This window comes from Heterodontus francisci, unplaced genomic scaffold (assembly GCF_036365525.1).
Source record: "Heterodontus francisci isolate sHetFra1 unplaced genomic scaffold, sHetFra1.hap1 HAP1_SCAFFOLD_61, whole genome shotgun sequence".
NCBI classification, from domain to species: domain Eukaryota; kingdom Metazoa; phylum Chordata; class Chondrichthyes; order Heterodontiformes; family Heterodontidae; genus Heterodontus; species Heterodontus francisci.
Genome location: NW_027141441.1, coordinates 5,677,488 through 5,821,666, shown reverse-complemented (window position 1 = coordinate 5,821,666; position 144,179 = coordinate 5,677,488). Strand labels below are relative to the sequence as shown.

At 45.9% G+C, this 144,179-nt stretch overlaps 3 protein-coding genes and 8 non-coding genes across 11 annotated transcripts; 8 read left to right on the top strand and 3 right to left on the bottom strand.

Moving 5' to 3' along the window:
• The first annotated feature begins 41,120 nt into the window (after positions 1-41,120).
• On the top strand, positions 41,121-41,211 carry trnar-ucu (transfer RNA arginine (anticodon UCU)). The gene is given in 2 exon segments: positions 41,121-41,157; positions 41,176-41,211. It is a non-coding gene; the product is annotated as a tRNA-Arg (tRNA).
• A 17,560-nt stretch (positions 41,212-58,771) lies between these two features.
• trnal-uaa (transfer RNA leucine (anticodon UAA)) lies at positions 58,772-58,854 on the top strand. The gene has a single exon. It is a non-coding gene; the product is annotated as a tRNA-Leu (tRNA).
• A 3,314-nt stretch (positions 58,855-62,168) lies between these two features.
• On the bottom strand, positions 62,169-62,525 carry LOC137363468 (histone H2A-like; the record flags this gene model as incomplete). The annotated part of the gene is made up of 1 exon (XM_068027293.1): positions 62,169-62,525. A coding segment is annotated over exon 1 (357 nt), but the record flags the coding sequence as incomplete, so codon positions are not given.
• A 70-nt stretch (positions 62,526-62,595) lies between these two features.
• Positions 62,596-62,678, top strand: trnal-cag (transfer RNA leucine (anticodon CAG)). Its single transcript has one exon. It is a non-coding gene; the product is annotated as a tRNA-Leu (tRNA).
• Positions 62,679-69,682: 7,004 nt separating this feature from the next.
• On the top strand, positions 69,683-70,051 carry LOC137363455 (histone H2AX-like; the record flags this gene model as incomplete). The annotated part of the gene is made up of 1 exon (XM_068027280.1): positions 69,683-70,051. A coding segment is annotated over exon 1 (369 nt), but the record flags the coding sequence as incomplete, so codon positions are not given.
• Positions 70,052-74,292: 4,241 nt separating this feature from the next.
• On the bottom strand, positions 74,293-74,381 carry trnap-ugg (transfer RNA proline (anticodon UGG)). The gene is given in 2 exon segments: positions 74,293-74,328; positions 74,346-74,381. It is a non-coding gene; the product is annotated as a tRNA-Pro (tRNA).
• An 11,572-nt stretch (positions 74,382-85,953) lies between these two features.
• Positions 85,954-86,035, top strand: trnas-gcu (transfer RNA serine (anticodon GCU)). The gene has a single exon. It is a non-coding gene; the product is annotated as a tRNA-Ser (tRNA).
• A 7,797-nt stretch (positions 86,036-93,832) lies between these two features.
• On the bottom strand, positions 93,833-114,022 carry LOC137363443 (histone H2A-like). The gene is made up of 3 exons (XM_068027271.1): positions 113,654-114,022; positions 112,685-112,738; positions 93,833-93,898 (listed from the first exon to the last, which is right to left on the bottom strand). Exons 1-3 carry the CDS (start codon positions 114,020-114,022, stop codon positions 93,833-93,835), a joined length of 489 nt encoding a protein of 162 aa, XP_067883372.1.
• Positions 96,254-96,325, top strand: trnaw-cca (transfer RNA tryptophan (anticodon CCA)). The gene has a single exon. It is a non-coding gene; the product is annotated as a tRNA-Trp (tRNA).
• trnal-uaa (transfer RNA leucine (anticodon UAA)) lies at positions 110,298-110,380 on the top strand. Its single transcript has one exon. It is a non-coding gene; the product is annotated as a tRNA-Leu (tRNA).
• An 18,610-nt stretch (positions 114,023-132,632) lies between the features above and the next one.
• trnar-ucu (transfer RNA arginine (anticodon UCU)) lies at positions 132,633-132,723 on the top strand. Its single transcript is given in 2 exon segments — positions 132,633-132,669; positions 132,688-132,723. It is a non-coding gene; the product is annotated as a tRNA-Arg (tRNA).
• Positions 132,724-144,179: the final 11,456 nt, after the last annotated feature.

Sequence of the window (144,179 nt, the reverse complement as noted above, 5' to 3'; positions counted from 1 at the left end):
TGAACAAGATTTACGTGACATATTTGTGCTTATATTGGTGGGTGAAATAAGATACTAAACACACAAAATCCTACATTTGAGCTCGCGTAAAAGATTGCTCTGTCGATGGAGATAGCATCAAAGAATGCTCAGGAATTTTGTCATATGCCAGTGATCGTAACACACTTCAGGGTAACTTAAAAAAAATGGTAAAATGGGCTTTCACATAACAGATGAAATTTTACACAGAGAAGTGTGAAGTGATACAAATTGGAAGGAAGAATGCCTTATAAATGAAACGTTACAATTCTAAACTGGGTGCAGGAGCAGAGAGACAATGTACACCAATGTTAGAAGGATTGAAAAGGGAGCTAAGAGCAAACAGGACACTTGGCTTTATTAATAGAGGCATAGAGTAAAAACATATAAGTTATGCTAAACCTTTATAAAATACTGGGAACGAATGGCCTCCACCTGTACCTCTACAGAAAGCTTCCATTCCAGGTTTACACACACTCATCAGGATCACGCCCCACAGATTCTGCCCTCCAGGCTCAGACACCCACTTCAGGATCACTCTCCACAGATCCCGCCATTCCAGGTTCGGACACCCCTTTCAGGATCACTCTCCATTGATCCCAGCACTATGGGCTCGGAGACCCTCTTCAGAGATCCTAAATCTCCAGACACGGACATCCTTTGAGGACCACTCTCCACAGATTCTGCCCTCCAGGCTCAGACATCCTCTTCAGAATCACTCTCCATACATCCCACCACTCCACGCACGGATATCTCAATCAGGATCCGATCAAAGAATGTTGCTTGTCACTTATCAGCTCAAGCCTGAATGTTGTTCAGGTCTTGCTGCTTGCAGGCACAGACTGCTTCAGTATCTGAGGAGTTGTGAATCATCAGCGAACATTCCCACTTCTCACTTATGTTGAAGAGAAAGCCATCAATGAAACAGCTGAGGATGGTTGGGCCTTGGACACTGCCCTGAGAAACTAGGTATCCAGTCATGAAAGGTGGAGGACAATTAAATAACGAACCAGATGAGGAGGCTCCAAAAACATCCCTATCCTCAATGTTGGTGGAGCCGAGCACGTCAGTGCAAAAGATGAAGCTGAAGCATTTGAAACCATCTTCAGTCAGAAATTGCTCAGTGGATGATTCATCTCGGCCTCTTGAGGTCCCCAGCATCACAGCTTCCAGTTTTCAGCCAATTTGCTTCACTCCACATAATGGCAAGAAACAGCTGAAGGCACTCGATACAGCAAAGACTATGGGCCCTAACAACATTCCGGCTCTAGTGTAAATCTAAGTTCTTTTTGCCTTCAGTCTGGTTCAGTAAATATACTGAGTCGGATGTGCAGGTAAAATCAATTACTTTATTTGCGCATTTAGCCGGCTGACTTACTCTAATGCAACGACACTGACTCCACCCAGAGTCTGTCTGGTCCACTAGAGTAAGTGAAGTTTTTTGATACAGGTACTACTGTTTATACATTAAGATTCATGCTATACCCCCTTGCTTAACCAATCAGTGCGATACAATTCGACTTCACCCACGTGGTGACATGCAGTACATCTGTTACTGAGGTTGCAATGCACTCCATTTTCAATACATACTTGTTACCAATAAAATATTGTTTTGTACCAGCAAGAGAAAATAAAGCGGACAAGCAAGCTAATTGGCAAGAGCATAGGAATCATCAATAATCATTCTAGTCTCACTCCCTACATGGATCATGAGTCTGTCTCTACCTTGTGACAAGTAATTGCGGCGCATCCTGCTATCTCTATTAGGTGTACATTCCAGAGTGTTTCGTGCAGTCTGCAGCTACATCAAGTAGTGGCAGTTCACGAAGATGAGAGGGGCCTAGCACTCCTTATCACTCACACAGGGATGGACATCATTTGATTCACAGGAGTCCATTTGTTCCAAACCACAGGGAGGCACACAATCAGGCCATAAAGAACAGATGTCTTTGCAATTACCAGTGTCGGCTAGTCTTTACAGTCTCACACGCTCTGCCTTTACTTTTAACTATTTCATTGTGGTTTCTGCCACTTAAAATCAAAGCTCAGCAAAGCTACTATTCCTAACTTGGCTATATTTCCCATTAAGCATAGTGCCATGCCTTTCTGCTCACTTCCACACTAGTACTGAAGACTTGTGCTCCAGAACTAGCTGCGCCCTCAGCCAAGCTGTTCCAGTAGAGCTACAACACGGGCATCTACTTGACAATGTGGAAAGTTGCCCAAGTGTGCCCTCTCCATAAGGAAAATGCAGGACAAATCCAATCTGACCAATTGCCGCCCCATCAGTCTACTATCAATCATCAGCAAAGTGATGGAAGATGTCACCAACAGTGCTATCAAGCACCACACACTTCGCAATATTCTGATCATCGATGCTCAATTTAGGTTCTGCCAGGGTCTCTCAGCTCCAGGAAATAATTTGGCAGATAGAGGAGAATGTGGGAAAATGTGAGGTTATCCACTTTGGTAGGAAGAATAGAAAAGGAAAATATTATTTAAATTGTGAGAGATTACAGAATGCTGCGGTGTAGAAGGATCTGGGTGTCCTCGTACATGAATCACAAAAAGTTACCATGCAGGTACAGCAAATAATTAGGAAGGCAAATGGAATGTTACCCTTTATTGCAAGGGGGATGGAGTATAAAAGTAGAGAAGTCTTGCTACAAATGTACATGGTGCTGGTCAAACCACACCGAGAGTACTGTGTACAGTTTTGGTATCCTTATTTAAGGAGGGAGATGCTTGCATTGGAGGCAGTTCAGAGAAGGTTCATTGGATTAATTCCTGTGATGAAGGTGTTGTCTCATGAGGAAAGTTGAGCAGATTGGACCGATACACATTGGAGTTGAGAAAAATGAAAGGAGAACGTATTGAGACATATAAGATTCTGAGGGGACTTGACAGGGTAGATGCTGAGAGGATGTTTCCTCTCGTGGTGGAATCTAGAACTGGGGGACACAGTTTCAGATTTAGGGCTTTTTCATTTAAGAAGGTATTTTTTCTCTCAGAGGGTCATTAATCTTTCGAATTCTTTACCGCAGAGAGCAGTGGAGGCTGGGTCATTGAATGTCTTCAAGATTTTTATCTACAAGAGAGCCAAGGGTTATGTGGGCAGGCAAGAAAGTGGGGTTGAGGTCATGATCAGGTCAGTCATGATCCTATTGAATGGCGGAGCAAGCTCGAGGGGCCAAATGGCCTACTCCTGCTATGAGTTCTTCCGATCTTCTGTTCTTATGATCTCATTGCAGCTTGGTCCAAACAGAGACGAAAGACTGGAATTCCAGAGGAGAGGTGAGAGTGATTGCCCTTGAGTGAGTGTGGCATCAAGGATCCCTCGCAAAGTTGAAGTCAATGGGAATCAGGGGGAAAACCCTGCACTTGTTGAAGTCATACCTCGCACAAAACAAGATGTTGTGGTTAGTGGAGGCCAATCATCTCAGCCCAGGACATTGCCTCAGGAGTTTCTCAGGGTAGTGTCCAAGACCCAAACATCCCAGCTGTTTCATTGACGACCTTCTCTTCAACATAAGTCAGAAGTGGGAATGTTAGATGATGATTCACAACTCTTCAGATACTGAAGCAGTCTGTGCCTGCAAGCAGCAAGACCTGAGCAACATTCAGGCTTGAGCTGATAAGTGACAAGCAACCTTCTGGCCACACAAGTGCCAAGCAGTGAACATCTCCAATGAGAGAGAAAAAAAATCTACCTTTTGATATTCAGAAGCATTATCATCGTTAAATCCCCCACCATCAACATCTTGACCAGAAACGTAACTGGACCAGTCACATCTATGCTGTGGCTATAAGCGCAGGTCAGAGATTACGAATTCTGCAGCAAGTATCTCACCTCCTGACACCCCAAATCCTGTCCACCATCTCCAAGGCACAAGTCAGGAGTGTGATGGAATACATCCCACTCAACAACACTCAAGAAGCTCAACACCATCCAGGACAAAGCAGCGCACTTGATCGGCACCTCACCCGCCACCTTAAACATTCAATCCCTCCACAACCAGTAAACAGTGGCTGCAGTGCGTACCATCTCCATATGCACTGCAGCAACTCGCCAAGTATCCTTCAACAGCACCTTCCAAACTCGTGACCACTACCACCTCGAAGGACAAGGGCAGCAGATGCATGGGAACTCACTACCTGCAGGTTCCCCTCCAAGTCACTCACCATCCTGACTTGGAACAATATAGCCATTTCTTCACTGTTGTTGGGTCACAATCCTGGAACTCCCTCCCCAATAGCACTGTGGGTGTTCCTGCACCAAATGGACTGCATCAGTTCAAGAAGGCAGCTCTCCACCACCTTCTCAACGGCAATAGGAATGGGTAATAAATGCTAGCCTTATCAGCGATACTCACCCCCAAGAATGAATAAAAACCAAATCACTCTCCACAGATTCCCCACAATCTGGGCTTGGACATTTACTTCAGGAGCACAGAGCTTTATATCACTGCAACATGAGTTCCAATCTTCATATTCTGTTCACTTTTCACATTATTTTCTACCAGTCCACTAGCTTTTATTAATTCAGTATTCGGGTCTCTGCTCCTCCGCCGTTTCTAACATCTCACCTCTTACAAAAAAACACACTGATCTATCGTCGGTACTAGATGACCCCTCATTTTAAACTCCATCTGCCAAAGCATTGCTCACTCACTTAATCTATCAAGAAGATTTGAAAATAAATTTCTTGCCAAAGGATAATTTTCGGCATCTGCTCCCTCGCCATTTGCTTTTCCCATTTGTCTTTCACTTGGTGCAAATCGAGAGAAAGTAAAGATGGAAGGAAGGAGGGGGGGAAAGATCCTGCTCCGTTTCGTGATCCCTATTTGATCTTCATTCCAGTGCAGTTTGGGTGAAGAATTCCAATTGTCTGTCTCAATTTTAATAAAGTATAACAAATTCTGGAATCACTGTCTGGACATTGACAAGAACAGGTTTCGAGGCTGACTTTACACATAAACAATACACTGAACAGTTCATAAACTAGCAACAAGGATGGGATTCCAACCCACGTGTGCAGAGCACAACAGATTCGCAGTCCATCGCCTTAACCTCTCAGCCACCTTGTCAATTGCATAGACATAGCTGTCACCTTCAGCACAGCTTCTGGCTCTGCAGCCAGCTGTGTAATGATGGAAATATATCTTCTGTCAGTAAATGAAGTTGGGAATGGAGCGGTGTGAAACATTTCCAGACCATGTCCAACACGTTTCTACTCAGTGTGAAAACCCACCACGGAAAGACTGAAACATACAATCATTTCATCGCATCATGATTAACATTACTCAGACACCTGAACCATTAGGTCACTGACGAAGTCATGATGACCGAATTTCTCATGAAATGACAACTGAACTAACTGACTGGAAGAATTGCTTTAACTCCACATGATCAGTGAGGCACAGCCTCAGGCCGACTTGTCGGGTGATGTAAACAGATATCACTGCTTCTGATCTTCACCAGAACAGAGAGTGAGATGTAACATTGATCATCAAACAGTCTGTGAGAGAATACAACAGAATAAAACACATGGAGAGACACTGTGGAATAACAAATAGATTTGATTGGAATGTTGAAATTTTGATTGGAATGGATAAAACACCAGAAACAGCAGATTAAATTGGGATTCTCATCATTATATTGATCTGGGACAGAAAAGAGAAACTGATGGAAAGAAGAGAAGAAGGAAGAAAAGAAAGGATGGAACTGTTCAATTTTTTCAGTTTTTTCACTCGCCCATCAAAGCTGATAAAAAAAGTTGCAAATAACAGAGAATTTCACCAAAAAGGGAGATTAAATGTTGCTGAAACCTTGGATCGAAGGAGGCCCCAACAGATCACCTATTTAACTGTCTCCTCACTGGGGGATTTCAATCAGTGAGCAATATTATTCTCTACTTTTTTTGTTAATTGGTCCCAGAACTGCCACTTGGAATTAATATCTGTGTTCCGACTCCTGAATAATAAAATTGTGAGTTTCTCGATATTTTCTGGACACAGTTCCTGCTGAAAGAACTAAGAACTCTTTTCTAATTTACACAATACTCGAAACACACTCATCAAGCCTGCTAAGCTAGCATCCTTGGTGCTGCTCTCTCTTCTCCCAAACTTCATCTCATGTGACTGTTACATCATCACTCCGACAGTGGGAGAGGTTGCATTTTGATAGGTAAATTGGCCATTGTAAATTGTCCCTAGTGTAGGTACGTGGTAGGAGAATGGTGGGGATGTGGTAGAGAATATGGGATTAATGTAGGATTAGTATAAATGGGTGGTTGCTGGTTGGCACAGACACGGTGGGCCGAAGGGCCTGTTTCAGTGCTGTATCTCTAAATAAGAAAAGGAAAATAAAAGCTACCAGTCGTAAATCAACTCAAACCCATTAGAGAGATAGAGGGAGACTGTCAGAGAACTTCCTGCATCCAGTCCTGACCCTGTCACACTCAGCAGCTTCTCACCCAGACCCCACTCTCATCAACACTGAACATTGTTACCGAGACCCTTCAAATACAGTTTATAAAAGGTAAAAAATTCAAACTTCATCACAGCTAGATTGAATAGAACAAAGTTTAATATCTTCTCGTCGTCACTCGGTAACCACATGAGACAGTCCTTAAATCAGTAGCATAAATTATCAGCTGTAAGAATGTTTGTCATTGGGTTGAATCATTTCTGTGTGAGGAATGTTCCAGAATCATAAAACAGGGGAACGTGTTGACTGAGCTGTGTCTTCATCTCTTCTGTCAGTTGGACTGTTCACCCTTCATTCTGCTCTGATTCACTTTCCCAAAGCGGATCTACAGATTCTCAAATCTGGAGACTGGGTTTCTTATTTGGTTCCTGTTGATTTTTCTTCCTCCTGAATGATAATATATACCAAACTCGGATGAACCTTTCCCTGTGTCCTGGTCTCGGTTAAAAGCGACAAATAACGGCACCAACATTCTGAAACATACAACACGGTCACATTCTGCTTCAGTGAGATTAATGCTGAGGCAGTTTCCGTGTCGAATGCGATTGTGAACAAATTTCTCTCAAGGAAATTGTGAGTGATCAAGTATTTGCACTGAATTTCTGTGCAAGAAGGGACAGTTTCAAACAGCCATTCCCAAATCACTTCCTTCACAAAGACAAACACTGTGCTGTCTTAACGTGTGACTCAACGTCACGAACAAATTTGAACTCGAAGTTCAGGAGAAGGCAGAGATGTGAATGATTGACAGTGTAATCTTTAAATCATAATTTTCCGTTTCTTCGTTGAAGTGAGACTCAACCCTAAGCCACTAGAGATCGCGGAAAGCTACAAACTTGGATCCAGAAATCAGAAAAGTAGTGAAACAGTTGGTGAGTACATTGTGACACTGAAGAATTTATCACCACATTGCAACATTGGCACATTCTTAGACCGTACATTATGAGACAGATTTGTGCTTATATTGGTGGATGAGGAAAGATACTAAACACACAAAATCCCAATTTGAGCTAGTGTGTAAGATTGCTCTTTCCACGGAGATAGCATCAAAGAATGCTCGTGAATTTCGTCCTATGCCAGTGACAGTAACACACTTCAGAGGAACTTAAACACACAGGTAAAATGGGCTTTCACACAACAGATAAAATTTTACACAGAGAATTGTGAAGTGATACAGTTTTGGAGGAAGAATGAGACAATGTACACCAATCTTTTTTGATCAAGGTTTGAAAAGGTTGCTAAGAGCAAACAGGACACTTGGCTTTATTAATAGAGGCATAGAGTAAAAGCAAATAAGTTATGCTAAACCTTTATAAAACAGTGGGGCTGAATGGCCTACTCCTGTACCTCCACGGAAAGCTTCCACTCCAGGCTCGGACACCCTCTTCAGGATCACTCTCCATACATCCCGCCACTCCACGCACGGATATCTCCCTCAGGATCAGATCACAGCTCCACAGTCCTGCCACATCCAGTCGTGAATGGTGGTGGATAATTAAATAACTAACAAGATGAGGAGGCTCCAAAAACATTCACATCCTCAATGATGGTGGTGCTGAGCACGTGAGTGCAAAAGATGAAGCTGAAGCATTTGCAACCATCTTCAGTCAGAAATATTGAGTGGATTTGATCTGTGCTAATTTCAGCTCCTCATGCTCGCTGGTGCCTTGGTTCTCTGGTGCTAATTTCAGAGTAAATCATGCAGCTTGACAATTGGAGCCAAAGAAAAAGACACAGGAGAGGTTGAAAGTGCCAAAACCTGGGATTGAACCAAGAACTGTTTCACTGTTAGTACAGCACGAACTCAACAAAGCTATTTCAACAACACACTGAAGCCACCATTCTGTCACTGCTTTGGAAGACAATATATACATTAAAGTGTTTGCAAAAAGTTACAGAACACAACATGTGAGTAATATTCCCCATTGTTTTCTCAGTACTGATGGATTGTGAAGTGGGAGACAGCCAGAAGTCCCACTGTGACACACTGACCCTGAGCTGTGAGTGAAATGAGATAAAGTTCAATCTTTAGCAGCGAGATTCTGGAGAGAGGTAAGAGTCCTGAATCAAGGAAAGACTTTCTGACACAATAAAAGCAAAATACTGCAGATGCTGGAAATCTGAAATAAAAACAAAAAGTGCTGGAAATACTCAATAGCTCTGGCAGCATCTGTGGTGAGAGAAACAGAGTTAACGTTTCTGGTCTGTGACCTTTCATCAGAACTGACACAGGTTAGAAATGAATTCGGTTTTAAACAAGTGAAGGGGAGGGGCATGTGGGAGAGAACAAAGGGGAAGGTGTTTGATAGGGCAGAGGGCAGGAGAGATTAAATAACAAAGCTGTCCTGGGACAAAGGCAAAGAGTGTGTTAATGCTTGTGGTTGCCTGACACTAGTCATGCTCTGATGTTATTGAACACAATGTTCAATCCACAAGGCTGTAGAGTGCCGAATCAAAAGGCCAGGTGCTGCTCCTCGAGCTTGGGTTGATTTTCACTGGAACACTGGAACAGGCCAAAGACAGAAATGTTGACATGAGAGCAGGGGGGAGTGTTGAAATGGCAAGGAACCAGAAGCTCAGGATCATGCTTTCGGCCTGAGCGGAGGTGTTCCATCTAATCTGCGTTTGGTCTCCACAGTTTAGAGGAGACCGCATTGTGAGCAGTGAATACAGTATACATAATTGAAAGAAGTGCAAGTAAATCGCTGCTTCACCTAAAAGGAGTATTTGGGGCTTTAGATAATGAGCAGAGAGGAGGGAAAAGGGCAGGTATTATATCTCCTGCGATTGCATGGGAAGGTGCCTTGGGAAGGGGACGAGGTATTGGGGGTAATGGAGGAGTGGACCAGGGTGTCGCGGAGGGAACAATCCCTTCGGAATGCTGACAGGGGAGGGGAGGATGCGTTTGGTGGTGGCATCACGCTGGAGGTGTCGGAAATGGTGGAGGATGATCCTTTGGATGTGGAGGCAGGTGGGGTGGAAAATGAGGACAAGGGGAACCCTGTCGCAGTTCTGGGAGGGAGGGGAAGGGGGAAGGCAGAGGTTGAGAGTCCTGTCAATTACACTGGGAGGGGGCAGGGTGGGAGTAGTTGAAATCTGGTGATGTTGTTGAATTTAATTTCAAACAATCCTTGAACTCTCTGCTGATGAAGACTGAAAAAGGGAAGAACAACCACACAACAAGGGTCTCAAATCCAAGACCCTGAGGTTAAAAGTCTCATGCTGTACCAACTGAGTTAACAAGTCCTGATACAGTACTTCTACTCTGTCTGTTATTGGACGGATTCGGCTGTTGGCTCCACCCCAAGGGCGGGAATTTGTTCCACCAACTGTGAAGCAGCTTCCTATCAATTCCCCAGATTATCAGTAAATCCACTTCCAGAAGCCCCAAAGTGTGATATATTCCTCTCACTCATCAATAAGAAAACTGAAATCTTTTTACCTTCCAAATTCTGCCATCCATTTTGTCAGTATTTATTTCTCTCTCCTTTTTATTTAGTTCATGCATTTCTTCAGAATTTTTTTTTCAATTATATCTGAGGGAAGAAATGAACAGATCTGGCAGCTCAAAACTGGACATCCATGAGGCACTGTGGGTCATCAGCAGCAGCAGAATTGTATTTAAACACAATATGTTACCTCATGGCCTGGCATATCCCTCACTCTACCATTACCATCAAGCCAAGTGGTTCAATGAAGTGTGCAGGAGGGCATGTCAGGAACAGCACCAAGCAGACCTAAAAATGAGTGAAGCGACAACACAGGATTACTTGCATGTCATATAGCGGAAGCAGCATGCAATAGACTGAGCTGAGTGATCTCACAACCAACAGATCAGATCAAAGCTCTGCAGTCCTGCCACATCCAGTCCTGAATGGTGGTGGATAATTAAACAATTAACAGGAGGACGAGGCTCCACAAATATCCCCATCCTTAATGATAAGGGAGACCAGTATATCAGTGCAAAATACAAGGTTGAATCATTTCAACCATCTTCAGCCAGAAGTGCCAAGTAGATGATCAATCTCGGCCTCCTCCTGAGGTCCCCAGCATCACAGGTGCCAATCTTCAGCTAAATCCACTTCACTCCACATGATAGCAAGAAATGGCTGAAGGCTCTGGATTCTGACAACATCCTGGCTGCGGTGCTGAAGACTTGTGCTCCAGAACTAGCCACACCGCCCGCCAAGCTACAACACTGGCATCTACCCAGCAATGTGGAAAATTGCCCAGGTATGTTCTGTATACAAAAGGCAGGACAAATCCAACCCGGTCAATTCCTGCCCGATCAGCCTCCTCTTGATCATCAGTAATGTGATGGAAGGTGTCGTTGAAATTGCTATCAAGCAGCACTTACACAGCCATAACCTACTCACCAATGCTCATTTTGGGTTCCGCCAGGGCCACTTAGCTCCTGACCTCATTATGGCCTTGGCCCAAATATGGACAGAAGAGTTGAATTCAGGAGGTGAGGTGAGGTGACAGTGACTGCTCTTGCCAAGGGCATCAAGGAGCCCTTGCAAAATTGAAGTCAATGGCAATCAAGGAGAAAAATCTCCACTGGTTGGAGTCATACCTTGCGCAAAGGAATATGGTGCTGGTTGTTGGTGGCCAATCATCTCAGTACCAGACATCGCTCAGGAGTTCCTCAGGGTAGTGTCCTCGGCCCCAACCGTCTTCAGTTGCTTCATCAAAGAACAAACAAAGAACAAAGAAAATTACAGCACAGGAACAGGCCCTTCGGCCCTCCAAGCCTGCGCCGATCCAGATCCTCTGTCTAAACATGTCGCCTATTTTCTAAAGGTCTGTATCTCTTTTCTTCCTGCCCATTCATGTATCTGTCTAGAATCAATAAACTTCCTTCCATCATAAGGTCAGAAGTGGAAATGTTCACTGATGATTGCAAAATGTTCAGTTGCATTCGTAACTCCTCAGATACTGAAGCAGTCCGTGTCCACATGTAGAGAGACCTGGGCAAGATTGGGCTTGGACTGATAAGTGGCAAGTAACATGCACGCCACAAAAATGCCAGGCAATGACCATTTCCATCAAGAGTGAATCTAACCATCTCCCCTTGACAGTCAATGACATTACCATTGCTGAATCCTTCACAATCAACATCCGGGGGGTTACCAATGAGCAGAAACTGAATTGGATCAGTCATATAAATACCGTAGCTACAAGAGCAGGTCAGAGGCTGGGAATTCTGCTGCAAGTAACTCACCTCCTGTCCACCATCTACAAGGCACAAGTCAGGAGTGTGATGTAATACTCCCCACTTGCCTGCATGAGTGGAGCTCCAACAACACCAAAGAAACTCAACACCATCCAGGACAAAGCAGATCACTTGATCAGCACTCCATCCACTACTTTAAATATTCACTTCCTGCACCACCAGTGAACAGTGGCGGCAGTGTGTACCATCTACAAGATGCACTGCAGCAACTCACCATGCCTCCTTCGACAGCACCTTCCAAACCTCCAACCTCGACCACCTAGAAGGACATTGGATGAATGGGAACACCACCATCTGCATGCTCCCCTCCAAGTTACACACTGTCCTGACTGGGCACTATATCACCATTCCTTCACTGTCACTGGATCAAAATCTTGGAACTCCCTTCCTAACAGCACTGTGGGTTTACGTACAACACATGGACTGCAGCAGCTCCAAAAAGGCAGCTCACCACCACCTTCTCAAGGGCAATTAAGGATGGACAATAAAGGCTGCGTTTGCTGACAACGCAACCACTAGGTGGCACAACTCGCTTTCTCCCCCTGCTTTGCACCGGCCGCTTCCACCCTCCATAGTCGCTCGCTCCAGACCTCGCTGCTCCCCCCCTACTTCCCTGGCCGATTGTCTCCCGATCATGTCACCCCATTCTCCAGTCGTTCGCTCACTCCCCACCCCCTCCCCTCCAGCCACTAGCTCTAGGCTGCGCTGCTTCCCTTCTCTCGGCCACTTGCTCCCACGTTTGTCCAGTCTCCACGCGCCGCCCGAAGAAGCAAGGTGGGCTGCAAAGTGTGACGTAGGAGTGAGTAGTGAGTGGCCTAGAGGAGGGAAGTGGCATGGCCTAGAGCTGGCGGCTGGAGCGGGGGTTGGGGGGCAGAGAGCAAGCGGCCACTGAGCTGGATGACGCGAGTGGGGAACAATTGTCCAGGGGAGCATCGAGGTGTACAGCGAGCGGCTGAGGGGAGGAAGCGTCGAGGCCTGGAGCGAGTTGCCGACGGGGGAGAGCTCCAGCCTCAAAGTCTCCTATTCAGCCGCTTCCTCCAGCTGAGTGAGGGGCTGGATACCTGATGACGCTTTTGCGCACATGTGCGAAGATGGACCAAGCGCGGATATGCGATGATGTTGGCGCTGCGCAATGACAACATCCTCCACATGTGCCACTTAATCCTGGCAAGATGTAGCTGTGCCTATGCACAGCTTGGCACAGTCCGATGATGTCAGCGGGCCGCTCCGTTGATAGGAATCACATTGTGTCAGCAGTGCCCACATCCCATGAAAGAATAAAAAAGAGATTTACCACAATGGTAGCAGGGTGAGGGATTTCAGTTATGTGGAGAGATTGGAGAAGCTGGGGTTGTTCTCCTTGCAGCAGAGAACATTCAGAAAAGATTTGACACATTTGTTCAAAGTCATGAAGTTCTTCAATAGTTTAAATCAGGAGAAACTGTTTCCAGTGGTAAAAGGGTCAGTAAGCAGAGGACACAGATATCAGGTGATTGGCAGAAGAACCAGAGGTGACATGAAGAACCATTGTTTACACAGCAATGTGTTGTGATAAAGAAAGAAAAGACTTGCATTTATATAGCACCTTTCAAGACCACTGGACATATCAAAGCACTTTGTCGACAATGAAATACTTTTGAAGTGTTATCACTGTTGTAATGGCAGAAATGCAGCAGCTAATACCCACAAACAGCAATGTGATAATGACCAACTGATCTGATTGAGGGGCAAATATTGATCACAACACCAGGGAGAATTGCTCTTCACTTGTTTGAAATTGCAGCATGGGATTTTTTACATTCACCCAAACATGCAGACCAGGTCTTGGTTTAACATCACACCTGAAAGGCAACACCTTCAACACCCTCAGTGCTGCACTGGAGTGTCAGCTGTGAAATCTGAACCCAGAAGCTTGTGATTTTGAGGTGAGTGTGACCAACTGAGCCACAGCTTTTACCTGAGTCTCAATCCTTCTGCCAACAATATCTATCGGGTCTGTCACGACCCCTCATAATTGTGAACACCTCTATCAAATCTCCTCTCTGAAGAGAACAACCCCAGATTCTCCAATCTATCCACATAACTGAAATTCTAACCACATGTTTCAGTAATCGATTTTTCCTCAAGTTCCTTCTGGTTTTGTGAGTCACCTTAAATCTATAACCTTCGGTTATTGACCTTTCAGCAGTTAGAAACAGTTCCTCAGTATTTACTCCACCTCAAACCTTCAAGGAAGCTCTGCAAAGTAACTGAAAATAAAGTTGTCAGAAGTGGGATTTGAGCACATGCCTCCAGTGAAAGCTGCAACCTGAACAGAGAAGCTGAAACCGCTCAGTCACCTCAACTGTTCAGACCTTTTTGACCTCGTCCGCACTTCTGTATTTTGAAAGGTTCACTCAGTTCAGGAACTTGTTCAATGTTGCTGGAATGCTCAGTGACTGGGATATTAACTCCCCCGGGTTTTCCTGAGCTTGTTCTCGGTGTATGGGGATGTTTATCCTGGGCTGTGGAATCTTGCATCCCTGTAATGGACATTAACCCACTGATTGAATCTGTATTCACTGCTTTCCACTGGTGCTGGGTAATTGCAGAGTGTGGGGCCGGAATGTTGCTGCTTGTCCCGGCCTCACTCACTCTGGGAAAGAGTGAATAATTGATGCATCTGTTTCTGTATCTGAAATGTGGCTTAGATCTGCTGTTATTAACCGAGGCAGCGCTGCAGAAGGATACGTTAATAATCTCTCACTAATCAACTGCAAACAGTCAGAATGTGTAACTTTGAGCAGCGCTTTCTGCACCGTCAGGGCTGGAAAGTTGAGTGAGGGAGAGACACTGTCAGTATCTGAGTGTATACAGCACTGTACAGAGAAAGAGCCAATATACCGGGGCTGAGACACAGTGCATCTTTTCACATTTAATCACAATAATATCCACAGTCAGGAGCTCAAAATGATGAAAAACCGAATAGCAAGAGCAAAATTAAGAAATGTAAGTAATCATGGATTAGCTGATCAGCTTTCACTGTGTTACCTGGTAGTCTACTGTTTTATATTCAATGCTGTCTCCACTGTGGCCAGGGAATGATTTCTTCTCAAAGGCTGAACATTAACAAAACTGCTTGTAATTTAAAATCTTTTAAAAGTAATTCCATGGAGCGAATGGGGCAAAGTCAAATAACTGCACCAATTATAGGAGAGCTGGTTGGTGATGACGTGGATGTGTCTGCAGTGTGCAGGACCAGACTGTTTCTATAGATTCACAATGAATGTTCCATCTTTATTTATAACAGTAAAACTGATAGTGGACAATGGCTATTCTGGTTGCAGTAACCTGAAGCTTTAACTCATTAACACCCTACTTTAGGGTAATTTAGGAAGCACAACATGCAGCTCTGTCAGTTAGTATGTTTGTTTGTTAACCCACAATTTGATGGTTCAAGCACATAAATGGATGAGGCTTTATTAACTTAAACTCTTCTACATCTGCTATATTACTCTTGCTGTTGATTTTTCAAAGATAAGGTTCATCAAGTCTTTCTTTATGAAATCCGTGCTGACTGTTTTATTATTTTTCATTTCCATCTGTATTTTCTACTTTGGAGGATTACAGGATATTATCATTTTTTTAAATTCATTCATGGGAGGTGGGTGTCGCTGGCTAGGCCAGCATTTATTATCCATCCCTAATTGCCTTGAGAAGGTGGTGCTGAGCTGCCTTCTTGAACCACTGCAATCCATGTGCTGCTGTTATGAAGAGAGTTCCAGGATTTTGACCCAGCAACAGTGAAGGAACGGTGATATAGTTACAATTCAGGATGGTGTGTGGCTTGGAGGGGAACTTGCAGGTTGTGGTGTTCCCATGCATCTGCTGCCCTTGTCCTTCTAGGTGATAAAGGTCGCGGGTTTGGAAGGTGCTGTCTCAGGAGCCTTGGCACATTGCTGCAGTGCATCTTGTGGATGGTACACACTGCTGCCACTGTGTGCCAGTGATGGAGGGCATGAATGTTGTAAATGGGGTGCCAATCAAGCGGGCTGCTTTGTCCTGTTGAGTTTCTTGAGTATTGTTGGAGCTGCACCCAGCCAGACAAGTGGAGAGTATTCCATCATACCCCTGACTAATGTCCAGGCTTTGGGGAGTCAGGAGGTGAGTTACTTGCCGCAGGATTCCTAGTCTCTGACCTGCTCTTGTAGCCATAATATTTATATGGCTACTGCAGTTCAGTTTCTGCTCAATGGTAACCCCCAGGTTGTTGAGAGTGGGGGATTCAGCGATGGTAATGCCATTGAATGCCAAAGGGAGATGGTTAGATTCTCTCTTGTTTGGGATGGTCATTGTCTGGCAGTTGTGTGGTGAGAATCTTATACATCTTTATTGTAGGGTACTCTATTGTACTGTTGAGTGACTACACTTTAAAAGTCCTTCCTTCATTGGCTGTAAAAGGGTTTGCAATGTCCTGTGGTCGTGAAATGCAAGTCTTGCTTTTTCCATTGTTATCAGTGTCATTGTGATCAAAAGATAGGATTCATGAGCACAAAGTTTAAATCAATTTTGATTAAAATAATGTAAAAGCATCTATATTTTTGCACTGTACTTAATAATCTCCATTTTCCTATCCTTACCAAGTACAATGTCTTTGACCCTGAAATAGATTCCACAATCGCAGTCCCTCAGACAATTTCAGCTCAGTTCTGATGAAAGGTCACAGATCTGAAAAGTTAACTCTGTCTCTCTCTCCACAGATGCTGCCAGACCTGCTGAGTATTTCCAGCATTTTCTGTTTTTATTTCAGATTTCCAGTATCAGCAGTATTTTGCTTCTGTGTTACTTTGAAAGTTAAAACTGACCCACCTGTCTACAATTCACACTGGGGTCTCCCATGAAATGATTCTGTATAATGTTGATGTAATGAATACAGACTCCGAGCACAGAGCTTCCTGTGGGGAATTGGGGATATGAAAACCAGCAGACTCTGCAGGAATTTCCACTGGGAGCACAAATTCACAAAATCTACCTTTTATATATCGATTCATTTTGATTGTCCTTCTGGAAAATTATTTTGAATCAATTTAAACATCAACCCACAGCTCCATGACTGGGTCAATTATGAGGTCATCCTCTGACACGTCATGTGACAGCTGGAGCCACAAGACATCAGAACCAGATTTGTGACTGGATTAAAACCCGGAATCCTGTCCCAATGGCTTTTCAAATAAAGCTGTTGCTGTTTGAAAACACAGCAGTTAAACTTTCTGCCTGACCATGAGGGGAGCGAGGGAGAAATTTACAAAACTAAATCCTTTTACAAAATAGTTCAAAAACCATTCACTGAGAAATCATGAGAGGATTCATCTGCAGTAGAGAAACAAGCAGAATCCAGAAAGTACAGAGGAGAGCTGAAAAAGGAAATGAGATCAGCAAGAGAATGTATGAGAAAAGATTAGCAGGTCACATAACAGGGAACACTGAAGTCTTTTACCAACATATGGACAGTCAATGAAAGGGTGGGTCAATAAGGAGATCCTGTGGAGGCAGAGGGGGTGGCTGAGGTACTAATTAAGTACATTTCATCTGTCATCACAAAACAAACGGGTGCTGCAAATGTCACAGTAAAGGAGGAGGAAGTGGAGAATTTGGAGGGGATGAAAATAGTTAAAGAGGAGACAATTACAAGGTTTGCAGTGCTCACAGTAGAAAAGTCACCCGGTCTGGATGGGCTGCATCCTGGGTTGCTGAGGGAAGTCAGGGTGGAAATAGCAGAGACTCGAACCACAATCTTTCAATCCTCCTTGAATATGGGAATGATGCCAGAGGACTGGATGATGGCGGTAAGCTTGGGTAGTTCGATCTCAGTTTAACTTGACCATTTTTATCATGTATCCATTGTCATAACTAACAACGTTAAGAAAGCCATTTTATAATGAACACATGACCAAAGGAACCATTTTGTGTTCAGTACTAACGTTTATATCCTGTATAATTAATGAGTAGCTACCCATCCTGAAACAGATGATTGTAAAAGTAATGAACCTTGATTGAGTTACAATTAATGAATCAATAAACATTTTAGAGAGAATGGGTTTTCATTTAAAGTTAGTTCAATCTAATTACTGTGAGTTTCTGTGTCTGTGTGGGAAAGGACAGTTTCAGCTAAATGTATTCAAACAATGGACCTTTCTCGGACCCCTGATAAAACCCATGCTATGGTACATCGTGACCTTCAAGAGTCTAGATTTAATGAACAGGAAACTTGTTTCAGATCAGATTGGGAGACAGTGTGAAACCACTCCATTGTACTCATGTCTGAGATTCTGAGGACAGGTGACTGTTAGTGGAAGACATTATTAAGAACCAATTAAATGTACCTAGCAACAGCTAGGACCAATTATTATTTTACATGGTGGTGTGATGGCCATCCAGGGGTTAAAAGTAGGGATCTTGTAAGGTTTCAGTGTGCAGGAACACTAGAAGATCTCAGGGGTAAAGAATCAGATCATCAACCAAGTTCTCCATCTGACGAGGGATCTAGACTGGACAAAGAGGACCGTGACACTCTGAGACCAAGCTCGACCAGTCCCCAGAGCTGTAAAGTTATATTCCCCAAGTTTGTTAAGTATAATTTTACTTTCAATTATTAAGTACTATTTTACTCTCAATAAAAGTTCTGGACTTATTAATCAAGTATCCTGTTGCTTTAATTGGTTAAAGTCATGCCCAAAGTGATTGTCTACAATAGACTTTCCAGAATTAAAAGATAAGTCTGCAAGGGTTGTGAATATTATAGCCCTGTTTAAAAAGAGAGATAAACCCAGGAACTACAGACCAATTAGTCTAATGTCGGTGGTGGGGAAACTTTCAGAGACAATTATCCAGGAGGAAATTAACTGTCACTTGGTAGAACATGGGCTGATAAATGACAGCCAGTACAGATTGGTTAACAGAAGATTGTGTCTGAAATAATTAATGAATTAATTTCTTTGATGAAGTTGCAGAGAGAGTTGACGAGGGTGGTGAGGTTAATGGTACGTGTCTGGACGTCAAAATTGTGTTTGAAAAGGTACAATAAACTAGACTTGGGGCAGCACAATGGCACAGTGGTTGGCACTGCAACCTCACAGCTCTCGCAACCCAGGTTTAGTTCTGGGTACTGCCTGTGCAGAGTTTGCAAGTTCTCCCTGTGACTGTGTGTGTTTCTGCTGGGTGCTCCGGTTTCCTCCCACAAGCAAAGACTGCAGGTTGATAGGTAAATTGGCTGTTGTAAATTGCTCCTAGTGTAGGTAAGAGAATGGTGGGTATGTGGTAGGGAATATGGGATTATGGTGTAGGATTACTATAAATGGGTGGTGGTTGGTCAGCACAGACTCAGTGGGCCGTAGGGCCTGTTTCAGTTTTGCATCTCTCTATGACTTGCTAACAAAATTCAAGCAGATGGGATTAAAGGGGCAGTGGCAGTGTGGATCCAAAATTGGCTGCAGGGTAAAAAGTAGGGTGAATGCTTGTTTTTCAGAATGGAGGGAGTAATACAGTAATGTCCTTGTTGTTGCAATATGTTCAATGTCAGACCCCGAGCTGTCCGAGGGATGGGGCAATTTGTGATGTTCCTGTGGTTGCAATATTTGCAGTGTCTGACCTTGATCTGTCACAGGGACGTGGCATTTATGAGGTCCCTGTGGGGTGCTGTTTGTTTGGTGTATCACACTGACCTGTCCCAGAGAGCGGGAAGGTTGTGATGTCCTTGTGGGTTGCAATCTGTTCAGTGTCTGACTCTGATCTGTACCAGAGATGGGGCAGTGTGTGATATCCTTGTGCATGTTATACAGGCCCACTGGTGTGTGGTTCCATCCTGATGCCAAGAAACAGAGCCCCATCTCTGGGCAAAAAGTCTCACTTCTCAAGGGGTGTCTGGAGAAGACACAGTGGCGCAGTGGTTAGCACCGCAGCCTCACACCTCTAGTGACCCGCGTTCGATTCTGGGTACTGCCTGTGCAGAGTTTACAAGTTCTCCCTGTGACTGCGTGGGTTTCTGCCGGGTGCTCTGGTTTCCTCCCACAGCCAAAGACTTGCAGGTTGACAGGTAAATTGGCCATTGTAAATTGCCCCTCGTGTAGGTAGGGGAATTGAGGGGATGTGGCAGGAATATGGGATTAATGTAGGATTAGTATAAATGGGTGGTTGATGGTTGGTACAGACTCGGTGGGCTGGAAGGACCTGTTTCAGTACTGTATCTCTAAATAAATAAATAAGAAGGCTGAGGCAGTAAACCTGGACAGTAAATCCGGAGTGGAGTCCTGGGGGCGGTTACCTGTGACTTATCAGGCAGTTTTCCAGCAACTCCTACAACAGAACTGGTAACAAACAGTACTGGTTTTTCCTTTCCTTTGGACAATACGAGCAATGCTGAGAGGGGGTCCTGATGCTCAGGGTCTCCATACTGTTTGCCCAGGCCTGTGCCCTAGAGAGGACACTCCAGCTTCGTGGTTAAACATGAGCACAACCCGGGAATAAACAGTTACTGATTATAAGCTCTCATTCAATTGGTGTAGAGTATGAGCGCCAGGGGTTACTTCGGACAGTGGGAGAGCTCTTAGTGTCTCATTGGATAGCTACCATTCACTCCAAGCTGGGCAGCCCCCAGTCAGTTAGGTGCTGTGAAGCCACGACCTGCTTGCTTCAATGGGTGCTTGGAGCTTGGAGAGTCATCTCTCAACAGACGGATTGATAATCTATGCACCAAGAAAAACAAACTCAACAAAGAAGACACCAGTCCTTCGCATCACAAGCTGGAATGTGAGGACCATGTGTCCTGGCCTCACCGACAACCTTCTGCAGGTTGATGACACACACAAGACAGCTGTGATCGATAAGGAACTCACAATGCTCAATGTGGACATTGCTATGCTGCAAGAAACTAGACTCGTTCAAAGTGGATCCCTCAAAGAGAAACACTACACCTTCTTCTGGCAGGGGAAAGCCCAAGAGGCAACTCGTGAGCATGGAGTGGGTTTCACAGTAAAATACACGCCACTTCAAATGAGTGAACCACCCACAGTAGGCTCAGAGAGAATTCTTACTCTTCACTTGTCAACAAGTGTGGGCCCAGTTAATCTCATGTGCATCTATGTCCCGACACTCACCTCCACCCCAGATGTCAAGGATCAATTCTATGTGACACTTGACACTGCCATCAGTAGAATTCCCAGCACTGAGGGACTGTACCTTCTAGGAGACTTCAACACAAGCTTGGGTACTGACTACTCAGCTTTGCCAATGTGCATAGGGCACCAGGGGATTGGCAAGATGAATGAAAATGGGCAGAGGTTGCTGGAGCTATGCTGTCACCATGGATTCTGTGTGATGAACAGCTACTTCCAGGTCAAGCTGTGCTACAAGGTGTCCTGGAGACATCCGAGATCATGCCATTGGCACCAGCTAGACCTTATCTTCACCAGACATAACACCCTCAGCAGTGTCCTCATCACTCGCAGCTATCACAGCGCTGACTGTGACACAGATCACTCCCTGGTGTGTAACAAGGTCAGGCTTCAGCCAAGGAAGCTTCATCCATCCATGATAAAAGCTCGTCTTCTGATCAACACTTGCCGAACCACTGATCCAGAAAGGACCCAGGAGTTCCTCAACATCCTCGATCAGGCTCTTTCAGACAACAATGCTCAAGGCCTCAGTGCAGTGTCAATGTGGAATCATCTGCACACCACCATCTATAACTCTGCACTCACTGTGTATTTTAAAAGAGATGGGAGGAGTGCTGACTGGTTTGAGGCTTATTGGACTGAAATGGAGTCAGTTACTGCAACTAAGAGGAGAGCCCTCATGGACTACAAACAAGTCCCCAGCAAACAACATCTAAATGCTCTCAGAGCTGCCAGAATCAAGTCTCTGCAGACTGCTCGGCACTGCACCAATCAATACTGGTTAAAACTCTGCTGATGAATCCGGGGATGCTATGTTTGAAGGAATTAAGAAAGCAATGGGCCCAGTAGTAACTAAATCAGCACCTTTTGAAGACAAAGAGAGGGGTGATCATCACTGAACCTAACAAGCAGATGGAAAGGTGAGTGGAGCATTATCTTGAACTCGACATAACGGAGAACATTGTCATTGAAGTAGCTCTCAGTGCCATTCCAGACTTCCCTGTCATGGAGGAAGTGGACAGTGAGCCCACCATAGTCGAGCTCAACAAGGGCTCAAAACATGCGTGATGCAAACATTGTCACCTTGTACAAAATTAAGGGGGATCGCAGTGACTGCAGCAATTATCGGAGCCAGCTACTCAGTTCCACTCACCTGCTCGATCCCTTTCCACCTGCAAGTTCCTTTGCTTCAGGTATCCAGCCAATTTCTTTTTCAAATCATTGATTGTCTCTACTTCCACCACACTCGTGGGTCAGGACATTACCACTCACAGCATAAAAAAATTCCACCTCACCCAAGGATGGGAAATATTTATATCTTCTATATTTAGCTTATTCCCTGTCTCTACGAGAATAGAATGGCAGTCAACATGAAAGGGAACCCAAAAATCTTCGAGCAGTATATAAATAATAAGCAGGTAGTCAGCGGTGAAGTGGGCCCCATTAGGGACAAAGAGGGTAATATATACTTAGAGCTGCAGGGCAATGTTAATCTAATTAATAAGTACCTTGTATCAATGATCACTAAGGAAGTGGAATTTGACAAAATATCAGGAGAAGTGGAGAGTGTAGAGGCAATGGAGAGGGTACAAATTGAGAGAGGGAGGTACTGAAAAGGCTGGTTATGCTTCAGGAAGATAAATTACCTGGTCCGGATGGCTTTCATCCCAGATTGCGAAAGGAAATGTGGATGCAGACAACAGAAAGGCTTGCTATAATCTTCCAATCTTCCCTGGATACGGGGGAGGTGTCAGAGTATTAAACAGTTGCAAATGTGACACCCTTATTCAAGAAAGGGTGTAAGGACAGTCCGGCGAACTACAGGCCAGTTAGATTAACAGCAGTGGTGGGTAAGGTTTTAGAAAGAACAATCAGGGAAAAAATCAACAGTCACTTGGAGAGGTTTGAGTTAATTAAGGAGAGTGAGCATGGATTTATAAATGGGAGTTCATGCTTGACTAATCTAACTGCATTTTTTGATGAACTAACAGAGAAGGTTTATGAAGGGAATGCAGTGGATGTTGTTTATATGGATTTTAAGAAACGACACATAAAAGGATGATTAACAACATTGAGGTTCATGGAATAGGAGGGTCAGTGTCCAATTGGATAGAAAATTGGCTTAAGGACTGAAAACAGCAAGTCGTAATAAATGATTCATTCTCAGACTGGAAGGTTGTCGACAGTGCTGTTCCCCAAGGGTCACGTTTGGAACCACTGCTTTTTACTTGCGACAGATAAATGACTTGGATCTTGGAATATCGAGTAGAATCTCAAAATATGCCGATGACACCAAACTTGGAGAAGTGGCAAACAGTGAGGATGAAATGAACCACCTGCAACAAGACAGTGATAGGCTAGCAGAATGGGCAGACAGGTGCAGATGGATTTTAATAGTGACTAGTGTGAGGTGATGCATTTTAGCAGAAGTAATACGGAAAGTCCTCATCAGAGAACTCCTCTTTGCTGACGATGCTGCTTTAACATCTCACACTGAAGAATGCCTGCAGAGTCTCATCGACAGGTTTGCGTCTGCCTGCAATGAATTTGGCCTAACCATCAGCCTCAAGAAAACGAACATCATGGGGCAGGATGTCAGAAATGCTCCATCCATCAATATTGGCGACCACGCTCTGGAAGTGGTTCAAGAGTTCACCTACCTAGGCTCAACTATCACCAGTAACCTGTCTCTAGATGCAGAAATCAACAAGCGCATGGGTAAGGCTTCCACTGCTATGTCCAGACTGGCCAAGAGAGTGTGGGAAAATGGCGCACTGACACGGAACACAAAAGTCCGAGTGTATCAGGCCTGTGTCCTCAGTACCTTGCTCTACGGCAGCGAGGCCTGGACAACGTATGCCAGCCAAGAGCGACGTCTCAATTCATTCCATCTTCGCTGCCTTCGGAGAATACTTGGCATCAGGTGGCAGGACTATATCTCCAACACAGAAGTCCTTGAAGTGGCCAACATCCCCAGCTTATACACACTACTGAGTCAGCGGCGCTTGAGATGGCTTGGCCATGTGAGCCGCATGGAAGATGGCAGGATCCCCAAAGACACATTGTACAGTGAGCTCGCCACTGGTATCAGACCCACCGGCCGTCCATGTCTCCGTTATAAAGACGTCTGCAAACGCGACATGAAATCGTGTGACATTGATCACAAGTCGTGGGAGTCAGTTGTCAGCATTCGCCAGAGCTGGCGGGCAGCCATAAAGACAGGGCTAAATTGTGGCGAGTCGAAGAGACTTAGTAGTTGGCAGGAAAAAAGACAGAGGCGCAAGGGGAGAGCCAACTGTGCAACAGCCCCAACAAACAAATTTCTCTGCAGCACCTGTGGAAGAGCCTGTCACTCCAGAATTGGCCTTTTTAGCCACTCCAGGCGCTGCTTCACAAACCACTGACCACCTCCAGGCGCGTATCCATTGTCTCTCGAGATAAGGAGGCCCAAAAGACAAAAGAAAGAATAGGGAGAGGCAATATATACTTAATGGCACAGTTCTAAAGAGTGTGCAGGAATAGAGGGACCTGTTCACTGAACAATGAACAACGTGAACAATTACTTCTTGTTGTGTGCTCTCAGATTTGTCACCTTCACTGTACTGGAGTGAGGTGACATCTACTGGCAGGAAGCAAGAACTGCAATCAAGCAGCAGAAATTCCATCGTCTGTCAGGGTGAAAGACACATTGCAATGTGAGGAAATAGTGAATGGGTTTGAGTGGGTTGGTGGAGACATGATTCCACTTGTGGTGGAGTCCAAAGCAAAGGCCAGAAATATAAAATTGTCATTATTAAAAGATATGAGGAATTCATGATAAATGTATTTCGGTAGTGAGTGGGTGGAATCTAGATAAAATAGAAAGTGAGAATGGGTGGACAGAAGCAGTGTGAAAGGATGGCTCAAACAAAAGGTAAACGCCCTGAAAGGTGAACTCTGTTTCTCTCTCCACAGATGCTGCCAGAGTTTCTGAACATTTCCAACACTTTCTGCTTTTATTTCAGAATTTGCAAGATGTTGCTTTGCTCTGAAAAAAAAATGGATGGTCGGCTTTGGCTGCCAGTGAAATTCCACAGGAGCTAAAAGGAAGCTCTGATATCAGTGGCATGTTGATCTAGGGGTATAATCCTTGCTTAGGGTGAGTGATTAATTAATGTGTGAGAGATCCTGGGTTCAAATCCTGGACAAGTCCTTCTTCTTTGGCATTTTCAGTTTCAGGTCATTGATTGGTTTCAGCCTTGCAGAAGGCGGAATTGATTTCCATATGGAGCCTGCTTGAGGACCAGAGAGCTGGATTCAAAGAGCTTGATTAACTAAATGTACAGATAGCCAAGTGGGAATATAAAGTTGTTGCAGTAATTGTGACCTGACTCCAAAAACAACAGGACTGGGTTCTGGACTGGAATGGAATGGAATTCTTCAGTGTTTCTGTTGTTTGGCTTGCATTGACTCATCGATTTTCCTGTTTTTCACTTTGTCGATGCCTTTGAATAATTGTGGATCCTTCTTCAGATTGTCTCTTTCACCAGGTAGTTCTGACCTCTGATGATGATGATGATCGTAATGAGCTTCAACTCACTGATAGTTTTGGAACTGAACAGATTTCCTTTGCTTGAGTCCACAACATGGAACTCAGTCTGACATGTGGACCCATGGGTGGATTTGAATGCCACCCCTGCGTTGGAGAATACAGTTGCATCCATCCAATAAGAGACCGAGTAGAAGTGACAGTTCAGTCAGTCAAACATTAAACTTTTAATTTCAGGGTGGTGAGTTTGAGTGCCATTTTGTTTTTCCCTTTTTTAAGGCTTCATTAGCAGAGAGTACAAGGAGTGTTTGAAATGAAATTCTGCAAAAGTATGAGAAAGTCTCACTTTGATTCGGGACTCATCTCTCTGCAGCATCTCGCTGTGAAAGAGTGAACTTCATCTCATTTCATTCCCAGCTCGGGGTCAGTGCGGCTCAGTGGGACTTCTGGCTGTCTCCTGCTTCACAATCCATCAGTGCTGAGAAAGCAATGGGGAATATTATTCACGGCTCTGTAACCTGAGGACACCGATTTAAGGTGAATGGCAAAAGAACCAAAGGCAACATGAGGAAAAACTTCTTTTGCACAGCGAGTGGTTAAGATCTGATATGCACTGCTTGAGCGTGTGATGGAGGCTGATTCAACCATGGCTTTCAAAATGGTATAAGATAATTATCTGAAGTGGAAAAATTGCATGTTTTCATGGAATACATGAGTCTGTGGCATGAGCTGTGTTGCTCGTGCATAGAAGCAGCACAAGTACAATGAGCTGAATGGCTTCCTTTTGTTCTGTAACTATTCTATGATCTATGATTCTTTTCAGAGTGAAATCAACACTCACATACAAGAAACTGACAGGTACACTGTAAACTTCGCATTACCAGACAAGAAATTGACAGATACAGTGTGAAACCCACAGTCACGTAGCAGCAGTTGGCAGGTAACGTGTAAAAATCTTTCTTTCATATCCCAACTGCAAGGTACAAAGGAAATTATGTACAAACCCAGGCTCACACTTCAAAGACTGAGAGATACAAAGCAAAACACATACTCACCTACAAGTACAGAGACGAAGACACACTCAGAGGAGGTGCAGATTAAAGACACATGCATGTAACAGAAACTGATAGGGATAGAATCAAACCCTTTCTCACTTCTCAGAAACTGATAGATATAGACAAAAGCTGATGCTCACATACAAGTTGTTGAAAGATATGTGGTGAAACTCACAGAGCAATAGCAGAAACAAACAAGTACTGAATAATACCCACAGTCACAGACCAAAAACTGAAATATACTGAGTTAAACACCACTTTCTCACACCAGAAACTCATGTCTGCAAAGTGAAGCTGACTCCATCCTCCCAGGCACTGACAGGTGCAAAAGAAAACACTCACGACGATTCCAGGTCATGAAATGTACGTAATAAAACATTTCAGCTGAAAGAATAGCATTAATGACAGGTGTGATACCCAGAATGCTCAGCGGCCTAGAATCCGCCCTTTCTGTGACAGGAGCGGGGCGCGCAGGCGCGGTAGGGAGCTTTGTCAGCAGCTCGAGCTGCGGGTTCGGAGTTGGAGCGGGATATTCACAAAGTGCGAGAAGACTTTGCGGGCTCACACAGCTGGAGCAGGGCCTCAGGGCCACAATAAGATGGAACAATCCCATCTGTATCCCTGCGGATGGCGGTGGTGAAGCTTTTCCCGGTGAGGCTTCCAGAAACGGCGTCCATAAATGGATAAGAATTTGGGACTGGGCAGGGAGCGTCTCTAAATGAATAAGATTTGGGTACTGGTCAGGGAGCGTCTGTAATTGGATAAGAATTGGGGACTGGGCAGGGAGTGTCGATAATTGAATAAGAGTTGGAGACTGGGCAGGGAGCGTTTCTAAATGAATAATATTTGGGGACTGGGCAGGGAGCGTCGATAAATGCTTAAGAATTGGGGACTGGTTCGGGAGCGTTTTTTTATTCGTTCGTGGGATGTGGGCGTCGCTGGCTCGATCTCAGCTCGAGTAATGTGCCCAGTTCTGGGCACCAGGCTTTAGAAAGGACATCAAAGCTTCTGAGACAGTTCAGAGGAGATTTACTAGAATGATACCAGAGATGAGGGGTGTCAGTTCTCTGGACAGGCTGGTGAAGCTGGGATTGTTCTCCTCAGAGTAGAGAAGGTTAAGGGAAGATTTAATAGAGGTGTTCAGAATCATGAAGGATTTTCATAGGGTAGAGAGGGAGAAACTGTTTCCACTGTCCTGGGGGTCAGTAACCAGAGGACACAGATTTAAAATAATTGGCCAAAAATGTCAAGGGGAGGTGAGGAGAGATCTTTTTACCCAGTAACTGATTCGGATTTGGAATGAATTGTCTGACAGGGTGGTGGAAACAGATTCAATTATAACTTTCATAAAGGAATTGGACAAATATTTCAAAGTGAAATTCTCCAGGATTATGGGGAAATAGGCAGGGGGTTGGACTCATTGCATCTTTTTGTCAGAGAGTCATCAGAGGCACAATGGGGCCGAATGGCCTCCTTCTGTGCTGCATGATTCTATGAACATAAGAACGAGGAGCCGGAGTCGGCAAGTCAGCCACTCGAGCCTGCTCTGCCGTTCAATACAATCATGGCTGATCTCATCACGGCAGTTCTTGTTTCTTGCCAGTAGATGTCACTTCACTCCAATACAGTGAAGTTTACAAATCTGAGAGAGACACAACAGGAAAGAATTGTTCACATTATAGTGAATGTGTGGGATTTAGAAATACTAGGAGTGGAGACGAGTTATTACTTGTCTGCTCGATCCCCATAGCCCTGTAAAATTATTTCCTTCAAGTGCCCATTCAAATTCCTTTTGTAATCCTCGATTGTCTCCATTTCCACCGCCCTCTTGGGCAGCGCGTTACAGATTATCACCAATCAGTGTAAAAAAGCTCTTGCGCACATTCCCCCGTACCTCCTGTCCAAAACCTTTAATCTGTGTCCCCTAGTCCTTGTACCAATAGTTAACGGGAACAATGTTCCCTTGCCAATTTATTTAAAACTGTCATAGCCGAAAACACATCTATCAATTCCCCCCTCACTCTCCTTTGATGCAGGTAGAACAACCCTAGCTTTTCCAACCTAACCTTGTAACTAAAATCCTCCATCCCTGGATCCATTCTGGTGAATTTCCTCTGCATCCTCTCAAGGACGCTCACATTCTTTCTTAAGTGTGGTAAGCAAAACTGGAAGCAACACTCCAACTGGGGCCTAACTAGAGCTTTATAATGGTTCAGCATAACTTCCCTGCTTTGTACTCAATGCCTCTTTTTTTCAAGCCCAAGATCCCATATGCTTTGCTAACCACTCTCGCAATATGTCTTGCCACCTTCAAAGATTGATGCACATGAACCCCAAGTCCCTCTATTCCAACACATACTTTAGAACTGTGCCATTAAGTAAATATCGCCTCTCCCTATCCCTTATGCCAAAATACATCACCTCACACTTGTCACTATTAAATTCCATCTGCCACCTGTCTGCCCATTCTGCTAGCCTATCATTGTCCTGTTGCAGGCAGTTCATATCATCCTCACTGTTTGCCACTCCTCCAAGTTTGTTGTCATCGGGATATTTTGAGATTCTACTCAATATTCCAAGATCCAAGTCATTTATCTTTAGCAAAAAAAGCAGTGGTTCTAGCACTGACCCTTGCGGAACACCTCTGTCGACTATCCTCCAGTCTGACAAAGAATCATTTCATAAGACTCCCTGTTTTCTGTCCTTAAACCAATTTTCTATCCAATTGGACACTGACCCTCCTATACCACGAACCTCAATTTTGTTAACCGCCCTTTTATGTGGTACCTTGTCAAACGCTTCCTTAAAATCAATATAAACAACATCCACTGCATTCCCTTCATCAACCTGCTCTGTTAGTTCATCAAAAAATGCAGTTAGATTAGTCAAGCATGAACTCCTTTTATAAATCCATGCTCACTCTCCTTAATTAACTCAAACCTCTCCAAGTGACTGTTGATTTTTTACCCTGATTATTCTTTCCAAAACCTTACCCACCGCTGCTGTTAATCTAACTAGCCTGTAGTTACCCGGACTGTCCTTATACCCTTTCTTGAGTAAGGGTGTCGCATTTGCCACTGTTTAATCCTCTGGCACCTCCCCCGTATCCAGGGAAGATTGGAAGATTATAGCAAGCCCTTCCGTTATCTGCATCCGCATTTCCTTTCGCAACCTGGGATGTGAGCCATCCGGACCAGGTGATTTATGTTCCCTAAGCACAGCCAGCCTTTTTAGAACCTCCCTCTCCTAATTTGTACTCTCTCCATTGCCTCTACTCTCTTCACTTCGACTGATATTTTGTCAAATTCCACTTCCTTAGTGATCACTGATACAAAGTACTCATTAAGTAGATTAACATTGCCCTGCACCTCTAAGCTTATATTATCCTTTTTGTCCCTCATAGGCCCGACTCAACCTCTTACTACCCACTTATCATTTACATGCTGCTCGAAGATTTTTGGGTTTCCTTTCATGTTGTCTGTCAGTCTATTCTCATAGAAAGAGAGAATAAGCAAATATAGATGATATAAGTATTTCCCATCCTTGATGAGGTGGAATTTTTTATGCTGTGGGTGGTAATGTCTTGGCCCACGAGTGTGGTGGAAGCAGAGACAATCAATGATTTGAAAAGGAAATTAGATGGATACTTGAAGGAAAGAAACTTGCAGGAGGAAAGGGACCGAGCTGGTGAGTGGAACTGACTAGAGTGCTCCGGGGAGAGCCAGCATGGACGTGATAGGCCAAACGACCACCTTCTGTGCTGTAAATGACTCTGTGTTGTTTCTCAAATTCAATCCACTGGTGCTTGGTAAATAATTTCAAAGTAAATTGTGCAACCGGAAAATCAGAACCAAGGCAAGGGACGCATAAGGAAGCAAAATTGCTGAAACCCGGGATTGAACCAGGGACCTCAAGATCTTCAATGTAACCCTCTCCCAACTGAGCTATTTCAGCTCTACATTAGCAGTGGCTTGGTGTCCTTGTTTTGGAAGAAAATACATACATTCAAGTTTTCCAAAAAATTAAAGAACACAACATGTGAGTAATATTCCCCATTGCTTTCTCAGTACTGATGGATTGTGAAGCGGGAGACAGCCAGAAGTGCCACTGAGCCGCACAGACCCCGAGCTGAGAATGAAATGAGATCAAATTCAATCTTTCATAGTGAGATGCTGCTGAGAGGTAAGAGTCCTGAATCAAAGCGAGACTTGCTCATTTCAAACACTCCCTGTACTCTCTGCTCATGAAGCCTTAAAAAAGGGAAAAACAGAATGGCACTCAAACTCACAACCCTGCCATTAAAAGTCTCATATTCGACTGACAGAACTGTCACTTCTACTCGGTCTCTTATTGGATGGATGCAACTCCAACGCAGGGATGGCATTCAAATCCTCCCATGGGTCCACATGTCAGACTGAGTTCCATGTTGTAGATTCAAGCAAAGGAAATCTGCTCACTTCCAAAACTATCAGCGAATTGAAGCTGATAACAATCAACATCATCGGAGGTCAGAACGACCTGGTGAAAGAAGACACCCTGAAGAAGGATCCACAATTATTCAAAGGCATCGACAAAGTGAAAAACAAGAAAATCGATGAGTCAATGCAAGCCAAACAACAGAAACACTGAAGAATTCCATTCCATTCCAGTCCAGAACCCAGTCCTGTTGTTTTTGGAGTCAGGTCACAATTACAGCAACAACTTTATATTCCCACTTGGCTTTCTGTACATTTAGTTAATTGCAATTTTGTCGACAAGGTCTTTGAATCCAGTTGTCTGGTCCTCAAGCCAGCTCCGTATGGAAGTCAATTCCACCTTCTGCAAGGCTGAAACCAATAGATAACCTTAATCTAAAAATGCTAGTAGACCAGGGTTCGTCCGGGACTTGAACCCAGGATCTCTCGCATGCTAATTAACTATTCTCCCTAAGCGAGAATCATACCCCTAGACCAACGAGCCACTGACAAGTCAGGCTTTATCAGCTGCTGTGGAATTTAACTGGAACCCCCCAGCCAATCATCCATTTTTTTTCAGATCAAAGCAACATCCTGCAAATGCTGAAATAAAAACAGAAAGTGCTGGAAATGTTCAGCAGCTCTGGCAGCATCTGTGCTGTGAGAAACACAGTTAACGTTTCAGGGCACTCACCTTTTGTTTCAGCCATCCTTTCAGACTGATTCTGTCCATCCAATCTCACTTTCTATTCTGTCCACATTCTAACCATTCACTACGTTACTACATTTTTCATGAATTCCTCATTTCTTTTATTAATGACAATTTTGTATTTCTGGCCTTTGCTTCAGACACCACCACAAGTGGAATCATGTCTCCATCTACCCAATCAAACCACTTCGCTGTATCCTCACATTGCAATGTTTCTTTAACCCTGACAGACTGTGGAGTTTCTGCTGCTTGATTGCAGTTCTTGCTTCCCGCCAGTAGATGTCAGCTCACTCCAATACAGTGAAGTTTACAAGTCTGAGAGAGACACAACAGGAAATAATTGTTCACATTTTAGTGAATGTGTGGGATTTAGAAATACGAGGAGTGGAGACGAGTTATTATTGCACTCTGCTATTACATCTTTTATAATGGACTCCAGCATTTTCCCCACGACTGATGTCAGGCTAACCGGTATGTAATTCGCTGTTTTCTTTCTGCCTCTTTTTTTAAATAGTGGAGTTACATTAACTACCGTCCAATCCATTGGAACTGTTCGTGAGTCGAGCGAAGTTTGAAAAAAGACCAGAAATGCATCTGCTATTTCAAGGACCACTTCCTTAAGTACTCTGGGATGTAGATTATCAGGCCCTGGGGATTTATCGGCCTTCAATCCCATCAATTTCCCAAACATTCCCTACTAATACTGATTTCATCCAGTTCCTAGAACAAGAACAAAGAACAAAGATAATTACAGCACAGGAACAGGCCCTTCGGCCCTCCAAGCCTGCGCCGATCCAGATACTCTCTCTAAACATGTCGCCTATTTTCTAAGGTTCTGTATCTCTTTTCTTCCTGCCCATTCATGTATCTGTCTAGATACATCTTAAAATACTCCATCGTGCCCGCATCTACCACCTCCGCTGGCAATGCGTTCCAGGTGCCCACCACCGTCTGCGTAAATAACTTTCCACTCAAATCCCCCCTAAACTTTTCCCCTTTCACTTTGAACTCGTGTCCTCTAGTAATTGAAACCCCCACTCTGGGAAAAAGCCACTTGCTATCCACCCTGTCGATACCTCTCATGATTTTGTACACCTCAATCAGGTCCCCCCTCAACCTCCGTCTTTCTAATGAAAATAATCCTAATCTGCTCAACCTCTCTTCATAGCTAGCGCCCTCCATACCAGGCAACATCCTGGTGAACCTCCTCTGCACCCTCTCCAAAGCATCCACATTCTTTTGATAATGTGGCGACCAGAACTGTACGCAGTATTCCAAATGTGGCCGAACCAAAGTCCTATACAACTGTAACATGACCTGCCAACTCTTGTACTCAATGCCCCGTCCGATGAAGGAAAGCATGCCGTATGCCTTCTTGACCACTCTATTTACCTGCGTTGCCACCTTCAGGGAACAGTGGACCTGAACACCCAAATCTCTCTGGACATCAATTCTCCCCAGGACTTTTCCATTTACTGTATAGTTCACTCTTGAATTGGATCTTCCAAAATGCATCACCTCGCATTTGCCCTGATTGAACTCCATCTGCCATTTCTCTGCCCAACTTTCCAATCTATCTATATTCTGCTGTATTCTCTGACAGTCCCCTTCACTATCTGCTACTCCACCAATCTTAGTGTCGTCTGCAAACTTGCTAATCAGTCCACTTATACTTTCCTCCAAATCATTAATGTATATCACAAACAACAGTGGTCCCAGCACGGATCCCTGTGGAACACCACTGGTCACACGTCTCCATTTTGAGAAACTCCCTTCTACTGCTACTCTCTGTCTCCTGTTGCCCAGCCAGTTCTTTATCCATCTAGCTAGTACACCTTGGACCCCAAGCGCCTTCACTTTCTCCATCAGCCTGCCATGGGGAACCTTATCAAACGCCTTACTGAAGTCCATGTATATGACATCGACAGCCCTTCCCTCATCAATCAACTTTGTCACTTCCTCAAAGAATTCTATTAAGTTGGTAAGACATGACCTTCCCTGCACAAAACCATGTTGCCTATCACTGATAAGCCCATTTTCTTCCAAATGGGAATAGATCCTATCCCTCAGTATCTTCTCCAGCAGCTTCCCTACCACTGACGTCAGGCTCACCGGTCTATAATTACCTGGATTATCCCTGCTACCCTTCTTAAACAAGGGAACAACATTAGCAATTCTCCAGTCATCCGGGACCTCACCCGTGTTTAAGGATGCTGCAAAGATATCTGTTAAGGCCCCAGCTATTTCCTCTCTCGCTTCCCTCAGTAACCTGGGATAGATCCCATCCGGACCTGGGGACTTGTCCACCTTAATGCCCTTTAGAATACCCAACACTTCCTCCCTCCTTATGCCGACTTGACCTAGAGTAATCAAACATCTGTTCCTAACCTCAACATCCGTCATGTCCCTCTCCTCGGTGAATACCGATGCAAAGTACTCGTTTAGAATCTCACCCATTTTCTCTGAGTCCAAGCATAACATTCCTCCTTTGTCCTTTAGTGGGCCAATCCTTTCTCTAGTTACCCTCTTTCTCCTCATATATGAATAAAAGGCTTTGGGATTTTCCTTAACCCTGTTTGCTAAAGATATTTCATGACCCCTTTTAGCCCTCTTAATTCCTCGTTTCAGATTGGTCCTACATTCCCGATATTCTTTCAAAGCTTCGTCTTTCATCAGCCGCCTAGACCTTATGTATGCTTCCTTTTTCCTCTTAGCTAGTCTCACAATTTCACCTGTCATCCATGGTTCCCTAATCTTGCCATTTCTATCCCTCATTTTCACAGGAACATGTCTCTCCTGCGCGCTAATCAACCTCTCTTTAAAAGCCTCCCACATATCACATGTGGATTTACCTTCAAACAGCTGCTCCCAATCTACATTTCCCAGCTCCTGCCGAATTTTGGTATAGTTGGCCTTCCCCCAATTTAGCACTCTTCCTTTAGGACCACTCTCGTCTTTGTCCATGAGTATTTTAAAGCTTACAGAATTGTGATCACTATTCCCAAAGTAGTCCTCTACTGAAACTTCAACAACCTGGCCGGGCTCATTCCCCAACACCAGGTCCAGTATGGCCCCTTCCCGAGTTGGACTATTTACATACTGCTCTAGAAAACCCTCCTGGATGCTCCTTACAAATTCTGCTCCATCTGGACCTCTAACACTAAGCGAATCCCAGTCAATGTTGGGAAAATTAAAATCTCCTATCACCACCACCCTGTTGCTCCTACATCTTTCCATAATCTGTTTACATATTTGTACCTCTATCTCACGCTCGCTGTTGGGAGGCCTGTAGTACAGCCCCAACATTGTTACCGCACCCTTCCTATTTCTGTGTTCTGTCCATATTGCCTCACTGCTGGAGTCCTCCATAGTGCCCTCCTTCTGCACAGCTGTGATATCCTCTTTGACCAGTAATGCAACTCCTCCACCCCTTATACCTCCCTCTCTATCCCGCCTGAAGCATCGATATCCTGGGATATTTAGTTGCCAATCATGCCCTTCCCTCAACCAAGTCTCAGTAATAGCAATAACATCATACTCCCAGGTACTAATCCAAGCCCTAAGTTCATCTGCCTTACCTACTACACTTCTTGCATTAAAACAAATGCACCTCAGACCACCAGTCCCTTTATATTCATCATCTGCTCCTTGCCTGCTCTTCCCCTTAGTCACACTGACTTCATTATCTAGTTCCTTACAGGCTTTTGTTACTACCTCCTTACTGTCAACTGACCTCAATTGGTTCCCATCCCCCTGCCACATTAGTTTAAACCCTCCCCAACAGCGTTAGCAAAAGCACCTCCAAGGACATTGGTTCCAGTCCGGCCCAGGTGTAGACCGTCCAATTTGTAATAGTCCCACCTCCCACAGAACCGGTCCCAATGTCCCAAAAATCTGAACCCCTCCTTCCTGCACCATCTCTCAAGCCACGCATTCATCCTGACTATTCTTTCATTTTTACTCTGACTATCACGTGGCACTGGTAGTAACCCTGAGATTACTACCTCTGAGGTCCTACTTTTTAACTTGGCTCCTAACTCCCTAAACTCTGCTTGTAGGACCTCATCCCGTTTTTTACCTGTATCATTAGTGCCTATGTGCACAATGACAACTAGCTGTTCACCCTCCCCCTTTAGAATGTTCTGCAGCCGATCTGAGACGTCCCTGACCCGTGCACCTGGGAGGCAACATACCATTCGGGAGCCTCGTTTTCGACCACAGAACCGCCTATCTACTCCCCTTACAATCGAATCCCCTACGACTATCGCCCTTCCACTCTTTATCCCGCCCTTCTGAACAGCAGAGCCAGCCACGGTGCCATGGACCTGGCTACTGCTGCCTTCCCCTGGTGAGCCATCTCCCTCAACAGTATCCAAAAATGGATACTTGTTTTGGAGGGAGATGACCGCAGGGGACTCCTGCGCTGCCTTCCTGCTCTTTCTCTGCCTTTTGGTCACCCATTCCCTTTCTCCCTCAGCAATCCTAAATTCGGTGTGACCAATTCACTCAACGTGCTATCCACGACCTCCTCAGCATCGCGCATGCTCCAAAGTGAGTCCATCCGCAGCTCGAGAGCCGTCATGCGGTCTAACAAGAGCTGCAGCTGGACACACTTCCTGCACGTGAAGGAGTCAGGGTCATCAGCCATGTCCCTGAGCTCCCACATTGAGCAAGAGGAGCATGATACGGGTCTGAGATATCCTGCCATTTTTAATCTTAAATTTAAACTTAGTTAAATGAAAAACGAACGTAAAGTTTTTACCAATCACAATAAAACCAGAGAAATCGAAAAAGCCTTACCTTATAAACACCCCACCGAGTCCTTTTTTTTTGGTTAGGGCAGGAGGGCGGGTGGGAGACACTACAAGTGTGGTGTCTCGGGTTCAGAAACCGCCCAAATATATAGTGTTTTACTTCCCCAGCAGCCCCCTGGCCTCTGCCGAAAAACAAAAGGAAATTAAATTTACTTTCAAACTGACTTTCCCAGCTGCTCACTCGCTCACACTCTGCTCCCGAAAAAGCTGCTGCACTGAAAGGCTCCATCTCCTAGACCCTTCTCCACCTTCTCACTAGACCCTATGTTCCCCAACATTTCTGGGAGATAATTTGTATCCTCCTTTGTGAAGACAGATCCAAAGTATGTATTTAATTGGTCTGCCATTTCTTTGTTCCCCATTATAAATTCTCCCGTTTCTGACTGTAAGGGGCCCACATTTGTCTTCACTAATCTTTTTCTCTACACATATCTATAGAAGCTTTAACAGTCAGTTTTTATGTTCTCTGCTAGCTTACTCTCATACTCTATTTCCCCCTTCTTAATCAATCCTTTTGTCCTCCTCTGCTAAATTCCAAACTGCTCACAATCTTCAGGTTTGCTGCTTGTTCTGGCCATTTTATATTTCTCCTCCTTGGATCTAATACTTTCCTTAATTTCTTTTGTGAGCCACAGTTGAGCCACCCTTCCTGTTTTACTTTTACACAGACAGGAATGAACAATTGTTGTAATTCATCCATGCGCTCTTTAAATGCTAGCCATTGCCTATCCACTGTCAACCCTTTAAGTAACGTTCCCCAATCTATCATAGCCAACTCCCGCCTCATACCTTCATAGTTTCCTTTGTTTAGATTCAGGTCCCGAGTCTCGGAATCAACTCTCTCACTCTCCATCTTAATGAAGAATTTTATCATATTATGGGCGCACTTCCCCAAGGGACCCCACACAACAAGATTGTTAACTAATCCTTTCTCATTACACAATACCCAGTCCAGGATGGCCTGTTCTCTAGAGGTGTTATACACCTCTATCAATTCTCCACTCAATCTCCTTTGATATAGGCAGAATAATCCTAGCTTTTCCAACCTAACCTTGTAACTAAAATCCCCCATCCCTGGATCCATTCTGGTAAATCGCCTCTGCTTCCTCTCAAGGACCCTCACATTCTTTCTAAAGTCTGCTGAGCAGAACTGGAAGCAACACTCCAATTGGGGCCTAACCAGAGTTTTATAATGGTTCAGCATAACTTCCCTGCTTTTGTACTCAATGCCTCTATTTATAAAGCCCAAGATCCCATATGCTTTGCTAACCACTCTCGCAATATGGCTTGCCACCTTCAAAGATCGGTGCACATGAACCCCAAGTCCCTCTATTCCAGAACACTCTTTATAACTGTGCCATTAAGTATATATTGCCTCTCCCTATTCCTTATGCCAAAATACATCACCTCTCACTTGTCACTATTAAATTCCAGCTGCCACCTGTCTGCCCATTCTGCTAGCCTATCACTGTCCTGTTGCAGGCAGTTCATATCATCCTCACTGTTTGCCACTCCTCCAAGTTTGGTGTCATCGGCTTATTTTGAGATTCTACTCTGTATTCCAAGATCCAAGTCACTTACCTTGAGCAAAAAAAGCAGTGGTTCTGGCACTGACCCTTGGGGAACACCACTGTCGACTATCCTCCGGTCTGACCAAGAACCATTTAATATGACTCGCTGTTTTCAGTCTTTAAAACAATTTACTATCCAAATGGACACTGACCCTCCTAATCCATGAACCCCAATTTTGTTAACCACCCTTTTATGTGGTACTTTATAAAATGCTTTCGTAATATCCATATAAACAACATCCACTGCATTCCCTTCATCAGTATTCTCAGATAGTTTATCAACAAATGCAGTTAGATTCGTCAAGCATGAACTCCCATTGATAAATCCATGCCCACTCTCCTGAATTAACTCAAACCTCTCCAAAGGACTTGATTTTTGTCCCTGACCTGTTGATCTCATGCTGATGGCAAGCTCACCATAGAGCATGTTTTTGGCAATGTGACCGTCATCCATTTGGCCCAGTCAACAGAGTCACCGCTGACTCAAGAGGGCAAACATGCTGCGGATCCCTGCACGCTGGTGTACTTCCGCATTCGGCACTCTGTCCTGCCAGGAGATGCCCAGTATCCATCTGAGGCAGTGTAGGTGGAAGCTGTTCAGCCGCTTTTTTTGGCTTGTATAAGTTGTTGATGCTTCTCTACTATAAAGGAGGGTGCTGAGAACACAAGCCTGGTACACGTGGAGCTTTGTATTTTCGGTCAGTTTGCTGTCGGTTCACACTTGTCTTCTCAACTTTGACATGACAGCTGCAGCATTGACAATCCTGGTGCTAATTTCAGCATCAAGGGACAGATTGCTGGTGATTGTTGATTGAAGGTATGTGAAGCTGTTGACAACCTCCAAAGTGAGGTTGTCGATGTTGATGGAAAGTGGAGTCTCTACGTCCTGGCCCGTAACTTTCATCTTCCTGATGCTGATTGTCAGTCCAAACTCTTTGCAGGCCAAGGAGAACCGATCTACAAGCTGCTGTGACTGAACTTCATTATGGGATGTCAGCACAGCATCATCAGCAAATAGCAACTCACAGACTAGGAATTTACCCACTTTGGTCTTGGCGCACTGTCTTGCCAAGTTGAACAGCTTGTCGTCAGCTCTGATGTGCAGGTGAACACCTATATCTGAGTAATTGAAAGTGTACAATAGCAGCATGGAGAAGAATATGCCAATTATAAAGGATGTGATAACTAGACAGTTCGAAAATGATGACATGATTGGGCAGAGTCAACATAGATTTATGAAAAGGAAAACAGGTTTGAAAAACCTGTTGAGATTTTTGAGGATGTTACCTATAGAACAGATAAAGGAGAACCAGTGGATGTGTGGTATTTGTATTTTCCTTTGGTAAGGTCCCACACAGGAGGTGAATAAACAAAATTAGAGCACATAGGCTTGGGGATAATATACTGATATGGATTGAGAATTGGTTAACAGACCGAAAACAGAGAGCAGGAATAACGGGTCCTTCTCAGGATGGCAGGCTGTTACTATTGGGGTACTGCAAGGATCAGTGTTGGAGCCACAGCTGTTAACAACCTATATAAATGATTTGGATGTGGGGATTAAATGTAATATTTCCAAGTTTGCAGATGACACAAAGCTCGGTGAAGTGTGAGTTGTGAGGAGGATGCAGAGAGGCTTCCAGGGGACCTGGAGAGGCTAAGTGAATGGGCAAGAACATGGAATATAATGTGAATAAGTGTGAAGTTATTCACTTTGGTAGAATGAACAGAGAGACAGAGTATTTCTTAAATGGTGAGAGGTTGGGAAGTGTCGATGTCCAAAGGGATCTGGGTGTCCTTGTTCCTGAGACACTAAAAGCTCTTGTGCAGGTGCAGCAATCAATTAGGAAGGCAAATGGTATGTTGTACCCACACGAGGTGTCATGAGTACAGGAGTAAAGATGTCTTGCTGCAATTGTCTAGAGCCTTGGTGAATCCGCACTGGAGTATTGTGTACAGTTTAGTCTCCTCATCTTATGAAGGATACACTTGCCATAGAGGGGGTGAAACAGAGGGTCAACAGACTAATCTTTTTTTTGCATTTATTTCATTTCATCTCAGTTTGTTCAGTTTGCTTACCTACTGGTATTTTTTTCAGGTTTGTACTTCCTGCTGTTCAATATTCAGTCCATTAACACCTAATCTGTACTAATGCTTTGTCTTTCAACACACCATTAACATATTGTTTGCCTTTGCTGCATGACCTTTTGGTCAGCTATGTGGCCTTGTCCAATCTACACCTTCTCCTTTGTTATCTCTTGCCCCTCCCCCACCCCACTTGCTTATAACCTGTGACTTTTCTAATATATGTCAGTTCCGAAGATGGGTCACTGACCTGAAACGTTAACTCTGCTTCTCTTTTCACAGATGCTGCCAGACCTGCTGAGTGGTTCCAGCATTTCTTGTTTTTATGTCACCAGACTAATCCCTGGGATGGTGGGATTGTCTGATGAGGAAACTGGGCCTGTATTCCTTAAAGTTTCGAAGAATGAGAGGTGATCTGATTGAAACTGACAAAATCCTTACAGGGCGTGACAGTGTGGATGTAGACAGGATGTTTGCCCTGGTTGGTGAGTCTAAAACCAAAGGACATCGTCTCAGAATAAGGAGTAGGCCATTTAAAACTGAGATGGGTGGAATTTCTTCACTCAGACGGTGGTGAATCATTGGAATACTGTGCCCCAGAGGGCTGTGGCAGCTCAATCATTGAGCATGTTCAAGACAGAAATTGATAGAAATCTTGATACTCATGACATCAAGGGATATGGGGATAGCATGGGAAAGGGGCTTTGAGGTAGGTGATCAGCCATGATCGAATTGAATGACAGAGCAGGCTCGACGGGCTGAATAGCTTACTCCGATGTTCCTCTGTTCCTAAGAGAGTTGGCGCCAGCGCGCAGCCCTGCTTTACCCCACTGCTGATCTTGAAAGCGTCTGATGTTGCTCCATTGTAACTTATGGAACTGTGCATGTTCTCGTGGAAAGAAGAGATGATGCCCAAGAGGTCAGGAGGGCAGCCGATGTTCCATTGCAGTTTGAAGAGGCCGTCTCTGCTGACAAGATCAAAGGCCTTAGTGATGTTAATAAAAATGTGTGAGGCTCTGTGGCGCAATGGATAGCGTGTTGGACTTCTAAATAATGATTAAGACGATATTCAAAGGTTGTGGGTTCAAGTCCCACCAGAGTCAGATTTTGGACCAGAAACAGAGGAGCACAATGGAACAACAAATGAAGAAATGCGCCAAAAGCACAGACTCGGAGACAGAGCGAGAGAGAGAGGAGCAGAGCAGGGGGAAAAAAAAATCGAGGAGTGACGTCACAATGGAGAGTGAGAGCAGGGAAACAGAGAGCCGCTGGGGTGAGTATGCCGGATTTGGTTCTTTCTTCGGTGCAGTGGAAGGAGCTGTTTGGTGAGGATCTGGTAAGCTGTGACATCACAGGCAAGCAGGTGGTTGATTGGTTTGGAAGAACCGACCTGCTTGATGCGCATCTGGTAAGTGATTAAGATCCATTTTAGTCCTTACGTTTAAAATAGTAAACAAACTAGTGGTAAGTTTAATAAAATATGCAATAAAATGAATAATTGAATAAAATATTTAAGTAGTTAATTGAAACACGTTAAGGATGACAGGACAGGTGATGTGTCACAGCTGCAGCGTGTGGGAGTTCCTGGATGCCTGTGTGATCCAGGGCAAACACGTCTGCAGTAAGTGTTTGCGGCTCAAAGAGGGAGAAAAAAGGAATGTAGTGGTAGTAGGGGATAGTATTGTAAGGTGGATTGACTCTGTTCTCTGCAGCAAAAGCAAGAGTCCAGACGGCTGTGTTGCCTGCCGGTGCCAGAATTCAGGACATCTGCTCAGGGCTGGAGCGAAACATACAATGGGAGGGGGAGGATCCAGTCGTCGTGGTCCATGTCGGTACCAGCGACATAGGCAGGACAAGGATAGAGGTTCTGAAAAGTCAGTATGAGGAACTAGGCACCAAATTAAGAAGCAGAACCTCAAAGTTAATCATCTCTGGATTATTACCTGAGCCATGTGCAAATTGGCATAGGACAAATAAGATTAGAGAAAGTAATGTGCAGCTGAAAGACTGATGTGGTAGTAGTGGGTTCTGGTTCATGGGGCATTGGCACCAGTACTGTGGAAAGAGGTGGCTGTACCGTTGGGACGGTCTACACCTGAACCGTGCTGGTGCCGGTGTTCTAGCGAGCCACATAACGAGGGAAGTAGAGACGGTTTTAAACCGAATAGTGGGGGCAAGGGATCAAATTTGGGAAGATATGGTGAATCAAGGAGGAGAGACAAGGCAAGAGAGAAAGGTATAAATATGGGAAATGATAAACAGACTGTGACAGGAAGGGACAGAATGTGCAAATCTAAGAGTAAATCGACAGATAAGGCTAGAGGTGACAAAAATAATAAAAGGACAAAACTAAATGCTCTGTATCTGAATGCATGGAGCATTTGAAACAAAACAGATGAACTGGGAGCACAAATAGAATAAATAAGTACGATCTGATAGTCATTACAGAGACATGGCTGCAGGGCGACATAGATTGGGATGTGAATATTGGAGGTGACATGGCATTTTGGAAGGACAGGAAGCTAGGAAAAGGTGGCGGGGTAGCTCTGTTAATTAATGATGGTATTAGCGTAATAGAGAGGGATGACCTGAGTTCTGGAGATCAGGATGCAGAAGCAGTTTGGGTACAAATGAGAAATCATAAAGGCAAGAAGTCACTTGTGGGAGTGGTGTGCAGGCCACCTAACATTAACCACACTGTCGGATGGGATATAAAGGAAGAAATAATGGCAGCTTGTCAGAAAGGTACTGTGATAATTATGGGGGATTTTAATCTACATATAGATTGGAAAATTCAGATGGGCAGAGGTAGCCTAGATGAGGAGTACATAGAATGCTTTGGGGATAATTTCTTGGAACAATACATTCTGGAGCCAACCAGAGAGCAGGCTATACTAGACCTGGCATTGTGCAACGAGATAGGATTAATTAATGACCTCATAGTTAAAGTGCCCCTAGGTAGTAGCGATTATAATATGATTGAATTTTACATTCAGTTTGAAGGAGAGGAGAGTGGGTCCCAGACTAGTATTTTAAATTTAAATAAGGGCAATTATAAGGTCATGAAAGCAGAGCTAGCTGAAGTGAACTGGCAAATTAGGTTAAGGGATAAGTCAATAGAGATGCAGTGGCAGACATTTAAGGGGATATTTCAGAATACACAGAATAGATACATTTCAACGAGAAAGAAAAGTTCCAAAGGTGGGACTCACCATCCATGGTTCACGAAAACAGTTAAAGATACTATCAAACTTAAAGAAAAAGCCTATAATTGTGCAAAGGTGGGAGGCAGGTCAGAAGATTGGACAGAATATAAAAAAACAGCAAAGAATGACTAAAAGATTGATAAGGAAGGTAAAATTAGAGTATGAGAGAAAGCTCGCAAGGAATTTCAAGACAACTAGTAAGAGTTTCGATAGATATTTTAAAAAGAAAAGAGTTAACAAAGCGACTGTTGGTCCAATAGAAAGTGTGTCTGGGGAATTAATAATGGATAATTAAGAGATGGCAGATGAATTGAACAGATACTTTGCATCGGTCTTCACTATTGAGTATACAAATAACATCCCAGTATTAGCCAGCGATCAGGAAGTTGAAGGGATGGAGGAACTCAAGAAAATTACAATCACCAGGGAAGTGGTACTAAACAAATTGTTGGAGCTGCGGGTTGACAAGTCGCCAGGTCCTGAATTGGCTAGTGAGATAGTTGATGCGCTGGTTTTAATATTCCAAAATTCCCTAGATTCGAGAAGGTTCCGTTAGATTGGAAAAGAGTGAATGTAACTCATTTATTCAAAAAGGGAGGGAGACAGAAAGCAGGAAACGACAGGCCAGTTAGCTTAACATTTGTCTTAGGGAAAATGTTTGGAGCTATTACAGAGGATGTTATAGCAGGGCATTTAGAAAAAATTAAGGTAATCAGGCAGAGTCAACATGGTTTTTTGAAAGGAAAATCATGTTTAACCAATTCATTGGAGTTCTTTGAGGGAGTTACATGTGCTGTGGATAAAGGGGAACCAGTGGATGTATTGGTGCCATATCAAAGGTTATTGCAGAAAATAAAAGCTCATGGTGTCGGGGGTAACATATTGGCATGGATAGAAGATTGGCTAGCTGACAGGAAACAGAGAGTCAGCATAAATGGGTCATTTTCTGGTTGGCAAGAAGTAACGAGTGGTGTGCCACAGGGATCTGTGCTGGGGCCTCAACTTTTTACAATTTATATAAATGACTTAGATGAAGGGACCGAAGGTATTGTTGCTAAATTTGCTGATCACAAAGATAGGTAGGAAAGTAGGTTATGAAGAGGACATAAGGGGGCTACAAAGGGATATAGATAGGTTAAGTGATTGGGCAAAGACCTGGCAAATGGAGTATAATGTGGGAAAGTCGGAAATTGTCCACTATGGCAGGAAGAATAAAAAAGCTTATTATCTAAATGGTGAGAGATTGCAGAGCTCTGAGATGCAGAGGGATCTGGGTGACCGAGGGCATGAATTGCAAAAGGTTAGTATGCAGGTCCAGCACGTAATTAGGAAAGCTAATAGAATGTTATCATTTATCACCATGTGAATTGAAGACAATAGTAGGGAGGTTATGCTTCAGCATTACAGGACATTGGTGAGACCTCTTCTGCAGTACTGAGTACTGTACTGGTCTCCTTATTTGCGGAAGGATGTAAATGCATTGGAGGTAGTACAGAGAAAGTTTACGAGACTAATACATGGAATGGGTGGGCTGTCTTACGAGGAAAGATTGGACAAGCTAGGCTTGTCTCTGCCAGAGTTTAGAAGAGAAAGAGGCGACATGATTTGTTACTTAATTTATTAATTAACAAATTAGCTATCCTCCAGTCTTCCGGTACCTCACCCGTGGCTAACGATGATACAAAAATCTCTGCCAGCACCCCAGCAATCTCCTCCCTTGCTTCCCATAGCATCCTAGGATACATCTGATCAGGCCCTGGGGATTTATCCACCTTAATGCGCTTCAAAACCTCCAACATCTCCTCCTTTGTAATGTTGATATGCTGCAGGATATCGCTGTTCCCTCCCTTGAACTCACTAGCTTCCATGACCTTCTCCACGGTAAATACAGACGAGAAATATTCATTTAAGACCTCGTCCATTTCGCGTGGCTTCACACATAGATTGCCACACTGATCCTTAAGGGGACCTACTCTCTCCCTAGCTACCCTTTTACTCTTAATACACTTATAGAATCTTTTAGGATTCTCCTTTATCTTATCTGCCAGGGAAATCTCATGGCCCCTTTTCGCCCTCCTAATTTCCTTCTTAAGTATACTCCTATATCCCCTATACTTCTCGAGGGACTCGCTCGATCCCAGCTGCCTATACCTGACGTATGCCTCCTTCTTTGTCCTGACCAAACGCTCAATATCCCTCGTCAACCAAGGTTCCCTAAACTTGCCAGCCTTGCCCTTCCATCTATCAGGAACATGCTGGCCCTGAACTCTTCCTATCTCACTTTTAAAAGCCTCACACTTGCCAGACGTCCCTTTACCTGTAAACAGCCTCTCCCATTCAACTTTTGAGAGTTCCTGTCTGATGCCATGGAAATTAGCCTTCCCCCAATTTAGGACTTCAACCTGAGGACCAGTCCTATTCTTTTTCATAACTATCTTGAAGCTAATAGAGTTATGGTCACTGGTCCCAAAGTGCTCCCCCACTGCCATATCAACCATCCTCATTTCCTAAGAGGAGATCGAGTGTAGCCCCTTCTCTAGACGGGCCATCCACGTACTGCTTCAGAAAACTATCCTGGACTCACTTAACAAATTCTTCCCCATCTGATCCCTCAGCACTAAGGCAGTCCCAGTCAATATTAGAGAAGTTAAAATCACCTACTATTACAACCCTATAATTCCTATACCTATCTGTGATTTCCCTACATATATGCTCCTCCACTTCCCTCTGACTATTGGGGGGCCTATAGTATAATCCCATCAAAGGGATCACCCTTTTATTATTTCTAAGTTCTACCAGTATGGCCTCACTGGACATTCACCCCGGGATATCCTCTCTAAGTACTGCCGTGATGTCCTCCCTAATCAATAGTGCAACTCCCCCTCCTCTCTTACCTCCACCTCTGTCACGCCAGAAGGATCGGTACCGCGGAACATTGAGCTGCCAGTCCTGCCCATCCCTCAACCACGTTTCCGTAATAGCTACAATACCACAATCCCATGTACCGATCCATGCTCTGAGTTCATCTGCCTTACCTGTGAGGATACTTGCATTAAAGTAAATGCAGTTTAGCCCACCAGACCTTCCACGCTCCCTGTCCTGCCCCTTCCTGGCCTGCCTACTGGACTTGCTTGCTTTAACCTCTCCATTTGCCTCAACTATCTCATCGGAGAGACTACTACTTTGGGTCCCACCCCCGCTGCAAGACTAGTTTAAACCCTCCAGTGTATTACTATAAAATCTCCCTACAAGGATATTGGTCCCCTTCCAGTTCAGATGCAACCCGTCCCTCTTGTACAGGTCACCTCTGCACCAGAAGAGATCCCAATGATCCAAGTACCTGAAGCCCTCCCGCCTTCGCCAGTCTTCAGCAAAGCATTCATTTGCCTAATCCTCCTATTCCTACCCGCACTAGCACGTGTCACAGGGAGTAATCCTGATATTACAACCTAGAGGTCCTGCTCTTTAACCTTCTGCCTAACTCCCTATATTCACTTTGCAGAACCTCATCTCTCTTCCTGCCTATGTCGTTCGTACCAATATGGACCACGATCTCTGGCTGCACACCCTCCCCTTTCAAAATTTCCGGCAGCTGCTCCGAAACATCCTTGACCCTAGTATTAGGGAGGCAACATACCATCCTGGAGTCTCGTTTGCGGCCACAGAAACGCCTATCTGCACCCCTTATGATAGAATCCCCTATCACAATAGCTCTTCCACCCCTTTTCCTCCCCTGCTGTGCAGCAGAGCCCTCCGTGGTGGCACGGACCGCGCTGTTGCTCTTTTCCCCTGGGAGGTCATCCCCCCAACAGTAACCAAAGCAGTATCTCTGTTTGAGAGGGGGATGGCCACAGGGGACTGCTGCACTACCTGCCTGCTCCTACTATTCCATCTGGTGGTCACCCATCCCTTTTCTGCCTGTGCATCCATTACCTGCGGTGCGACCACCTCACTAAACATGCTATCCATGATGCCCTCAGCTTCGTGGACGCTCCACAGTGAAACCACCCGCAGGTCCAGCTCCATGATGCGAGTAGCCAGTAGCTGCAGCTGGATACACTTCCTGCACACATGGTCGTCATGGAGACTGGGAGGGTTCCTGAATCCCCACATAGCGCAGGAGGAGCATATCACGGGGCTGAGCTCTCCTGCCATGACTTACCCTTAGATTAATTAGTTACTCCCTTAATTAAAAAATACTAATGACACTAGGGGCCTTGTTCTACCCACTACAATCTCAAGTCCTTCATAAGCTACACTGAATAAAAAAAACACTTTAGTAGTACTCATCTTATCAGCAGAGGTTTTTTTTTCAAGTAAAAAAACTTTGCCCTTTTCTTTAAGATATTTAAATACACTAACAGCAGTGACTCACCAACCAATCACCTTGCAGCTCTCCTCTGACATCACAGTTGGCTTCTTTTTTTTCAAAACTCCAGCACACTGGAAGAGCTCCACTCCACTCCTGGAAGGGAAGAGACTGGGCCTCGATCCTCGGATTGGATTTATAGGCTCCGCTCTCAACGCTCTCCTCATATCGGTCCATATAGGTCTGCTCCGCTCCGCTCCTCTCCGCTCCCGGAAGGTAATTCACCAGCTTTTGCAGAAAAGTAGGTCTTAAGCTGTTGCAGTACCTGTTAGAAAGATAGTCTAAGCTATTCTGAAGTCATCTTCCAATGTCATTTACATGGAAGCAGGATTTTAAAGGATAAGATGTAGTTTTTAAAAGTCACTTCAATCTTGCTCAAGAGTCTTTTCAAAGAAGCCAAGTAAATCTTGATAAAAAGTCATATACATTTAGAGATCTTTTCAAAGCACTTCAATCTTGTTAATAAAAAGTCAGATGTAAATTTAAGAACTCTGATCAGGCTATGCTAAAAAGTTACATACAATTAAGAAATAAAATACAACATTTAAAATGTCTGAATTCCCTCTGAAAGTTGACCACTGCTGCTGCCGGTGTCTTCCTGGAATAGTGGAGCTGTTGTGTCAACAGAAAAGTCCTTCCCGAGCAGCCCTGAGCCTGTTGGTACCGGCTTTAATCCAACCCAGGTAAAAATCAGGGTACGTTGTGGGCAATGAGCCCAAATTGCTGAACTACAGGTCCCTGTCACTTTAAAGAGTGGGCTGGTGCGATTATGATCAGAGGCTCCTTCTAAGCACATTTCTCACCACCACAACTTCCAGATGCTGGTGTTAGTGTGTGCATGTACTGGCAGTTGCAGTGCTGTTCAGACCCTCAATAGCAGTGAAAGTCTCAGAGTTCACCGCTATTGGGGCTGTAAAATCCAGGCCGATATCTCACAGTCCTGTTAGATTTGCTCTCCCTCTGTACAAAATCAAACTCCACACAGTGTCTTTCACTCACTCCTGTTTCCAGCCCTGATGGTGCAGAAATCCCCTCTCAAAGGTACACAATCCAGTTGATTTCTGATCAAATGCCTCCTTCCTCATTCAATAGAGGAAACAGAGACATGAACAGGAGTCAGGTGCAAGAAAGTTTCACCAACAGAGCAAAGAAAACACCAACAAAAGTCACACCTACTTTCCAAATCATTTCATTGGAATATTCTTTCACTTGTTTTCTCGGATGACTGCAATAAATCTGAAAATGAGCACCATGAGGTTTGTGTTCACTGGTCACTTGTTCTCCTGTGTTTGTCTGTCAGGTTTGTAATTCAATTTGTATTGGATATTGAAGAGAATCTCTTTTCAAGATGATTGCACATCGTACTGTGTTTAAAGCAACCAACTTGTAAAATGGCAGAAAATGAATGTTTCAATACCTGTGTGACCAGATTCTTCCAATGCTTTTCAACAGCTAGATTGATGATGCTTGCAATCTGTATCCTGTGGAGAATGGGAGAGGAGAACAAAAACATGGTGCATGAACAGGACAGACTGTGTAAAATGGGAGCACAGAAATACTGCCACCTCATTGAACGTTAATGAGATTTATTCGAAGTCAGACACCTGTCCACAATGAACAAGTGAATACATTAATTGTCCACTTTCAATCTAAATGGGACTGAGGTTCCAACAGAAAAGTTTTCTGGAAAATACCTGCTGCAGTTTTAAAATTGATGAACTGGAACATCTTATACTAACTTTCAAATAACTGTAGTGATTGTATAGTTCTCATAGTGGAGAGAAGGAGTTGTTTATAAATATAAGCAGAAAGACACATTTGTGGATTGGTGAATGAGCTTTATCTTTCTGAAATGTATTTGCCCTTTGGTTGCAGGTCACTGGAAATTCCTTTTTCCATTTCAATTGTAGCAGCAGCAGTTAGCAGCAAAATGTCTGATTAATCAGAGTAGTGGGTCTGGGAAACACTTAAACAGCCGAGACCCTGTAAAACAGAACTCCAAGTAATAGTTTAAATAAGGCACTGAACTGACAGAGCGGTAAAGGCCTGCTCAGGTCAGGAAAAAAAACCCGACCCGAGGGGGAGGGCGGGGGGGGTGTATAAAATAGGGATGGAAGACGTTGGACCGGATTTTTCTGTCGGAGGCTGACATGGAGGGCAGACTTCGCACATCCACACGGCAAGAAGGCATTTAAAGTATTTATGAGGCCAATTGTCAGCTATTTTATTCACTGGATCCAATTGAACTAATAGCACACGGGAACCACGGGGCTTCAGAGCCTCGCCTGGTTAAAGGAGGTGACTGGGAGGTGGGACCTGAGTGTTGTCTTCACTGGGAAGCTATCGGGTGAGGCAGCAAAACTTGGCAGCAAGGGTGGAGGGTGAAAGGGCATCGGGAAACACTGTCAGGAGTGGGGGCCAATGTGCCAGCTCTGCAGGGTGAGCCACACCAGGGTGTCATTGGGGTAGTGCCACCTCATTGAGGATGACAAGTGAGGTAAATGTGGCTGGGTGCTGTTTACTGTGAAGGCCTTGCACTCAGGGAGGGGCAACCTGTCATGGGCCTCATTCGAGGCTCTCATTGGATTCGAGGCTCCCATTGAGGAGGAGGAGGAGGAGTAGAGAGGAAGGGAGGGAGGCGCAGGCACCAGCAGGGGCACCACAGCAGCTTGGGGGCCCACAGGAAGGCCAGCCTCGAACATGAGGCTGGAGAAGGAGGCAGAGGAACACGTCAGCCGAGGTTCAACTACCTGCAGATGTCCGAGTGACAGTGTCTCCGCAGACTGCACCTCTCCACGGAGGTCGTCACTGATCTCTCTGCCATGATGCAGCTGTGCCCTATGCGACTTGGTGGGCACCTGATGCCAGTGTGACTGAAGGTCACCGTGCCACTGAACTTCTTCACCACCAGATCATTGCGGGGATCCACTGGAGATATGTGTGGAATCTCACAGTCTGTAGTGAATCAGTGCATCAAGGAGGTCACCAATGTCCTGTTCAGGAGGACCGGTGACTATGTGCACATTGATCCAAACAGTCAAGCTGAGAGAGCTATAGGATTCGGGGCCATCGCTGGATTCCACCAGGTGTAGGGTGTCATTGACTGCACCCATGTGACCATCAAGGCTCCTGCAGACCAGACAGCAGCCTTCAACAGGAAGGGCTTCCACTTGCTCAGTGTGCAATTGGTCTGCGACCACTGCAAATGGATCCCATAGGTGTTTGCACAAATCCCGGGAAGCAGCCACAACGCCTGCATACCAAGGCACTCCCAGGTGCCAGAACCTTTCCGCGGCCCCATCCGCTTTCAGAGATGGATCCTTGGAGACAAGGGCTACCCACTGAGGACATGACTACTGACGTCTGTGAGGAACCCACGCACGGATGCAGAGGAGAGGTACAACACCTGCTGCGGGTCAACCCGAGCGACCATCAAGGAGGCCATTGGTCTCCTGAAGATGAGATTCAGGTGCCTAGATCGATCCAGTGGAGCCCTTCAGTATTACCCGGCGAGGGTCTCGCATATCGTGGTGGTTTGCTGTGCACAGCACAATCTGGCATTACAGAGGGGTGAGGTGTTGACTAGTGAGGATATCGTGGAGTGTGGTGTCTCCTCTGATGGTGAGGATGTGGAGGAGGATGCTGCCCAAGCAGTGCCAGATGAAGAACCTCAGGCACAGCAGGAAAGGGGCCATGAGATACACACAAGGGAGACATGAGACACCCTTATACATTCAAGTTTCCTTTGACCCTTACCACCTTCTGGAACCACAGCAATAAAGTCTTAGCTTTAAGCAGCCCTGTTGTCACCTCCTTCCTTCTGTTCTGCAGCGTCCAGGTACACATCGCACAGTGACAAGGCCGAAGCTTTGTAAACTCAGGGCTTGGTCCCTCACTTCCAGCCCCTTGGGAGGAAGGGTTTAAATGAAGTCCCAAAGGGTATCAACAATAAGAAGGAGACATAGTGAGAGAACATCATTTCTATATTCCGTGTGACACCAAACACAACCCTATCCATCTGGAATGTACATTCACCCGTGAACCCCTCAGTGAATCTAGTTGCTCTTCTTAAATCTTTTCCGGGTGCTCCCCCTGCTCTGTCAACTGAGATGGAGACAGGCTGCTGACCTTGCTGCCCCATGGCTTGGGATGACATTGGTGGCCGTCCTCTTGCTGCCTGAGGCCTGGAGGGCCCCGGCACACTGAGGGCCTCCTGCACAGGTACAGGGACCCCACTCTGTCATCGAGGATGATGGAGGCAGGCACTGGCATCACTTGTGTCACTCGCAGAGGGGCTTTGGAGCTACTGTCCACACCAGGAACACCCTGAGAGGAGACCCCAGATGTAGCAGCCAGCTGCTCCTCCCCCTTATAAGACACACTTGTACCTCGCTGCTGACCTGAGAGGGACGTGGACCTGGTGAAGAGTTCAGGTGCCACGTCCCCCCTCTCACCTTGTCACCGCTGGATGGAGCTCATGGACAAAGCGATGGAGTGCAAGTCAGCGCACATCTCCGGCAGCCACTGATTGGTCGGCTGGATCTGGCTCTGCATCAGAGTCACCAATCTCTCAAGGAAGGAAGCCAGACACACCCCCATCAGAGACAGTACAGCATGCAAGGCCTGGATGGACTCCTCCATCATCCGAACTTGGGTACACATAACCTCTGGCAACTCTGCCAGATGTTGCCTGACCTCTTGCTGCAGCTGCAGTATTTCCCGTGTTGCTGGTGACACCAGAGGCACGTCATCAGCCTGGGACTCAGCATGGGCCTGGCCTCCCACAGACTTCCAACTGCCAGTGGCCTCGGCTATCACAGCCTCCGTCAGCTGCCCGGGCCTGTCAGTGACGTGCTCACCAGCTTGTGTGCCCAAATCTAACAGCAAGTGGATACCCACCGAGTGAGGGTCTCTGTGCTGGTGGAGGGTGCAGGGGAATGAGGTGATGGTGTACCACCTGAGGCTCCCTCCTCCTCCTCAGAGGTGTCTGGCTGTCCCCCAGTCTCTCCAGCTCTTCGCTCTTGTCGTTCATCCTCGCCTGAATGTGAAAACAGGGACATTGAAGGGTTAGGGTCTGCCCATCGTGACATTCCAACCACCCCTACTGTGCAGCTCCATTGATGCAGTGGTGAACAGATGAGCAGTATGGCTCCTTTGCAGCGGATGCTTCCTTGTGCCCCAGGAGATGTTCACTCACTCTCTTAGGTAGGTGTCCCTGTCTCTCCATCAGCTATGGAGCAGCTGCTTTGCTGCCCTGCCTGTTCCATGGCCTCCTCCTCCATCGGAATGAGGACATGGAGATAAGGCATCCACTGCCAGTCTTGACTTGCTCTTTCCGATTGTGGGCTGTCTTCTCCTGCAGCCACTATGATCAACAAAGTTAGTCTCCTAGCGGGGACAAACCCAATATCTCTGATGGTGATAGTCCAGCAGTCCATGATGTGGACACACATATTCCTCCTGCATGTGGCCCCTCGCGAGGGACTGTGTGAGTTTATTCAATGACTGATGTGCACCTCCCACCGAGATGCAGCCAAGCCTCAGGCAGCATGTCCTGCTGCCCTTCCCCAATACACATGACTGGGTGGTCACTCCCTTTCCACCAAACACTCCCTCTCACTCTGCCATGCGCAATGTCCAAAGGGTCCAAAGTGTTTTGAGTTTGCGCCTGAGCAGCCCGGATCCGGTCATTGACCCACTTCGTGCACTGGATCCATGTCTTGGGGGTGACCTCACGGCTGCTGACTTCACCTACTATCTCAAAGCTGCTTTGCTTGGTCAGGTGGACAGGTCTCCACCTCCCATCCCTGGGGAAGAGGATCTTCCACCTATCTGTTGTCACCTGGAGGCGAAACTGCAGGAAGGCATCGCCAAACCATTGGACCATGGTCACTGCAGGCTCGCATTCAGCTCCTTACCTATCAGGCAGCAGAGACAGCAGAACGGGCCCTGGGGCATCAGTGACAGCAGAACGGGTCCTGGGCAGCAGAGGCAGCAGAACAGGTCCTGGGGCAGCAGATGCAGCAGAACAGGTCCTGGGGCAGCAGAGGCAGCAGAACAGGTCCTGGGGCAGCGGAGGCAGCAGAACAGGTCCTGGGGCAGCAGATGCAGCAGAACAGGTCCTGGGGCAGCAGATGCAGCAGAACTGGTCCTGGGGCAGCAGAGGCAGCAGAACAGGTCCTGGGGCAGCGGAGGCAGCAGAACTGGTCCTGGGGCAGCAGATGCAGCAGAACTGGTCCTGGGGCAGCAGATGCAGCAGAACAGGTTCTGGGGCAGCAGATGCAGCAGAACTGGTCCTGGGGCAGCAGAGGCAGTAGAACTGGTCCTGGGGCAGCGGAGGCAGCAGAACAGGTCCTGGGGCAGCAGATGCAGCAGAACTGGTCCTGGGGCAGCGGAGGCAGCAGAACAGGTCCTGGGGCAGCAGAGGCAGCAGAACAGGTCCTGGGGCAGCAGATGCAGCAGAACTGGTCCTGGGGCAGCGGAGGCAGCAGAACAGGTCCTGGGACAGCAGATGCAGCAGAACGGGTCCTGGAGCAGCAGAGGCAGCAGAACGGGTCCTGGGGCAGCAGAGGCAGCAGAATGGGTCCTGGGGCAGCAGAACGGATCCTGGAGCAGCAGAGGCAGCAGAACGGGTCCTGGGGCAGCAGAACGGGTCCTGGGGCAGCAGAGGCAGCAGAACGGGTCCTGGGGCAGCAGAACGGGTCCTGGAGCAGCAGAGGCAGCGGAACGGGTCCTGGGGCAGCAGAACGGGTCCTGGGGCATCACAGGCAGCAGAACGGGTCCTGGGGCAGCAGAACGGGCCCTGGAGCAGCAGAGGCAGCAGAACGGGTCCTGGGGCAGCAGAACGGGTCCTGGGGCATCAGAGGCAGCAGAACGGGTTCTGGGACAGCAGAGGCAGCAGAATGGGTCCTGGGACAGCAGAGGCAGCAGAACGGGTTCTGGGGCAGCAGAGGGCTCTCAGGAAGACACTCCTTTAAACCAGGCAGCAGTGAATGCAGATCTGGCAGCCCTTTCAATATGGTGCCAGCACCTGCCGTTGTGTCAGATGTCGGTGCCATCGGTGCCTCGTTCCCTACCTCTGGTCCTTGTTTACATGGGCCCCACGCCTCCCCTTCATTAATTGGTCGGCTGCTCCGTGATCGGGGTCGGTCGGCCACATTTCACTCGTGTGGTGACGACACCCACTTCCGTTGCCTCTGCCGAGAGCCGCACCGTTAGTTTAAAATTCAGCCCATGGGGTCAAGAGTGGAAAATCTCCCCTCTGATTCTCTCTACTTAAAATGAAGGAGACACCAAATTAAAACTGATGAAACCAGGGATTGTATCCTGGTTCTTCAATCTAGTGTTCTCCCAACTGAGCTATTCCAGCCTCACTGTGAACTCATCTTCATTGGAGACAAATATAACTCCAGGCGGAATTTCCCCACCCGTTCATTCCTCACTTCAGGGGAATGGGACCCGACCAGATCGCGGAACTCAGATTATGTTACTGTTCTGCTCTTGATATCTTAATATTATCTTGCGTTTGAGCCACTTTTAATCAGGTTCACGGACAAATTCTTCCATCATCCCTTCTCCCACATTCTCTCTCTCTCATTCATTCTTTATTCCTCACAATCCAGAAAGGGTTAGGAATCAGAGCTCACCCCCAAACCCTCTGCACACAGACCTCTGTCTGTTACCCTGTTTGATCCAAGAGACCAGTCAATAAATTACACTCTTTATAAACACAGAAAGCTGCCTCAGAGTGTTGGACAGAGATAAATACACTGAAGTCTTTTGAAAAAAGTTCATCTTTCGGGTTGTTACTGAGCCCACAGAGCAGGGCGGGCCCAGGCTCCAGCCCCAGCCCCAGCCTGTGCTGTGTTAGCTGATGCCACCTGGTGTGATACTGAGCCACACGGAGCATTAAAGGGCCTGGTTGTATTCATGGCCTGTGTTGTGTTAACCGATCCCACTCAGTGTGGTAGGAGCCGCACAGAACAGAATGGGCCCAGGCTCCTTCCTCAGCCTGAGGGATGATAGTTCTTCTCACACGTTGTTGTCCAGAGCCCCACACAGAACAGGGAAATGTCAGGCTCCATCCCCGGCCTGTGGTATTTTACTTCATCGCATCTGGTATGGTACGGAGTCCCCAGAGCAGGAAAGATCCAGCTTCCATCTCCGGCCTGTGCTGAATTAGCTGATCTGACCTGGTTGGCACTGAACCGCAATCAGGGAAGGATGGGCCGAGGCTCCATGGCCTGTGGTGTGTTAGTTATTCTCATTTGGTGAGGTACTGAGCACCATATAGAGCAGGATGGGCCTGTGCTCAGTGAGCTGATCTCACCTTGTGTGGTCCTGAGACCCACACACAAAGCAGGACAGGCCGAGGCCTCATCCCCGGCCTGTGTTCAATTAGCAGATCTCAGTCAAAAGATTTTGATAAGGTTCCACACAAGAGGCTTCTCTATAAGATTAAAGTCCCTTGTATCAGTGGTAATATATTGATCTGGATTGGGAACTGACTGGCAGACGTAGGCAGAAAGTAGTTACAGATGGATCTGGATCTGTTTGGAGACCAGTTACCAATGGTATTTCACAGGGATCGGTGTTGGGACTGTTGCTCTTTACTATTTTTATTAATGATCTGGATGTAGGTGTAGGGGGCACCATCTGTAAATTTACAGATGATTTGAAGATCTGTGCGAGTGTTCAGACTGTAGACGATACTCGACTATTTCAGGCTGATCTTAATGTGTTGGGAGATTGGGTTCATGACTGGTAAATTATGTTTAATTTGTGTAAGTTCAGTGTTATTCATGTGGACAGGGCGAATGCTCAACATTCATACACCCTTCAGGGAAAAACATTAAAGTAGGTGGAAAAAAGAAAATAATTTTGAGCAGCGATCTGGATCTTCTAGTGCACAGATCTCTAAAGGTACAGCAGCAATGCTGTGAAGTGATAGTTGGAGCAAATAGAGGGTTGGGCTGCATTCAGAGGACAATTGAGTATAAAATGAGGCATATTCTTTCATGGGATGTGAGCGGCACTGGCAAGGCCAGAATTTGTTACCCATCCCTAATTGTCCTTGACAAGGTGGTGGTGAGCTCCCTTCTTGAGTTGCTGCACTCCATGTGGTGTAGGTACACCCACAGTTCTGTTAGGAATGGAGATCCAGGATTTTGACCCAGCATCAGTGCATGAACAGCGATATATTTGCAGATCAGATGGTGTGTGACTTGGAGGGGAGCTTGCACATGGTGGTGTTTCCATGCATCTGCAGCCCTTGTCCTTCAAGGTGGTGGAGGTCTTCGGTTTGGAAGGTGCTGTCTGCGGAGCCTTGGTGAGTTGCAGCAGTGCATCTGGTAGATGGTACACACTACTGCCACTGTGCGTCAGTGATGAAGGGAGTGAATGTTTCAGGTGGTGAATGGGGTGACAATCAAGGCGGCTGCTTTGTCCTGGACAGTGTCGAGTTTCTAGAGTATTGTTGGTGCTGCACTCATCCTGGTTTGTGCCTTGTAGATGGTTGACAAGTTTTGGAGAGTCAAAAATCACAAAACTATTGCAGTGCAGAAGGAGGCCATTCGGCCCATTGTGTCTGCATAGAATCATAGAACATAGAAAGTTTACAGCACAGGCAGGCCAAAAAACGAGCCACCCAGCTGAATCCCATTGCCCAGCATTTGGACCGTAGCCCTGCAGGTTCAGGTACTTGAGGTGCACATCCAGACACCTTTTAAATGAGTTGAGGGTTTCTGCCTCAGCTACCCTTACAGGCAGTGAATTCCAGACTCCCACAGCCCTCTGGGTGAAAAAACCTTTCCTCATCTCCCCTCTAATTGTTCAACACATCACTTTAAATCTATGCCCCCTAGTCACTGACCTCCCTACTAAGGTAAATAGACCTTTCCCATCCATTCTATCCAGACCCCTCACAATTTTGTACATTTCAATCAAATCTCCCCTCAGCCTCCTCTATTCAACCCCAGCTGATCCAATCTTTCCTCATTGCTGCATTTTTCCAGAGCTTGCAACATCCTCGTAAATCTCCTCTGTAACCTCTCGAGTGCAATTACATCCTTTCTGGAATGAGGTGACCAGAACTGCACACAGAACTCAAGTTGTGGCCTAACTAATGATTGACACTGTTCCAGCATAACCTCCCTGCTCTTATATTCTATACATTGGCTAATAAAGGAAAGGATTCCATAAGCCTTCTCAACCAACTTATCAACCTGTCCTGCTACTTTCAGGGATTTGTGGACATTCACTTCAAGGTCCCTCACTTCCTCTACACCTCTCAGCATTCACCCATTAATTGTGTATTCCTTTGCTGTGTTTGACCTCACCAAAGGCATCACCTCACACTTCTCCAAGTTGAGTTCCATTTGCCACTTTTCTGCCCACCTGACCAGTCCATTTCTCCAGCTCTCCTAATGAGCATTTCACCACGTGCCTTGAGCTGAGTTACTCATCACAGAATTCCCACTATCTGATTTACTCTTGTAGCCAGAGTATGTATATGAATGGTCCAGTTAAGCTTTTGTCAATGGTAACCCCCAGGATGTTGATGGTGGGGGGATTCAGCGATGGCAATGCTGTTGATCGACAAAGGGAGATGGTGACATTCTCTCTTGTTGGAGATGGTCATTGCCTGGTACTTATGTGGTGTGAATGTTACTTGCCACTTAGCAGCCCAAGTCTGAATGTTGTCCAGGTCTTGCTGCTTCTGGACACGGACTCCTTCAGTATCTGAGATGTCCCGAATTTGTCCTTTTATGAAACCTTGGTCAGGACTCACTTGGAATATTGTATCCAGTCTTGGTCTCCTCACATGATGGGTGATATTGAGGCTTTGGAAAGGGTACAGAGGAGAGACATTCGACGAATTCCCAGTATAAGACATTTGGTTATCAAGTTAGACTAAAAGAGTTGGGACCCTACACCTTAGAGAAACCTAGACTGAGGGGTGATCCGATTGAGGTTCATAAATAATGAAGGGTCCAATTTAGCATGGGAGAGGAGTCATAACTTTATTTTGTGTAAGGCCAGATGGCACCCGGATCACATTAAATTTCATTTTCAGTGGTGGGCTAACGCACCAGGATGGCCGAGTGGTTAAGGCGTTGGACTTAAGATACAATAGACATGTGTCTGCGTGGGTTCAAACTCCACTCCTGGTGTATGTGCTTACAAAATGTTACTTATTCTTTCCCTGACTTTTTCCTTGCACCATCATCTCTTCTGTCATGTCATCACTCTTGCCTTCCAACTGATCACAGCTTCCTATTATTTGATCTGCCCCAGCACCGTTCCTTGGCTCTGCGCTTGCTTATAAACTGGTAAATCTTTAACTTAATCTCCTCTGTACCCTGAAAATGACCTTCTCATCCTTCCTGGATTGTGGTTCCTCACAGGATCCGCTGCCTCTCCGATTCCCCTCCAGGTAACTGAAGGCCCTGAGCCTTGGTCTCGCTTTAGACGCTAGCTGGTAGTTGATTCCTTGCAGGTCTGCCACCGCTCAGGAGAAGCTCAAGACCCAGATCAAGCAATGTATCAAGAGGAATGTGAACAAAGGCTGCCTGGTGCAGAGCAAGGGACAGGGCGCCTCCGGCTCCTTCAAAATCAGCAAGAAGGAAAACCCAGGGAAAAGTGGGAAAGAAGGTGAAGAAACCAGCAGCCAAGAAATCTTTAGTGAAGAAACCAGCAGACAAGAAATCTTCAGTGAAGAAACCAGCAGACAAGAAATCTTTAGTGAAGAAACCAGCAGACAAGAAAGTGACAACAAAGAAAGTAACAGCCAAGAAAACGAGCAGCAAGGCGGCGGCAACGCCAAATAAGGCGGTGAAGAAAGCAGCGCTTCAGAAAAAGTCTCCTGCGAAGAAGGTCAAAAAAGGCAAGAGTGCGGCGGGCGGAAAGGCGCAGAAGAAAGTGCAGACATGGAAGAGCAAGGTCAAGTCGAAAGCAGCGAAGTCTCAGAAAGCAGGGTCTGGAAAGAAGTGAAAGCGCGGGAAACTTGTAAACATCTGAACACAAATGCTGTTCTCAGAGCCACCCACATCTCTCAGGAAAGAGCTGATCCCCTGATCAAATGATCCCTGTCCAGGCCCCGCCTGCAGATTCCACAGGGAAATGATTTGGAGTAAATCCAGGATCCCTGGTGACTCCCCTCCACCCAGCCCTTTCCCCACTCTCTGTCATAAAACAGAGGGATGTCCGGCCCTCACTCCAACTGGGGATGCGTTCGGTGCAGTCTCAGTTCACAAATTCAGGGGGAGAGTTTGTAAGACAGTAACACTGGCGGAGAAACCCCACCTCACAACTCAAACCCCAACACATGAGTTTCTCCAATTCAGCTGGAGTCGGGTGAAAACAGGAGCTGGGATAGGCTGTGATCGGGAATGTTAGGAATGGATTTGTTCAGGGAGGAATGTACCTGGAATCTCCGAAAATAATAGTTCCTTATTTCCCCAGATGACACATTCTGCAGTGAGAATGAAAAGTTTCTTCACTGCTTCACATTTACTAATTGTTTGGTTCGAGATGAATAATGAGTCAGAGAGTAATGACAGGATCTGAAGCTTCTCTCACACCAGCCCTTGACTCAGTGTGAAGTGTCCAATGTGTGAAGCTACTGCCAGGGTTTGTCAATCTGAACAGTTTCAGCTCAGTTACTGGGGGCCTGGAATCCCCGCAGTTTGACTCTGTCTCTGATTGGTCACCCGCTTCTCAATCCAATTCTTAACCAATAGGAGAATCATATATAAGTAAATAGAAGTTCTCATTGGCTTAGATTTTCCAATTGGAAAAAGCCTGGCAATTCCAGAGCAGGAAGGAATTGAAGTGATGGAAAATTTCAATTTTCAGGCAACAATTTTAAAACCTCTCATTTTATGTTCAGTTTTACTGTATTTACCGTCACAAAATCCTGACGCGATTTTAGGAATCGTTTTCATTTGTCAATCTGTTAACTGTAAGCGGCGGGAGGAAGGTCCGGTTCAGCAATTTAACACGGGACAAATATCAGCTTCTTCTCTGCAAAAGGAACAAATTAGCGACTTACCGCCTCTCACAGGCTTCTCGGGGACTGACAGAAACGAACGGTTTCTGATCTTTTCTCCTGAAAGAGGCGGATAATGCTGCAGGGAGCAATGAACTGCCCTTCACTTTCTGGCTGCGAATACACCCCTGACTTTAAACAGTTCAAACAGCGACTGATGCTTCTGCCGGAAAATGAGCAGATTCACCAGAATTATCCCGGTCCATCTTGGCCAAAGACATCCAGCTGGCCCGCCGCATCCGCGGGGAACGCACCTAAAACCCAGCTTCAGTAACAAGTGTAACAAGGGCTCTTTTCAGAGCCACCAAATCAGCAAAGGAAAGAGCTGCCATCTCTGTTCATCATCAAACCCATTAGATTGGAGGGGCGGCCACATGGTTTCTGTTTTGTCACATCACTTTCCCGAAAGGCCTGTCGGACTGAGAGCTGATCTGGAATTTAGAAAGCAGCATTACCGGAGACTCATTGCTGCTCAGCACAATCTCAACCCCGCTCCTGGGATCCGTTAGCTGGCATTTGGGGAAAAGAAATGGATCCCAGTTTTATTTGGAAGGCATTAATGGAGCCGGGTCCGTTCACATGAGGGTTATTTACTAACATTACCCAATGAGTTCACTAATATTTGAATCCATTGGAGATTAGTACACAGGATATGTAAGGCAGCTCGGTCACTCTGACTGAAACCGCCAGTTCCCCGGGGTTGCAGACCCTGACACTGCGGGGAGAGAATCCCCGACTCTATCCCGCCGCCGGGGGAAACAGACAGCTCTGTGTCCGGAGAATAGGGAGGGCCGGGGGGAAGGCACATATTAAAGCGCTGCAATGGACTCAGCTCCTGTGTGTGCACAACTCTCACTGATTCCGTCCTCTGGGAACAGTGCGGTCTAAACAGATCAGGTTAGGAGAGAAACACACAGCCCGATAATGGCCTCTTCCTTCCTGCATTTACTCTGTTCCGGGAGCAGATTCTCATTGAGAAGCGGCGCTCAGATCACCAGAGAGAAAAAAAAACACAATTCAAACTGTCCAAATGAAAAACAGAGAATTAACCCGGACACTTCCATTATTAAATTAATTCATCAGCTCCGAACCAGTTCCCGTTAATGTACCGGGATAATCTCGGGATTTATCAAATCGAAGGCAGCGGGATTTATTAAATTGTTGATTCTGACATTCTGTCGTTCAGTTCTTCACTTAACTAGAGGGGGAGATGTGTGAGCAGAGAAACAGAGCGAAATCCAGAGAGGGAACTGAAAACACACCTGGACAGATGTGAAACAGGTCAATCCACTGTTCCAATAACTCCATCTCTGACTCCCTCCTGACAGTAACCAGCCCTTTCACAGAGACTGTGAGTGGTTCTGAAAAGAGCCTTTGGTTTATTAGATGACATTTTGGCCGCTTCACTTTTTCTGGGAGCTCTTGAGTGCTGGTTTTCTTAGGCAGCAGCACGGCCTGGTTATTAGGCAGCACCCCGCCCTGAGCGATGGTCTCCCCTCCCAGCAGCTTGTTGAGCTCCTCGTCGTTGCGGACAGCCAGCTGCAGTTGTCTGGGGATGATGCGGGTCTTCTTGTTGTCCCGGGCCGCGTTACCGGCCAGCTCGAGGATTTCAGCGGTCAGATACTCGAGCACAGCAGCCAGATCGACCGGGGCTCCGGCACCCACACGCTCAGCATAGTTGCCCTTTCTCAGGAGCCTGTGAACACGGCCCACCGGGAACTGCAGTCCAGCCCGGGAGGAGTGAGACTTGGCCTTGGCCCGAGCTTTCCCGCCGGTCTTTCCTCTTCCAGACATTTCCACAATCTCACAAATACTTTCACAAAGATTGAATAATTTCCTTCGCATTGATAATACGTCGCTGGCAGTCAGGATGGCTGAGCGGTCTAAAGCGCTGCGGTCAGGTCGCAGTCTCCACTGGAGGCGTGGGTTCGAATTCCACTTCTGACAAGTTGTGTTTTGACTGAACTGGAGGCGTTTGGGAGCAGCGGCAAAAAGCAAAGAAAAAGCATGAAAGAACATGGACAAACAAAATAACAATGGACCCAAAGATGTTGCATGAAAACATTAGAGGAAGAGGCAACTAAACCAACAGCAGGGCACATGAAAGATCAAATATGTAACCATTGTATCGGGGTGGAAGATGTTGCCAATATCCTTAATGAATACTTTACTGTTTTCCCGAATGAGAGGGTGATGCAGATATTGTTATTAAGGAGGAGGAGTGTGAAGTATTGCACGTGATAACTTAAGGAGAGAGGAAGTCTTAATGGGATGAGCATCCTTGAATGTGGATAAATCATCAGGACCAGATGAAATGTACCCCAGGCTGTTGAAAGAAGCCAGGGAAGAAATAGTGGAACAAAAACAAGAAATGCCGGATTCACTCAGCAGGTCTGGCAGCATCTGTGGAAAGAGAAGCAGAGTGAACGTTTCGGGTCAGTGACCCTTCTTCGGAACTCCGAAGTTCCGAAGAAGGGTCACTGACCCGAAACGTTAACTCTGCTTCTCTTTCCACAGATGCTGCCAGACCTGCTGAGTGAATCCGGCATTTCTTGTTTTTGTTTCAGATTTCCAGCATCCGCAGTATTTTGCTTTTAAGAAATAGTGGAAGGTCTGACCATCATTTTCCCATCCCTCACTGGATACAGGTGTGGTGCCAGAGGATTGGAGGTCTTGTAACGTTGCAATAAAAGCAAAATACGAGGCAGATCAAGCATGGCTGATCCTTTCGAGTAGAGAAACAGGGCTGAATTCCCTGAACCAGTGCTACAGCTTTCAGAATAGAAGGAGCCTATACAAACCTGATGGGTTCCACTTAAACAAAAGAGCTGGAGGTGTTGACAGTCAGAACAGATAAAATGTGGAGGAGTGTTTGAAGCAGATTCTGTGTGGTTACTTTAGTTGTACTATGGAGTTATTTCAAGGAGGTGATTCTGAATGTAATGGATCAACGTGGACCCATCCAAGGCAAAGGTTCTAAGCTTCCCTGTGGTCCAGCCTGGTTGAATGGAACTGAAGCAAACAAATCATCCAGAAGAGGAAAAGATATGTAAGGCCATGAAAGCACAGAATTCAGATGGATGCAATACCAGATGGTATGGCAAGAGTGTAAAACAGCAACAGACTGGTGAATAAAACTTTCCCATTGAATGAGACAAGAGAAAAGAAGGGTGATAATAGTGTCAGGTGAGTTGTGACACTATTCACATTCCACCTTGATCTGAATAGGACTGTTGAAGGGAGTGATTGAGAAGAATAGAGGAGAAATGAAAAGAAAGGAGAAATAAACAAAAGGTCTTTTGATTTTAGAATGCTTGTTTTTGGAAATGACAGACTGTAAAGTGTGTGTGTCAGAAGATATAGAGCGAAGTTGGGTATGACAAGATCACAGGAAAGTTGTGCCCTGAGACAAGGTGTGCGTTGACAGGAAAGCTGCTTTCCTTTGCACAATATGTATTTTATTCGTATAATTTGTGCAATTACATTGCAAAGCAGTTCAAATTTAATATTACATAAGGTACAATACAGATCAGTTTCCTTCAATAATGTACATGATGTATCTCACTATCCCTGCCTGCACAGGTTATATTTACAGTATTTACATTACACATCAAACATTCTCTGGTGCAAACAGCCCGAGGGGTTTTACACGGGTTCCAGCCCCTCACTGTACTATGGCCTACTAGGGCCTTAGACTGCAGCCTTTCCCCATTGAGTCTCCATGGTGGCTTCCACAAGCTTTAATGCCGTCCCACAGCACATAGTCTTGGACGTTGCAATGTGCCACTCTGCAACACTCGGTCATGGACAGCTCTTTGCACTGGAATACCTGTCCCACGGCCGGGCTCGTTCTCAATAGAGATCATTTCAAATGAACATTTCCTAAATCCGTGATTTCTCTCTCGCAATAAAGAGAACAGGATGTCTAGCAGATTCAGTGTGAGACAATAACACTGCCGGGTAAAGGCCGCTTTCCAACTCCAATCTTAACACAGGAGATTCCCCAAACAGCTGCAGTAAGGTGCTGTGAACTGCTGGAAGCGGATGTGTGAGGAAATGGTGATGTTACTGAGGAGGTTTCTTAATATAGAATGGACTGTGTTTTGGTGGGAATATTACTGAGTGTTAATTGCATCGGGACCATATTTAAAAGCTCCGGCTTTCTGGAAAGCCTTGACTATGAAGGCCGAGTCTGGAAGGGTTTGTGTGGAGAGCTGGGTTTCGGTTCTACTGTTAATAAAGGGTTTGAAATTGGCAGCCCGGAGGAAACTGGAGGTGGAGCTGAAAGATGAGGGGCCGTTCTCTCTCTGTCTGTCACTCTGGGTGTCTCCTCCATCTCGCTCTCTGTTTAATCTTCACTCTTGTCTCCTCCCCTCCCTGCTCTCACTCTGCCTTTCTCAGCCAGGTCCGGGTGGCCTGTATAAAAAGGAGCCTGACGGAATCAGTCTCTTTTATTGTGCACTGATTTGAGGCAAGAATCAACTTGTCTGGCAGTAAACAAGAGTATGCTCCAGGCTGGCAGTATGTTAGAATCCATGAGGAAAGGCATCATCACCCTCATCGACAAGCGGAAGGGGGAGAGGACAGAAATAAGAAATTGGTGGCCCATTTCACTGCTTAATGCTGACAACAAGATTCTGTCAAAAGTCATAGCCAGTCGATTCAAATCTGCTCTGGAGTTGGTGATTCACCCTGATCAGACCGATACTATACCAGGCAGGACAATCTCTGATAGCATGCGCTACTCAGGGATATGATCACCGATGTACGGGACAGGAGGGTGGACACCTGCCTCATCAGCCTGGACCAGGAGAAGGCTTTTGACAGGATATCGCACACTTACATGATGGATGTGCATTCCAAAATGGGGTTTGGGGAGGGAATCTGCAATTGGGTCAAACTACTCTACACAAACATCAGTAGTGCAGTCTCAATCAATGGGTGGGAATCAGAAAGTTTCCCGATCCAATCTGGAGTCAGACAGGGCTGTCCTCTCTCCCCTGTCTTGTTTGTTTGCAGTATTGAACCCTTTGCTGAGTCTATTAGGAAGAATGCGAGCATCAGAGGGGTGACAATCCCAGGCAGCGGAGGCACTCAGGTGAAAACCTCCCTGTACATGGATGACATCGCCATTTTATGCTCGGATCCACTGTCTGTGCGCAGACTGATGAGCATCTGCGACCAGCTCGAACTGGCTTTGGGAGCCAATGTTAAACACGGCAAGAGCGAGGCCATGTTCTTTGGGAACTGGGCTGACCGATCCTTTGTCCCCTTCACCGTTAGGTCAGACTACCTGAAGGTGCTGGGGATATGGTTTGGAAGGGCTGGGACGTGCACCAAAACCTGGAAGGAGCGAGTAGCCAGGGTACAACATAAGCTGAGCATGTGGGAGCAGCGATCTCTCTCCATTATGGGTAAGAACCTGGTCATCAAGGGCGAGGTGCTCACATTGCTGTACGTGGTGCTGGTCTGGCCCATACCGCATTCCTGCGCTGTGGCGATCACCTGAGCCATTTTCCGTTTCATCTGGGGATCCAAAATGGTCCGAGTCCGGAGGGACACGATGTTCAATCCTCTGGATAAGGGCGGGAAAAATGTACCCAACGTCGCCCTCATCCTTATGGCTACCTTTGTGTGCGGCTGCATCAAGCTGTGTGTAGATCCCCAGTTTGCAAACTTCAAGTGTCACTACGTGCTGAGGTTCTATCTGTCCCCGGTGTTGCAAAGGATGGGCCTGGTCATATTGCCGCGGAATGCTCCATCCAGTTGGACTGTGCCGTACTGCCTATCCTTCATGGAAAAGTTTCTGTGGAAAAACACCTTTGACCACCAATCCATCAGGCAGTGGTCTGCACGGAATATCCTCAAGGCCCTACGGGAAAAGGAGATGGTGGATCCTGTCGGATGGTCCCCTGAGCAGAAGTCCAAAGTCATTTGGCAGAATGCCTCATCACCAGAACTTTCAAACAAGCACCAAAATGTAGCCTGGCTGATGATGAGAAGAGCCCTCCCTGTCAGATCCTTCCTGCACACCCGAAGTCTCACCCCATCCACACGCGGCCCTCGAGGTGGCTGTGGTGGAAAAGAGACGTTGCCCACCTCTTTCTGGAATGTGTCTTTGCAAAGCAGGTGTGGAAGAGATGCAGTGGTTTTTGTCGAGGTACATCCCAAGCAGCTCTGTAGCACAGGAGTCTGTGCTCTGTGGGCTGTTCCCAGGGACGCACACCAAGATAAAAATCAAATGTTGCTGGAGGACTATCAATTCGGTGAAAGATGCCCTTTGGTCTGCCCGAAACTTGCTGGTCTTCCAGCGCAAAGAGTTGTCCACGACCGAATGTTGCAGACTGACACATTCCAAGGTCCAGGACTATGTGCTGAGGGACGCACTAAAACTTGGGGCAGCCGCAGCAAAGGCTCAATGTGGAAAGACCACTGTTTAAGGTCCCCTCACCAAGCTGAACTGAGGGACCGGATCCATGGGAAACCACTCGAACTGTAGCCAGAAAATATTTGTTTGCCTTAAAATGTACATGGCATGACAATGAAATGGAAGGGTTGTGAGGCAACTCACTCCTGTATTGAAGGAAACTGATCTCCTTTGCACTCTTTGTATTATTTGACTTGGTGCTTTTGGGAACTGTTTTGTAATGTATTTTTTTTTACAGATTTTAATGAATAAAGTATATTTTGGAAATTAATAAAAGAAAGTCTGGCAGAGGTAAAGGAGGCAAAGGACTGGCAAAGGCGGAGCAAAGCGGCACCGCAAAGTGCTTCGTGATAATATCCAGGGCATCACCAAACCAGCAATCCACCGCCTGGCTCGCCGTGGCGGTGTCAAGCGGATCTCGGGTTTGATCTATGAGGAGACTCGCGGGGTGTTGAAGGTTTTCCTGGAGAATGTGATCAGGGATGCGGTCACCTACACTGAACACGCCAAGCGCAAGACGATCACTGCCATGGATGTGGTGTACGCTCTGAAACGGCAGGGCCGCACTCTCTCCGAATTCAGCGGCTGAACAACTCGACCCTTTCCAGCAAACACAACAAAGTCTCTTCTAAGAGCCACCCACCGCCTCACAGAGAGAGCAGTGACCTGGAAACGGGAGCTGGGATAGGCTGTTTAGAACTGTCTGGAATAAATCTGTGCTGTGTTCGGGATACAAAACTAGAATCCCCAAATTTGACATTTCATTTGTAGCAAGGATATGCAGTGGATTTGATTTTCTGAATGGGCTGTGTAAACAGCGCCTGAGGCTCTTCAGTTAGTTATTTCTCCAGTCGACACATGCCATCAGTGAAAAGCCACATCACTCCTCCAGAATCACTCATTGTTTTCATAGAATTTCAAAATGATTTCGCTGCAATGAGGGAATCCGGGAGTTTTGCAGCAGCCGTTGAATCGGTCGCTGGAACCAGACCCACTTGTGATGTTATTTCCCCCGAGACGGTGTTTCCTGCACTGAAACTGACAGGGTTTTTGAAACTGATCAGTTTCAGCTCAGTCAATCAGGGACCTGGAATTCCCGCAGTTTGAGCCCGCGCTATCCAGAGCCCACTTCTGATTGGTCACCCTCTTCCCATTCGCATGTCTTAACCAATTGCCGAGCCTCGAATTAGAAAATACAGCAAATCATTGGCTTAAATTGTCGTCCTGGCAGAAAGGTTGAATTCAAAAAAGCCGCCAATTTCAGTGTTGGCAAGAATCGAATTACTCAATGAATCTCAATAACGAAATTGGCGGCACATTTTATACTTTCCCCGATTTTCCTTTCCATCGATTGGGGTGCTAATTCACTCGGGTGCGTTTGCTAATACTAACTGTAATCCTCAGATCCATTTAACATTTCAGTAATCCTATTAAATACAAAAGGAATTTTATGATTGAATTTCCATTGGAAGATAGTGAATTAGCACCCCGATCGATGGAAAGGAAAATCGGGCAGAGGATAAAATGTGCTGCCAATTCGTTATTGTGATTTGTTTATATAACTGCCCAGGATTGACTTCACCCGAACGCAGCTACTAGCTCCCACCTCACTGACCGCTCTCCCCCCTCTGCAACTCGCTTTCTCCCCCTCCTCCCTACTGGCGAAATTCCGCTCTCTGGCTGTTCGCTCTCCGCACCCCCACCCCCCACCCTGTCCCAGCCCAGCCCACAGCTGCTAGCTCTGGCCGTGACACTCGCTCCCACATTTCTTCACCAGGCGCCACCTGTAGAAGCAGGAGGGCCGCAAGGAGTGACAGGGCGACGGAGGAGTGAGTAGCTGAGAGGAGGGAAGCGGCGCGGCCTGGAGCGAGTGGTCAGAGAGTGGGGTAGTGCGAAGCGAGGAACAACTGGCCAGGGGAGTGGGGGGGGTGGGGGATCAGCGAGGTCTGGAGCGAGCGGCTGAGGGGGGGAATCGTCGAGGCCTGGAGTGAGTTGCCGAGGGGGGAGAGCTACAGCTTCAAAATCTCCCATTCAGCCACTTCCTCCAGCCAAGTGGTGGGGGGATGGGGTGGCTAGATACCCAATGACGCTTTATCACGCATGCACGAAGATGGATTTGTTGCGGAAATGTGATGATGTTGGCGATGCAAAATGACATCATCCCGTGCACGCGCCACTCAATCCTGGCAAGATGTCAAAAATCACTGTGATTTTTTGGTCTTTTCAGTGCACTCCTCTTTCTTCAGTTGCCTCTTACCTGAATGTATTGAAGAAACATCTTTGGGTCCATTTTCATTTTCCTTGTCAATATTCTTCCATGCTTTCCCTTCACCGCTGCTCCCAAATCCCTCCAGTTCAGTCAAAACACAACTTGGCAGATTTGGGATTTGAACACACGCCTACAGAAAACACTACAACCTGAACACAGCCCCTTAGACCACTCGACCATCCTGACTGTTTCAAGCTTATGACAAAAGCTGAGAAATTATCCATTCATTGTGAAAGTATTTGTGAGATTGTGGAAATGTCTGGAAGAGGAAAGACCGGCAGGAAAGCTCGGTCCAAGGCCAAGTCTCGCTCCTCCCGGGCTGGACTGCAGTTCCCGGTGGGCCGTGTTCACAGGCTCCTGAGAAAGGGTAACTATGCTGAGCGTGTGGGTGCTGGAGCCCCGGTCTATCTTGCTACTGTTCTCGAGTACCTGACCGCTGAAATCCTCGAGCTGGCCGGTAACACGGCCCGGGACAACAAGAAGACCCGCATCATCCCCAGACACCTGCAGCTGGCTGTCCGCAACAACGAGGAGCTCAACAAGCTGCTGGGAGGGGTGACCATCGCTCAGGGCGGGGTGCTGCCTAATATCCAGGCCGTGCTGCTGCGCAAGAAAACCAGCGCTCAGAGCTCCCAGAAAAAGGAAAGCGGCCAAAATGACATCTAATAAACCAAAGGCTCTTTTCAGAGCCACCCACAGTCTCTGTGAAAGGGCTGGTTACTGTCAGGAGGGAGTCAGAGATGGAGTTATTGTAACAGTGGATTGACCTGTTGCACATCTGTCCAGCTGTGTTTTCATTTCGCTCTGTTTTTCTGCTCACACATCTCCCCCTCGAGTTAATTGCAGAACTGAACTACAGGGTGTAGAATCAACAATTCCCAGGATCGGGGGTGAGATTGTGCTGAGCAGCAATGAGCCTCCAGTCATGCTGCTTTCTAAATTCCAGATCAGGTCTCAGTCCAACAGGCCTTTCGTATTTTAAATATCACAACAGAGCTGAGCGGGGGTGAGCGCAGCCTCAGCTGCACCGAGTCTCAGGGGCTCTCAGGACCCCAATCAGAGCCACCAGGCCTGGCGGACGTGCAGCGAGGACCCCGGGGGAGGGAGGGTGCACCATTAAAGTGATGGTGCAACACCTCCCCCATCCTCGCCGCCACTTCCCGGTTTCTTCTCCCGTTTATCTCAACATTAAGAAGACGCTTTTGCTCTGGACTACACTGGTTATAAAGTAAGACCCAACTTTGTCTCTGAAAGTGATGAATAGCAGCAACAACAGCAGAATCCAACCCCTGCAGTTACATGTGAACTTGCTGATATTGCAGCAGATTGAATGACTGAGTGAATCCCTTCCCACACACATGGCAGGGGAACGGCCTCTCCCCAGAGTGAATGTGTTGGTGTTTCAGCAGATCATTACTGCTTTTCAAGCTCTTCTCACAGTCAGGACATTGAAAAGGTCTCTGATCAGTGTGAACAAGTTGATGTTCAGTGAGGTTGGATGACTGAGTGAACCCCTTCCCACACACGTAGCAGGTAAATGATCTCTCCCCAGTGTGAACTCACTGGTGTTTCAGCAGGTTGACTCTGGCTGGGTTCAGTTCTACACTCACTGGTTCCTCTCTCTCTCCTCCCCTGAAGTTGCTGATTCTGACTGTATGTACATGCTCTCTCCCCCTCCGACCCTCCCTGTCCAATGTAGTATCTCCAGTTTTGGTGATGTGCTCTCCCTGACCTGTCTCCATTTCTCCTTCTTATACAGACTTGCCCTGAGTGTCACTATTTCATAGAATCAAACAGCACAGAAGGAGGCCAATCGGTCTTTTGTGCCTGTGCTGAATCTGTGAAAAAAATGATGCAATTAGTCCAACCCCCTGCCTATTTCCCCATAGTCCTGGAGAAATTCACTTTGAAATATTTGTCCAATTCCTTTATGAAAGTTATAATTGAATCTGTTTCCACCACCCTGTCAGACAATTCATTCCAAATCCGAATCAGTTACTTCTTAAATGTTTTGAGGGTTCCGGCCTCTACCACCTCTTCAGGGTGTGCGTTCCAGATTCCAACCACCCTCTGGGTAATTTTTTTTCCTCAAATCCCATCTCAACCTCCTGTCCCTTACCTTAAATCTATGCCACCTGGTTATTGACCCCTCCGCTAATGTACAATGTTTCTTCCTATCTAACCCATCAATGCCCCTCATAATTTTGTAAACCTCAATCTTATCTCCCCTCAGCCTTCTCTGCTCTAAGGAAAACAATGCTAGCCTTATCAGTCTCTCTTCATAGCTGAAATGCTCCAGCCCAGGCAACTTCCTGGTGACTCTCTTCTGTACCCTCTCCAGTGCAATCACATCCTTCCTATAGTGTGGTGCCCAGAACAGTACACAGTACTCCAGCTGTGGCCTAACTAGCATTTTATACAGCTCCGTCATAACCTCCCTGCTCTTATATTCTCTGCCTCGGACGATCTATATTGGCCTGTAATCTAAGGCTTTCCTCCTCACTATTTACGACACCACCAATTTTCGTGGCATGTGTGAGAAAGGGTTTGATTCTATCCCTATCAGTATCCGTTACATGCATGTGTTTTTAATCTGCACCCCCTCTATTTTATTCTCTGTACTTGTCAGCCTCTTGTAGGTGAGTCTGTGTTTTGCTCTTTATCTCTCAGTCTTCGAAGTATGAGCCTGGGTTTGTACCTAATTTTCTTTGTACCTTGCAGGATGGATATTGAAGAGAGGTTTTTACACATTAACTGACAAATCCTGATAAGTGATTTTTGGGTTTCACACAGTATTTGTCAGTTTCTTGTCTTGGACTGTTGGTTTTACTCTGTCCCTGGCATTTGCTGGTTTGTTAGTGTGGGGTTTACACTGTACCTGTCAGTTTGTCATCTGTGAGTGTTGGTTTCACTTTGTATAGAATCATAGATCACAGAATACTTACAGCACAAAAGGAGGGATTCAGCTCATCGTGCTTGTGCTGCCTCTCTGCACAAGCAACTCAGCTCATGCCACATCCTCATGTATTCCATGAAAAGCTGATTTTTTTCCCCTTCAGATAATTATCATATATCCTTTTGAAAGCTATGGTTGAATCTTCCTCCGTCACACTCTCAGGCAGTACATATCAGATCTTAACCATTTGCTGCATAAAAAAGGTTTTTCCTCATGTTGCTTTTGGTTCTTTTCCCATTCACCTTAATTCGGTGTCATCTGCTTACTCAGCCATGAGTAATATTTCCCATTGCTTTCTCAGCACTGATGAATTGTGAGGTGGGAGACAGCCAGAAGTCCCACTGAGCCGCACTGACTCCCAGCTGAAAAAGAAATGAGGTGAAGTTCAATCTTTCACAGCGAGATGCTGCAGAGAGTTAAGAGTCCCGAATGAAAGAGAGCGTTTCTCATACTGTTGTTGAATTTCATTTCAAACACTCCTTGTCCTCTCTGCTAATGAAGCCTAAAAAGTGGAAAAACTAAATGGCGCTCAAACTCACAACCCTGAGATTAAAAGTCCCATGATCGACAGACTGAACTGAATATGTCACTTCTACTGTCCCTCTGTTTGGATGAATGCAACTGTATGCTCCAATGCAAGGGCAGCTTTCAAATCCTCCCATGGGTCCACACGTCAGACTAAGTTCCATGTTGTAAACTCAAGCAAAGGAAATCTGCTCACTTCCAAAACTATCAACAAATTGAAGCTGATTACGATCAACATCATCAGAGGTCAGAACTACCTGGTGAAAGAAGACACCCTGAAGAAGGATCCACAATTATTCAAAGGCATCGACAAAGTGAAAAACAAGAAAATCGATGAGTCAATCCAAGCTAAACAGAAACACTGAAGAATGCCATTCCAGACCAGAACACAATTAGAGGCATTTTTTGTATTCAAAGCTGGGCATTAGTATTTAATAGTTGATATATAATTTTGAATATATTTGAATTTCTTTATTCATTTGGCACTGCTGAACATGAAGCAGTCTTAAATCATTTAATTTTTTTTTGTAAAATCTGACTTACCAGATTAAAATATTAGATCAAGGGAGAAATTTCAAAGATTACTGGACCAGTAATCCAGAGGCCTGGACTCAAGATCCAGTGACAGCCAGGACGTCAAGGCGGGAAACACTCCGCACTAGTCTGCAGTGAGCGATTCCATCGAAGGTAGAGCACAATCTCTTTAATATAAGAATGTATATTTTATAATAATTAATCACTCAAGACCTTCCTGGTCTCTGCATCTCAGCTGCTCTCTGGATAAACTTGCAGAAAGTATTTCAACCTGTAAAGCAGGAGTCTAGGGAATGTATAATGATATTTTCTCGCCTTCGGGCAATATTTTAATCAATACAGTGTGGGACAACCTGTCTGGGCACAACTCCACGAGTTTCTCTTGAACTAGTGACCTCACAATCACTAACTTCTATGGTAACAATCTTCAGCTCATCACCTCCAGTACGTAGCTCTAATCTTAATGTACATTTAAACAACCTTTCAAGTCCAGTTACAGTTTTTGTTGCCTTACCTGCACAAGCTTAAAAAGTGAAAAACGGAAGCAAGTTTAACTGAACATTCTGGTGGTTCGGGCACGGGAAAAAAATGAAAGGACTCGGACCAGGTCGGATGCGGTGCTGTCAGGCTTGGGTCGGGTTTCATTTGCTGACCCGAGCAGGCCTTTAGTTACTGTTGCAACCTTATATTCCCACTTGACAATCTGTATATTTTGTTCATTTCAATTTTGTCGACCAGCTCTTTGAATCCAGTTCCGCGGTCCTCAAGCAGGCTCAGTTTGGAAATCGATTCCGCTTTCGGGAAAGCTGAAAGCAATCGATGACCTTAAACTAAAAATGGCAACAGAGAAGGACTCGTCTGGGATTTGAACCCAGGACCTCTCACATATTAATCACTTATATACCCAAAGCGAGAATCATACCCCTAGACCAACGAGCCACCGTTGGCATAGTTTTTATTCGCTCCTGTGGAATTTCACTGGCACCCACAGCCGCTCATGCATTTTTTTCAGATCAAAACAATATCCTACAAAGCTGAAATAAAAACAGAAAGTGCTGGAAATACTCAGCACCTCTGACAGCATCTGTGGAGAGAGAAACGGAGTTAACATTTCAGGGTTTTCACCTTTTGTTTGAGCCATCTTTTCAGACTGCTTCTGTCCATCCAATCTCACTTTTTACTCTATCCACATTCTAAGGGTGGTGCAGTGGTGAGCACTGTAGCTTCACAACTTCAGTGACCCTGATTCAGTTCTGTATACTGCCTGTGTGGAGTTTGCAAGTTGTTTATGTGGGCTTCCACAAGGTACTCTGGTTTCCTCCCACAACGAAAGACTTGTGGGTTGATAGATAAATTGACTGTTGTAAATTGGCCCTAGGGTAGGTGATAGGAGAAATGTGGGGATGTGGTAGGGAATTCTGGGTTAACATAGGATGAGTATAAATGGGTGGTTGATGGTCAGTGCAGACTCAGTGGGCCAAAGGGCCTATATCAGTGCTGTATATCTCTATAACCATTCTCTAAGCAAATGCATTTTTCATGAATTCCTCATTTCTTTTATTAACGACAATTTTATATTTCCGGCCCTTGCTTCATACGATACCACATGTGGAATCATGTTTCCATCAACCCGATCAAACCCCTTCACTATTTCCTCATATTGCAATGTTTCTTTCACCCTGACAGACTGTGGAGTTTCTGCTGCTTGATTGCAGTTCTTGCTTCCCGCCAGTAGATGTCACCTCACTCCAATATAGTGAAGTTTACAAATGTGAGAGAGACACAACAGGAAATAATTGTTCACATTATAGTGAATGTGTGGGATTTAGAAATACTAGGAGTGGAGACGAGTTATTATTGAATTTGTCAAACCAAACATATGTTATAATGTTGTGTTAAATCTGTCACTCTGTTGTCTTGATTCTGAGAGTGACATAGACTCATCGAGTCATTGGGTCATTTGTGGTACAGAAGGAGGTCATTCGCCCCATCGAGTACAGGCCATCTCTCCATGGAGCGATCCAGTCAGTCCCACTCGTCTGCTCGATCCCCCTAGCCCTGTAAATTTATTTCCTTCAAATGCCCATCGAAATTCCTTTTGTAACCAACGATTGTCTCCACTTCCTCCGCCCTCGGGGGCAGCGAGTTGCAGATCATTACCAATCACTGTGTAAAAAAGTTCTTCCGCACATTCCCCCTGCATCTCTTGTCCAAAACCTTCAATCTGAATCCCCTAGTCCTTGTACCAATAGTTAATGGGAACAATGTTTCCTTGCCAACTTATCTAAAACTGTCATAGCCTTCGACACCTCTATCAATTCTCCCCTCAATCTCCTTTGATACAGGCAGAAAAAACCCTGTTTTTCTAACCTAACCTTGAAACTAAAACCCTCCATCCCTGGAACTATTCTGGTAAATCTCCTCTGCATCCTCTCAAGAATCCGCACATCCTTTCTAAAGATTGGTGAGCAGATCTGGATGCAACACTCCAATTGGGGCCTAACCAGAGTTCAGCATAACAACACTGCTTTTGTACTCAATGTCTCTATTTATAAAGCCCAAGATCCCACATGCTTTGCTAACCACTCTCGCAATATGTCTGAACAGTTGAGGTGACTGAGCGGTTTCAGCTTCTCTGTTCAGATTGCAGCTTTCACTGGAGGCATGTGTTTAAATCCCACTTCTGACAACTTGATTTTCAGTTACTTTGCAGAGCTTCCTTGAAGGTTTGAGGTAGAGTAAATTCTGAGGAACTGTTTCTAACTGCTGAACCGTCAATAACCGAAGGTTACAGATTTAATGTGACTCACAAAACTGGAAAGAACTTGAGGAAAAATTCCTTTCTGCAACGTATGGTTAGGATTTCAGTTATGTGGATAGATTGGAGAAGCTGGGGTTGTTCTCCTCAGAGAGGAGATTTGATAGAGGTGTTCATAATCATGAGGGGTCGTGACAGACCCGATAGAGAGAAACTGTTGGTAGAAGGATTGAGACTCAGGTAAAAGCTGTGGCTCAGTTGGTCACACTCACCTCGAAATCACAAGCTTCTGGGTTCAGAGTTCACAGCTGACACTCCAGTACAGCACTGAGGGTGTTGAAGGTGCTGCCTTTCAGGTGTGATGTTAAACCAAGACCTGGTCTGCATGTTTGGGTGAATGTAAAAGATCCCATGCTGCAATTTCAAACAAGTGAAGAGCAATTCTCCCTGGTGTTGTGATCAATATTTGCCCCTCAATCAGATCAGTTGGTCATTATCACATTGCTGTTTGTGGGTATTAGCTGCTGCATTTCTGACATTACATCAGTGATTACACTTCAAAAGTATTTCATTGTCTACAAAGTGCTTTGATATGTCCAGTGGTCTTGAAAAGTGCTATATAAATGCAAGTCTTTTCTTTCTTTATCACAACACATTACTGTGTAAAAAATGGTTCTTCATGTCACCTCTGGTTCTTCTGCCAATCACCTGATATCTGTGTCCTCTGCTTCCTGGCCCTTTTACCACTGGAAACAGTTTCTCCTTATTTAAACTATTGAAAACCTCCATGATTTTGAACAAATGTGTCAAATCTTTTCGGAACTTTCTCTGCTGCAAGGAGAACAACCCCAGCTTCTCCAATCTCTCCACATCACTGAAGTCCCTCACCCTGCTACCATTGTGGCAAATCTCTTTTTTATTCTTTCACGGAATGTGGGCATCGCTGGCAACGGCAGCATTTATTGCCCATTCCTAACTTCCCTTGAGAAGGTGGTGGTGAGCCCCCTTTTTGAGCTGTTGCAGTCCATGTGGTGTAGGTAAATCCACAGTGCTGTTCGGAAGGGAGTTCCAGGATTTTGATCCTGTGACAGTGAAGGAACGGTGATATAGTTCCCAGTCAGAATGGTGTGTAGCTTGGACGGGAACTCGCAGATGGTGGTGTTCCTATGCATCCAATGTCCTTCTAGGTGGTCGAGGTCATGGGTTTGTTAGGTGCTGTCGAAGGAGGCTTGGTGAGTTATTGCAGTGCATCTTGTAGATGGTACGCACTGCTACCACTGTTCACTGGTGGTGGAGGGAGTGAATATTTAAGGTGGTGGATGGGGTGCTGATCAAGCGAGCTGCTTTGTCCTGGATGATGTTGAGCTTCTTGAGTGTTGTTGGAGCTGCACTCATCCAGGCAAATGGGGAGTATTCCATCACGCTCCTGACTTGTGCTTGTAGATGGTGGACAGGAGGTGAGTGATTCACAGCAGAATTCCCAGCCTCTGACCTGCTCTTGTAGCTACGGTATTTATGTGGCTGATCCAATTCAGTTCCTGCTCAACGGTAACCCCCAGAATGTTGATAGTGAGGGATTCAGCAATGGTAATGCCATTGAATGTCAAGGTGAGATGGTTAGATTCTCTCTTGTTGGAGATGTTCATTGCCTGGCACTTTTGTGGGTTGAATGTTCCTTGTCACTTATCAGCCCAAGCCCAATGTTGTCCAGGTCTCTCTACATGTGGACACGGACTGCTTCAGTAGCTGAGGAGTTGCTAATGCTACTGAACATTTTGCAGTCATCAGCGAACATCCCCACTTCTGACCTTATGATAGAGGGAAGGTCATTGATGAAGCAACGGAAGATGGTTGGGGCCTAGGACACTACCCTGAGGAACTCCTGAGTGCTGTTCTGGGACTGAGATGATTGGCCACCCACAACTATCACCATATTCCTTTGCGCTAGGTATGACTCCAACTAAAGAACAAAGAACAAGGAAAATTACAGCACAGGAACAGGCCCTTCGGCCCTCCAAGCCTGCGCCGATCCAGATCCTCTACCTAAACATGTCGCCTATTTTCTAAGGGTCTGTATCTCTTTGCTTCCTGCCCATTCCTGTCTCTGTCTAGATACATCTTAAAAGATGCTATCGTGCCCGCGTCTACCACCTCCGCTGGCAACGCGTTCCAGGCACCCACCACCCTCTGCGTAAAGAACTTTCCACGCATATCCCCCCTAAACTTTTCCCCTCTCACTTTGAACTCGTGACCCCTAGTATTTGAATCCCCCACTCTGGGAAAAAGCTTCTTGCTATCCACCCTGTCTATACCTCTCATGATTTTGTACACCTCAATCAGGTCCCCCCTCAACCGTCGGCTTTCTAATGAAAATAATCCTAATCTACTCAACCTCTCTTCATAGCTAGCACCCTCCATACCAGGCAACATCCTGGTGAACCTCCTCTGCACCCTCTCCAAAGCATCCACATCCTTTTGGTAATGTGGCGACCAGAACTGTATGCAGTATTCCAAATGTGGCCGAACCAAAGTCCCATACAACTGTAACATGACCTGCCAACTCTTGTACTCAATACCCCGTCCGATGAAGGAAAGCATGCCGTATGCCTTCTTGACCACTCTATTTACCTGCGTTGCCACCTTCAGGGAACAATGGACCTGAACACCCAAATCTCTCTGTACATCAATTTTCCCCAGGACTTTTCCATTTACTGTATAGTTCACTCTTGAATTGGATCTTCCAAAATGCATCACCTCGCAGTTACCCTGATTGAACTCCATCTGCCATTTCTCTGCCCAACTCTCCAATCTATTTATATTCTGCTGTATTCTCTGACAGTCCCCTTCACTATCTGCTACTCCACCAATCTTAGTGTCGTCTGCAAACTTGCTAATCAGACCACCTATACTTTCCTCCAAATCATTTATGTATATCACAAACAACAGTGGTCCCAGCACGGATCCCTGTGGAACACGTCTCCATTTTGAGAAACTCCCTTCCACTGCTACTCTCTGTCTCCTGTTGCCCAGCCAGTTCTTTATCCATCTAGCTAGTACACCCTGGACCCAATGCGACTTCACTTTCTCCATCAGCCTACCATGGGGAACCTTATCAAACACCTTACTGAAGTCCATGTATATGACATCTACAGCCCTTCCCTCATCAATCAACTTTGTCACTTCCTCAAAGAATTCGAGAGGAGAGTTTTCTCCCTGGTGGCCATTGACTTCAATTTTGCAAGGGCTCCTTGATGCCCTTGGCAAGAGCAGTCACTGTCCCCTCACCTCACCTCTTGAGTTCAGCTCTTTTGTCCAAATTTGGGTCAAGGCTGCAACGAGGTCAGGAACCAAGTGGCTCTGGCAGAACCCAAAATGAGCATTGATGAGCAGGTTATTGCTGTGTAAGTGCTGCTTGATAGCACTGTCAATGACACCTTCCATCACTTTACTGATGATCAAGAGGAGGATGATGGGGCAGTAATTGGCAGGGTTGGATTTGTCCTGCTTTTTGTTTGCAGGACATACCTGGGCAATTTTCCATGTTGCTGGGTAGATGCCAGTGTTGGAGCTGTACTGGAACAGCGTGGCTAGTGGCGCGGCTAGTTCTGGAGCATCAATCATCAGCACTACAGCCGGGATGTTGTCAGTATCCAGTGCCTTCAGCCATTTCTTGATATCATGTGGAGTGAAGTGGATTTGCTGAAGATTGGCATCTGCGATGCTGGGGACATCAGGAGGAGGTCGAGATGCATCATTTAGTTGATACTTGTGGCTGAAGATGGTTGCAAATTATTCAACCTTGTATTTTGCACTGATCTGCTGGTCTCCCCTATCATTAAGGATGGGGATATTTGTGGAACCTCCTGTTGATTGTTTAATTATCCACCACCATTCAGGACTGGATGTGGCAGGACTGCAGAGCTTTGATCTGATCTGTTGGTTGTGAGATCGCTCAGCTCTGTCTATTGCATGCTGCTTCCACTGTTTGACATGCAAGTAATCCTGTGTTGTAGCTTCACTCATTTTTAGGTCTGCTTGGTGCTGCTCCTGACATGCCCTCCTGCACACTTCATTGAACCACTATTGCTCCCTTGGCTTGATGGTAATGGTAGAGTGAGGGATATGCCAGGCCAGGAGGTAACATATTGTGTTTAAATACAATTCTGCTGCTGCAGATGGCCCACAGTGCCTCATGGATGCCCAGTTTTGAGTTGCCAGATCTGTTCATTTCTTCCCTCAGATATAATTGGAAAAAAATTCCAAAGGAATGCATGTACTAAACAAAAAGGAGAGAGAAATAAATACTGACAAAATAGATGGCAGCATTTGCAAGGTAAAAAGATTTATAAGTTTTATTATCGATGAGTGAGAGGAATATATCACACTTTGGGGCTTCTGTAAGTGGATTTACTGATAATTTTGGGAATTGATAGGAAGCTGCTTCATGGTTGGTGGAACAAACTCCCGCCCTTGGGGTGGAGCCAACAGCTGCATCCGTCCAATAACAGACAGAGTAGAAGTACTGTATCAGGCCTTGTTAGCTCAGTTGGTAGAGCATGAGACTTTTAATCTCAGGGTCTTGGATTTGAGACCCATGTTGTGTGGTTGTTCTTCCCTTTTTCAGACTTCATCGGCAGAGAGTTCAAGGGGTGTTTGAAATTAAATTCAACAACATCACCAGATTTCAACTCCCCCACTCCCAGTGTAGTTGAATGGACCTTCAACCTCTGCCCTTCCCGTTCCCCTCCCTCCCAGAACTGCAACAGGGATCCCCTTGTCCTCACTTTCCACCCCACCTGCCTCCACAGCAGCACAGTGGCGCAGTGGTTAGCATTGCAGCCTCACAGTTCCAGCAACCCGGGTTCAATTCTGGGTACTGTCTGTGTGAAGTTTGCAAGTTCTCCCTGTGTCTGTGTGGGTTTCCTCCGGGTGCTCCAGTTTCCTCTCACAAGCCAAAAGACTTGCAGGTTGGTAGGTAAATTGGCCATTATACATTGCCCCTAGTATAGGTAGGTCGTAGGGAAATATAGGGACAGGTGGGGATGTGGTAGGAGTATAGAATTAGTATAAATGGGTGGTTGATCGTCGGCACAGACCATGTGGGCCGAAGGGCCTGTTTTAGTGCTGTATATCTAAACATAAACACATCCAAAGGATCATCCTCCACCATTTCCGCCACCTCCAGCGTGATGCCACCACCAAACGCAACTTCCCCTCCCTTGTCAGCATTCCGAAGGGATTGTTCCTTCCACAACACCCTGGACCTCTCCTCCATTACCCCAACACCTCTTCCCCTTCCCAAGGCACCTTCCCATGCAATCGCAGGAGATATAATACCTGCCCTTTTCCCTCCTCTCTGCTCATTATCTAAAGCCCCAAACACTCCTTTTAGGTGAAGCAGCGATTTACTTGTACTTCTTTCAATTATGTATACTGTATTCACTACTCACAATGCGGGCTCCTCTAAACTGGGGAGACCAAAAGCAGATTAGATGGAACACCTCTGCTCAGGCCGAAAGCATGATCCTGAGCTTCTGGTTGCTTGCCATTTCAACACTCCCCCCTGCTCTCATGTCAACATTTCTGTCTTTGGCCTGCTCCAGTGTTCCAGTGAAAATCGACCCAAGCTCGAGGTGCAGCACCCGACCTTTTGATTCGGCACTCTACAGCCTTGTGGATTGAACATTGTGTTCAATAACATCAGAGCATGACTGGTGTCAGGCAACCACAAGCATTAACACACTTTGTCCCAGGACAGCTTTGTTATTTAATCTCTCCTGCCCTCTGCCCTATCAAACACCTTCCCCTTTGTTCTCTCCCACATGCCCCTCCCCTTCACTTGTTTAAAACCTAATTCTTTTCTAACCTGTGTCAGTTCTGATGAAAGGTCACAGACCAGAAATGTTAACTCTGTTTCTCTCACCACAGATGCTGCCAGAGCTATTGAGTATTTCCAGCACTTTTTGTTTTTATTTCAGATTTCCAGCATCTGCAGTATTTTGCTTTTATTGTGTCAGAAAGTCTTTCCTTGATTCAGGACTCTTACCTCTCTCCAGAATCTCTCTGCTAAAGATTGAACTTTATCTCATTTCACTCACAGCTCAGGGTCAGTGTGGCACAGTGGGACTTCTGGCTGTCTCCCACTTCACAGTCCATCAGTACTGAGAAAACAATGGGGAATATTACTCACATGTTGTGTTCTGTAACTTTTTACAAACACTTTAATGTATATATTGTCTTCCAAAGCAGTGACAGAATGGTGGCTTTCGTGTGTTGTTGAAATAGCTTTGTTGAGTTCGTGCTGTACTAACAGTTAAACACTTTTTGGTTCAATACCAAGTTTTGGCACTTTCAAACTCTCCTGTGTCTTTTTCTTTGGCTCCAATTGTCAAGCTGTTTGATTTACTCTGTAATTAGCACCAGAGAACCAAGGCACCAGCGAGCATGAGGAGCTGAAATTAGCACAGATCAAATCCACTTAATACTTCTGACTGAAGATGGTTGCAAATGCTTCAGTTTTGCCTTTTGCACTGACTTGCTCAGCACCACCATCATTGAGGATGTGAATGTTTTTGGAGCCTCCTCATCTTGTTAGTTATTTAATTATCCACCACCATTCACGACTGGATGTGGCAGGACTGTGGAGCTGTGATCTGATCCTGAGGGAGATATCCGTGCGTGGAGTGGCAGGATGTATGGAGAGTGATCCTGAAGAGGGTGTCTGAGCCTGGAGTGGAAGCTTTCTGTGGAGGTACAGGAGTAGGCCATTCAGCCCCAGTGTTTTATAAAGGTTTAGCATAACTTGTTTGCTTTTACTCTATGCCTCTATTAATAAAGCCAAGTGTCCTGTTTGCTCTTAGCAACCTTTTCAAACCTTGATCAAAAACGATTGGTGTACATTGTCTCATTCTTCCTCCCAAACTGTATCACTTCACAATTCTCTGTGTAAAATTTTATCTGTTGTGTGAAAGCCCATTTTACCAGTGTGTTTAAGTTCCTCTGAAGTGTGTTACTGTCACTGGCATAGGACGAAATTCACGAGCATTCTTTGATGCTATCTCCTTGGAAAGAGCAATATTACACACTCGCTCAAATTGGGATTTTGTGTGTTTAGTATCTTTCCTCATCCACCAATATAAGCACAAATCTGTCTCATAATGTACGGTCTAAGAATGTGCCAATGTTGCAAGGTGGTGATAAATTCTTCAGTGTCACAATGTACTCACCAACTGTTTCACTACTTTTCTGATTTCTGGATCCAAGTTTGTAGCTTTCCGCGATCTCTAGTGGCTTAGGGTTGAGCCTCACTTCAACGAAGAAACGGAAAATTATGATTTAAAGATTACACTGTCAATCATTCACATCTCTGTCTTCTCCTGAACTTCGAGTTCAAATTTGTTTGTGAAGTTGAGTCACACGTTAAGACAGCACAGTCTTTGTCTTTGTGAAGGAAGTGATTTGGGAATGACTGTTTGAAACTGTCCCTTCTTGCACAGAAATTCAGAGCAAATACTTGATCACTCACAATTTCCTTGAGAGAAATTTGTTCACAATCGCATTCGACACGGAAACTGCCTCAGCATTAATCTCACTGAAGCAGAATGTGACCGTGTTGTTTGTTTCAGAATGTTGTTGCCGTTATTTGTCGCTTTTAACCGAGACTGGGAGACAGGGCAAGTTTGATCCGAGGTTGGAATATATTATCATTCAGGAGCAAGAAAAATCAAAAGGAACAAAATAAGAAAACCCAGTCTCCAGATTTGAGAATCTGTAGATCCGCTTTGGGAAAGTGAATCAGAGCAGAATGAAGGGTGAACTGTCCAGAAGAGATGAAGACACAGCTCAGTCAACACGTTCCCCTGGTTGATGATGCTGGAACATTCATCACACAGAAATGATTCAACCCAATGACAAACATTCTTACAGCTGATAATTTATGCTACTGATTTAAGGACTGTTTCATGTGGTTACCGAGTGACGACGAGAAGATATTAAACTTTGTTCTATTCAATCTAGCTGTGATGAAGTTTGAATGTTTCTACCTTTTATAAACAGTATTTGAAGGGTCTCGGTAACAATGTTCAGTTTTGATGAGAGTGGGGTCTGGGTGAGAAGCTGCTGAGTGTGACAGGGTCAGGACTGGATGCAGGAAGTTCTCTGACAGTCTCCCTCTATCTCTCTAATGGGTTTGAGTTGATTTACGACTGGTAGCTTTTATTTTACTTTTCTTATTTAGAGATACAGCACTGAAACAGGCCCTTCGGCCAACCGAGTCTGTGCCAACCAGCAACCACCCATTTATACTAATCCTACATTAATCCCATATTCTCTACCACATCCCCACCATTCTCCAACCACGTACCAACATTTTGGACAATTTACAATGGCCAATTTACCTTTCAACCTGCAAGTCTTTTGGAGGTGGGAGGAAACCAGAGCACCCGGCGGAAACCCACACAGACTCAGGGAAAACTTGCAAACCCCACACAGGCAGTACCCAGAACTGAATCCTGGTCACTGGAGCTGTGAGGCTGTGGTGCTAACCATTGCGCCACTGTGCTGCTGTTGGTGCTTTGATAAATGAAGGAAGTTCCCTCCACCCATTTTTTTTGGACAGACAGTGTGGTATAAGGATGGAAAGGGTTAATGTTGAAGATGGTGGGATCAACCCCTCCCACTGTCAGAGTGATAATGTAACAGTCACATGAGATGAAGTTTGGGAGAAGAGAGAGCAGCACCAAGGATGCTAGCTTAGCAGGCTTGATGAGTGTGTATTTTGTATTGTGTAAATTAGAAAAGAGTTCTTAGTTCTTTCAGCAGGAAATGTGTCCAGAAAATATCGAGAAACTCACAATTTTATTATTCAGGAGTCAGAACACTGATATTAATTCCAAGTGACAGTTCTGGGACCAATTAACAAAAAATGTAGAGAATAATATTGCTCACTGATTGAAATCCCCCAGTGAGGAGACAGTAAAACAGGTGATCTATTGGGGCATCCTTCGATCCAAGGTTTCAGCAACATTTAATCTCCCTTTTTGGTGAAATTCTCTGTTATTTGCAACTTATTTGATCAGCTTTGATGGGTGAGTGAAAAAACTGAAAAAATGGAACAGTTCCATCCTTTCTTTTCTTCCTTCTTCTCTTCTTTCCATCAGTTTCTCTTTTCTGTCCCAGATCAATATAATGATGAGAATCCCAATTTAATCTGCTGTTTCTGCTGTTTTATCCATTCCAATCAAAATTTCAACATTCCAATCAAATCTATTTGTTATTCCACAGTGTCTCTCCATGTGTTTTATTCTGTTGTATTCTCTCACAGTCTGTTTGATGATAAATGTTACATCTCACTCTCTGTTCTGGTGAAGATCAGAAGCAGTGATATCTGTTTACACCACCCGACAAGTTGGTCTGAGGCTGTGTCTCTCTGATCATGTGGAGTTAAAGCAATTCTTCCAGTCAGTTAGTTCAGTTGTCATTTCATGAGAAATTCGGTCATCATGACTTCGTCAGTGACCTCATGGTTCCGGTGTCTGAGTGATGTTAATCATGATGTGATGAAATGATTGTATGTTCCAGTCTTTCCGTGGTGGGTTTTCACACTGAGTAGAAACGTGTTGGACATGGTCTGAAAATGTTTCACACCGCTCCATTCCCAACTTCATTTACTTGCAGAAGATATATTTCCATCATGACACAGCTCGCTGCACAGCTAGAAGCTGTGCTGAAGGTGACAGCCATGCTTATGCAACTGACAAGGTGGCCGAGAGGTTAAGGCGATGGACTGCTAATCCATTGTGCTGTGCACATGTGGGTTCGAATCCCATCCTTGTCGCTTGTTTATTAACTATTTATGTTGGGTGAGTTTATGTGCAAAGTCAGCCTCAAAACCCGTTTTTGTCTGTGTCCTGATAGTGATTCCAGAATTGGTTATACTTTATTAAAATTGAGACAGACATTTGAAATTCTTCACTCAAACTGCACTGGAATGAAGATCAAATAGGGATCACGAAACGGAGCAGGATTTTTCTTCCCCTCCTTCCTTCCATCTTTACTTTCTCTGGCTTCGCACCAAGTGAAAGACAAATGGGAAAAGCAAATGGCGAGGGAGCAGATGCAGAAAATTATCCTTTGGCAAGAAATTTATTTTCAAATCTTCTTGATAGATTAATTGAGTGAGCAATGCTTTGGCAGATGGAGTTTAAAATGAGGGGTCATCTACTACCTACGATAGATCAGAGCGTTTTTTTGGAAGAGGTGAGATGTTAGAAACGGCGGAGGAGCAGAGACCCGAATACTGAATTAATAAAAGCTCGTGGACTGGTCGAAAATAATGTGAAAAGTGAACAGAATCTGAAGATTGGAACTCATGTTGCAGTGATATAAAGCTCTGTGCTCCTGAAGTAAATGTCCAAGCCCAGATTGTGGGGAATCTGTGGAGAGTGATTTGGTTTTTATTCATTCTTGGGTGTGAGTATCGCTGATAAGGCGAGCATTTATTCCCCATTCCTATTGCCGTTGAGAAGGTGGTGGAGAGCTGCCTTCTTGAACTGATGCAGTCCATATGGTGCAGGAACACCCACAGTGCTATTGGGGAGGGAGTTCCAGGATTGTGACCCAACAACAGTGAAGAAATGGCGATATCGTTCCAAGTCAGGATGGTGAGTGACTTGGAGGGGAACCTGCAGGTAGTGAGTTCCCATGCATCTGCAGCCCTTGTCCTTCGAGGTGATAGTGGTCACGCGTTTGGAAGGTGCTGTTGAAGGATACTTGGCGAGTTGCTGCAGTGCATATGGAGATGGTACACACTGCAGCCGCTGTTTACTGGTTGTGGAGGGATTGAATGTTTAAGGTGGCGGGTTAGGTGCCGATCAAGTGTGCTGCTTTGTCCTGGATGGTGTTGAGCTTCTTGAGTGTTGTTGAGTGGGATGTATTCCATCACACTCCTGACTTGTGCCTTGTAGATGGTGGACAGGATTTGGGGTGTCAGGAGGTGAGATACTTGCTGCAGAATTCGTAATCTCTGACCTGCGCTTATAGCCACAGCATTGATGTGACTGGTCCAGTTACGTTTCTGGTCAAGATGTTGATGGTGGGGGATTCAACGATGATAATGCTTCTGAATATCAAAAGGTAGATTTTTTCTCTCTCTCGTTGGAGATGTTCACTGCTTGGCACTTGTGTGGCCAGAAGGTTGCTTGTCACTTATCAGCTCAAGCCTGAATGTTGTTCAGGTCTTGCTGCCTGCAGGCACAGACTGCTTCAGTATCTGAAGAGTTGTGAGTCATCATCTAACTTTCCCACTTCTGACTGATGTTGAAGAGAAAGTCGTCAATGAAACAGCTGGGATGTTTGGGTCTGCGACACTACCCTGAGAAACTCCTGAGGCAATGTCCTGGGCTGAGATGATTGGCCTCCACTAACCACAACATCTTGTTTTGTGCGAGGTATGACTTCAACAAGTGGAGAGTTTTCCCCCTGATTCCCATTGACTTCAGTTTTGCTGGGGATCCTTGATGCCACACTCACTCAAGGGCAATCACTCTCACCTCTCCTCTGGAATTCCAGTCTTTCATCTCTGTTTGGACCAAGCTGCAATGAGGTCATACGAACATAAGATCAGAAGAACTAGTAGCAGGATTAGGCCATTTGGCCCCTCGAGCTTGCTCCGCCATTCAATAGGATCATGGCTGACCTGATCATGACCTCAACCCCACTTTCTTGCCTGCCCACATAACCCTTGGCTCTCTTGTAGATAAAAATCTTGAAGCCATTCAATGACCCAGCCTCCACTGCTCTCTGCGGTAAAGAATTCCAAAGATTAATGACCCTCTGAGAGAAGAAATTCCTTCTTAAATGAAAAACCCCTAAATGTGAAACTGTGTCCCCGAGTTCTAGATTCCACCACGAGAGAAAACATCCTCTCAGCATCTACCCTGTCAAGCTCCCTCAGAATCTTATTTGTCTCAATACGTTCTCCTTTCATTTTTCTCAACTCCAATGAGTATCGGTCCAACCAGCTCAACTTTCCTCATGAGAAAACACCTTCATCACAGGAATTAATCCAATGAACCTTCTCTGAACTGCCTCCAATGCAAGTATATCCCTCCTTAAATAAGGAGACCAAAACTGTACACAGTACTCTCGGTGTGGTTTCACCAGCACCATGTACATTTGTCGCAAGACTTCTCTACTTTTATACTCCATCCCCCTTGCAATAAAGGGTAACATTCCATTTGCCTTCCTAATTATTTGCTGTACCTGCATGGTAACTTTTTGTGATTCATGTACGAGGACACCCAGATCCTTCTGCACCGCAGCATTCTGTAATCTCTCACAATTTAAATAATATTTTCCTTTTCTATTCTTCCTACCAAAGTGGATAACCTCACATTTTCCCACATTCTACTCTATCTGCCAAATTATTTCCTGGAGCTGAGAGACCCTGGCAGAACCTAAATTGAGCATCGATGAGCAGATTATTGCTTAGTGTGTGGTGCTTGATAGCACTGTTGGTGACATCTTCCATCACTTTGCTGATGATTGATAGTAGACTGATGGGGCAGCAATTGGTCAGATTCGATTTGTCCTGCATTTTTTTTATGGAGAGGGCACACATGGGTAATTTTCCACATTGTCAAGTAGATGCCTGTGTTGCAGATCTACTGGAACAGCTTGGCTGAGAGCGCAGCTAGTTCTGGAGCACAAGTCTTCAGTACGAGTGTGGAAGTGAGCAGAAAGGCATGGAACTATGCTTAATGGGAAATATAGCCAAGTTAGGAATAGTAGCTTTGCTGAGCTTTGATTTTAAGTGGCAGAAACCACAATGAAATAGTTAAAAGTAAAGGCAGAGCGTGTGAGACTGTAAAGACTAGCCGACACTGGTAATTGCAAAGACATCTGTTCTTTATGGCCTGATTGTGTGACTCCCTGTGGTTTGGAACAAATGGACTCCTGTGAATCAAATGATGTCCATCCCTGTGTGGGTGATAAGGAGTGCTAGGCCCCTCTTATCTTCGTGAACTGCCGCTACTTGATGTAGCTGCAGACTGCACGAAACACTCAGGAATGTACACCTAATAGAGATAGCAGGATGCGCCGCAATTACTTGTCACAAGGTAGAGACAGACTCATGATCCATGTAGGGAGTGAGACTCGAATGATTATTGATGATTCCTATGCTCTTGCTAATTAGCTTGCTTGTCTGCTTTGTTTTATCTTGCTGGTACAAAACAATATTTTATTAGTAACAAGTATGTATTGAGAATGGAGAGTATTGTAACCTCAGTAACAGATGTACTGCATGTCACCACGTGGGTGAAGTCGAATTGTATCGCACTGATTGGTTAAACAAGGGGGTGTAGCATGAATCTTAATGTATAAACAGTAGTACCCGTATCAAAAAACTTCACTTACTCTAGTGGACCAGACAGACTCTGGGGGGAGTCAGTGTCGTTGCATTAGAGTAAGTCAGCCGGCGAAATGCGCAAATAAAGTAATTGATTTTACCTACACATCCGACTCAGTATATTCACTGAACCAGACTGAAGGCAAAAATAACTCAGAATTACACTAGAGCCGGAATGTTGTTAGGGCCCATAGTCTTTGCTGTATCGAGTGCCTTCAGCTGTTTCTTGCCATTATGGGTAGTGAAGCGAATTGGCTGAAAACTGGAAGCTGTGATGATGGGGACCTCAAGAGGCCGAGATGAATCATCCACTGAGCAATTTCTGACTGAAGATGGTTTCAAATGCTCCAGCTTCATCTTTTGCACTGACGTGCTCGGCTCCAACAAAATTGAGGATAGGGATGTTTTTTGACCCTCCTCATCTGGTTCGTTATTTAATTTTCCACCACCATTCATGACTGGATACCTAGTTTCTCAGGGCAGTGCCGTCGGCCCAACCATCCTCAGCTGTTTCATTGATGGCTTTCTCTTCAACATAAGTCAGAAGTGGGAATGTTCGCTGATGATTCACAACTCCTCAGATACTGAAGCAGTCTGTGCCTGCAAGCAGCAAGACCTGAACAGCATTCAGGCTTGAGCTGATAAGTGACAAACAACATTCTTTGATCTGATCCTGAGGGAGATATCCGTGCGTGGAGTGGCGGGATGTATGGAGAGTGATTCTGAAGAGGGTGTCTGATCCTGGAGGGAAGAATCTGTGGTGAGTGGTCCTCAAAGGATGTCCGTGTCTGGAGATTTAGGATCTCTGAAGAGGGTCTCCGAGCCCATAGTGCTGGGATGTATGGAAAGTGATCCTGAAGTAGGTGTCCGAACCTGGAATGGCGGGATCTGTGGAGAGTGATCCTGAAGTGGGTGTCCAAGCCTGGAGGGCAGAATCTGTGGAGAGTGATCCTGACGAGTGTGTGTAAACCTGGAATGGAAGCTTTCTGTGGAGGTACAGGTGGAGGCCATTCATTCGCAGTATTTTAACGAGGTTTAGCATAACTTATATGTTTTTACTCTATGCCTCTATTAGTAAAGCCAAGTGTCCTGTTTGCTCTTAGCTACCTTTTCAATCCTTCTCACATTGGTGTACATTGTCTCTCTGCTCCTGCACCCAGTTTAGAACTGTAACGTTTCATTTATATGGCATTCTTCCTTCCAAATTGTATCACTTCACACTTCTCTGTGTAAAATTTCATCTGTTATGTGAAAGCCCATTTTACCATTTTTTTTAAAGTTCCCCTGAAGTGTGTTACTATCACTGGCATTGGACAAAATTCCTGAGCATTCTTTGATGCTATCTCCATAGACAGAGCAATCTTTTACGCGAGCTCAAATGTAGGATTTTGTGTGTTTAGTATCTTATTTCACCCACCAATATAAGCACAAATATGTCACGTAAATCTTTTTCACTGCAGTCCCTGCTGCTGTTTGCTGCCTATATTTACAGGCTTTTATCTCAACCTCGTCACCATGTTCTCTAATATATTCAGGGGGCATCAGCAGAGAAAATGTTCACCAAGCATGGCAAGTGCAAGGAAATGTTTATTTATGTCATTATGTCATGAACATAATATACAAATTTTTACATGTGTGAATCATCAAGATATGTCTTCAGAAATGGAACCCTGTCACAATAAACACTGTCACCTTTCAATGTTTAGCAGACAGGTTTGACGGCCTGATGTGTGTGATTCCCATATTAATGTGTTTGTACAAAGTTCGGGGAAAGATGGAGATACGAATAATTTACAGGGAAATCTTTTAAACATATTACCACATCTCTCACTCACAAAGATCTGCAAACACATGGATTCAGAAAGAACCTGAGTACAAAATCAGCTAAAATAAACACAGCCAGAGAGACTTGCGATAACCTGCAGCTCAGGGAAAGTACATGATGTTATGGAAGGGATTCTGTTTCTTTTGTTAAAATATTTTTTGAAGAAGTCATAATCAAACTGAATAAATGTAGGACCAGTTCTTTTTCAAGAGGGCACCGAAAGGACCAATTTGGCAACTATGTTTACTGGTTGTCACATGATTCAAGTTAAATATAGAACAGAAACCCTGGTAACCGGGAGAAATGTGGTTAGTGAAGTCAGTCAAGCCCCTTGAATGGACAACCTTGGCAGCAGCAGCGCAAACCGAAGACAGCAGAAAACTCACAACCTTTGGTTGTACCAGTCAGTGTGTTTTACCTGCTGGAGTGAGCAGCTGATAAAGTTAGCCTGAAGAATCGTCAAGGAAGGAGAGAAGACCACAACCCAGTTTGTTTTCCAGAAAATCTTTAAAAGACCCTGAGAAGTCCATTGAGTTAATTCATCTTGTTGCATGTCTTTGAAGAAGGCCTGCTAAAATTAATTCTCAATGCCTTCTGAAAAGAACTGTTCGAAAATACCCTAGTGACCTGTCTACGTATATTCAGAAGTTAGACTGTATTCCAGTTTTGGAGCAACATATCTCATCTGATGATTTCTTCAAAAATGAGCAAATAAACAGCCCAAGAGGTTGTTTTTGTCTGCAACAGAGTGCTGAATTTAAAAAACAAATCCCTTTTATTTTTTCAGCTATCCGGTGTGTGTGTGTGTGTGTGTGTGTGTGTGTGTGTGTGTGTGTGTGTGTGTGTGTGTGTGTGTGTGTGTGTGTGTGTGTGTGTGTGTGTGTGTGTGTGTGTGTGCGCGCGCGCGTGTGGCTCGAAGACAAAAAAAAGGACTTTAAAAGTTGTTCAAGGTGAAAAAGGAACTTTTAAAATGTCCACCTGTGTGTTTATGCTTTACTTCATGACTAGTTAAAACTTATTCGACAATAAATGGATAAATTTGTTGTTCATTAAAGAAACCTGGTCAGTGTCTTCTATTCTGGGAAAAATAGAGTACATGACTGACTGTATCAGTAAGTGGGAAAAGTTAAAATAGATGTTGTGACCTGTGGAGAAGTGGGATGAGAATAAAGAGTGCCCTCCTCTGCCCTTAGTTGTCACAGCATTTGTGATCTGGCTCAGTAGCTTAATTGGTTCGAGTGTTTGTCTAATTATCAGAAAATCTTGGATTCATATCCTTGCTTCAAAAGTTTAGCTATCAATCGTTTACATATGTTTTCTTGTGAACTTTAACTTTTCTTATGAATTTTATTCACAAAAGAGAACAGCTCAGTGGTTGCCTTTGTGAAGGATGTGAGTTTGAAATGGCTGTTCCTGCTCGTACAGATGTTCAGTGCTAATATTTCAACGGCAACTCAATCCGCTACAATTTCTTTGAGAGCAATGTGTTTGCAGTTGCATTTAACCTGGAAAACAGCTCAACATTAATCTCACTGAAGGAAAGTGTGACCGTGTTGTCTGTTTCAGAGTGTTTGTGTCGTTTTGTGTCTCTTTTAACCAAGACTATAACACGACGCAAAGGGGTGGGTTGATCCGAGGTTTAGAATATATTATCATTCAGGAGCAAGAAAAATCAAAAGGAACAAAATAAGAAAACCCAGTCTCCAGATTTGAGAATCTGTAGATCCACTTTGGGAAAGTGAATCAGAGCAGAATGAAGGGTGAACTGTCCGACTGCCCAGAAGAGATGAAGACACAGCTCAGTCAGCACGTTCCCCTGGTTTATGATGCTGGAACATTCCTCACACTGAAATTATTCAATCAATATTCATCTCCCAAGTCGATTTGAGACTGTGCCTTTCTGATCATGTGGAGTTAAAGCAATTCTTCCAGTCAGTTAGTTCAGTTGTCATTTCATGAGAAATTAGAAGTCATCATGACTTCGTCAGTGACCTCATGGTTCAAGTGTCTGAGTGATGTTAATCATGATGTGATGAATTGATTGTATGTTCCAGTCTTTCAGTGGTGGGTTTTCACACTGGGTTGAAACGTGTTGGACATGGTCTGGAAATGTTTCACACCGTTCCATTCCCAACAGGCCATCACCTGATGTGATGGAAATTCCATTTACTTACAGAAGCTACATTTCCATCATTGCACATCTGGCTGCACAGTCAGGATCTGAGCTGAAGGTGACCGTCCTGCCCAAATTTCCATAGAGGCAAAAAAGACATGTGATGGGTTACTTGCACAAAGCTGGGTGATGAGGTGTTTGAGAGGTTAAGATGATGGATTATTAATTCCTTCTGTTTTACATGTATGAGTTTGAATCCCAGCTGCATCAACAGTTTATAAAATGTTCAATCCATTGTTTCTTCGTAATTCACCAGCTTTTGCAGAAAGTAGGACTTAAGCTGTTGCAGTACCTGTTAGAAAGATAGTCGAAGTTATTCTGAAGCCATCTTCCAATGTCATCTACATGGAAGCGGGATTTTAAAGGATAAGATGTAGTTTTTAAAAGTCACTTCAATCTTACTCGAGTCTTTACAAAGAAGCCAGGTAAATCTTTGATGAAAACTCATATACATTTAGAGATCTTTTAAAAGCACTTCAATCTTGTTAATAAAAAGTCAGATATAAATTTAAGAACTCTGATAAGGCTATGCTAAAAAGTTACATACAACTAAGAAACAAAATACAACATTTAAAATGTCTGAACTCCCTCTGAAAGTTGACCCCTGCTGCTGCCGGTGTCTTCCTGGAATAGTGGAGCTGTTGTGTCAACAGAAAAGTCCTTCCCGAGCAGCCCTGAGCCAGTTGGTACCGGCTCCAATCCAACCAAGGTAAAAATCAGGATACATTGTGGGCAATGAGCCCAAATTGCTGAACTACAGGTCCCTGTCACTTTAAAGAGTGGGCTGGTGCGATTATGATCAGAGGCTCCTTCTGAGCACATTTCGCACCACCACAACTTCCAGATGCTGGTGTTAGTGTGTGCATGTACCGGCAGTTGCAGTGCTGTTCAGACCCTCAATAGCAGTGAAAGTCTCAGTGTTCGCCGCCAATGGGGCTGTAAAATCCAGGCCAATATCTCACAGCCCTGTTAGATTTTCTCTCCCTCTGTACAAAATCAAACTCCACACAGTGTCTTTCACTCACTCCTGTTTCCAGCCCTGATGGTGCCGAAATCCCCTCTCAAAGGTACACAATCCAGTTGATTTCTGATCAAATACCTCCTTCCTCATTCAACAGAGGAAACAGAGACATGAACAGGAGTCAGGTGCAAGAAAGTTTCACCAACAGAGCAAAGAAAGGCACCAACAAAAGTCACACCTACTTTCCAAATCATTTCACTGTAATATTCTTTCACTTCTTTTGTAAGATGACTGCAATAAATCTGAAAATGAGCACCATGAGGTTTGTGTTCACTCATCACTTGTTCTCCTGTGTTTGTCTGTCAGGTTTTTAATTCAATTTGTATTGGATATTGAATAGAATCTCTTCTCAAGATGATTGCACATTGTACTGTGTTTAAAGCAACCAACTTGTAAAATGGCAGATAATGAATGTTTCAATACCTGTGTGACCAGATTCTTCCAATGCTTTTCAACAGCTAGATTGATGATGCTTGTAATCTGTATCCTGTGGAGAATGGGAGAGGAGAATAAAAACATGGTGCATGAACAGGACAGACTGTGTAAAATGGGAGCACAGAAATACTGCCACCTCATTGAAAGTTAATGAGATTTATTCCAAGTCAGACACCTGTCCACAATGAACAAGTGAATACATTAATTGTCCACTTTCAATCTAAATGGGACTGAGGTTCCAACAGAGAAGTTTTCTGGAAAATACCTGCTGCAGTTTTAAAATTGATGAACTGGAACATCTTATACTAACTTTCAAATAACTGTAGTGATTGTATAGTTCTCATAGTGGAGAGAAGGAGTTGTTTATAAATATAAGCAGAAAGACACATTTGTGGATTTGTGAATGAGCTTTATCTTTCTGAAATGTATTTGTCCATTGGTTGCAGGTCACTGGAAATTCTTTTTTACATTTCAATTGTAGCAGCAGCAGTTAGCAGCAAAATGTCTGATTAATCAGAGTAGTGGATCTGGGAAATACTTAAACAGCCGAGACCCTGTAAAACAGAACTCCAAGTAATATTTTAAATAAGGCACTGAACTGACAGAGCGGTAAAGGCCTGCTCGGGTCAGGGAAAAAAACCCGACCCGAACCCGACAGAACCACATTGGACCCGAGCCCGACCCGGCCCGAGTATCTCCATTTATTCCCACGCCCAAACTACCCGACCACTGGAATGTTCACTTTATCTACCTCCCGATTCCGAATCTACAGGAAGCTGCAGCATGAGCGCAATGACGTCATAGAGATGCTCACTTGCTCACTGAGCAGACTCAGAGTTTCCCTCCTTGATGACCCGGACTACCAGCTTTGGTTGGCTTTTCAACTTTTGACACTTATTAAACTCAACTTCCCAGCAGAGTTAAATGTAATACTTACTGTGTGTGTCCGACACAGACTCAGCCCGACCTGGACCCAGCCCGACCCGAACCTGGCCCGACCTGACCCGAGCCCGAAAGCCAGACCCGGAAGAGCGACCCGACACGACCCGAACCCGACACGGGTCCCGTCGGGTTCAGGTCGGGTGGCAGGCCTTTGCAGAGCGGAGGTCAGATGAGGATTGAATTAATTTCAATCACTGAATCTAAACAAGAAGTAAATCTGCCAGGAATGGAACACTTTGCTTTATCTGTGAGCTTGTGGCGCAACGGTAGCGCGTCTGACTCCAGATCAGAAAGTTGCGTGTTCAAATCGCGTCAGGCTCAGTTATGTTTTACAGCAGCTCAAGTTCCTGGATTTTATATCAGAAGAGAGTTCGATCCATTGGAATGTTCAGTGAATGGTTGAATTTCAAGAGAAACTTTAATAGATTAAATTCCTGATTTCAGGTTCCGTTCCATTTCCATGCTCAGTTCTTATTTCACACTGTTTTATATCAGAACAATGTTTCAGGGATGTGATGTGTCCATTGTTTGTACAATCGCTCTGTCACCCAGTGTGAGAAATAAAACACAAACCGCCCAGCGTGCGGCTCAAACCCATACCTGGCTCTGTCTATAGGCCGCTTAGTTCAGTTGGTTAGGACGCAGTGTTGATAACAACAAGGCTGTGGATTTGATCCCCATGTGCGCTGTCACATGGTCAGTCATTAATTTGACACATTTTTGTTACACTTAAAATCCAACTTTTAGATGCAAACAAGTTTACATAAAATGTCAAAGGGAATTTATTTTGAATAACATCCATTGCATCTTTGTCACTGGTCTGGAGTAACACAGAATTCTTTCCAATTATCTTCCGTTTGCTGATAAACGTTGAACTCGTGGCCTGTTCTCGTTAATGGTCACGAGCAACAAAAACAGACAGAGCAAGTCTGACCGCCCAGAGATGTGGAAAAGGCTTCAGTTTGGGACATATGCAGCAAATCAAATGTTCACCCGGCCCCGAAAGATTCAAAAACTGGGGAAAAGGACACAAGGAGATAGAGAATAAGCTAAAGCTGACAATGTAAATATTTCCCATCCTTGATATCTCTCTATTCCAATCCAACCTTCAGAGTTGGGTAAATAATTTCAGTGTAAATTGTGCAGCTCAAGAGTCAAAACCAAAGGGCGATGCAAAATAAAGGAAAACTGCCAAAACCCCAGATTGAACCTGGGATCTTCGGTCTAACACACTCCCAACTGAGCTATTTCAGTCTCACAGGCTTGGGATGATAAGTGGCAAGTAACATTCGCACCACACAAGTGCCAGGCAATGACCATCGCCAACAAGAGAGAATCTAACTACCTCCCCTTGACATTCAATAGCATTACAATCACTGAATCCCCCACCATCAACATCATGGAGGTTACCATGGGTAGCCATACAAATAACGTGACTACAAGAGCAGGTCAGAGGCTTGGAATCCTGAGGTGAGTAATTACAGTGCAGCTGTTGGCTCCACCCCAGGGGCTGAATTTGTTCTGTAAACCATGAAGCAGCTTCCTCTTAAATCCCAGGTTTATCAATAAATCCTCTTACAAAAGCCCCAAAGTGTCATATATTCCTCTCACTCATCCATGACTCCTGACTCCCCAAAGCCTGTCCACCATCTGCAATTCACAAGGCAAGAGTGTGATGGAATACTCTCCACTTGCCTGGATGGGTGCAATTCCAACTCAAGAATCTCAACACCGTCCAGGACAAAGCAGCCCACTTGACTGGGACCCCATCTACAAACATTCACTCCCTCCACCATCGGCACACAGTGGCAGCAGTGTGTACCGTCTACAAGATGCACTGCAGCAATGCACCAAGACTCCTTAGACAGCACCTTCCAAACCCAGCGACCTATACCACCGAGAAGGGCAAGGGCAGCAAATGCAGGGGATACCACCACCTGCAAGTTCCCCTCCAAGCCACACACCATCCTGACTTGGAACTATATCGCCGTTCCTTCACTGTCGCTGGGTCAAAATCCTGGAACTCCCTTCCTCACAGCACTGTGGGTGTAACTACCCCACATGGACTGCAGCGGTTCAAGAAGGCAGTTCACCACCACCTTCTCATGGGCAACTAGGGATGGGCAATAAATGCTGGCCTAGCCAGCGATGCCCACATCGCATGAATGAATGAATAAAAATGTGAAGTATCCCTTGTGTCATTGTTTTGGTAGAAAATATAACCCTGGTGGAATTGCCCCTCCCAATCACACCTCACTTCATAGAACATAGAAAATGGAGAAAATTTATGGCACAGAATGAGACCATTTAGCAATCGTGTGTGTGCCAGCTGAAAAAGAGTGATCCAGCCCAATCCCACTTTCCAGGTCTTGGGAATGGGATCTGAACAGATCTCAGAGCTCACATTATGTGAATGTTCTGTTGAAGTGTTGGTGAGCTGATATACCAGGGGAGATTCACACTGTTAGACACAGTGTGAAATACATTCAAGTATTTATAAAACATTGTAACATGTGAGTAATATTCACCATTGCTTTCTCAGCACTGATGGATTGTGAAGTGGGAGACAGCCAGAAGTCCCATGGGTCCACACTGACCATGAGCTGAGAATGAAATGAGAAAAAGTTCAATCTTCAGCAGTGAGTTGCTGCAGAGAGGTAAGACCCTGAATCAAGGAGAGACTTTCTCATACTGATTTTGAATCTCATTTCAAACACTCCTTGAACTCTCTGCCGAGGAATTCAGAGCTGGATAACGCCTGTAAAATCAGTCTAAAAAGGAAATAGAAAACACCCACCGTGGGCTCAAACTCAAAAACTTGAGATTCAGAGTTTCATGCTTTCATCGACTGAGCTCACTGGGCCTGAGACAGTGTCCCCATCCTGTCTGTTATTGGACGGTGCAGCTGTTGGCTCCACCCCAGGGGCTGAATTTGTTCTGTAAACCATGAACCAGCTTCCTCTCAAATCCCAGGTTCATCAGTAAATCCTCTTGCAAAAGCCCTAAAGTGTGATATATTCCTCTCACTCATCCAGAATAAAAGTTACATCTTTTGCTCTTTTTACCTTCCAAACATTGACTTCTATTTTACTCAGCATTTATTTCTCTCTCCTTTTTATGTTGTGCATTTCCGAACAAACATTTCATTTCAATTATTTATGAGGGATGAAATGAACAGAAAATATTTTCTGCAATGGTACCAGGGGTGTGGGACAGAGTGAGTGGTTCGGGTCTGGAATATACTGCCTGAGAGTGTGCTGGAGGCAGATTCAATCGTGGCTTTCAAAAGGGAATTGGATAAACACCTGAATAGAGAAAATTTGCAGGGCTACAATGAAAGGGCAGAGGAGTGGAATTAGCTGATCTGCTCTTGCAAAGAGCTGTCATGGACATGATGGACTGAATGGTCTCCTTCTGTACTGTAACCATTTGATTCCTTGATTCTAACTCTGTCAAAGTTGTTCTGAACTTGCTCTGCTCCAAGGAGCACAACCTCAGCTTTTCCAGTCTCTGCACATAACTGAAGTTATGAGGAACCATGGGGAACCCACTGTAAACCTTCCTCCAGACAGAAATACAACTGTTCACCACCACACTGTGACCCAGCTGTTCACAATATATATCAATGATTCGGATGTGGGGACCAAATGTAGCATTTCCAAGTTTGCAGATGACACAAAACTAGGTGGGAATGTGTGTTGTGAGGAAGATGCAAAGCGGCTTCAAGGGAATTTGGACAGACTTAGTGAGTGGACAAGAAAGTGGCACATGAAATATAATGTGTAAAAATGTGAGGAGTAACAGATGTGCAGATTATTTGTTAAATGTTAAGAGTGTGAATGTACAAAGGGGCCTGGGTGTCCTTGTCAATAAGTGACTGAAAGCTAACATGCAGGTGCAGCAAGCAATTAGGAAGGCTAATGATATGTTAGCCTCGATCACAAGAGGATTTGAGTACAGGAGTAGTGAAGTCTTGCTTCATTTGTATATAACCTTGGTTGGTCTGCAGTTTGGAATACTGTGTGAAGTTTTGTTCCCCTTACCTAAGGAAGGATATCATTGCCATCGAGGGAGTGCAACGAAGGTTCACCAGACTTGTTCCCGGGATGGCGAGACTGTCAAATGAAGAGAGATTGGGGTAACTGGGACTGTATTCTCTAGAGTTTTGAAGAATGAGAGGTGATCTCATTGAAACTTACAAAATATTTAAAGGGATAGACAGGTAGATGAAGCTAAGATGTTTCCCCCGGTTGAGGAGTCTAGAACCAGGGGACACAATTTCAACGTAAGGGAAAAGCCACTTAGGACAGCGATGAGGAGAAATTTCTTTACTCAGTGGGTTGTGAATCTTTGGAATTCTCTACCTCAGAGGGCTGTGGAAGCTCAGTCATTGAGTATGTTTACAGCAGAGATTGACAGATTTCTAAATACAAATGACATAGGGGAGATGGAGATAGTGTGGGAAAAAGGCATTGAAGTGGATGATCAATCATCATCATATTGAATGGCAGGGTGGGCTCGACGGGCTGAATGGCCTCCTACTGCTCCTGTGTTCCTATCAGTCTGCAAACTTCATATGCATGCTGTCATTGTCCCTTTTCTTCCATGGGCTTCAGTTTTACTGGCAGTCTAGTATGTGACATCATCAAGAAGGTTTTCAATAAGTTAAATAAGGAGAAATTGTTTCCAGTGGCAAAAGGGTCAGTAACCAGAGGATGTATTTATCAGGTGATTGAGAAAAGAACCAGAGGTGAAATGAGGTATGATTTTTTATACAGTGATGTGTTGTGATCTGGAATGCACTGTCTGATCAGGACTTGAAAGCAGATTCAGTCGTAACTTTGAAAAGCAATTGGGATAAATACTGGAAGGAAAAATGGACAGATTACAGGAGACAGCACTGACACAATGGACCAAATGGTCTCCTTCTTTGGGTATCATTCCATGGTTTTATGAACATAATGTTGATACAATTCGCTGAGTTGGAAGGGAAGTGAACCCAGATTCCGGGTATTCTAAACACCAGACCCAAACCAAATGAACAAGCCCGTTGTTTAATCTCTGTTTTTCACACCAGCTTCTCCTCGCTCTTTCTGTGTTTCCTGCCTGGTCTGTTCCTCTGACCTTCATTCCTGACACTCTATTGAGAATGGCCAACTCACTGCGCCTCTCACTCCCACCGTCACTCCACCCCTTCACCCACTTCCAAACCTCTCTGTTCAACAGTACCTCACATCAGCTCCTCTGCTCCATTAATATAACAGGAAAACATTTTCAAACAGACATTTCCAGAGAGTTCCAGTAAGACAAGGTAAAGATCAGATTCATTCACTTGAAACACAGAGAGAGTAGCTCTCCCTGTTCAGTCAAAGGAGCAGATGTGGTTTCACTCCCATTAGTCTTGGAGACATGGGCCAGAATTTTAAGGGACCGTTGGAGACGGGAATGGAGGCTGGGGAGGGGGAGGAGGGGTGTATAAAATAGGGATGGAAGACATTGGACCGGATTTTTCTGTCGGCGGCTGACATGGAGGGCAGACTTCGCACATCCACTCGGCAAGAAGGCATTTAAAGTATTTATGAATCCAATTGTCAGCAATTTTATTCACTGGATCCAATTGAACTAATAGCACACGGGAACCACGGTGCTTCAGAGCCTCGCCTGGTTAAAGGAGGCAACTGGGAGGTGGGAGCTGAGTGTTGGCTTCACTGGGAAGCTATCGGGTGAGGCAGCGTCACTTGGCAGCAAGGGTGGAGGGGAAAGGGCATCGAGAAACACTGTCAGGAGTGGGGGCCAATGTGCCAGCTCTGCAGAGGGAACAACACCAGGGTGCCATTGGGGCAGTGCCACTTTATTGAGGATGACAAATGAGGTAAATGTGGCTGGGTGTTGTTTACTGTGAAGGCCTTGCACTCAGGGAGGGGCAACCTGTCATGGGCCTCATTCGAGGCTCCCATTGAGGAGGAGGAGGAGGAGTAGAGAGGAAGGGAGGGAGGCGCAGGCACCAGCAGGGGCACCACAGCAGCTTGGGGGCCCACAGGAAGGCCAGCCTCGAACAGGAGGCTGGAGAAGGAGGCAGAGGAACACGTCAGCCGAGGTTCAACTACCTGCAGATGTCCGAGTGACAGTGTCTCCGCAGACTGCACCTCTCCACGGAGGTCGTCACTGATCTCTCTGCCATGATGCAGCTTTGCCCCATGCGACTTGGTGGGCACCTGATGCCAGTGTCACTGAAGGTCACCGTGCCACTGAACTTCTTCGCCACCAGATCATTGCGGGGATCCACTGGAGATATGTGTGGAATCTCACAGTCTGTAGTGAATCAGTGCATCAAGGAGGTCACCAATGTCCTGTTCAGGAGGGCCAGTGACTATGTGCACATTGATCCAAACAGTCAAGCTGAGAGAGCTATAGGATTCGGGGCCATCGCTGGATTCCACCAGGTGTAGGGTGTCAGTGACTGCACCCATGTGACCATCAAGGCTCCTGCAGACCAGCCAGCAGCCTTCAACAGGAAGGGCTTCCACTTGCTCAGTGTGCAATTGGTCTGCGACCACTGCAAATGGATCCCATAGGTGTGTGCACAAATCCCGGGAAGCAGCCACAACGCCTGCATACCAAGGCACTCCCAGGTGCCAGAACCTTTCCGCGGCCCCATCCGCTTTCAGAGATGGATCCTTGGAGACAAGGGCTACCCACTGAGGACATGACTACTGACGTCTGTGAGGAGCCCACGCACGGATGCAGAGGAGAGGTACAACACCTGCTGCGGGTCAACCCGAGCGACCATCAAGGAGGCCATTGGTCTCCTGAAGATGAGATTCAGGTGCCAAGATCGATCCAGTGGAGCCCTTCAGTATGTCCCGGCGAGGGTCTCGCATATCGTCGTGGTTTGCTGTGCACAGCACAATCTGGCATTACAGAGGGGCGAGGTGTTGACTAGTGAGGATATCGTGGAGTGTGATGTCTCCTCTGATGATGAGGATGTGGAGGAAGATGCTGCCCAAGCAGTGCCAGATGAAGAACCTCAGGCACAGTAGGAAAGGGGCCATGAGATACACACAAGGGAGACATGAGACACCCTTATACCTTCAAGTTTCCTTTGAGCCTTACCACCTTCTGGAACCACAGCAAAAAAGTCTTAGCTTTAAGCAGCCCTGTTGTCGTCTCTTTCCTTCTGCACTGCAGTGTCCAGGTACACATCGCACAGTGACAAGGCCGAAGCTTTGTGAACTCAGGGCTTGGTCCCTCACTTCCAGCCCCTTGGGAGGTAGGGTTTAAATTAAGTCCCAAAGGGCATCAACAATAGGAAGGAGAAATAGTGAGAGAACATCATTTCTTTCTTCCGTGTGACACCAAACACAACCCTCTCCATCTGGAATGTACATTCACCATGAACACAAGTGAATCTAGGTGCTCTTCTTAAATCTTTTCCGGGTGCTCCTACGTGGTGCTCCCCCTGCTCTGTCAGCTGAGGTGGAGACAGGCTGCTGACCTTGCTGCCCCATGGCTTGGGATGACATTGGTGGCCGTCCTCTTGCTGCCTGAGGCCTGGAGGGCCCCGGCACACTGAGGGCCTCCTGCACAGGTACAGGGACCCCCCTCTGTCATCGAGGATGATGGAGGCAGGCACTGGCATCACTTGTGTCACTGGCAGAGGGGCTTTGGAGCTACTGTCCACACCAGGAGCACCCTGAGAGGGGCCCCCAGATGTAGCAGCCAGCTGCTCCTCCCCCTTATAAGACACACTTGTACCTCCCTGCTGACCTGAGAGGGATGTGGACCTGGTGAAGAGTTCAGGTGCCTCATCCCCCCTCTCGCCTTGTCACCACTGGATGGAGCTCATGGACAAAGCGATGGAGTGCAAGTCTGCGCGCATCTCCGGCAGCCACTGATTGGTCGGCTGGATCTGTCTCTCCATCAGTGTCACAAATCTCTCAAGGAAGGAAGCCAGACACACCCCCATCAGAGACAGTACAGCATGCAAGGCCTGGATGGACTCCTCCATCATCCGAACTTGGGTACACATAACCTCTGGCAACTCTGCCAGATGTTGACTGACCTCTTGCTGCAGCTGCAGCATTTCCCGTGTTGCTGGTGACACCAGAGGCACGTCATCAGCCTGGGACTCAGCATGGGCCTGGCCTCCCACAGACTTCCAACTGCCAGTGGCCTCGGCTGTCACAGCCTCCGTCAGCTGCCCGGGCCTGTCTGTGACGTGCTCACCAGCTTGTGTGCCCAAATCTAACAGCAAGTGGATACCCACCGAGTGAGGGTTTCTGTGCTGGTGGAGGGTGCAGGGGAATGAGGTGATGGTGCACCATCTGAGGCTCCCTCCTCCTCCTCAGAGGTATCTGGCTGTCCCACAGTCTCTCCAGCTCTTCGCTCTTGTCGTTCATCCTAGCCTGCATGTGAAAACAGGGACATTGAAGGGTTAGGGTCTGCCCATCGTGACATTCCAACCACCCCTACTGTGCAGCTCCATTGATGCAGTGGTGAACAGATGAGCAGTGTGGCTCCTTTGCAGCGGATGCTCCCTTGTGCCCCAGGAGATGTTCACTCACTCTCTTAGATAGGTGTCCCTGTCTCTCCATCAGCTATGGAGCAGCTGCTTTGCTGCCCGGCCTGTTCCATGGCCTCCTCCTCCATCGGGATGAGGACATGGAGATAAGGCATCCACTGCCAGTCTTGACATGCTCTTTCCGATTGTGGGCTGTCTTCTCCTGCAGCCACTATGATCAACAAAGTTAGTCTCCCAGCGGGGACAAACCCAATATCTCTGATGGTGATAGTCCAGCAGTCCATGATGTGGACACACATATTCCTCCTGCATGTGGCCCCTCTCGAGGGACTGTGTGAGTTTATACAATGACTGACGTGCACCTCCCACCGAGATGCAGCCAAGCCTCAGGCAGCATGTCCTGCTGCCCTTCCCCAATACACATGACTGGGTGGTCACTCCCTTTCCACCAAACAGTCCCTCTCACTCTGCCATGCGCAATGTCCAAAGAGTCCAAAGTGTTTTGAGTTTGCGCCTGAGCAGCCCGGATCCGGTCATTGACCCACTTCGTGCACTGGATCCATGTCTTGGGGGTGACCCCACGGCTGCTGACTTCACCTACTATCTCAAAGCAGCTTTGCTTGGTCAGGTGGACAGGTCTCCACCTCCCATCCCTGGGGAAGAGGATCTTCCACCGATCTGTTGTCACCTGGAGGCGAACCTGCAGGAAGGCATCACCAAACCATTGGACCATGGTCACTGCAGGCTCACATTCAGCTCCTTACCTATCAGGCAGCAGAGACAGCAGAACGGGTCCTGGGGCATCAGTGACAGCAGAACGGGTCCTGGGCAGCAGAGGCAGCAGAACAGGTCCTGGGGCAGCAGATGCAGCAGAACAGGTCCTGGGGCAGCAGATGCAGCAGAACAGGTCCTGGGGCAGCAGATGCAGCAGAACTGGTCCTGGGGCAGCAGAGGCAGCAGAACAGGTCCTGGGGCAGCAGATGCAGCAGAACAGGTCCTGGGGCAGCAGATGCAGCAGAACAGGTCCTGGGGCAGCAGATGCAGCAGAACAGGTCCTGGGGCAGCAGAGGCAGCAGAACAGGTCCTGGGGCAGCAGATGCAGCAGAACAGGTCCTGGGGCAGCGGAGGCAGCTGAACAGGTCCTGGGGCAGCAGATGCAGCAGAACGGGTCCTGGAGCAGGAGATGAAGCAGAACGGGTCCTGGGGCAGCAGAACGGGTCCTGGAGCAGCAGAGGCAGCAGAACGGGTCCTGGGGCATCAGAACGGGTCCTGGGGCATCAGAGGCAGCAGAACGGGTCCTGGGGCAGCAGAGGCAGCAGAACGGGTCCTGGGGCAGCAGAACGGGTCCTGGGGCAGCAGAGGCAACAGAACGGGTTCTGGGGCAGCAGAGGCAGCAGAACGGATCCTGGGGCAGCAGAGGCAGCAGAACGGGTCCTGGGGCAGCAGAACGGATCCTGGGGCAGCAGAGGCAGCAGAACGGGTCCTGGGGCAACAGAACGGGTTCTGGGGCAGCAGAGGCAGCAGAACGGATCCTGGGGCAGCAGAGGCAGCAGAACGGGTTCTGGGACAGCAGAGGCAGCAGAATGGGTCCTGGGGCAGCAGAACGGGACCTGGGGCAGCAGAGGGCTCTCAGGAAGACACTCCTTTAAACCAGGCAGCAGTGAATGCAGGGCTGGCAGCACTTTAAATATGGTGCCACGGCCTGCCGTTGTGTCAGATGTCGGTGCCATCGGTGCCTCGTTCCCTACCTCTGGTCCTTGTTTACATGTGCCCCACGCCTCCCCTTCATTAATTGGTCGGCTGCTCCGTGATCGGGGTCGGCCGGCCACATTTCCCTCGTGTAGTGACGGCACCCACTTCCGGTGCCTCTGCCGAGAGCCGCACCGTTAGTTTAAAATTCAGCCCATGGGGTCAAGAGTGGAAAATCTCCCCTCTGATTCTCTCTACTTAAAATGAAGGAGACACCAAATTAAAACTGATGAAACCAGGGATTGTATCCTGGTTCTTCAATCTAGTGTTCTCCCAACTGAGCTATTCCAGCCTCACTGTGAACTCATCTTCATTGGAGACAAATATAACTCCAGGCGGAATTTCCCCACCCGTTCATTCCTCACTTCAGGGGAATGGGACCCGACCAGATCGCGGAACTCAGATTATGTTAATGTTCTGCTCTTGATATCTTAATATTATCTTGCGTTTGAGCCACTTTTAATCAGGTTCACGGACAAATTCTTCCATCATCCCTTCTCCCACATTCTCTCTCTCTCATTCATTCTTTATTCTTCACAATCCAGAAAGGGTTAGGAATCAGAGCTCACCCCCAAACCCTCTGCACACAGACCTCTGTCTGTTACCCTGTTTGATCCAAGAGACCAGTCAATAAATTACACTCTTTATAAACACAGAAAGCAGCCTCAGAGTGTTGGACAGAGATAAATACACTGAAGTCTTTTGAAAAAAGTTCATCTTACGGGTTGTTACTGAGCCCACAGAGCAGGGCGGGTCCAGGCTCCAGCCCCAGCCCCAGCCTGTGCTGTGTTAGCTGATGCCACCTGGTGTGATACTGAGCCACACGGAGCAGGAAATGGCCTGGTTGTATTCATGGCCTGTGTTGTGTTAACTGATCCCACTCAGTGTGGTAGGATCCACACAGAACAGAATGGGCCCAGGCTCCTTCCTCAGCCTGAGGGATGATAGTTCTTCTCACACGTTGTTGTACAGAGCCCCACACAGAACAGGGAAATCTCAGGCTCCATCCCCGGCCTGTGGTATTTTACTTCATCGCACCTGGTATGGTACGGAGTCCCCAGAGCAGGAAAGATCCAACTTCCATCTCCGGCCTGTGCTGAATTAGCTGATCTGACCTGGTTGGCACTGAACCGCAATCAGGGGAGGATGGGCCGAGGCTCCATGGCCTGTGGTGTGATAGTTATTCTCATTTGGTGAGGTACTGAGCACCATATAGAGCAGGATGGGCCTGTGCTCAGTGAGCTGATCTCACCTTGTGTGGTCCTGAGACCCACACACAAAGCAGGACAGGCCTAGGCCTCATCCCCGGCCTGTGTTCAATTAGCAGATCTCAGCCAAAAGATTTTGATAAGGTTCCACACAAGAGGCTTCTCTATCAGATTAAAGTCCCTGGTATCAGTGGTAATATATTGATCTGGATTGGGAACTGACTGGCAGGACGTAGGCAGAAAGTAGTTACAGATGGATCTGGATCTGTTTGGAGACCAGTCACCAATGGTATCTCACAGGGATCGGTGTTGGGACTGTTGCTCTTTATTATTTTTATTAATGATCTGGATGTAGGTGTAGGGGGCACCATCTGTAAATTTACAGATGATTTGAAGATCTGTGCGAGTGTTCAGACTGGAGACGATACTCGACTGTTTCAGGCTGATCTTAATGTGTTGGGAGATTGGGTTCATGACTGGTAAATGATGTTTAATTTGGGTAAGTGCAGTGTTATTCATGTGGACAGGGCGAATGCTCAACATTCATACACCCTTCAGGGAAAAACATTAAAGTAGGTGGAAAAAAGAAAATAATTTTGAGCAGAGATCTGGATGTTCTAGTGCACAGATCTCTAAAGGTACAGCAGCAATGCTGTGAAGTGATAGCTGGAGCAAATAGGGGGTTGGGCTGCATTCAGAGGACAATTGAGTATAAGATGAGGCATATTCTTTCATGGGATGTGAGCGACACTGACAAGTCCAGAATTTGTTACCCATCCCTAATTGTCCTTGACAAGGTGGTGGTGAGCTCCCTTCTCGAATTGCTGCACTCCATGTGGTGTAGGTACACCCACAGTGCTGTTAGCAAGGGAGATCCAAAATTTTGACCCAGCATCAGTGAATGAATAGCGATATATTTGCAGATCAGATGGTGTGTGACTTGGAGGGGAGCTTGCACATGGTGGTGTTTCCATGCATCTGCAGCCCTTGTCCTTCAAGGTGGTGGAGGTCTTCGGTTTGGAAGGTGCTGTCTGCGGAGCCTTGGTGAGTTGCAGCAGTGCATCTGGTAGATGGTACACACTACTGCCACTGTGTGTCAGTGATGAAGGGAGTGAATGTTTAAGGTGGTGAATGGGGTGACAATCAAGGTGGCTGCTTTGTCCTGAACAGTGTCGAGTTTCTAGAATATTGTTGGTGCTGCACTCATCCTGGTTTGTGCCTTGTAGATGGTTGACAAGTTTTGGAGAGTCAAAAATCACAAAATTATTGCAGTGCAGAAGGAGGCCATTCGGCCCATTGTGTCTGCATAGAATCATAGAACATAGAAAGTTTACAGCACAGGCAGGCCAAAAAACGAGCCACCCAGCTGAATCCCACTGTACAGCATTTGGACCGTAGCCCTGCAGGTTCAGGTACTTGAGGTGCACATCCAGACTCCTTTTAAATGAGTTGAGGGTTTCTGCCTCAGCTACCCTTACAGGCAGTGAGTTCCAGACTCCCACAGCCCTCTGGGTGAAAAAACCTTTCCTCATCTCCCCTCTAATTGTTCAACACATCACTTTAAATCTATGCCCCCTGGTCACTGACCTCCCTACCAAGGTAAGTAGACCCTTCCCATCCATTCTATCCAGACCCCTCACAATTTTGTACATTTCAATCAAATCTCCCCTCAGCCACTTCTATTCCAAGGAGAAAAACCCCAGTCTATCCAATCTTTCCTCATAGCTGCATTTTCCCAGTCCTGGCAACATCCTCGTAAATCTCCTCTGTAACCTCTCGAGTGCAATTACATCCTTTCTGGAATGAGGTGACCAGAACTGCACACAGAACTCAAGTTGTGGCCTAACTAATGATTGATACAGTTCCAGCATAACCTCCCTGCTCTTATATTCTATACATCGGCTAATAAAGGAAGGGATTCCATAAGCCTTCTCAACCAACTTATCAACCTGTCCTGCTACTTTCAGGGATTTGTGGACATTCACTTCAAGGTCCCTCACTTCCTCTACACCTCTCAGCATTCACCCATTAATTGTGTCTTCCTTTGCTGTGTTTGACCTCACCAAAGGCATCACCTCACACTTCTCCAAGTTGAGTTCCATTTGCCACTTTTCTGCCCACCTGACCAGTCCATTTTTCCAGCTCTCCTAATGAGCATTTCACCTCGTGCCTTGAGCTGAGTTACTCATCACAGAATTCCCACTATCTGATTTACTCTTGTAGCCAGAGTATGTATATGAATGGTCCAGTTAAGCTTTTGTCAATGGTTACCCCCAGGATGTTGATGGTGGGGGGATTCAGCGATGGTAATGCTGTTGAACGTCAAAGGGAGATGGTTACATTCTCTCTTGTTGGAGATGGTCATTGCCTGGTACTTATGTGGTGTGAATGTTACTTGCCACTTAGCAGCCCAAGTCTGAATGTTGTCCAGGTCTTGCTGCTTCTGGACACGGACTCCTTCAGTATCTGAGATGTCCCGAATTTGTCCTTTTATGAAACCTTGGTCACGACTCACTTGGAATATTGTATCCAGTCTTGGTCTCCTCACATGATGGGTGATATTGAGGCTTTGGAAAGGGTACAGAGGAGAGACATTCGACGAATTCCCAGTATACGACATCTTGGTTATCAAGTTAGACTAAAAGAGTTGGGACCCTACACCTTAGAGAAACCTTGACTGAGGGGTGATCCGATTGAGGTTCATAAATAATGAAGGGTCCAATTTAGCATGGGAGAGGAGTCATAACTTTATTTTGTAAAAGGCCAGATGGCACCCGGATCACATTAAATTTCATTTTCAGTGGAGGGTTAATGTACCAGGATGGCCGAGTGGTTAAGGCGTTGGACTTAAGATCCAATAGACATGTGTCTGCGTGGGTTCAAACCCCACTCCTGGTATCTGTGCTAACAAAATGTTACTTATTCTTTCCCTGACTTTTGCCTTGCACCATCATCTCTTCTGTCATTTAATCACTCTTGCCTTCCAACTGATCACAGCTTCCTATTATTTGATCTGCCCCAGCACCGTTCCTTGGCTCTGCGCTTGCTTATAAACTGGTAAATCTTTAAGTTAATCTCCTCTGTACCCTGACAATGACCTTCTCATCCTTCCTGGATTGTGGTTCCTCACAGGATCCGCTGCCTCTCCGACTCACCTCCAGGTAGCTGAAGGCCCTGAGCCTTGGTCTCGCTTTATACGCTAGCTGGTAGTTGATTCCTTGCAGGTCTGCCACCGCTCAGGAGAAGCCCAAGACCCAGATCAAGCAAAGTATCAAGAGGAATGTGAACAAAGGCTCCCTGGTGCAGAGCAAGGGACAGGGCGCCTCCGGCTCCTTCAAAATCAGCAAGAAGGAAAACCGAGGGAAAGGTGGGAAAGAAGGTGAAGAAACCAGCAGACAAGAAATCTTCAGTGAAGAAACCAGCAGACAAGAAATCTTTAGTGAAGAAACCAGCAGCCAAGAAAGTGACAACAAAGAAAGTAACAGCCAAGAAAACGAGCAGCAAGGCGGCGGCAACGCCAAATAAGGCGGTGAAGAAAGCAGTGCTTCAGAAAAAGTCTCCTGCGAAGAAGGTCAAAAAAGGCAAGAGTGCGGCGGGCGGAAAGGCGCTGAAGAAAGTGCAGACATGGAAGAGCAAGGTCAAGCCGAAAGCAGCGAAGTCTCAGAAAGCAGGGTCTGGAAAGAAGTGAAAGCGCGGGAAACTTGTAAACATCTGAACACAAAGGCTCTTCTCAGAGCCACCCACATCTCTCAGGAAAGAGCTGATCCCCTGATCAAATGATCCCTGTCCCGGCCCCGCCTGCAGATTCCACATGGAAATGATTTGGAGTAAATCCAGGATCCCTGGTGACTCCCCTCCACCCAGCCCTTTCCCCACTCTCTGTAATAAAACAGAGGGATATCCGGCCCTCACTCTAACTGGAGATGTGTTCGGTGCAGTCTCAGTTCACAAATTCAGGGGGAGAGTCTGTAAGACAGTAACACTGGCGGAGAAACCCCACCTCACAACTCAAACCCCAACACATGAGTTTCTCCAATTCAGCTGGAGTCGAGTGACAACAGGAGCTGGGATAGGCTGTGATCGGGAATGTTAGAAATGGATTTGTTCAGGGAGGAATTTACCTGGAATCTCCGAATATAATAGTTCCTTATTTCCCCAGATGACACATTCTGCAGTGAGAGTGAAAAGTCTCTTCACTGCTTCACATTTATTAATTGTTTGGTTCGAGATGAATAATGAGTCAGAGAGTAATGACAGGATCTGAAGCTTCTCTCACACCAGCCCTTGAATGACTCAGTGTGAAGTGTCCAATGTGTGAAGCTACTGCCAGGGTTTGTCAATCTGAACAGTTTCAGCTCAGTTACTGGGGGCCTGGAATCCCCACAGTTTGACTCTGTCTCTGATTGGTCACCCGCTTCTCAATCCAATTCTTAACCAATAGGAGAATCACATATAAGTAAATAGAAGTTCTCATTGGCTTAGATTTTCCAATTGGAAAAAGCCCGGCAATTCCAGAGCAGGAAGGAATTGAAGTGATGGAAAATTTCAATTTTCAGGCAACAATTTTAAAACCTCTCATTTTATGATCTGTTTTACTGTATTTACCGTCACAAAATCCTGACGCGATTTTAGGAATCGTTTTCATTTGTCAATCTGTTCACTGTAAGCGGCGGGAGGAAGGTCCGGTTCAGCAATTTAAAACGGGACAAATATCAGCTTCCTCTCTGTAAAAGGAACAAATTAGCGACTAACCGCTTCTCACAGGCTTCTCGGGGAGTGACAGAAACGAGCGGTTTCTGATCCTTTCTCCTGAAAGAGGCGGATAATGCTGCAGGGAGCAATGAACTGCCCTTCACTTTCTGGCTGCTAATACACCACTGACTTTAAACAGTTCAAACAGCGACTGATGCTTCTGCCGGAAAATGAGCAGATTCACCAGAATGATCCCGGTCCATCATGGCCAAAGACATCCAGCTGGCCCGCCGCATCCGCGGGGAACGCACCTAAAACCCAGCTTCAGTAACAAGTGTAACAAGCTCTTTTCAGAGCCACCAAATCAGCAAAGGAAAGAGCTGCCATCTCTGTTCATCATCAAACCCATTAGATTGGAGGGGCGGTCACATGGTTTCTGTTTTGTCACATCACTTTCCCGAAAGGCCTGTCGGACTGAGAGCTGATCTGGAATTTAGAAAGCAGCATTACCGGAGACTCATTGCTGTTCAGCACAATCTCAGCCCTGCTCCTGGGATCCGTTAGCTGGCATTTGGGGAAAAGAAATGGATCCCAGTTTTATTTGGAAGGCATTAATGGAGCCGGGTCCGTTCACAGGAGGGTTATTTACAAACATTACCCAATGAGTTCACTAATATTTGAATCCATTGAAGATCAGTACATAGGATATGTAAGTTAGCTCGGTCACTCTGACTGAAACCGCCAGTTCCCCGGGGCTGCAGACCCTGACACTGCGGGGAGAGAATCCCCGACCCTATCCCGCCGCCGGGGGGAACAGACAGCTCTGTGTCCGGAGAATAGGGATGGCCGGGGAGCAGGCACATATTAAAGCGCTGCAATGGACTCAGCTCCTGTGTGTGCACAACTCTCACTGATTCCGTCCTCTGGAAACAGTGCGGTCTGAACAGATCAGGTTAGGAGAGAAACACACAGCCCGCGAATGGCCTCTTCCTTCCTGCATTTACTCTGTTCCGGGATCAGATTCGCATTGAGAAGCGGCGCTCAGATCACCGGAGAGAAAAAAAAACACAATTCAAACTGTCCAAATGAAAAACAGAGAATTAGCCCGGACACTTCCATTATTAAATTAATTCATCAGCTCTGAACCAGTTCCCGTTAATGTACCGGGATAATCTCGGGATTTATCAAATCGAAAGCAGCGGGATTTATTAAATTGTTGATTCTGACACCCTGTAGTTCAGTTCTTCACTTAACTGGAGGGGGAGATGTGTGAGCAGAGAAACAGAGCGAAATCCAGAGAGGGAACTGAAAACACACCTGGACAGATGTGAAACAGGTCAATCCACTGTTACAATAACTCCATCTCTGATTCCCTCCTGACAGTAACCAGCCCTTTCACAGAGACTGTGGGTGGCTCTGAAAAGAGCCTTTGGTTTATTAGATGACATTTTGGCCGCTTTACTTTTTCTGGGAGCTCTGAGCGCTGGTTTTCTTGGGCAGCAGCACGGCCTGGATATTAGGCAGCACCCCGCCCTGAGCGATGGTCTCCCCTCCCAGCAGCTTGTTGAGCTCCTCGTCATTGCGGACGGCCAGCTGCAGGTGTCTCGAGATGATGCGGTTCTTCTTGTTGTCCCGGGCCGCGTTGCCGGCCAGCTCGAGGATTTCAGCGATCAGATACTCGAGCACAGCAGCCAGAAAGACCGGGGCTCCGGCACCCACACGCTCAGCATAGTTACCCTTTCTCAGGAGCCTGTGAACACGGCCCACCGGGAACTGCAGTCCAGCCCGGGAGGAGCGAGACTTGGCCTTGGCCCGAGCTTTCCCGCCGGTCTTTCCTCTTCCAGACATTTCCACAATCTCACAAAAACTTTCACAAAGAATGAATAATTTCCTTAGCATTGATAGCATATCGCTGGCAGTCAGGATGGCCGAGCGGTCTCCATTAGAGGCGTGGGTTCGAATCCCACTTCTGACAAGTTGTGTTTTGACTGAACTGGAGGCGTTTGGGAGCAGCGGTGAAGAGCAAAGAAAAAGCAGGAAAGAACATGGACAAACAAAATAACAATGGACCCAAAGATGTTGCATCAAAACATGAGAGTAAGAGGCAACTAAGCAAACAGCAGGGCACATAAAAGATCAAAAATGTCACCTTTGTATCGGGGTGGAAGATGTTGCCAATATCCTTCATGAATACTTTGCTGTTTTCCCGAATGAGAGGGTGATGCAGATATTGTTATTAAGGAGGAGGAGTGTGAAGTATTGGACGTGATAACTTAAGGAGAGAGGAAGTCTTAATGGGATGAGCATCGTTGAATGTGGATAAATCATCAGGACCAGTTGAAATGTACCCCAGGCTGTTGAAAGAAGCCAGGGAAGAAATAGTGGAAGGTCTGACCATCATTTTCCAATCCCTCACTGGATACAGGTGTGGTGCCAGAAGATTGGAGGTCTTGTAACGTTGCAATAAAAGCAAAATACGAGGCAGATCAAGCATGGCTGATCCTTTCGAGTAGAGAAACAGGGCTGAATTCCCTGAACCAGTGCTACAGCTTACAGAATAGAAGGAGCCTATACACACCTGATGGGTTCCACTTAAACAAAAGAGCTGGAGGTGTTGACGGTCAGAACAGATAAAATGTGGAGGAGTGTTTGAAGCAGATGCTGTGTGGTTACTGTAGTTGTACTATGGAGTTATTTCAAGGAGGTGATTCTGAATGTAATGGATCAACGTGGACCCATCCAAGGCAAAGGTTCTAAACTTCCCTGTGGTCCAGCCTGGTTGAATGGAACTGAAGCAAACAAATCATCCAGAAGTGGAAAAGAAATATAAGGCCATGAAAGCACAGAATTCAGATGGATGCAATACCAGACGGTATGGCAAGAGTGTAAAACAGCAACAGACAGGTGAAAAAAACTTTCCCATTGAATGAGACAAGAGAAAAGAAGGGTAATAATAGTGTCAGGTGAGTTGTGACACGATTCACATTCCACCTTGATCTGAATAGAACTGTTGAAGCGAGTGATTGAGAAGAATAGAGGAGAAATGAAAAGAAAGGAGAAATAAACAAAAGGTCTTTTGATTTTAGAATGCTTGTTTTTGGAAATGACAGACTGTAAAGTGTGTGTGTCAGAAGATATAGAGCGAAGTTGGGTATGACAAGATCACAGGAAAGTTGTGCCCTGAGACAAGGTGTGTGTTGACAGGAAAGCTGCTTTCTTTTGCACAATATGTATTTTATTCATATAATTTGTGCAATTACATTGCAAAGCAGTTCAAATTTAATATTACATAAGGTACAATACAGATCAGTTTCCTTCAATAATGTACATGATGTATCTCACTATCCCTGCCTGCACAGGTTATATTTACAGTATTTACAGTACACATCAAACATTCTCTGGTGCAAACAGCCCGAGGGGTTTTACACGGGTTCCAGCCCCTCACTGTACTATGGCCTACTAGGGCCTTAGACTGCAGCCTTTCCCCAATGAGTCTCCATGGTGGCTTCCCCAAGCTTTAATGCCGTCCCACAGCACATAGTCTTGGACGTTGCAATGTGCCAGTCTGCAACACTCGGTCATGGACAGCTCTTTGCACTGGAATACCTGTCCCACGGCCGGGCTCGTTCTCAATAGAGATCATTTCAAATGAACATTTCCTAAATCCGTGCTTTCTCTCTCGCAATAAAGAGAACAGGATTTCTGGCAGATTCAGTGTGAGACAATAACACTGCCGGGTAAAGGCCGCTTTCCAACTCCAATCTTAACACAGGAGATTCCCCAAACAGCTGCAGTAAGGTGCTGTAAACTGCTGGAAGCGGATGTGTGTGGAAATGGTGATGTTACTGAGGAGGTTTCTTGTTATAGAATGGACTGTGTTTAGGTGGGAATATTACTGAGTGTTAATTGCATCGGGACCATATTTAAAAGCTCCGGATTTCTGGAAAGCCTTGACTATGAAGGCCAAGTCTGGAAGGGTTTGTGTGGAGAGCTGGGTTTCGGTTCTACTGTTAATAAAGGGTTTGAAATTGGCAGCCCAGAGGAAACTGGAGGTGGAGCTGAAAGATGAGGGGCCGTTCTCTCTCTGTCTGTCACTCTGGGTGTCTCCTCCATCTAGCTCTCTGTTTAATCTTCACTCTTGTCTCCTCCCCTCCCTGCTCTCACTCTGCCTTTCTCAGCCAGGTCTGGGTGGCCTGTATAAAAAGGAGCCTGACAGAATCAGTCTCTTTTATTGTGCACTGATTTGAGGCAAGAATCAACATGTCTGCCAGTAAACAAGAGTATGCTCCAGGCTGGCAGCATGTTAGAATCCATGAGGAAAGGCATCATCACCCTCATCGACAAGCGGAAGGGGGAGAGGACAGAAATCAGAAATTGGTGGCCCAATTCTGTTTAATGCTGACTACAAGATTCCGTCAAAAGACATAGCCAGTCGATTCAAATCTGCTCTGGAGTTGGTGATTCACCCTGATCAGACCTATACTATACCAGGCAGGACAATCTCTGATAGCTTTGCGCTACTCAGGGATATGATCACCTATGTACGGGACAGGAGGGTGGACACCTGCCTCATCAGCCTGGACCAGGAGAAGGCTTTTGACAGGATATCGCACACTTACATGATGGATGTGCATTCCAAAATGGGGTTTGGAGAGGGAATCTGCAATTGGATCAAACGACTCTGCACAAACATCAGTAGTGCAGTCTCAATCAATGGGTGGGAATCAGAAAGTTTCCCGATCCAATCTAGAGTCAGACAGGGCTGTCCTCTCTCCCCTGTCTTGTTTGTTTGCACTATTGAACCTATTGCTGAGTCTATTAGGAAGAATGCGAGCATCAGAGGGGTGACAATCCCAGGCAGCGGAGGCACTCAGGTTAAAACCTCCCTGTACATGGATGACGTCGCCGTTTTATGCTCGGATCCACTGTCTGTGCGCAGACTGATGAGCATCTGCGACCAGCTCGAACTGGCCTCGGGAGCCAATGTTAAACACGGCAAGAGCGAGGCCATGTTTAGTTTAGTTTAGAGATACAGCACTGAAACAGGCCCTTCGGCCCACCGAGTCTGTGCCGACCATCAACCACCCATTTATACTAATCCTACACTAATCCCATATTCCTACCACATCCCCACCTGTCCCTATATTTCCCTACCACCTACCAATAGTAGGGGCAATTTATAATGGCCAATTTACCTATCAACCTGCAAGTCTTTTGGCTTGTGGGAGGAAACCGGAGCACCCGGAGGAAACCCACGCAGACACAGGGAGAACTTGCAAACTCCACACAGGCATTACCCAGAATTGAACCTGGGTCGCTGGAGCTGTGAGGCTGCGGTGCTAAACACTGCGCCACTCTGCCGCCCTGTTCTTTGGGAACTCGGCTGACCGATCCTTTGTCCCCTTCACCGTTAGGTCAGACTACCTGAAGGTGCTGGGGATATGGTTTGGAAGGGCTGAGACGTGCACCAAAACCTGGAAGGAGCGAGTAGCCAGGGTACAACATAAGCTGAGCATGTGGGAGCAGCGATCGCTCTCCATATTGGGTAAGAACCTGGTCATCAGGTGCGAGGCGCTCACATTGCTGTACGTGGTGCAGGTCTGGCCCATACCGCATTCCTGCGCTGTGGCGATCACCTGAGCCATTTCCCGCTTCATCTGGGGATCCAAAATGGTCCGAGTCCGGAGGGACACGATGTTCAAACCTCTGGATAAGGGCGTGAAAAATGTACCCAACGTCGCCCTCATCCTTATGGCTACCTTTGTGTGCGGCTGCATCAAGCTGTGTGTAGATCCCCAGTTTGCAAACTTCAAGTGTCACTACGTGCTGTGGTTCTATCTGTCCCCGGTGTTGCAAAGGATGGGCCTGGTCATATTGCCGCGGAATGCTCCATCCAGTTGGACTGTGCCATACTGCCTATCCTTCATGGAAAAGTTTCTGTGGAAAAACACCTTTGACCACCAATCCATCAGGCAGTGGTCTGCACGGAATATCCTCAAGGCCCTACGGGAAAAGGAGATGGTGGATCCTGTCGGATGGTCCCCTGAGCAGAAGTCCAAAGTCATTTGGCAGAATGCCTCATCACCAGAACTTTCAAACAAGCACCAAGATGTAGCCTGGCTGATGATGAGAAGAGCCCTCCCTGTCAGATCCTTCCTGCACACCCGAAGTCTCACCCCATCCACACGCGGCCCTCGAGGTGGCTGTGGTGGAAAAGAGACGTTGCCCACCTCTTTCTGGAATGTGTCTTTGCAAAGCAGGTGTGGAATAGATGCAGTGGTTTTTGTCGAGGTTCATCCCAAGCAGCTCTGTAGCACAGGAGTCTGTGCTCTATGGGCTGTTCCCAGGGACGCACACCGAGATAAACATCAACTGTTGCTGGAGGACTATCAATACGTTGAAAGACGCTCTTTGGTCTGCCCGAAACTTGCTGGTCTTCCAGCGCAAAGAGTTGTCCATGACCGAATGTTGCAGACTGACACATTCCAAGGTCCAGGACTACGTGCTGAGGGACGCACTAAAACTTGGGGCAGCTGCAGCAAAGGCTCAATGTGGAAAGACCACTGTGTAAGGTCCCCTCACCAAGCTGAACTGAGGGGCTGGATCTATGGGAAACCACTCGAACTGTAGCCAGAAAATATTTGTTTGCTGTAAAATGTACATGGCATGACAATGAAATGGAAGGGTTGTGAGGCAACTCACTCCTGTATTGAAGGAAACTGATCTCCTTTGCACTCTTTGTATTGTTTGACTTGGTGCTTTTGGGAACTGTTTTGTAATGTATTTTTTTTTACAGATTTTTATGAATAAAGTATATTTTGGAAATTAATAAAAGAAAGTCCGGCAGAGGGAAAGGAGGGAAAGGACTGGGCAAAGGCGGAGCAAAGCGGCACCGCAAAGTGCTTCGTGATAATATCCAGGGCATCACCAAACCAGCAATCCGCCGCCTGGCTCGCCATGGCGGGGTCAAGCGGATCTCGGGTTTGATCTATGAGGAGACTCGCGGGGTGTTGAAGGTTTTCCTGGAGAATGTGATCAGGGATGCGGTCACCTACACTGAACACGCCAAGCGCAAGACGGTCACTGCCATGGATGTGGTGTACGCTCTGAAACGGCAGGGCCGCACTCTCTACGAATTCAGCGGCTGAACAACTCGACCCTTTCCAGCAAACACAACAAAGGCTCTTCCAAGAGCCACCCACCGCCTCACAGAGAGAGCAGTGACCTGGAAACGGGAGCTGGGATAGGCTGTTTAGAACTGTCTGGAATAAATCTGTGCTGTGTTCGAGATACAAAACTAGAATCCCCAAATTTGACATTTCATTTGTAGCAAGGATGTGCAGTGGATTTGATTTTCTAAACGGGCTGTGTAAACAGTGCCCGAGGCTCTACACTTAGTTATTTCCCCCGTCCACACATGCCCTCAGTGAAAAGCCACATCACTCCTCCAGAATCACTCATTGTTTTCATAGAATTTCAAAATGATTTCGATGCAATGAGGGAATCCGGGAGTTTTGCAGCAGCCGTTGAATCGGTCACTGGAACCAGACCCACTTGTGATGTTATTTCCCCCGAGACGGTGTTTCCTGCACTGAAACTGACAGGGTTTGTGAAACTGATCAGTTTCAGCTCAATCGTTCAGGGACCTGGAATTCCCGCAGTTTGAGCCCGCGCTATCCAGAGCCCACTAAAATAAAAGCAAAATACTGATGATGCTGGAAATCTGAAACAAAAACAAGAAATGCCGGATTCACTCAGCAGGTCTGGCAGCATCTGTGGAAAGAGAAGCACAGTTAACGTTTCGGGTCAGTTCCGAAGAAGGGTCACTGACCCGAAACGTTAACTCTGCTTCTCGATCCCGAGCCCACTTCTGATTGGTCACCCTCTTCCCATTCGCATGTCTTAACCAATTGCCGAGCCTCGAATTAGAAAATACAGCAAATCATTGGCTTAAATTGTCGTCCTGGCAGAAAGGTTGAATTCAAAAAAGCCGCCAATTTCAGTGTTGGGCAGAATCGAATGACTCAACGAATCTCAATAACGAATTGGCAGCTCATTTTATACTTTCCCCGATTTTCCTTTCCATCGATTGGGGTGCTAATTCACTCAGGTGCGTTTCTTAATACTAACTGTCATCCTCAGATCCATTTAACATTTCAGTAACCATTAAATACAAAAGGAATTTTATGATTGAATTTCCATTGGAAGATAGTGAATTAGCACCCCGATCGATGGAAAGGAAAATCGGGCAGAGGATAAAATGTGCTGCCAATTCGTTATTGTGATTTGTTTATATAACTGACCAGGGCTGACTTCACCCGAACGCAGCTATTAGCTCCCACCCCACTGACCGCTCTCCCCCCTCTGCAACTCGCTTTCTCCCCCTCCTCCCTACTGGTGAAATTCCGCACTCTGGCTGTTCGCTCTCTGCACCCCCACCCCCCACCCTATCCCAGCCCAGCCCACAGCTGCTAGCTCTGGCCGTGACACTCGCACCCACATTTCTTCACCAGGCGCCACCTGTAGAAGCAGGAGGGCCTCAAGGGGTGACGGGGCGACGTAGGAGTGAGTGGCTGAGAGGAGGGAAGCGGCGCGGCCTGGAGCGAGTGGCCAGAGAGTGGGGTGGTGCGAAGCGAGGAACAACTGGCCAGGGGAGTGGGGGGGTGGGGGAGCAGTGAGGTCTGGAGCGAGCGGCTGAGGGGGGGAATCGTCGAGGCCTGGAGTGAGTTGCCGAGGGGGGAGAGCTACAGCTTCAAAATCTGCCATTCAGCCACTTCCTCCAGCCAAGTGGTGGGGGGATGGGGTGGCTAGATACCCAATGACGCTTTGTCACGCATGCACGAAGATGGATTTGTTGCGGAAATGTGATGACGTTGGCGCTGCAAAGTGACATCATCCCGTGCACGCGCCACTCAATCCTGGCAAGATGTCAAAAATCACTGTGATTTTTTGGTCTTTTCAGTGCACTCCTCTTTCTTTAGTTGCCTGTTACTCTAATGTATTGAAGAAACATCTTTGGGTCCATTTTCATTTTACTTGTCAATATTCTTCCATGTTCTCCCTTCACCGCTGCTCCCAAATCCCTCCAGTTCAGTCAAAACACAACTTGGCAAAAGTGGGATTTGAACACACGCCTCCAGAAAACACAACGACCTGAACACAGCCGCTTAGTCCACTCGGCCATCCTAACTGCTTCATGCATATAATAAAAGCTGAGAAATTATCCATTCTTTGTGAAAGTATTTGTGAGATTGTGGAAATGTCTGGAAGAGGAAAGACCGGCAGGAAAGCTCGGTCCAAGGACAAGTCTCGCTCCTCACGGGCTGGACTGCAGTTCCTGGTGGGCCATGATCACAGGCTCCTGAGAAAGGGTAACTATGCTGAGCGTGTGGGTGCCGGAGCCCCGGTCTGTCTGGCTGCTGTGCTCGACTATCTGACCGCTGAAATCCTCGAGCTGGCCGGTAACGTGGCCCGGGACAACAAGAAGTTTTTAGTTTTAGAGATAAAGCACTGAAACAGGCCCTTCGGCCCACCGAGTCTGTGCCGACCATCAACCACCCATTTATGCTAATCCCACACCAATCCCATATCCCCACTTGTCCCTATTTTTCCCTGCCACCTACCTGTACTAGGGGCAATTTATAATGGCCAATTTACCGACCAACCTGCAAGTCTTTTGGCTTGTGGGAGGAAACCAGAGCAGCCGGAGAAAACTCATGCAGACACAGGGAGAACTTGCAAACTCCACACAGGCAGTCCCAGGATTGAACCCGGGTCGCTGGAGCTGTGAGGCTGCAGTGCTAACCACTGCGCCACTGTGCCGCCCCTAGAATGTTGAAGAAGACCCGCATCATCCCCAGACACCTGCAGCTGGCCGTCCGCAACAACGAGGAGCTCGTCAAGCTGCTGGGAGGGGTGACCATCGCTCAGGGCGGTGTGCTGCCTAATATCCAGGCCTTGCTGCTGCCCAAGAAAACCAGCGCTCAGAGCTCCCAGAAAAAGGAAAGCGGCCGAAATGACATCTAATAAACCAAAGGCTCTTTTCAGAGCCACCCACAGTCTCTGTGAAAGGATTGGTTACTGTCATGAGGGAATCAGAGATGGAGTTATTGTAACAGTGGATTGACCTGTTGCACATCTGTCCAGCTGTGTTTTTTTAATTTGCTCTGTTTTTCTGCTCACACATCTCCCCCTCTAGTTAAGTGAAGAACTGAACTACAGGATGTAGAATCAACAATTCCCAGGAGCGGGGGGTGAGATTGTGCTGAGCAGCAATGAGCCTCCAGTAATGCTGCTTTCTAAATTCCAGATCAGCTCTCAGTCCGACAGGCCTTTCGTATTTTAAATATCACAACAGAGCTGAGCGGGGGTGAGCGCAGCCTCAGCTGCACCGAGTCTCAGGGGCTCTCAGGACCCCAATCAGAGCCGCCAGGCCTGGCAGGCGTGCAGCAAGGACCCTGGGGAGAGAGGGTGCACCATTAAAGTGATGGTGCAGCACCTCCCCCATCCTCGCCGCCACTTCCCGGTTTCTTCTCCCGTTTATCTCAACATTAAGAAGACGCTTTTGCTCTGGACTACACTGGTTATAAAGTAAGACCCAACTTTGTCTCTGACAGTGATGAATAGCAGCAACAACAGCAGAATCCAACCCCTGCAGTTACATGTGAACTTGCTGATGTTGCAGCAGATTGAATGACTGAGTGAATCCCTTCCCACACACATGGCAGGGGAACGGCCTCTCCCCAGAGTGAATGTGTTGGTGTTTCAGCAGATCATTACTGCTTTTCAAGCTCTTCTCACAGTCAGGACATTGAAAAGGTCTCTGATCAGTGTGAACAACTTGATGTTCAGTGAGGTTGGATGACTTTGTGAACCCCTTCCCACACACGGAGCAGGTGAATGATCTCTCCCCAGTGTGAACTCACTGGTGTTTCAGCAGGTTGACTCTGGCTGGGTTCAGTTCGACACTCATTGGTTCCTCTCTCTCTCCTCCCCTGAAGGTGCTGATTCTGACTGTATGTACGTGCTCTCTCCCCCTCCGACCCTCCCTGTCCAATGTAGTATCTCCCAGTTTTGGTGATGTGCTCTCCCTGACCTGTCTCCCTTTCTCCTTCTTATACAGACTTGCCCTGACTGTCACTATTTCATAGAATCATCCAGCACAGAAGGAGGCCAATCGGTCTTTTGTGCCTGTGCTGAATCTGTGAAAAAAATGATGCAATTAGTCCAACCCCCTGCCTATTTCCCCATAGTCCTGGAGAAATTCACTTTTAAATATTTGTCCAATTCCTTTATGAAAGTTATAATTGAATCTGTTTCCAGCACCCTGTCAGACAATTCATTCCAAATCCGAATCAGTTACTGGGTAAAAAGATCTCTCCTCACCTCCCCTTGACATTTTTGGCCAAGAATCCCAGCTTCACCACCCTGTCCAGAGAACTGAAACCCCTCATCTCTGGTATCATTCTCGTAAATCTCCTCCGAACTGTCTCAAAAGCTTTGATGTCCTTTCTGAAAGCTGGTGCCCAGAACTGGACACATTTCTGCAGCTGAGATCGAGCCAGCGACGCCCACATCCCACGAACGGATAAAAAAACGCTCCCTGCCAAATCCCCAATTCTTATCCATTTACAGACGCTCCTTGCCCAGTCCCCAAATCTTATTCATTTCGAGACGCTCCCTGCCCAATCCCCAATTCCTATCCATTTACAGACGCTCTCTGACCAGTTGACCTTGCTGGAGGGCAGTTTCGGGACGCCTCACAGTGAAAAGCTTCACCGCCACCCGCAGGGACACAAACGGGATTGTTCCATCCTATTGTGGCCTTGACGCCCTGCTCCAGCTGTGTGCACCCGCTACGGGCGCGGTCTCCCTGCACTTTGTGAATATTCCGCTACAGCTGCAGATGGAGGTCAGCCACCACCGCGCCTGCTCCTTATCAGAGACAAGGCAAATTCTGGAGCGCAGAGCATTCTGGGTACCACAACTGTCATTAATGCCAATCTCTGACATGATAATCAGGTTTTATTTCCTACATTTCATTTCCTGGTATGTTAGTGCGTGTTTTCTTTTGTACCTGTCAGTGCCTGGGAGGAGAGAGTCAGCTTCACTTTGTAGCCGTGAATTTCTGGTGTGAGAATGTGGGTTTTTACTCTGTATGTTTCAGTTTTTGGTTTCTGACTGTTTCTGCTATTGCTATGTGAGTTAACTTTGTGGAAAGAGATGCAGTGGTTTTTGTCGATGTTCATCCCAAGCAGCTCTGTAGCACAGGAGTCTGTGCTCTCCGGGCTATTCCCAGGGACGCACACCGAGACAAACATCAACTGCTGCTGGAGGACTATCAATTCGGTGAAAGAAGCCCTTTGGTCTGCCCGAAACTTGCTGGTCTTCCAGCGAAAAGAGTTGTCCACCACCGAATGTTGCAGACTGGCACATTCCAAGGTCCAGGACTACGTGCTGAGGGACGCACTAAAGCTTGGGGCAGCCGCAGCAAAGGCTCAATGGGGAAAGACCACAGTGTAAGGTCCCCCCACCAAGCTGAACTGAGGGGCTGGATCCATGGGAAACCCCTCGAACTGTATCGGAGAAATATTGTGTGCTGTAAATGTAAAAATGTATATGGCATGACAATGAAATGGAAGGGTTGTGAGGCAACTCATGATTGTACAGAAGGTAACTGATCACCTTTGCACTGTTTGTATTCTTTGACTTGATGCTGTTTTAAACTGTTTGGGAATGTAATTTTTACAGATTTTTATGAATAAAGTATATTTTGGAAATTAAAAAAATGTGAGTTTCACCACATATCTGTCAACAACTTTATGTGAACATCAGCTTTTGTCCAGATCTCTCAGTTTCTGATATGGAGTCATAGAGTTATACAGCACAGAAACAGGCCCTTCAGCCCATTGTGCCTGTGCTGGCCATCAAGCACCTAACTATTCTAATCCCATTTTCCAGTATTTGGCCCGTAGCCTTGTATGCTATAGCATTTCAAGTGGTCATCTAAATACTTCTTAAATGTTGTGAGGGTTCCGGCCTCTACCACCTCTTCAGGGAGTGCGTTCCAGATTCCAACCACCCTCTGGGTAAAATTTTTTTCCTCAAATCCCATCTCAACCTCCTGCCCCTTACCTTAAATCTATGCCACCTGTTTATTGACCCCTCCGCTAAGGTAAAATGTTTCTTCCTATCTAACCCATCAATTCCCCTCATAATTTTGTAAACCTCAATCTTATCTCCCCTCAGCCTTCTCTGCTCTAAGGAAAACAACCCTAGCCTTTTCAGTCTCTCTTCATAGCTGAAATGCTCCAGCCCAGGCAGCATCCTGGTGACTCTCTTCTGCACCCTCTCCAGTGCAATCACATCCTTCCTATAGTGTGGTGCCCAGAACAGTACACAGTACTCCAGCTGTGGCCGAACTAGCATTTTATACAGCTCCGTCATAACCTCCCTGCTCTTATATTCTCTGCCTCGGACGATCTATATTGGCCTGTAATCTAAGGCTTTCCTCCTCACTATTTACGACACCACCAATTTTCATGTCATGTGTGAGAAAGGGTTTGATTCTATCCTTATCAGTATCCGTTACATGCATGTGTTTTTAATCTGCACCCCCTCTGTTTTATTCTCTGTACTTGTCAGCCTCTTGTAGGTGAGTCTGTGTTTTGCTCTTTATCTCTCAGTCTTCGAAGTATGAGCCTGGGTTTGTACCTAATTTTCTTTGTACCTTGCAGTATGGATATTGAAGAGAGGTTTTTACACATTAACTGCCAAATCCTGATAAGCGATTTTTGGGTTTCACACAGTATCTGTCAGTTTCTTGTCTAGGACTGTTGGTTTTACTCTGTCCCTGGCATTTGCTGGTTTGTTAGTGTGGGGTTTACATTGTACCTGTCAGTTTCTCAGATGTGAGTGTTGGTTTCACTTTGTATAGAATCATAGATCACAGAATACTTACAGCACAAAAGGAGGTTTCAGCTCATCGTGCTTGTGCTGCCTCTCTGCACAAGCAACTCAGCTCATGCCACATCCTCATGTATTCCATGAAAACCTGAATTTTTTTTCCCTTCAGATAATTATCATATATCCTTTTGAAAGCTGTGGTTGAATCTTCCTCCGTCACACTCTCAGGCAGTACATATCAGATCTTAACCATTTGCTGCATAAAAAAGGTTTTTCCTCATGTTGCCTTTGGTTCTTTTCCCATTCACCTTAAATCGGTGTCCTCTGCTTACTCAGCCATGAGTAATATTTCCCATTGCTTTCTCAGCACTGATGAATTGTGAAGCGGGAGACAGCCAGAAGTCCCACTGAGCCGCACTGACTCCCAGCTGAAAAAGAAATGAGATAAAGTTCAATCTTTCACAGCGAGATGCTGCAGAGAGTTAAGAGTCCCGAATGAAAGAGAGCGTTTCTCATACTGTTGTTGAATTTCATTTCAAACGCTCCTTGTACTCTCTGTTAATGAAGCCTAAAAAATGGAAAAACTAAATGGCGCTCAAACTCACAACCCTGAGATTAAAAGTCCCATGATCGACAGACTGAACTGAATATGTCACTTCTACTGTACCTCTGTTTGGATGGAGGCAACTGTATGCTCCAATGCAAGGGCAGCTTTCAAATCCTCCCATGGGTCCACACGTCAGACTAAGTTCCATGTTGTAAACTCAAGCAAAGGAAATCTGCTCACTTCCAAAATTATCAGCAAATTGAAGCTGATTACGATCAACATCATCAGAGGTCAGAACTACCTGGTGAAAGAAGACACCCTGAAGAAGAATCCACAATTATTCAAAGGCATCGACAAAGTGAAAAACAAGAAAATCGATGAGTCAATCCAAGCTAAACAGAAACACTGAAGAATTCCATTCCAGACCAGAACACAATTAGAGGCATTTTTTGTATTCAAAGCTGGGCATTAGTATTTAATAGTTGATATATAATTTTGAATATATTTGAATTTCTTTATTCATTTGGCACTGCTGAACATGAAGCAGTCTTAAATCATTTAATTTTTTTTTGTAAAATCTGACTTACCAGATTAAAATATTAGATCAAGGGAGAAATTTCAAAGATTACTGGACCAGCAATCCAGAGGCCTGGACTCAAGATCCAGTGACAGCCAGGACGTCAAGGCGGTAAACACTCCGCACTAGTCTGCAGTGAGCGATTCCATCGAAGGTAGAGCACAATCTCTTTAATATAAGAATGTATATTTTATACTAATTAATCACTCAAGACCTTCCTGGTCTCTGCATCTCAGCTGCTCTCTGGATAAACTTGCAGAAAGTATTTCAACCTATAAAGCAGGAGTCTAGGGAATGTATAATGGATATTTTCTAGCCTTCGGGCAATATTTTAATCAATACAGTGTGGGACAACCTGTCTGGGCACAACTCCATGACTTTCTCTTTCACTCGTGACCTAACAATCACTAACTTCTATGGTAACAATCTTCAGCTCATCACCTCCGGTACGTAGCTCTAATCTTAATGTACATTTCAACAACCTTTCAAGTCCAGTTACAGTTTTTGTTGCTTACCTGCACAAGCTTAAAAAGTGAAAAACGGAAGCAAGTTTAACTGAACATTCTGGTGGTCAGTTCGGGCACGGGAAAAAAATGAAAGGACTCGGACCAGGTCGGATGTGGTGCTGTCAGGCTTGGGTCGGGTTTCATTTGCTGACCCGAGCAGGCCTTTAGTTACTGTTGCAACCTTATATTCCCACTTGGCAATCTGTATATTTTGTTCATTTCAATTTTGTCGACAAGCTCTTTGAATCCAGTTCCCCGGTCCTCAAGCAGGCTCAGTTTGGAAATCGATTCCGCTTTCTGGAAGGCTGAAAGCAATCGATGACCTTAAACTAAAAATGGCAACAGAGAAGGGCTCGTTTGGGATTTGAACCCAGGACCTCTCACATATTAATCACTTATATACCCAAAGCGAAAATCATACCCCTGGACCAACAACCCACCATTGGCATGGTTTTTATTCGCTCCTGTGGAATTTCACTGGCACCCACAGCCGATCGTGCATTTTTTTCAGATCAAAACAATATCCTACAAAGCTGAAATAAAAACAGAAAGTGCTGGAAATACTCAGCACCTCTGACAGCATCTGTGGAGAGAGAAACAGAGTTAACATTTCAGGGTTTTCACCTTTTGTTTGAGCCATCTTTTCAGACTGCTTCTGTCCATCCAATCTCACTTTTTACTCTATCCACATTCTAAGGGTGGTGCAGTGGTGAGCACTGTAGCTTCACAACTTCAATGACCCCGATTCAGTTCTGTATACTGCCTGTGTGGAGTTTGCAAGTTGTTTATGTGGGCTTCCACAAGGTACTCTGGTTTCCTCCCACAACGAAAGACTTGTGGGTTGATAGATAAATTGACTGTTGTAAATTGGCCCGAGGGTAGGTGATAGGAGAAATGTGGGGATGTGGTAGGGAATTCTGGGTTAACATAGGATTAGTATAAATGGGTGGTTGATGGTCAGTGCAGACTCAGTGGGCCAAAGGGCCTATATCAGTGCTGTAGATCTCTATAACCATTCTCTAAGCAAATGCATTTTTCATGAATTCCTCATTTCTTTTATTAACGACAATTTTATATTTCCGGCCCTTGCTTCATACGATACCACAAGTGGAATCATGTTTCCATCAACCCGATCAAACCCCTTCACTATTTCCTCACATTGCAATGTTTCTTTAACCCTGACAGACTGTGGAGTTTCTGCTGCTTGATTGCAGTTCTTGCTTCCCGCCAGTAGATGTCACCTCACTCCAATATAGTGAAGTTGACAAATCTGAGAGAGACACAACAGGAAATAATTGTTCACATTATAGTGAATGTGTGGGATTTAGAAATACTCGGAGTGGAGATGAGTTATTATTGAATTTGTCAAACCAAACATATGTTATAATGTTGTGTTAAATCTGTCACTCTGTTGTCTTGATTCTGAGAGTGACATAGACTCATCGAGTCATTGGGTCATTTGTGGTATAGAAGGAGGCCATTTGCCCCATCGAGTACAGGCCAGCTCTCCATGGAGCGATCAAGTCAGTCCCACTCGTCTGCTCGATCCCCCTAGCCGTGTAAATTTATTTCCTTCAAATTCCCATCGAAATTCCTTTTTTAACCAACGATTGTCTCCACTTCCTCCGCCCTCAGGGGCAGCGAGTTACAGATCATTAGCAATCACTGTGTAAAAAAGTTCTTCTGCACATTCCCCCTGCATCTCTTGTCCAAAACCTTCAATCTGAATCCCCTAGTCCTTGTACCAATATTAATGGGAACAATTTTTCTTTGCCAACTTATCTAAAACTGTCATAGCCTTCGACACCTCTATCCATTCTCCCCTCAATCTCCTTTGATACAGGCAGAAAAAAACCCTGTTTTTCTAACCTAACCTTGAAACTAAAACCCTCCATCCCTGGAACTATTCTGGTAAATATCCTTTGCATCCTCTCAAGAATCCGCACATCCTTTCTAAAGATTGGTGAGCAGATCTGAATGCAACACTCCAATTGGGGCCTAACCAGAGTTCAGCATAACAACCCTGCTTATGTACTCAATGTCTCTATTTATAAAGCCCAAGATCCCACATGCTTTGCTAACCACTCTCGCAATATGTCTTGCCAACTTCAAAGAATGATGGACATGTACACCAGGTCCCTCTATTCCAGCACACTCTTCAGAACTGTCGCATTGAGTATATATTGCCTCTCCCTATTCCTTCTGCTAAAATGCATCACCTCACACTTGTCACTATTAAATTCCATCTGCCACCTGTCTGCCCATTCTACTAGCCGATAACTATCCTGTTTCAGGCAGTTCATATCATCCTCACTGTTTGCCACTCGTCCACGTTTGGTGTCATCGGCATATTTTGAGATTCTACCCGATATTCCAAGATCCAAGTCATTAATCTGGAGCAAAAAAAAGCAATAGTTCTAGCACTGACCCTTGGGGAACACCACTGTCGACTATCCTCCGGTCTGACCAAGAACCATTTCATATGACTCGCTGTTTTCTGTCCTTAAACCAATTTACTATCCAAATGGACACTGACCCTCCTAATCCATGAACCTCAATTTTGTTAACCACCCTTTTATGTGGTACTTTATAAAATGCTTTTGTAAAATCCATATAAACAACATCCACTGCATTCCCTTCATCAACTTTCTCAGATAGTTTATCAAAAAATGCAGTTAGATTCATCAAGCATGAACTTCCATTTATAAATCCATGCCCACTCTCCTTCATTAACTCAAACCTCTCCAAATGACTTGATTTTTTCCCTGACCTGTTGGTCTTGTGCTTATAGCAAGCTCACCACAGAGCATGTATTTGGCAATGTGACTGTCATTCATTTGGCCCAGTCAACAGAGCCGCCTCTGACTCAAGAGGGCAAACATGCTGTGGATCCCTGCACGCTGGTGTACTTCCTCATTCGGCACTCTGTCCTGCCAGGAGATGTCCAATATCCATCTGAGGCAGTGGAGGTGGAAGCTGTTCAGCCGCTTTTCTTGGCTTGTATAAGTTGTTGATGATTCTCTACTATAAAGGAGGGTGCTGAGAACACAAGCCTGGGACACGTGGAGCTTTGCATTTACGGTCAGTTTGCTGTCGGTTCACACCCGTCTTCTCAACTTTGACATGACAGCTGCAGCATTGGCAATCCTGGTGCTGATTTCAGCATCAAGGGACAGATTGCTGGTGATTGTTGATCCAAGGGATGTGAAGCTGTTGACAACCTCCAAAGTGATGTTGTCAATGTTGATGGAAAGTGGAGTCTCTACGTCCAAGTCTCTACGTCCAAGTGGAGTCTTGCCAAAAGATGAACAGATTGTCGTCAGCTCTGATATACAGGTGAACACCCCCATCTGAGTCACTGAAAGTGTACAATAGCAGCATGGAGAAGAATACACCAATTAGAAATGATGTGATAACTAGACAGTTAGCAAATAATGACATGATTGGGCAGAGTCAACATCGATTTATGAAAAGGAAAACAGGTTTGAAATAACCCGTTGAGTTTTTTGAGGATGTTACCTGTAGAACAGATAAAGGAGAACCAGTGGATGCTTTGGTAATGTCCCACACAGGAGGTGAGTAAACAAAATTAGAGCACATAGGATTGGAGATAATATACTGGTTTGGATTGAGAATTGGTTAACAGACCGAAAACAGAGAGCAGGAATAACGGGTCCTCCTCAGGATGGCAGTCTGTTACTATTGGGGTACTGCAAGGATCAGTGTTGGAGCCACAGCTGTTAACAACCGAAATAAATGATTTGGATGTAGGGATTAAATGTAATATTTCCAAGTTTGCAGATGACACAAAGCTAGGTGAAGTGTGAGCTGTGAGAAGGATGCAGAGAGGCTTCCAGGGGTCCTGGAGAGGCCAAGTGAATGGGAAAGAACATGGCAGTCGGAATATAATGTGAGTAAGTGTGAAGTTCTCCACTTTGGTGGAATAAACAGAAAGACAGAGTATTTCTTAAATGGTGAGAGGTTGGGAAGTGTTGATGTCCAAAGGGACCTGGGTGTCCTTGTTCATGAGACACTAAAAGCTCTTGTGCAGGTGCAGCAATCAATTAGGAAGGTAAATGGTATGTTGGCCTTCACACGAGGGGTCATGAGTACAGGAGTAAAGATGTCTTGTTGCAATTGTATAGAGCCTTGGTGAAACCGCGCTGGAGTATTGTGTATAGTTTGGTCTCCTCATCTAAGGAAGGATATAATTGCCATAGAGGGAGTGAAACAGAGGGTCACCAGACTAATCCCTGGGATGGTGGGATTGTCTGATGAGGAAACTGGGCCTGTATTCCTTAAAGTTTCGAAGAATGAGAGGTGATCTCATTGAAACTGATAAAATTCTTATAGGGCGTGACAGTGTGGATGTAGACAGGATGTTTGCCCTGGTTGGTGAGTCTAAAATCAGGGGACCAAGTCTCAGAATAAGGAGTAGGCCATTTAAAACTGAGATCGAGTTGAATTTCTACACTCAGACGGTGGTGAATCATTGGAATTCTCTACCCCAGAGAGCTGTGGCAGTTCAATCATTGAGCATGTTCAAGACAGAAATTGTTAGAAATCTTGATACTCATGACATCAAGGGATATGGGGAGAGCACGGGAAAGGGGCGTTGAGGTAGATGATCAGCCATGATCGAATTGAATGGCAGAAAAGGCTCGACGGGCTGAATGGCCTACTCCTATGTTCCTCTGTTCCTCAGAGAGTTGGCGCCAGCACGCAGCCTTGCTTTACCCCACTGCTGATCTTGAAAGTGTCTGATGTTGCTCCATTGTAACTGATGGAACTGTGCATGTTCTCGTGGAAAGAAGAGATGATGCCCAAGAGTTCAGGAGGGCAGCCGAGTTTCCATCGCAGTTTGAAGAGTCCGTCTCTGCTGACAAGATCAAAGGCCTTGGTGATGTTCATCAAAGTGTGTACGGCTCTGTGGCGCAATGGATAGCGTGTTGGACTTCTAAATAATGATAAAGAAGGCATTCAAAGGTTGTGGGCTCAAACCCCACCAGAGTCAGATTTTGGACCAGAGACAGAAGAGCACGACGGAACAGAGAGTTAACAAGTGTGTCAAAAGCACCGACTCAGAGACAGAGTGAGAGATAGGAGCAGAGCCGGGGGAAAAAAATCAAAAAGTGACATTACAATGGAGAGTGAGAGCAGGGAAACAGAGAGCAGCTGGGGTGAGTTTACAGGATTTGGTTCTTGCTTCAGTGCAGTGGAAGGAGCTGTTTGGTGAGGATCTGTTGAGCTGTGACATCACAGGCAAGCAGGCAGTTGATTGGTTTGGAAAAAGCTGCATGTTTGATGAGGATCTGGTAAGTGATTAAGGTCCATTTCAGTCCTCATGTTTAAAATAGTAAACAAACTAGTGGTAAGCTTAATAAAATATACAACAAAATAAACAATTGAATAAAATAATTAAGTAGTGAATTGAAACACGTTAAGGATGACAGGACAGGTGATGTGTCACAGCTGCAGCATGTGGGAGCTCCTGGATGCCAGTGTGATCCAGGGCAAACACGTCTGCAGTAAGTGTTTAGTTTCTGCGGCAAAACACCTTTGACCACCGGTCCATCAGGCAGTGGTCTGCACGGAATGTCCTCAAGGGCCTACGGGAAAAGGAGATGGTGGATCCTGTCGGATGGTTCCCCGAGCAGACCGTCAAAGTCATTTGGCGGAATGCCTCATCACCAGAACTTTCAAACAAGCACCAAGACGTAGCTTGGCTGGTGGTGAGACGGGCCCTTCCCGTCAGATCCTTCCTGCACACCCGAAGTCTCGCCCCCTCCGCACGGTGCCCCCGCATTGGCTGTGGTGGGGAAGAGACGGTCGCCCACCTCCTCCTGGAATGTGTCTTTGCAAAGCAGGTGTGGAAAGAGATGCAGTGGTTTTTGTCGAGGTTCATCCCAAGCAGCTCTGTAACACAGGAGTCTGTGCTGTCAGGGCTGTTCCCAGGGACGCACACCGAGACAAACATCAACTGCTGCTGGAGGACTATCAATTCGGTGAAAGACGCCCTTTGGTCTGCCCGAAACTTGCTGGTCTTCCAGCGCAAAGTGTTGTCCACCACCGAATGTTGCAGACTGGCACATTCCAAGGTCCAGGACTACATGCTGAGGGACGCACTAAAGCTTGGAGCAGCCGCAGCAAAGGCTCAATGGGGAAAGACCACAGTGTAAGGTCCCCCCACCAAGCTGAACTGAGGGGCTGGATCCATGGGAAATCCCTCGAACTGTATCGTTGATATTTTCTTTTGCTGTAAATGTAAAACTGTAATTGGCATGACAATAGTGAAATGGAAGGGTTGTGAAGAAACTCATCATAGGAGAGAAGGAAACTGATCTCCCTTGCAATGTTTGTATTCTTTGGTGCTGTTTGAAACTGTTTGGCAATGTAATTTTTGCAGATTTTTATGAATAAAGTATATTTTGAAAATTAAAAAAGTGTTTGCGGCTCAAAGAGTGAGAAAAAAGGAATGTCGTGGTAGTAGTGGACAGTATAGTAAGGTGGATTAACACTGTTCTCTGCAGCAAAGAGCAAGAGTCCAGACGGCTGTGTTGCCTGCCGGTGCCAGGATTCAGGACGTCTGCTCAGGGCTGGAGCGAAACATACAATGGGAGGGGGAGGATCCAGTTGTCGTGGTCCATGTCGGTACCAACGACATAGGCAGGACAAGGATAGAGGTTCTGCATAGTCAGTATGAGGAACTAGGCACCAAATTAAGAAGCAGAACCTCAAAGGTAATCATCTCTGGATTATTACCTGAGCCATGTGCAAATTGGCATAGGACAAATAAGATTAGAGAAAGTAATGTGCGGCTGAAAGACTGGTGTGGTAGTAGTGGGTTCTGGTTCGTGGGGCATTGGCACCAGTACTGGGGAAAGAGGTGGCTGTACCGTTGGGACGGTCTACACCTGAACCGTGCTGGTGCCGGTGTTCTCGCGAGCCACATAACGAGGGACGTAGAGACGGTTTTAAACTGAATAGTGGGGGCAAGGGATCAAATTTGGGAAGATATGGTGAATCAAGGAGGAGAGGCAAGGCAAGAGAGAAAGGTATAAATATGGGAAATGATAAACAGACTGTGACAGGAAGGGACAGAATGTACAAATCTAAGAGTAAATCAACAGATAAGGCTAGAGGTTACAAAAATAATAAAAGGACAAAACTAAGTGCTCCGTATCTGAATGCATGGAGCTTTCGAAACAAAACAGATGAACAGAGAGCACAAATAGAATAAATAAGTACGATCTGATAGTCATTACAGAGACATGGCTGCAGGGCGACAGAGATTGGGATGAGAATATTGGAGGTGACATGGCATTTAGGAAGGACAGGAAGCTTGGAAAAGGTGGTGGGGTAACTCTGTTAATTAATGATGGTATTAGCGCAATAGAGAGGGATGACCTAAGTTCAGGAGATCACGATGTAGAAGCAGTTTGAGTTGAGATGAGAAATAATACAGGCAAGAAGTCACTTGTGGGAGTGTTGTACAGGCCACCGAACATTAACCACACTGTAGGATGGGGTATAAAAAAAGAAATAATGGCTGCTTGTCAGAAAGGTACAGCAATAATTATGGGGGATTTTGATCTCCATATAGACTGGAAATTCTGATGGGCAGAGGTAGCCCAGATGAGGAGTACATAGAATGTTTTTGGGATAATTTCTTGGAAAAATAAGTTCTGGAGCCAACCTGAGAGCAGGCTATACTGGACCTGGCATTGTGCAACGAGATAGGATTAATTAATGACCTCATAGTTCAGGTGCCCCGAGGTAGTAGCGATCATAATATGATTGAATTTTACATTCAGTTTGAGGGAGAGAAGAGTGGGTCCCAAACGAGTATTTTAAACTTAAATAAGGGCAATTGTAAGGGCACGAAAGCAGAGCTAGCTAAAGTGAACTGGCAAATTAGGTTAAGGGATAAGTCAATAGAGATGCAGTGGCAGACATTTAAGGAAAATTTCAGAATACACAGAATAGATACATTTCAACGAGAAAGAAAAATTCCAAAGGTGGGACTCACCATCCATGGTTCACGAAAACAGTTAAAGATACTATCAAACTTAAAGAAAAAGCCTATAATTGTGCAAAGATGGGAGGCAGGTCAGAAGATTGGACAGAATATAAAAAACAGCAAAGAATGACTAAAAGATTGATAAGGAAGGTAAAATTAGAGTATGAGAGAAAGCTAGCGTGTAATATAAAGACAACTAGTAAGAGTTTCGATAGATATTTTAAAAAGAAAAGAGTTAACAAAGTGAGTGTTGGTCCTATGGAAAGTGTGTCTGGGGAATGAATAATGGATAATTAAGAGATGGCAGATGAATTGAACAGATACTTTGGATTGGTCTTCACTATTGAGGATACAAATAACATCCCAGTATTAGCTGTAAGTCAGGAAATGGAAGGGAGGGAGGAACTCAAGAAAATTACAATCACCAGTGAAGTTGTACTGAACAAATTGTTGGAGCTGCGGGCTGACAAGTCGCCAGGTCCTGAATTGGCTAGTGAGATAGTTGATGCGCAGGTTTTAATTTTCCAAAATTCCCTCGCTTCAGGAAGGTTCTGTTCGATTGGAAAGTAGCGAATGTAATTCATTTATTCAAAAAGGGAGGGAGACAGAAAGCAGGAAGCGACAGGCCAGTTCGCTTAACATCTGTCTCAGGGAAAATGTTAGGAGCGATTACTGAAGATGTTATAGCAGGGCATTTAGAAAAAATAAAGGTAATCAGGCAGAGTCAACATGGTTTTGTGAAAGGGAAATCATGTTTAACCAATTTATTGGAGTTCTTTGAGGGAGTTACATGTGCTGTGGATAAAGGGGAACCGGTGGATGTATTGTACTTCGATTTCCAGAAGGATAAGGTGACATATCAAAGGTTATTGCAGAAAATAAAAGCTCATGGTGTCAGGGGTAACATATTGGCATGGATAGAGGATTGGCTCGCTGACAGGAAACAGAGAGTCAGCATAAATGGGTCATTTTCTGGTTGGCAAGAAGTAACGAGTGGTCCACAGGGATCTGTGCTGGGGCCTCAACCTTCTACAATTCTCGAAATGACTTTGATGAAGGGACCAAAAGTATGGTTGCTAAATTTGCTGATGACAAAGATAGGTCGGAAAGTAGGTTGTGAAGAGGACATAAGGGGGCTACAAAGGGATATAGATAGGTTAAGTGACTGGGCAAAGTCCTGGCAAATGGAGTATAATGTGGGAAAGTGGGAAATTGTCCACTTTGGCAGGAAGAATAAAAAAGCATATTATCTAAATGGTGAGAGATTGCAGAGATCTGAGATGCAGGGGATCTGGGTGTCCTAGTGCACGAATCGCAAAAGGTTAGTCTGCAGGTACAGCACGTAATTAGGAAAGCTAATAGAATGTTATCATTTATCGCCAGGGGAATTGAATACAATAGTAGGGAGGTTATGCTTCAGCTATACAGGGCATTGGTGAGACCTCTTCTGCAACACTGAGTACAGTACTGGTCTCCTTATTTATGGAAGGATGTAAATGCATTGGAGGTAGTACAGAGAAGGTTTACTAGACTAATACATGGAATGGGTGGGCTGTCTTACGAGGAAAGATTGGACAGGCTAGGTTCGTATCCACTAGAGTTTAGAAGAGAAAGAGGCGACATGATTGAAACATACAGGATCCTGAGGGGTTTTGACAGGGTGGATGTGGAAAGGATGTTGCCCCTTGTGGGAGAATCTAGTGCTAGGGGTCACTGTTTAAAAATAAGGGGTCACCCATTTAAGACAGAGATGAGGAGCAATTTTCCCCCTCAGAGGGTCGTGAGTCTTTGGAATTTTCTTCCTCAAAAGGCGGTGGAAGCAGAGTCTTTGAATATTTTTAAGGGAGAGACGGATAGATTCTTTATCTGCAAGGGGGTGAAAGGTTATCGGAGGTAGATGGAAATGTGGAGTAATCAGTTCAGCCATGAGCTTATTGAATGGTGAAGCAGGCTCGAAGGGACGAGTGGCCCACTCCTGCTCCTAATTCGTATGTTCATATGTAATGACAATGTAGAGTGGTCTGTACTGTTCACAGTACTTCTCCTGTAACTGCCGAAGTGAGACAATCATGTGACTGTCGATCTACCAGCTCTGAAGCTGCACTGAGACTCAGGATAGATGTGTGATGCCAGGGTCTGCAACCTGGTCAGAGCAATGTGAGCAAAGACCTTCCCCACAATACTTAGCAAGGAGATGCCTCGCTAATTGCTGCAGTCACTGCGATTCCCCCTTATTGTTGTACAAGGTGACAATGTTTGCATCACGCATGTTTTGAGGTGCAGATCTTTCCTTCCAACAGAGACACAGAAGTTCATGGAGATGCTGCAGTAGAACTGCTTTTCCACTCTTGATGATTCCAGGTGGAATACCATCATTTCCCGGGGCTTTACCACTGGCAAGATGGTCAATGGCTTTGTTGAGCTCCACTATGGTGGGGTCACTGTCCAGCTCCTCCATGACAGGGAAGTCTGGAATGGCACTGAGAGCCACTTCAATGACAATATTCTCTGTTATGTAGAGTTTAAGGTAATGCTCCACTCACCTTTCCACCTGCTTGTTAACAGATGATTCCACTTTGACACCGCACTGAGACCTTGAGCATTGTTGTCTGAAAGAGCCTGATCGAGGATGTTGAGGAACTCCTGGGTCCGTTCTGGATCAGTGGTTCATCAAGTGTTGATCTGAGGACGACGTTCTTCTTGGATGGATGAAGCTTCCTTGGCTGAAGCCTGAACTTGTTACACACCAGGGAGTGCTCAGTGTCACAGTCAGCGCTGTGATAGCTGTGAGTGATGAGGACACTGCTGAGGGTGTTTGCACTGGTGATGATAAGGTCTAGCTGGTGGCAGTGGCGTGATCTCAGATGTCTCCAGGACACCTTGTGGCACAGCTTGACCTGGAAGTAGCTGTTCATCACACAGAATCCATGGTGACAGCATAGCTCCAGCAACCTCTGTCCATTTTCATTCATCTTGCCAATCCCCTGGTGCTCGATGCACATTGGCAAAGCTGTGTAGTCAGTACCCAAGCTTGTGTTGAAGTCTCTTAGAAGGTACAGTCCCTCAGTGCTGGGAATTCTACTGATGGCAGTATCAAGTGTCACATAGAATTGATCCTTGACATCTGGGGTGGAGGTGAGTGTCGGGACATAGATGCACATGAGATTAACTGGGCCCACGCTTGTTGACAAGTGAAGAGTAAGAAGTCTCTCTGAGCCTACTGTGGCTGGTTCACTCATCTCAAGTGGCGTGTTTTTTACTGTGAAAACCACTCCATGCTCACGAGTTGCCTCTTGGGCTTTCCCCTGCCAGAAGAAGGTGTAGTGTTTCTCTTTGAGGGATCCACTTTGGACGAGTCTAGTTTCTTGCAGCACAGCAATGTCCACATTGAGCCTTGTGAGTTCTTTGTCCATCAAAGCTGTCTTGTGTGTGTCATCAACCTGCAGAAGGATGTCAGTAAGGCCAGGACACATGGTCCTCACATTCCAGCTTGTGATGCGAAGGACTGGTGTCTTCTTTGTTGAGCTTGTTTTTCTTGGTGCATTGATTATCGATCCGCCTGTTGAGAGATGACTCTCTAAGCTCCAAGCACCCATTGAAGCAAGCAGGTTGTGGCAGGACAGCACCGAACTGATTGGGGGCTACCCAGCTTGGAGTGGGTGGTAGCTATCCAATGAGATGCGATGATCTCTTCAACTGTCAGAAGTAACCCCTGGTGCTCATACTCTGCACCAATTGAGTGAGAGCTTATAATCGGTAACAGTTTCTTCCCGTGTTGTGCTAATGTTTAAGCACAAATAGTGTCCTCTGCACGGCACGTTCGTACTGAACACAAAATGGCTCCTTTGGTCATGTGTTAATTATAAAATGGCTTTCTTGACCTTGTTAGTTATTACAATGGATACATTATAAAAATGGTCAAGTTAAACTAAGATCGAACTACCCAAGCTTACCTGCATCCTCCAGTCCTCTGGCAACATTCCCATATTCAAGGAGGATTGAAAGATTGTGGTTCGCGTCTCTGATATTTCCACCCTTACATCCCTCAGCAACCCAGGATGCAACCCATTCAAACTGGGTGACTTTTCTACTGTGAGAGCTGCCAACCTTGTAATTGTCTCCTCTTTATCTATTTTCATCCTGTCCAATTTCTTCACTTCCTCCTCCTTTACTGTGACATTTGCAGATCCGCTTATTTTGTGATACTTAATTAGTGCCTCAGCCACACCCTCTGTCTCCACAGGATCTCCTAATTGAACCCCCCTTTCACTGACTGTCCATATGTTGGTAAAAGACTTCAGTGTTCCCAGTTATGTGACCTGCTAATCTTTTCTCATACATTCTCTTGCTGATCTCATTTCCTTTTTCAGCTCTCCTCTGTACTTCCTGTATTTTGCTTGTTTCTCGACTGCATATGAATCCTCACATGATTTCGATATGAATGATTTTTGAACTATTTTGTTGAAGGATTGAGTTTTGTAAATTTCTCCCTAGCTCCCCTCATGGTCAGGCAGAAAGTTTAACTGCTGTGTTTTCAAACAGCAACAGCTTTATTTGAAAAGCCATTGGGACAGGATTCCGGGTTTTAATCCAGTCACAAAACTGGTTCTGATGTCCTGTGGCTCCAGCTGGCACACGACCTGTCAGAGGATGACCTCATAATTGGCCCAGTCATGGAGCTGTTGGTTGATGTTTAAATTGATTCAAAATAATTTTCCATAAGGACAATCAAAATGAATCGATATATAAAAGGTAGATTTTGTGAATTTGTGCTCCCAGTGGAAATTCCTGCAGAGTCTGCTGGTTTTCATATCCCCAATTCCCCACAGGAAGCTCTGTGTCGGAATCTGTATTCATTCTATCAATATTATACAGAATCATTTCATGGGAGACCCCAGTGTGAATTGTAAACAGGTGGTTCAGTTTTCACTTTCAAAGTAACACAGAAGCAAAATACTGCAGATACTGGAAGTCTGAAATAAAAACAGAAAATGCTGGAAATACTCAGCAGGTCTGGGAGCATCTGTGGAGAGAGAAACAGAGTTAACGTTTCAGATCTGTGACCTTTCATCAGAACTGGGCTGAAATTGTCTGAGGGCCAAGTGACCTCTTTCTGTGCCTTAAACTTTCTATGAGTCTAAGATTCTATGATATTCTGGAATCAATTTCAGGGTCGATGACATTGCACTCTGTAAGGATAGGAAGATTGAGATTATTAAGTACAGTGCAAGAATATAGATGCTTTTACATTATTTTAATCAAAATTGATTTAAACTTTGTGTTCACGCATCCGATCTTTTGATCACAATGACACTGATAACAATGGAAAAAGCAAGACTTGCATTTCACGACCACAGGACGTTGCAAAGCCTTTTTGCAGCCAATGAAGGACTTTCCAAGTGTAGTCACTGTAGTCATGTAGGAAACATGGTGGCCAATGTGCGCACAGCAAGCTCCCAGAAACAACAACGTGATAAAAACGAGATAATCTGTTTTGAAGTGATGTTGATTCAGGGTTAAACAATGACCAGCACCCCAGAAATTATTCCCCTTCTATTCTCTGAAATAGTGCCCTGGTACCTTTAACATCCACCTGAGAGGGCAGAGGGATCCTCAGTTTTCTGTTTCACCTGAAAAACAGCATTTCTGATAGTGCAGCACTGCCTTAGTACTGTACTGGAGTGTCAGCCATTTTTAAAGGGCTGTTAGTCCTACTGGAAAATATTTCAAGGAAGATTAAATGAAATGAAATAAATACATTGCTTTTGCCTCTCTCCCATCCCCCCAATAACAGTTAAATTAATTATTTGCCCTTCCCTCCCAAAACCTACCTTTACCATCTGACCTTCCGCCCAAAACTGCACAAACTGTAAACTATAACCCTTCCCACCATCCCCTACACCCATGACATTAATTTGACTCCGTCCCCCCTCCCCCACACTGAGAAACTTACCTTCTCCCCCCTCCCCACCAGTGTTGCACCTCATTTCCCCGGATGGGGCTCCGAAGGCACGGCAGTGCCGGTCACCGGGCTGAAGATCGCAGCTGGATATCAGGAAGTGATGGGATAATAATTAATGCAGGTCTGTGGTCCCGTTGCCGAGCGGTGGGGGTCCCCCCACAACGCCTCGCCGTCGCAGGCAATATCGAGCCAGGCCCTGCCGGCGTTGAGGTCCATGGCGGGCCTCATCTGGGGCCATCTTCAGGCGGCTCCCACCCCACCCCCACCACAGATCTCGACGTTGAGGGCTCTATAGAATCCAGCCCATTATTTCTGTCAATCTCAACTCCACAAGGATTTGTCTGTTAATTGTAGAAAAATTAAAGCTCTATCACCTTTTGATAAAAGGGGGTTTCAAATCCAATTCCAAACAAATGATAGTTCTCATTGTATCTAGAACATGTTTTCTTACATACAAACATACCAATTAGGAGCAGGAGTAGACCACTCGGCCCCTCGAGTCTGATCCACCATTCAATAAGATCATGGCTGATCTGATTGTAACCTCAACTCCACATTCCCACCTGCCCCCGATAACCTTTCACCCCCTTGTTTATCAAGAATCTATCTACCTCTATCTTAAAATATTTCAGAATTTCTGTCGTCCAGCAACTCTCACTTTATTTCCTGGATTTCACCTAAAAAATGTATTTCCACACTTTAGATATCCTGTACTTCATTAATGTTTTTGCTCTCTTGGGATTTCCCTTTAATTATATTCAGTGCTGGTATTTTACTGCCACACACTGACTGAAAGTGTCCCATCTTTCTGCAGGAAAAACACTCAGCTTCTTCGGCGAGGCAGTTTTCCCACTTGTGTCTCTCTCAGCCACACCGACTGCAATTGGTTGCAGACACCACTAGATGCTCTTCCCGTCTTTCTTGTCTTTTACCACTAATTTTTCCTTTTGTTTTCTGAACAAATTCAATTGAGTCTGCAACTCTGGAGATCAGACTCTCCCTGTCCCCTCGAACAACGGATTGGTTAAACTTTCTAACCTCTGTTTGTCTGCTCAATTGAAACTCTTTCATTTATGTGAGATCAGCCCTGGACTGTAGATGATCTGAAAGGGTGTTGTCTGATACCCCGAACACAATCCTGTCGCCATTCAGCTCTTCTCTTAAGTTGCCATATTCACAAACCTCCGTGAGTTTGTTCAAGTCATTGATAAATGAATGAATACTCTCCCCTTTCTGTTTTGTCCGCTTATTAAATTCAAAGTGATTCCTGACAATGCAGCGGCCAGCCGACGTCATCAGAGCGCTCCAAGCTGCGCACATGCACAGTCTCCTGCGCTCTGAGATGCTGCGCATGCTCAGCCTATGTCTTCCAGGACGAAGTGGCGCATGCGCAGGAAAACTCTCTACCCCCTCTCAGCCACTCACCCCAGGCCGCTCGCTGCCCGCTCCACGCTGCCCTGCTCCCCCGCCATCCGGCCGCTTGCTACACCCCCACCCCCGCACTGCCCTCTCTCCGTCCACTCACGCCCCGCTTCCCCCCCATGTCCCTCCAGACACTAGCTCTAAGCCATGCTGCTTCCCTCCTCTCGGCCTCTCGCTCCAACATTCGATCATTCTTCACCGCACCACCTGATAAAGCAAGGCGAGCCTCGAGGGGAGATGGGGCAATGTTGGAGCGAGTGGCCGAGAGGAGGGAAGCGGCAGAGCCCATGGCCTGGAGTGTGAGCGGCCAGAGAGCAGGATGGGGGTGGTGGTGGGGGAAGCGGGGAGTGAGCAGTCAGAGAGTGGGATGGGGGGAAGCGGGGAATGATCGTCCGGAGAATGGGATGGCACTGTTGAGAGGGGATTTGAGGAAAAAATGTTTCACCTCGAGGGTGGTTGGAATCTGGAACACATTGCCTGAAGGAGTGGTAGAGAAAGGAACCCTCACAACATTTAAGAAGTATCTAGATGAGCACTCAAAACGCCACAGAATACAAGGCTACGGCCACGTGCTGGAAAATGGGATTAGAATAGACAGGTACTTGATGGCCGGCACGGACACGATGGCCGAAGGGCCTGTTTCTGTGCTGAAAAACTCTCTGACTCTATGAAACCTCACTGAATTACAGAGGGTGTGCAGCACTGTCAGAGGTGCTGTCCTTCTGATGAGACTTCAAACAGCGCAACGTTCTCCGAGTATCAACCAAAACATGTCCATTGTGTAGATATGTGCCATATTTGCTTATGAAGTGACAGTCACTGCTCCGATAGTAATTCACTTTAGGTGAATTAAGATGACTTGGTACTATATAACTGGCGAATGCGAAAGAGGTAGCGGGGGACTATTGGGAGTGGGACGGAGGCGGTGATGGCAACCTTTGAGGGGATTTTTGGGTCTAAGTTGTTTTCTGTGATAAATTGAGTAGCTCCATCTTTAATCCTGGCAGCTGCCTGAATGTCACAGACAGTGACGTTTCAGTGGAAGAGGCTGCATTTGCGCATGTGC

What these genes read in the sequence shown, in the direction of transcription:
- LOC137363443 (XM_068027271.1), bottom strand. Translation starts at nt 114,022, where the DNA reads ATGTCTGGAAGAGGAAAGACCGGCGGGAAAGCTCGGGCCAAGGCCAAG. An exon ending in TGCCCAAGAAAACCAGCGCT is followed by an intron (nt 112,739 to 113,653) that starts CAGAGCTCCCAG and finishes CCCAAATGCCAG; the next exon opens with CTAACGGATCCCAGGAGCAG. An exon ending in TGAACAGCAATGAGTCTCCG is followed by an intron (nt 93,899 to 112,684) that starts GTAATGCTGCTT and finishes TCTTTCTAACAG; the next exon opens with GTACTGCAACAGCTTAAGTC.